We start from the raw sequence: 144,179 nt of genomic DNA on the forward strand, positions 1-144,179 counted from the left end.
TACACCATTTGAAGTATTATGGTCACACTGGTATCTTCTGGACATATATCTTTCTCATAATACACGATCTGGACACATCTTTCTCATAATACTTTCCTCCGCCACAGCGGCGCTCATGCAATAACCTTGCTGGTCACTCACAAAACAGCATTTGGACATAGAAGACAACTGTTAAACAGCTTTTCCTCCTACAGGCTTTTGAAATTCATACTTTATTACTTCATACAAGACAGTAAAAATAATAAAAATAATCCCACAATTTTTCATAAAAATTAAAAGGATTTAAAAACAAGTCTTATTAAAAAGCCAAACAAACTTCACACTTAAAACCAAACTAAAGAAATGCTATATATACAGACACTTTTTAAAGAAGAGATTATGCTTTTCTATTTGATATCAACAGGCACTCTTCATTCATCATCTGCAAGAAACTAGGTTAGGTCTCCATAGGCCGCAGTCAGAGTTATTAAGTAAGTAAATATGCCACTGCTTCTGTGCCCTTCTTTTATTTCCTTGCTTCTTCAGTCTCATCTGGTTCTTTCTCTTGATGCTCTCTTTCCCACCTCATTTCTTTCAACTCTTGTCTGTACTTCCGTTCAATGAAGCGTTTCTGATGGGCCATCTGGGGAAAGTTATCTGACACAAGGAAAAATATTTTACATTAAGAAACAAACTGGTAACACAGAAAGCCTCATCTCTTATATTTAAAAAAAAAAACCAAAAACCAACTCTGATGAGATTAGGGGTAGGAGGGAATAATGTTATTACCATTTTTACTCATTTATTTCTAATAATCCAGTAAACCAAGGCTGTGTGTCATAAGACTTGTGTTTCTTTATGACTTCCACATCTGTTTCTCCTGCTACAAAGCACTGACAAATCTAATACACTCACAAAAACAAAATATAAAATCCTGATATAGCAGCATGGCCAGGTATTACCTGGATTTTACATTCTGTTCCCTTAGCAACAGGTGGTCGATACTGAAAAATGAATGTGAGACTACTGTCAATGTTGTCAGGGTTTGTCGTCTTGTTCTCAGTCCGTAAGTATTAGTCACTGGTTCCAAGCATTGTACAGATATTTCCATGATTATTATTATTATTTTAAACTATGCAGAATCCACGCGGTGCCCCACATTATGGCAGGGTTCCTAATGGGATAGTAATAGTGTAGCAAAATGGAATGCAGTAAAATCTGTTCCTGAAAAAGTCAATGCTTGGCTATGTACCAGAATACAGCCTTAGCACAGTCTTAAGAGCATGGATGAGTGAGAACTGGCTAAAACAGACTAGACAAGGCTGAGGTGATAGCGAAATAGCTAGGGGGATGGATGCGTCTGATTTCAGACACTTGTCCATTGGCTGGTACGTATGTACACTAGTTAGAACTGAGGCTATAAAACCAGCTTATATAGTTGATCAGAATTGCTCTCAATTTAGTGCAGAGCTGACAGAATTTGATGTTTTCTGCATGACCAGGGTGCTGACGTTCATCTGTGTGTCTGTGCTGCAGAGACCGGCACCCTCCAGCCGATGAGAAAATGAAGAAGTGGTAGGGTACGTGGCAGACCTCCTGCTGGGATCACACAGAGCTCTGGGATCAGCACCGGGTACCTATCTGTGCCCGAGATGAACGCAAAAGGTTACTACACTGACCTTTAAAGATATAAACAAATCTGGGAGATGTCTCGGAAAAGGACTGCTCATACTCTAGTTGGCTACCAAGAGAAAATTTCAGCAGAGCCTCCTCAGGGAGGTATCCCTTGACACTAAGCGTCTCCCTCCTCTTTCTGGGTCCCAGGCAACACAGATTTGTTCAGCTAGAGGACTCACTGCAGAAGCCACATAATCTGCTGGAGCTTGTGATAGAGCAGAATGACTTTCTACTGCTTTGTTTTATTGGCTGGTGAAATTTGCACCTTTTATTATATACTACAGGAATAAAAGGTTTATTCATCGGTTATTTACAACTCGGACATCGGAGGGTATATTTATTTAAACCAGAAAGCAATCTAAACAAAAGCAAATTGTTTTTGAATTGCTGCTGTTTTTAAAAACACCAGTGCTTTCTTAACGGAGTTCCAGGTTGTTTTGTTGCTCGTGTGCATCATAAAATGAAAATCGGATTTTCAGCACTGTGCCTATAACGTGATTCTTAAGAACTCAGAGGTACTCAGCTTGGTAGCAACCTGTTTGTTTATAACCCATTTAAGATGTTGAGAAGGGAATTTATGTAATAAACTCATCATGGCTATCATATATATATAAACAGGTATATGAAAAGCATTTTTACTTGAAGTTAAGTACTTATGCCTTAGAAAAAACAACCAAAAACTCCACTCCACAAATATATACATACTAGGACAGGTGTCCACAGGGGCTGTGGACCCTCCATTCTTAACGACAGCCAAAACTTGACTGGCAAGGCACTGAGAAACATGACCTAACTTGAAAGTTGGCTCTGTTTTGAGGGACAGTTGGAGTAGAGACCTCTAGAAGTCTATGATATTCAAATACGTATTTCAGAAAAGAGCTGTGAAGTCCTTGGACTGACAGGAGATGAAGCTCACAGTTCTCTGAGTGGTGATATTGTCACAAGAAAAAAAAAACACTCAAAAAACCCTTCAGTAACATCTTGCAGGTGTTCAGTAGAGAAAGGAAGTTACATTTTTTTACTTGTCAAATTTACTAGTCGTGAGAAGTATATGCCTAGCAGATGGATATAAAAAAATTCTGAATTACAGGCACACATTGTGTTCTGTAATTTTTAAGCCCTGGGATTTCCAGATGCAGAGATAACACATTAAAATCCTTTGGCATCTGAGGAACTGCATGTCTTTCCTTTGAATCAAATAAAAAAAAAACGTACCTCATGTTCTTCTGAATAGAGAGCTTCTGCTTCACAAAATGTGCGTAACCTATTTGCTTACAATACATCTACACCTGGCACTTCAACTCAACTGACCGAAGTTCTTTTGTATAAGATGTTTGCGTACATTCATTCCTTTCATATCTGAAACTCCACTGCACTGAAGGACTGCTCCCATGCTGGCTATCCTGTGCATAATTCTGAGAGATGCACACACAGATCACTGGATCCTCCGCTGATATAAGCTGTTCTTAACAGATAAATATTGACTTACATTGGCTGGAGATCTGCCTGCTATATTTTAACCTACTCTACTGTATAATCTCAGATCAAATTTTATTTTCTAAATTGGCAACAGAAAAGTAATTTTCCGCTGCTAAATTAGAGGATGAGACAACCACACCATCAGAGACTAAGCAGTCTTACCCCACTGCATATTTAAGCATGGAAAATCTCAATGAGACTTCACTGTACGGGGTTGCCTGTAAGTTGCAACCTCTGTCGCTGATCAACTCCCTTTAAAAAATACCTGTTGGTATCTTATTAACTTCACCTGCTACAAAATTATCTTGAAAGTACTAAAAGGGAAACCTGCTGCTGAGAAGCTAACAGCATTCAGCATATACGTTCTGTTCAAGTCTTATCCTCTACAGAACCCGCACCTCACCTCACTATAAAGATCAAGAATACAAACTATAAATGATTTTCTTTGTTGCCCAAATATCTTACATTTTTCAAGTGCGTCCATTGCAGCTCCCATTTCCGCTTGCTGAATACTGTGAAAGCCAAACAAAAACGTGTTACGTAAGGTCCAAGTTGTACAGAATAAACTAAAGTTTCTGACAAAGTGGAACACTAGCTACTCTTTTGTAATAAAACTCTTTGGATAACCAGTAGCTAGTAATTCCCAGAGTGTATGATATATCAGCCTTTTCATAAATATGTGAGCAATAGCACTACAGTTCCAGTAGAATATTTTTAAACTTAGATCAATAACACTAAGAGAATATTCTAGTCCATTCTTCACTGAAACATTTGCCTTTACTTGAGAGAAAAAAAAGGAACAAAATCGCCGAGGTGTGAACGCAATGAAATCAATGATATTTTTATAACCACCACCAGATTTGGTAGCAGAAAATAAGATGAGGTCTTTAGGGTTCATGGTTGAAGTCTTTGCAACTTTAGAAACCAATTCCAAAACGCCTGGAAGTAATAACATCAGAAAAAAAACCAACCCTGAGAGCCTTGCACCCTTAAACTGCCACCTTAATTTCGAGAGTAATCCAGTAGCAAAGCCAAAGATAAAGTCACTGTTTCCTGGAAGCTGTTCTGCAGTTTCTAGTCTGAGAGCCACAAACTGTCTAGCATTGCTAGCCACCTTGTAGGCAAGTTCACCAAAAAAGCTTAAGACCCAAAACTACACAGATGTTGAAACCTTCGGGTATTCTTGAGGCAGAAACTCAGAATGGCTCTACAGAAAAAGGCTTTTATAGCCTTCCTTTTCTAAGGCCAACCACACACTTGTCTATTCTCCATGGCTAGTCATTTTGGACACTGCCACACTCAAACTTTAACACCATGTGATTAATTTTTCACTATACCTTGGGCCTTTACCGCATCCTATTCTTTCCCCTTTGAAGTAAACAGCTACTGTGTATGTCCTGGCATGAGATGGTCCCACTGTCTGTAAAGTCCTGAAATAAGAAAGGTATGATTTATTCAAGCAGGAAGGATTAACAACCAGAATCCGTTTGTGGCACATATATCATCAAGCTTTCAGTCTGGTCAATACATATAGTGGAATTAGTGCAAAGCATAGAGCAAGGGTTGAAAGGTGCCTGTATAAATTACATTAACCCAGAGATTACCAGTATGGTGCATAACCTTGGTTATATTTACTCCAAGTTCACTCAGAAGCACCATATGAAAATTAAAATTTAATCCATAAGCAAAAATGCAAACTATAACACAAACTGTTAAAACACTGTGAAAACACTTGTAATAAAGTCATATAAATTGTGTGTAGCTATGCAATTGCAAATAATCACACCAATATGATTATTGTGTGCACTAAAATTTTAGTTCCTGAAAGCTGAGCAGTTAGCAAGGTTTTAAAAGGACTTTATATCGGACATGGTAGCTCTCTGCTGTGAATTATGACAGTACAAAGAAATTTTCCATCAGCTTTGAAAAGTTACAGTTTGTTACAAAACAAACTTTCCATTTTAGCTGAAGTCTAGGACATGTATCAGCAACCATCTAAAGGGAAAAAAGGTAATTCCCTAGACATGCGATGAATTGCTTCTTTTGCTCTTTCTTCCTGCTGTACCAAATCTCTTCCCACGGTCAGCTTGAGTTCTGTCCGCTACCATGTTTCTTTTTGGAAGAAGAACCAATTTCACATCAATTTTTAAAGTATCTAACTATAGTATTCTGTCTCCGTGTGCTGTGACAAGAGCAAACAAAACCCACCCCAAATTTAAAAGCAATAGTACTTACTGCAGTGAAACAGATAATGCCAAGAAAAGGAATTTAACAAGATAATAGGAAGATAACAACATATTACTAGCTCTAAGCTATACTATAAAAATCAATTTATCATCACAGCAAAACAAAACAAACATTTGGCACTTGATACTCAGTGGGTTTTCAAGAATCGGGAATTGTTACTTTTGTATTCATCTCCCTCACTCGAGTCAAAGCTGTGAACCCTCAGAGAGAGACACCGAGGAGTCAGATTTGCAAAGCATCAGTTGCAGTGTTAAAACGATCACGCGTCAGAAGTACACTGTTTGACACTATAACCGAACTGTTACATTTCATTGAAAACTTTACTTCAGTAAATGTGACAAATGCACTTAAGACTTTCATTCTTCATACCTTTTTGATATAATAATCCCAACAACACAAACCTTGACCTTTCATAGCCTTTATCTCTTCTTTTAGGGGCTAACATTACACCCATTCCTAGTTTAATTGAATGGATATGGATGCAATACACAATGCTAATTTTATTATTGCCTCTTTGAAGCAACTATTACACTATTTTACAACTGAAAGAGAGAAGGGAGATCCATCCAGCTTCAGGTATCTAGCTGAGGTGTACAAGTTAAGAGGTTCACTACCCTGAACCTCTTCTATCACTATACAGGAAGACATACGTGGGCTCAACATTTTCCATCTTCAAACAAAGACAGACTGGAAGGCTTGGGTAACTACAATAAAACCAAACTATGGAAAAACACAGGGAGACTGATGACGTCCTTCCTCCACATGCAAGAAAGACTGATAATCAGACGTAAGATGCCAGTTCTTACTTGTAAAGAGGAATGTCTGGCTCTTTTCCTTCTGTCCTGAGAGTCAAGCAGCACTGTTGAAGCTGAGATTTAGGATCATTCCAATCTTGATTTAAAATAAACTCCTGTAAGAAGTTCACAAAGATGCTTTTACAATTGAGAGGTTGTGGTAAGAGTCTCAAATGCAATAATGCGTTAAGACAGTGGCAGGAAAGAAGAAACCTGACTGATCTTACCTTTAACCGTGGAAAAAAGCATACGTTCATGAAAGTGTGAACGTATTCCAAATCTTTATCAATGTACAGGGCAGCAATAAAGGCTGGGGAAAAAAAAAAGGTAGTTACTCATCCAAGAAGAAAGTTAATGGCTTGAACCTTTAGAAACAAGTATTTCTGAGTACTTTGAAGCTATATTCAACTATGTTTCACAGCAGTGATCTGATGAAGGTATTATGCTGCATGCACAGGGAAAAAAAAGAAGTTGACAAAGAGATTAAGTGACTTACCCAAATCCACGCAGTCATTTAAAGAGCTAGAAACAACACTCAGCTCCTAATCTCACATTTTAACCAGGAGACCATGGATACTTACAAATAAATCACTACTGGGTACCATAAAAAAGTTTTAGATATAAATCACTCCTGTTTGTGTGCTATTTCCATTTGCTTAGAGGATCTGGCAAAAGCCAAGAGGTCCGAATGACTCACAAAATATATCAAAATATACAAGGTATGGATTAACTTTCTTTGCAGCATATTTATCACTGTTTCCACTTTCTCTGGAAAGAAGGTAGCACAAACTTCCATAAATGGACTAAAAATAATTTCCATGTAGCCTTCCCTCTTGTAGAATGACCATTTTGAAACCTAAAATGCAACCAAACAATCCACAGAAATATTCACCTGCTGAAGGAACTACCTTGTCTTCCAACAGTGACAAGAATATAATAATGAAACATTGAAACGCTGTTCAATAGCTCAACTCGGATTACAACTTTCCAGACATGCTTTTGACCTGGTCATCACGACCCCTCAATTTCTAAGCCTACAACGCTAAGCCACCTGCAAGTACGCCTCCTTCATGCTTTCATACAGACTTCAAAACTCTAGGCTACTGTTCAAAAATCTGGCTTTCAGAGGTATAGGCGTAATTCATTTTAAAACCTGAACATACATTTTTAATAGTGAATTGGGGAATTTCTAATGGCTTTTTTAAACAAGCCCTGAGGAAAAAGAAGCTGCATAAGTACTAAGCTGTTATAACCAAATTAACTCACATTCCAAGAGATCAGCCAAAGTCTTCGTCCGAAGAGCTACAGGTCTTTTTGTCTTGTCATTAGTGATGGCAAATTCTTGCATACCCAGCTCTTCTGCCACCTTGGCCTGTGTCCTGTTGTTCACCAAAGAACTTCTCAACAGCTGCAATAGAAAGAAGGTCCACTAAATGGTAACAATCAAGGTCCACTAAATGGTAACAATCAGCAATGCTAAACTATAACAGGTAGGGAAAGCTGGGAAAAAAGTTACTTTTATCCATGTAGCCTCTCACTTTCTTCAGTTTACTTACATTTTGTTTCAGCACAACTGAAATGATTTACATAAACACACACACTCATTATTTCTACTGATGATTTTCCCTTCTGTTTCAATTCTTCTCACCAAATTTTATTTATTCTATGGACATGCTACTTCTGTAGATGTCTTGCATTTAAATGCTTGTTTGTGAGCTTCTTTGCAATCATATACCATCTGTTCATCAGTCCTGTATTTTTTCAGCTAATCTGCATTTTTCTAGTTTAAGTAATACATAGTTATATACATTTTTCCACATAAACATACAATATTCTGGAATCTATAGAGCAGTCCCCAGTGTTCCCCAAATCAGAAATAACTTGTCAGTAATTGAAACAAATGCACATTAAAGCAAGACAATCTAACGTTTCAGAAAAAGGAGATGAAGAAGCTGCTCCATTCATTTGGCCAGAGAAGAAAATGCATAGCTGGACAGCCTGTATGTACTGTGTGCTCTGCTGAAGGCTGTATAGCTGCGCCGATGAATCCCTGACAAATATCTGGCTCTAATATTTTCAATGTATGACAATGTCCAGGACACCTGGTTCTCTAGTAGAGTTCCCTGAAGTGCTTAACCCTGGCTCCAGACAGATTGCTTAAATAAGCATAGAGCTCTGCCAAAGATACAATCCCATACATTTTAAAAGATTATTTTGGATTTTTAGGGTTTCATACAATTTTCTGAACCCCTGGTTAAGGTGAACATTTTTTCTGTTTGTTTGGTTTTTTTGCTTTAAATGAAACAGCACTAGTTTAAGAAGTTTGGCATATTATGGGAGATGGGTGTGGGAGGGAAAGAATGGCTCTGTTTTCCACTGTTTATATGTAATCTAGAGCTGAGAAGCTGCATACACATTTTTTCTCTCTTTGTCTTCCATGTCACATTTGCTCAGCTTATTAGATCCAAGTTATATGCTACCTGGCTCCAGCATGTCAACTGAGCTTATGAAAATCAAGATTTATTTGCTGCACTTGATACTTCATCTCTGACAACAGATAAATAAAGAACAGTATGTTCATAATTTGTTTGGCAATGATGTATGAAGCAGATACTCACAACTTGATCTTCATAAACTAGGCAGGCTGCAGATAGGATTATTACCTGCCTCCCTAACCTCTGCTTAAACTCATCTTCTACTTGTTCGTTTCCAAAATTCTTCCCTTTTATGTCCTTAAGATAAATAAACAATACTTTCCCTAAGGTATCCTAAGTACTATATGCAACCTACATGACAGAAGTGTAGTATCACGTGACAAAAATCTGTTTCATGTAATGGGGGAAGAAGGATCTCTTTTGCTGTGTTTGTAGAGTATTTATTTTGACAGAACCTGTAATCATGATTAGTAGTATCATAAAACAAAGAGCAATATACACACTACATAGTGAATTAGAGATGGAAAAAAACCCGTTATCCTTCTAGCACTGTGGTTATCAACTTGCTTTGTATTAGAATTTGCCCTCTCTACAAGCGTGATCTAGCAAGAAACTCAATTCCTCTTAAGGATACGGGGAAGACACGGTACCTGTGCCTTCCCAGCAGCTTTTTTAGAGCCAGCCTCCACTCTGGCAACACACAGGCTGCATGACCGCAGATGATGTAACGTGTGATGGATGCTCAACTGGAGCTTAACTCTAATTACAAAGTGATTGTTTTTTACTCTTCCATCTTCACACAGAATACTACTATCCATGTCTGTAGCATAAGCTGTACCTTCCAACAGCCAACAAAATTTTCATCCTCTTTTTTGGCAGATCACTTGGCATAGACAAGACTATGTTCTCCTTTCTTTTTCTTAAATGTAGTTAATTTACAGACACCTCTCCACAAGTAATCACTACACACTGGGAAGCCACTGCATTGCCAGTTAAGTGGAATCTTCCCATCACTGACCAAAATTGTCCTCAATGCTACAGACACCATTCAGCTAATGTTCCATTATTACTTCCAATGTAAGTATGTTCCCAGATAACAGGAGGAAGAGCTCAGTGTTTGCTGTTTCTCTTTAGATCCCACATTATCAGTCTCCTTTCTCACACATCTCATTTAATTTGTCCTCAGATTTAAAAACATTCCCAATTTTCTTTTTCACTGCGCGCGCATCCCCAGAGTTGAAATTTTATTCTAGGCATTGCCTACTTCTCCATATCTTAATGTCTTTTCAGCATCCATTCTACTCTAACTTTGTACTTCCCCCTACAAACTTGGACTGTGCAACTTGTTCTACTTGCCAACTCACTATAAGCATTAAATTAAGCAACATGGAGACGTCCTGATCATTGTTCTGAGTATTTACATCCATTAATAGCAACACTTCATATCCTTCTTGCCAAATAGTTCTTGAAAGATTTCTCTTACTATAACAACACTGATGCCTACATTTTTAAAAGTCACCTACAAAGCAAAAAAAAACCCACCAAACTTGGATTTCTGCCTTATGGTTTTGTTTCTCTGAAGAATTAACATGACTAGGCTCTTCTCCTTTTAACTTTTACTTCAAAAGTTCAGGTTTTATGCACTCTGTCTCCTGAATGGTGCAGAAGAATCCATACAAATGTCAATGAAACTTAAGAACTGGTGAAGAAAAATTAAAATTAGTTTTAGTCAGAGCATGTACTTTTTTTTTTTTCTTGTAAACAGCTTAAGTCCCAAAGACCCAAGAAGCATATTCTTGAAAACACATTGCCTGATAGACGCTTGGGATTGCCATCCCTTTATTGATTTGAGAAAACCACTCCGAGTAGCTAAGAAACGTACAGTGACACTTCCTAGTTTTAACTAGAAGACTCGACTCATATTCCTGATGCATGTATCACCTTTGCATTCTAGTCAAGCCTTGAAAATTAAGAAAAATTTAGTAAGTCTAGGAAAACTTCTTCCTCACAAATAAAGCCACAGCTGTCCCGCTGCAGTACTAAATGAACCAATCAGGGAAAAAAACCTACATACACTAACACCATGTGTTTAAAGTATTGTAACTTGCTGAAAGATCCCCAAACTGGGTTGTTCAGAGACCAGATAAGAGAGGCTGAAAGGGTACAGTAATCAACAAGAGATGACTATAACAATAGTAAAATTAAATCCAAAAGCTACCAGAGGAGCTCCAGATTGAAGACAACAGGAAAACAAGACTAAAATAGTAATTTCAGATTGTAAAACCTTATTAGGAAACATAACCCTGCCTGGTTGCAGATTCAAGACTAGAAGTCATGAATAAAAAAAGTCATGTGATATGCCTATTTAAATAAATGGTTTGAGACACCCATCTTTAAACAAGAACTAGTCTTATCTCCCGATTTCATCACTGACATCCTTAAAATTATTGATCCATTTCACAGACAGAACAGAAATTATTGCACTCAGCTCATAAATCACCATTTCCTATTCATTGCAGTGCTCAAGACTTAAAATTAACAAAGCCTTATTAAGAGCAGTGGTGGCTGAGGCTTCTTTTATTAATCAAATCCAGAATAATTCACTAGCTGCTCCCATAATTTCAGTCTCCATCCCACTCTCTCTCTTCCAGACAGCATGATTGATGGCAGTCTCACCGTTAAGTGCCCTTCATGATGATCAGGGAAATGTATGAATAAATACTCTGTGGCTACCAACTGCATTATGGAGTCACCCAGGAATTCCATCCTCTGGTTGTGGCCTCTGAAAAATGAGACATCAATGCAGCAAAATCAATAAGCACTCAGGGAGGAAAAAACAAAACCAGCATGCACACACAAATTAAAAGAAAGAGTGATCTGAAAGTAAGCCTCGCTCATTTCCAAACACGTTTAAGACAATTTTCCAGTATTAACCAGGTGAGATGAAAACACAGTTCATTACTGTTGTAACACCAACTTTTAGGAAGAAAGCAAATCAGAGTAGCTACATATAAACACAACTATTAGATCACAGATCTGGGACTAACCGAAGGAGAAGAGTAGCTGACATCAAGTTTGTAATGGTATAACATCTTTATCTGCAGCTTCTTTTAAGAAAGTGAACTAATGAATGCAATGACTTCAATAGAGAAAAAGGTCTGTCCATTCACAAGAAATAAAAGGATCAAGGTTTACGCCCATGCGAGATCCTGGATTGGGTAACCACTGGTATGGCTCTATTGTTTGCTTGGCAGCTCTACACAGCACAGAACACAAAGGCCACACTTGGACCAAAGAGCATGATTTTACTTCTTTCCTCTGCCAAACGTATCTCTGACTATGTTTTGCTACTGTCTCAGGAGCGATGTGCAAATATCAGTGATGCAGGAAGCTCAGAATAAACACCAGGATGCCTCTCTAACGCCTTCTGTAGTCTTTCCCAAGGTATCCACTACTGACTACTGTCAGAGATGGGATACCGAGTCAGGCAAACTGGTGAATGCAACTGCTCTATTCTCTTCTGGAGAACAGATATAACATCTAGAGTTTGTTTACAAACAAAGCAATCCGGGAAACTAACAGAAGGACCAACAGAGCTCCATGAGGACTCTTGCTGTGTACTCACAGAGTCAGATGGTTAAAGCCTACTGTCCTCAGAGTGAACGCACGTGCTAGAAGCCGAACATGGGTAAAGATGACTCCAATTGCCTCCTCAAACTCTGTAAGCTTTTGAAGAACTGGAGAGGTCTCAATGAGTTGCCTGTCAGTATTGGACTCCTGCAGCTGTAAATAAAATGAAGCGTATATAATGACAAACTGACAGAAAAAAGCAAGCCTCCTGTAAACCAAGGGCAAAGAATACAGTGAACAAGTCATTCTGTGGCCAGCTGAACTGAGAAAACCCAGTTTCCTCTGGCTTTTCTTCTTGGATAATTACACTGAAAGAAGATGTGAGCTCTGATGTATGCTTTTTTAACAGTTGAGGCATTTATAACACGTTGCTTATATGGCCGTATCTCTACACGTGGATAGCATGGGCTACTTATTTTCACAAAACGTGTACAATTGTACTTGTCTGAGTTTTTTTTAATATTATTACATTGTTTGCAACTGAGCAACAGATTCAAAAATTATTAAAAAAGGGCTGACAGACTGACAGCACGTCAAGATGAGACAAAATCCAAATCTATTTCTCCCACTTTCCTTCAGTATCAAAAATCAAGAATAAATACTTAGTATATGAAATTCAAAAGGGCACAATAACACAAGAAAATTAAAATTATCACTTTGGGTCAGTATCTTTTCTTATCAGTTTCTTGTCTGATGTCTTTGATGTGGTGACACTGTCAAATGGCTTTCTGGAGCTGGGAAATGGTTTAAGCATTTCCTCCAGCCACTCTGGCACCTCTCTTATATAGCAATGCCTTAGTGGAGGGATCATCCAGGTGAAGATGCCTAAAGGAAAAGTTAAGAATAGCCACAGTTTTTCAAAGTGGCATTAAGATCTTTTCTTGCTTTGTTGCCTGTCCCTTTTCTATTAATTGATCACATTCAGTTTGTCTTTTTCCTTAAACGCTGCTGAGCTTTCGGCTGACATTTTCATAGAACCACATATCCTGGCACCAAAATCCCACGCTTGGGTGATAATGGTCAGTTTGCAGTTCAGTTGCATGTGGAGCTGAGACTGCTTTTTGCTTCCTCACACACAGTCCTTTATATTTACCTACAAAGAACTCCATACGCTTTTTTACTCTATAATTAGTATCTCTTGCATTCTCGCAACCAGACTGCAATTCTTCAGCCTTCTGTTGCCCCTGCTACCCTGAATAACTCGGTATTGTCAATAAACTGCCACCTCACTGCTCATCCCCTTCCCTAAGCTATCGATGCGAACAGCCTGTACTTCAGCAAAGATCCCTAGGGAAATCTGCCAGTGATCTCCTTCCCTTGTAAGATGTGGTCATTTCACTCCTGTTCTCCATTTGTTATGTTTCAGCCATTCCTTCAAATCTTGTAAGGACTGACAGTATTCACTGGGGTTGCTTTTTTATTTTCTTCCTTTCCCTTTTTTTTTTTTTAAACACATGTTTAAAAAGCCTTTCATGACTACCTTTCCAACAGCCTCTTAGGAAACCCAGGTGAATCTGCGTCATTACGTGCCTTTTTGTTTCCTCTAAAATGTCCTATTCATTTGTGAGGCTGGACTGGTCTTTAAATGTTGACTTTTTCTAAAGAGACCACATTTATCCAGGTGACCACTAATTATTTTTTTCATCACTGTTTCTACTGCCTTGATTGCTGCCAAATAACGGGATTTCAGGCCCTCAATTCTGTGTATCTTACCCAGTAATAATTTTTAAAACACCACTTTTCAGGCTAGCTGTGCCCAAAGGCCAACCTGAGTAGCCCGTGTATCCCCTACTGGCAAGTAGAGCTAGGATGGCTTCTGGGACATGGAAGAAAATAAATTTTCGTAACAGAAGTTAAAGTAGTAGCAAGAAATGATAAGCTGCATACACCAACTGCCTCCAATCCCTAAGCAGAGTACGAGTCTTTGTGAAAGCAGAGATAAAAAGGTTATAACAAAATAAAGTCAGAGAAAAGAAAGAAATCCAGAGTAAGAAAAATTTTCTTGTGAGCTTGTACCACCATGAAGGATACCTGGTGTTGAATCTCAAAAGTTTATCTTCCCATTAAGACTCTTCTATTTACACTCACAGAGAGTTGGTGGTAAAAACGCTTCATGCGCACTGATTTGTTGCTGAAGATTTTGTTTATGTACCTATTGGCAAAATCCATACAAATACACGGGACATTTCAGATGGAGGCCTCAAAGTGACCTTCTGCTGGAAGGGCGTGCTCATAAGAAGTTTCATAGGAATCAAACTGACTGCACAAAACATCAGAGATTTGGTTGGACAAAAGAAACCTCTCAGATGTTCATATGACCCCGAAAACCTTACTAACTGACTGGATGACAATTTGTATACAGCTATTCTTGCAGCACCCCTGCACACTTGGAAAACGCTACCGTGTTTGATGTGAAGACAAGGAGGTACAGTGCAGAGAGGTTCTGTGAGTTGATCTAGCTCTCCCCCAAAATTCAGCCGGGGAACAAGGACTGGGAAAGCATTCTCCCAACTTCCAGCCTTGTAATAAAATAACGACTTGTGAACTTGTGTCCTCCAATACATGGAGGATAAATTAACCTTCAGACACCTTCATAATTTCAGTGTTTACTTGGTATTAAAGCTACTGGAATCACCAAAACAACCATGCTATCATTGCACACACACACACAAAAATCAGAATCACGCTCTTATTCCATTCAACTAATGTGCCTTCCTACTATTAAGGTTTCAGTCAATTTCAGGTTAACAAAATATGTACCCTTTTCCCCCCAACTTTGAGAAGATGAACAGGAAGCTGCCAAAATGTTACCTCTCGCTAGATTTATTGTATAAGCACAGTTACATATCAAACATGAGCCAAAGAAAGGTGAACTATTAATCCTCAGAGGCAGACACTCATTATTTATTAAAAAAAAAAACCCAAACCTAAACCCAAAAGCAAACACAAAGGCAAATATATATACTCCTTTGGCTACTTTTTAGCACAATTTCTGAGATGTCATTACAATGGAAACCTATGGAAAAGCATCCCTGAAAATAAAACAGAGCTATGAAATTTATTACAGAAAGGGATACACTTACTTGGAGTGGGTGTAGTGGATAATTAAGCCATACATCCCGCAGGTCCTGCAAACATTGAGAGATGCCTTTAATGCTCAAGGGAGTCATTTAACAAATTCCACAGTACTAAATAAAATGTCATTACTTGAAATACTGAACTATTTCAGATGCTGACTCTGCTTATTGCAAATTCAATAGTGCTAGCAAACTAATTTTTAAAATCGTGTATTTGCTGTTCAAACTGCCTGTAGTTCTCCCAATTAGCTTGTGTCAAAGAGGTGGAAAAATCCTTGAACCAAATAAAAAGTGGTTAAAGGAAGAAAAAGATTTGTTTAAGCCTCAGGACTAACTTTATTTGCAAGTACTCCTCAATAGCAAGTTTGACTTCACCAAAGGCAAGGACTAAAACAGAAAAAAAACCCACTTATTTTCTTCTATTTCGTATAGGCTTCTTTCACTACAGGCACTGAGCAGCAAATAAACACTGAGTTACAATAGGCTTCAAAATACTTTTATTTCTAATAAGCTTTGTCATTTCACAGACTCAGAGACTTTCAAGAAGGAAAATACTGTATAATTTATCCCCGCACCACTGCCGCGTGAATTGTCCCGGCAGTATGTACTGGTTACTCTCCTTAGCCATTATATGGGATAAATTCCAACTCATAGTGATCTAAGATTCGGTATGCAGGAATACGTTAGAATTTAACTATGCAATTGGGCAAACACTGGATGAAATCCCCTGTATTTTTTTCACAGATATGTTTAAAACTTTCAGAGGTGGGAGGATTTAACTGATGAAACAGGAACAGTCGCTCTACATGTGCATCATTTCCCCAAAGGATGCTGCCTGGGTCCACAGCATCCATCTCTGGAGTTAGAGCAGCACTTCGAATGGAAGTCTGCAGGTTTCCCATGCCTCCCACCCTTCCCTACCTAAGCCAACAACCTACAAACAGCACACATGAGGAAACACCGTAATTTTTTTTGCCTGAACCAGTGCAACTTGCTGCCCTGAACACTCAGTGCTACATTCAGTTTCCAGGAACTAAGTACAACAGGTGTATTCCTGTTCACCTGTGATTCTCAGGTAAGACAATGGACAAGAAAGCATGTCTTGAGTTATTTTAAAAATGGAAATCAAATCATATAAATTCATAAATACCTTGTCATTGAAGAGTAAACGTCCAAATAATTGTTTTGCTTCTTCTAGACTCCCCTCTAGATAAACGGCTCCTGCATGAGAGGACCAAATAGTCAAAGGTCAATAATGTGTTAGTACTTAGAAAATTACTAAGCACAGCTAAGTTAAAGATCTCTGCCTTCTTCATCTCCCACGTGTTTATTTTTTAAAAGAATGCGTTCTGCAGTAATATCTAATTTTTTGAGAAATTTAAAGCACATTGAACACCAACATAAATCAATAGTCATAAAATGCACAGAAAAACCTGAAATAGCTAAATCAGTGACAGAAAATTATACATCCAAAGAGCAAAGTTTAAACCAATTAGGCTTGAAGCAATCTATTTCTCAAAGTAGTTTCCTGTAATCACCTAACTATACCATATATGTAGATAGTGAAAGGCATGAAACACATTTCAACAGCTAGCAAATAACTTTCATTTATTCAGTACTTTCAACAACATTACATTCTGCATATAAAGGATGTGTCAGGACCATCCTAAATCTCAATGTCTCCCCAATATCACAATAATACATTGTCTGAACTGGAAACTTCACCTCTGCATCTCTCAATTTCTGGAGATTGTGGTCCTTTTTTTTTTTTTTTTTTTTTAAAACTGCTTGTACAACCTTCACTGTCCCTTCACATGCCCCTCAGTAACAAGCTCTACACAAAACTTTTGCCAGCATATTGTATCTTTTGTGTGTACCATATACACTCTGTATCGATACAGGCATTTTATAAATTCAGTATCAACATTTTGTCTTTTGATACTCTTTACAGGAGGGCTTCAGAAAACCTCAAACCAGTTCTTGTAAGCACATCTGTATAAAAGCAAAGGGAATACACAGCTACATGAAGAGCACAGAGACAGACAGTCGATGTTCCCACATACAGGGAGAACACTGTTTGCCTTGCTGTATCTTTCCCCTCCTCTTTCCTTTTAATTTTTCACTAGGTCAGCTCCTTTCTTGGGACTCTTTGGAGAACAGTTTGGGGGTTTGTAAGACTATCTTGCGAAAGGCATATTATGAGAGCACAGAATTTCAAACCGGTCCTAGGCAGCCTGCTTATACTATCAGTCATTATTTTCATCCCAGGGAACAAGCACCAGACTTTTACAAAGGTTCTCAAGTAGGAGCTCCAAGACCCCACATATACTTTTATGGTCCCTTAACAAGCTCCCAGATTTCAGCTATGGCCCTGACAAAACCTTATTGCTCAATTAACTTTGTGAACAACTTTGTATTGGAGGTTAAACGGCAAGCCTGCTCTCTTAGCAAATCTCAGTGCTTGCCAAATAGTCGTCACTACATCCTAGACAAGCTGAAGAATATGAACAAAGCCACACATACATATCTAGTGTTCCTTTTCTGTTTTTTATCTTTAAATTAAAGATCAAAGCACTCATGGAAAGCAAAACAGAGTTAAAGACAAATCTTATTTCTTGATAAGAAGAAATGCAATTTGGCCCAAGGCAGAATGCGCAGAACTGCTGACATCTAAGCCAACTATGATCTATTTTTCAAAGCAGGACAAAATGCTTTAGGAGCTTGCGTAGTATGTAAAGACCTGGATCAGGGATAAACCATTCCCACAGCTAATATCATATACAGTACATTTGGATGAATATGAAGCTAAATCACTGAGATTTAGCTTGCTTTGTGTATTCAAACAAGTAAAGTTTTATCAAAATATGCTATTTAAAATAGGGCTTGTATGAATATAACGGACCAGATTTCTGCCTTACTGCTTGATATTTGTAACTGCAGTCAGGCAGTGCTGATTTCTTCTCCAACATGAATTTATCAAATAGCACAGCCAGTCACCGATCAGCATCTTAGTGCCCAACAGCAAATCTGACACAACTCCCTCCCATCCTCAGGTAGATGGTTTTGTTAGCTTTATTACACCAGCCAGAGCATATTGCCATACTTTTTATTTGTAAGGAAAATGCAAAGACCAAAAAATATTTACTCCGCAAACGTCACGTTTAATTCCCAGGAGAAGGTTGGCATGGCACAGAGGAAGCAGGCTGGTGACTTGGGCGCTGGGAGTGCCTGGTGCATTCAGAAAGCGAGCTGCAGAGTTTAAAATTCAGGGCTGAAGTGGGACTCCACATTTTGCAGGTCTGTGCAAGTACTATAGGAAAGAGTGAGCCTGCACTTTTCCTGCCAGGCCACGGTGACTGAACTGCACCCTGCAGACGACTTCAGGTGGCAGGCCAAGGTGGTGCACAAGAGACGGAGTTCTGCGGTGACAGGCAGAAGTGCTGTGGGTACAAGGGTATGAAAGGGGTGCCTCTTCAGCACATGGGAGGCAGGATACAGAAGATGAGATTTTCATTGTAATGCTGCACGCTCATCATGTTATACACGCAGCGTGCGTGCAGGAGACAGGAACAGATGAAGAAGATTTAAGAAGCTTTACTATCGCCTGCCCTTACTAACACTACTTAACGCAGACCCACATCTCCTCCATCACAATCGACACAGCATGTAGACGTATTAACACGTAACTCTTTGCATACACAAATACACACGCTTTACCTATTAGAGCTTCAAAGCAGTTGGCCATGGCATGGCGGAGATCTGATTCCCTGCAAAGGTCCGGACCATGAGCATAAAGCATAAATCGATCTAGTTCCAGCTTCTGCAGAATACGTGGAAAGAGTTAAAAGCATGGCTTTAGAAGTACAAGAGTACCAGTTCTAGTCACTACAGTTCAGCTACACTATTATTATGCAGCAACCGGGTTTGAGGGAACTTTAAAGCTTTTCTCCATAGTTTCAGTTCAGACATAGGCTAAAATTAGAAGACTTCATATTTGTTTGTCAGAGACAAGCAACTAGAGAGTGATAGCGTGGGAAAGCTAGAAGTCATCAAACCAAATTGTCAAGGGAAGCCGGATCAAAACATGTTACTAGTGGGATTTAGGAATGAGTTCAAGCGGAGGGCTGGGGGTCTGACCGAAAAATAGCCCAATACATGCTGTGCTTCTTGCTGGTAGTTTGCCCTCATGTGACTTGCCTTCAGAAATGCCAAAGGGACATTCAAAGGGAGGGGAGTTAACACTGAGGAAAAAGATTTTCCCTAAAAGAAGACAAAGTAGAACAGTGAGGAACAGGAACCCTGGGAGACACAATCCCGAGGCTTTTTCCTTTAAAAGTGTCAACAGGTGGCAGTAGCAAAAGCCTCTGGGCACTGCAAGCAGAAGACTGATATTTTAATCCGCAGTGCCACCTAGCTTTCTTTTTCCTTTCAAATGTGCATCATTAATATTCACCTGTTGCCTGAACCATAGTTCTGCTTGCCAGTCAGAATCTCAGGTAGTGAGTCAGATATCCTACACAATATATGATAATTCTGCTATAGAAATGCAGGCAAGAGCTACTGGGTTCTCTTTACATATTCATCTTTTTGACACAAAACCATTATTGAGATTTTTAAAGAAGAGATTTGTGCATTTTGCAAAGTTTCTACGAGAATAGGTTCTTCCCAACTGGGTGTAAGTTTCTACTGATTAATTTCTCATTAACTTTCAACTTCATCCTCCTGGAGTATATTTAAGAGGTAAAAGTGGAGACTAAGTTGTTTGAGGTGCGTGGTTTAGACGCATTTCGCTTGGGAAAAAGGAGTCTTCCCTTTTCAATGAACAAGAGCCTATTTACTGCTCCAGAAGACAGAATTACCACTTTTGATGTTCCACCGCACTATATAAAGTATGGCGAGCAGTCATTACAGTCAACATAAAAGTAGAACATTAATTGTTTTACATCAAATTTAAACTTCTTACAGATTACTGTCTTTTATTCGTGTTAACAGGTGTTGTTTGGGTGTTGGTGTGTCTCCCCCACCTCCAATGGCTCATCTCCATTTTTGGAGCTTGCATTCAGCTTTTTTTTGCATGTGTTTGCTTCTCATTTTTTGATCACAACACGTTTCAGATTATTTTTAAATTTTCCGCTACAATGTCCCTTAGAAGCTACAGAAATTTATCATTTGATCCTCAGTTAAAACAGCATTCCACACGCACAAGGGAAGTTGAGGAGCTGAGAATTCTATTAAGTAAACTGAACGCAACAGGACACTGCAGGGGATAATTAAAGGGGATGAAACCAGGAACATCGTATAAGGTGTATGAGAGGAAAAAAGGGTAAGTTGGGAAATCAGGAATGTACAGATATCTAATATTCACAGTTGTAGCTGCTATAAATAAATACAGTTTAAAAAATGTTGCAATAAAAACTTTCAAAAATTGTCCATGTACAACAGTAAAGGCTGTGAACAGAGCTTTAAGAATATATGAGCTTTCTTGATGCAGGTTTTAAAATAGTAACACAAATTCAAATGTCAGGCAGTTCAATACCATATTTGTAAACAAACCCCCAATTTGAGACATTTCAATCAATTCATGCTTATCTAAATCATCGAAGAAAGCTTTGAAGAAAAATGACTGTGTTCACTCCCCACCCTATGCCTCTCCGGAGAACTGCACAAAAGACGACATGTTAGAAATCATGCAGTTTTTGTCAAAATCTCAAGATTGGATGCACTTCTTTAAATTACTGCGTGAATATGAACAGAAAAGATTAAAAGAGCACTTGAAAACTATCAGCAGTACACAGCAGATGGACGTGTGTGTGTGTGTGTGCGCGTGCATGCACAGCTTAATACATTCCATCGGTAAGTCTCAGACTTTTTTAAAAAACAGGCTAATAAAGTACAAATAAGGGAATACCAAGTTATCTACGAATAGAGACTTAATCAACTTTCTATATCATACTCCTGCCCGCCAGTATCATGTAGAAATGTAAAAAGCTCTGTCATTCACAGAATGAAATGAAATAAAATTCAGAGGCATCTCAATATTTCCCATGAGACAATACAGCTTTTCACCAAAAGACTTTCTAACATGTTTCTCGTTCACAGTGAATCTGAAAAGAACTGCACAGGTTAGGGAGCAGACAAAATGATTTTTTTCCCCCCACTTTCTCTACCACCTGCTGCCACGTTCTCCCTACATGTTCCAACAGCAAGTCCTTTTACAAACAACCAGTATGCTTCTTTTTCTTCACTAAATTCTACTAACAGCTTCATTACCTGTTTAAGGTAAATATAGACACACCTTCAACATAAGCATCCTAAAAAACTTATCCTTCTGCCTGCAAAAATTACTCTTCCTAAAAGCAGGCTCTGGAGAAAACACTAAGTCCTACTTCATCTTTAAAATCTGTTTGCAAACCGAAAAGAGTTCCTGTATCCCAAATCTTGAACGCAAACCACAGTAAAGATACTGATGTCCAAAGCAGGCAGATCCCTCAAGAAGCAATCCACGCACTAATCATATCCTACCTATGGGTGTCAAATACAGAGACGTATAAAACTGTACCTTAGCCAACATGGCCAGGTGTTGGTTCTGTACGATGGCAGTGCGGTACGTAGCTAATCCTCCTTCCTCCAGAGTGGGAAACAGGTAGTACAAGTGGACACTGGCAAAACAAACATCAAATCAGACGCCGTCGGCATTTGGTTAAAGACGAACCACTTACGCCTCTAGGGAACCGTGCCTTTCCCTCAGATCCTAGCTGGTAACACAGGTCCCTTCCCAAGGTGTCAACTTGGCTTGAAGTAAAGAAACAAACATTAAAACAATGCTCAGTAATATCTGACAGGATAGCACTGGAAGCAGGGCAGGAATAGTGCTGTTTCTCTACTGGGCAATACCTAATTTCTAAATCCCTACAACAACACGCGTTTCCCTCGTCTGAAGGTTTCTATTTATCAGCAGCAGCGGGTTCAGCAAGGTTGACACCTAGAGGGTGCTGAGGAATAAAACACAAGGGAACTGTCAGCCTTAAGAAAAGCTGTGCCGCAGGTACACAGTGCTTTAGGATGATATTACCGATTCAGGCTGGACCACCACTCAGGATATTTGTTCCACAAGTTTCTTACACTACTTTAACAGATGCTAATGGAGCCAAAGAACAGAACTCAACAGCCTGGATTTATCAAATGTGCGAAGTCATCAATACCACAGAAAAAAAATAATGTGTAAAAATCAGAGGCTGTCAACTGCCTTTAATGATATTTGTCATCATGCAAGTAAGGTACTTCATAAAACAGAAATAAAACAAAAAAATTAATTCAGTGATCCAACCAACATCTGAGTAAAGGATGAAAGATTTTTAGTTGTCTTCATATATGACTATCTAACTTGCGTTGGAAAGAAAACAGAGTTTTCAACATCCCACAAATAAGGCTGTGGATGGCACTAATTATTAAAATACTTTATTAACCCAGTACACAGGGAGAAAAGTGCAGATGGATGTGAGATTATTTAAGGGCAAAAACTGCAATAAAACTTAGAGGCAATCTAATCAAGCACCATAATTCACAAAAGCAGAGACCTGAAGTCAAGAGAGTTAGAAAAAAAAAGTTCAGACTTAAATAGGTGCTTACATGCTCTGCTGAACAGAAATGTAACTCAGGTTTTTTCTGAATTGAGACAAAAGTTAGCTCAGAAAGTCAACTGATGGTTGATGAGCAATGACAATGAAAAATACAAGACATTTTAATCAGCAAGTCTTCCATCTTATCAGCCTGTACTCTTGTATGAGAGAAAAGGCCATGGGTTTTAAGGGCAGTGGAGACCTTTATAGACTAATAGCTTTGAATACTGAGTAGCTAATGGCTAGTAGGGGCTAGTAGGGAATGGAGATATAAGGGCAGTTTTGTTATTCACCTAACAAACTTGCTGAAAGAGAAGCTTTACAGTAAACAAGACTACTCCCCTATTAAAAACAGCAGAACAAAGCAGCTGAAAAGGGATTATAATCTTTATTTTGTCAAAACTCTAGTACTCAAGTAAGAGAGTCCGATAGAGGTAACTGATAATATCCCTGTATTGTTCACTGATTTCAGAATACTCAAAACAGACCAAAACTGCAGCAATTTTTGATGAACCATGCTTTTTTGTTATTACTTCTAACTAAATTACATTTGTGCTCAACTATTTTATTTACAAAGAGACATTATGGAAGCTACAGACCTAATAACTGGAAATATAAGAACTGCAACACATTCAATATTACCAATAAATGCTTTTCACTTGCAACTAGAGAAAAGGAACCCATGGAAACAAAATGGCATGCTAAGAAAAGTATCTTTCCTTTAAAAAAGGGTACAAAGCTCAACTTGTCTGTAGCTGAATAATCTCTAACCCCAATCAAGTTAAAATTGCACTCCATGAAACAGAAACTCTAGCTTTTCATTTTGTAATCTTCCTTGTTGTATCATCAGCACTAAAGGAATTTTCAAGAGAGCTGTGTGCAGATGTGCAGCTCTAAGTATCAGGCAGGACTGCAAACATACACAGTCATAAAGTAGACACTGCAAAGCTTAATAAGCCCAATGGTACGACAATAACATATAAAGGTGAGGACTGTTGAAGAATTCCCCATTTACCTCGTTAAGAACTCCACCACAGCATCTCCCAGAAATTCTAAACGCTCGTTGTGGTTAATCCTGAAAAAGGCATTTTAAGGTTTACTATCAGCTAAGTAACACATGCTGGTTATTTACACAATACAATTAAAACAGAACAAATCAGAGTTGATTGCTCATCAGCCATGAACAGACATTCTTGCAGCCTCCCCCACCCTCTCTGGATAACAACCCTTTACAAAACAGAATAACAACTACATGACTTGAAAATCAGGACTCGCACTACCACCTTTTAAATTTGTCAGAGCTTAAGAAATGGAGAAAGGAAACTCGTCGATTGGCACTGTGCAACGACCTACTGAGGCTGGGTTTTTGCATCCATCAGAGGGCACTAGGTGACTGAAACAAACTGCCTGTCTTCAGTCTTGTGCATGCAACTAGGTAATTACGATCAGTTAATACATAAAAGTGTAGGTAATTAACATCGACACCCGCAGGGTGTGATGGCTCTACAACAGCTTTGGTGGTATGGCAAAGCTACAAGGGAGTAAGCACTTTCATTTTTCATAGCATCTTTAAACGCTCTATTTTCTGTATCTTCCTTTGAGCTCAAAAGAAAAAATGGCTGTACGAGAAGATGCATTCAAAGATGCCATTAAGCTAGTAGAACCTTATATTCCCTGTGTTTTCCTTTTTTTACGTCACTGCTCCTGATTTTCCTTTGTTTTGCAGAAAGTTTTGCTTCCTCCAAACTCAGCTTTTATTGTCATTTGCACTTCCCCAACAATTATATAGTTCATCTAAATTCTGAAATAGCAGGCCTTTGTTATGGGCAGAAGGAATTCCAGTACCTCTGCTGTGCAAAACAATAAAGAGCGAGCAATACTACAACTCTCCTCTGTGCAGCAACATAGTGGAAAACACAGATCTCTCAGAAGTGGGATTTTATATTTGTGTGTTATTTTGTGAGAATTAATGCTATTTAGCCTTACCTCATGTTATCTTAAGAGAGCTGAAATAAGCAGCTTGAAGCTGACTGTCAAAGAAAAGGACACGGTCTAGCTGAAACAGCATTTGGGGAACACTGCAACAGTAGTTTATTCAGAATTCAACTTCTCCCATTCCCAAGCTTTCTCCAAAATGAGGACTCTTGAAAGACCCAGTTATAGCACTAGCTAAGTAAAAAACCACTCTGCCTTCTACTTCATGTATTTAGGAGATTTCACATACAACTGTTTCGTGCATTAGCCCTATGAACTTTGTTAATTCATTTGGCTAAATATGGTGGCTGTTGCTACAAACCGCATCTTAAATATTATCTATTTGCACAGAATTCTTAGTGGTCAGACTATTACACTACAACGCTGTCCTGGTTCCAGTGGGGATAGGGTTAATTCTCCCCAGGGCACAGGTATTCCATGCCCTGTGAGCCATGCCCACCCTGAGCTGCTGGGAGAGGGAAATCACTGCTTGGATCAGGCAGGGGCGTCCCGGGTCCAGTCAGGGAGCAGCAGTTCTGTAATCGTGTTTGTACATTCCTCTATCCGTGTTATTGTGGTTGTTTTCTTGTTCCCTTTGCTGTTCTGTTAAACTGCCTTTGTCTCAACCCAAGAGTTTTGCCTTTTTCTTCCGATTCTTCCCGTATCGGGAAGGCCCGAGCAAGCGGCACGTGGTTCTTTGTTGCTGTCTGAGGCTAAACCACAACAAACACTAATGGTTCAGCATTTTGTCCTCAGCTGTTTTTGCATACGTCTTTAAATTGGACCAGTAAATCAGTGAAGCCCCCATTCAGTATGACACACGTTAACAAGGTGCCATGCCTACTCCTACTGTGAGGAAATGTGATGGAGAATCCAATTTATAGCAATGATAACAATAACAACAAATCATATTTTTCATTCTGCAGAAACCAAAAAGGTAGCCTTTTAGTCCTCCTCATTGCAAGGATAAAAAAAAAAAAAAAAAAAATCATAGAATTATCTGTTAATACCTTCCTCAGGGGTTTTCTGCAGGCATGACCAAACACTTACTATGTCACTGCTAATGGAGGTTCAGCATATCTTCACAATATAAAAGTCAATTCAAAATGACCTTTCATTTCAACTATTTGCCAAAGCTGCCGCTGACAATAAGTTGGCTGTTTCTATTAAACATTTCCCTCTGCAACAGTTTCGCTACTTGCAAACAACTATTTTCATTACCTGGAAGGAGCTGGATCATCCTGTCCCAAACGGGACATAATATTTATCAGGGTGTTTATCCCTAGAAACATAAACAATGCGCTATTAAATAAACAATGATTAATTCAATTTGAATAGGATTAGAAAATAATTACTCAAAATTTTACTTTGTAATTGCTATACACAAGATCACCCTGTTACTTACAGGCTATACTTACAGCAACTATAATCCATACAGATGTTCTCTAACTGACCGTGATCCCATTACAAAACCACTGTATTTCAGTGTCCAGAGGACCAAAAAAAAATACCATCCTTGCATGAAAAAGACATTCCAAACATTACATAAACAATAAATAATCTACTTCATTACCATTGAATACACTTTGAAGGGGTAAAAAATATTCTGCAGCAGACAGACCACATTTTCACATTAACAAGACATTTTAAAAAATACCCTCCAGTTTGCTCACCATGTTGAGCAGCAAATTAAGAAAACAATACTTGCCAAAAATCAAAGAAAATACACCCTCGCACTTATTATCCTTGCTTTTTCTCAATTTACTTGTTGACTAATTTGCAAAATCCAGCCTTTTAGAAAGATCCCAGTGGTGCCTGTGTATAACCATTGAAATCTTCCACTGAAGGGATCTCTCAGAATAACAATGGCCAACAAAATAATGCACGAAAGGATTTTTTTTGATTGTGAGGTGAGAGAAAAATGGTAGTAATGTAACAGCATACCTTTTTTTCTCATGTGCATATGGTGAACTTTTCTATCTCCGTACTTTGGCTGTCGAATCCCACAGTTGGATAAGGAATTTCTAGCATGATCCGGGTTCATTCCAAAGTTTAAGTGATGGCTTGGATGAGTCATGGCAAGCTATAATGTAGCACACACAGAAAAAAAAGTTTTAGTTGTATTTTTGCAAATGTAAGAAAAAAATATCTTACACTGGTAGCTAGTAATTGTTATTTTTAAGTTTGAAGAAAGGCTACAAAGTGATTTTGTCAATTACTAGCTTGGTTCCAGCAATTTAAATGTAGGATGTAGCGTTTCAGATGTCAGAAAGAAGCAACGTTTATGCTCAATTATCTGTTTAACTAATTAACTTTCAACAGTTTTTTTTTTCTTTCAAGAAAAATTAGTTTAGAAGAGAAAAAGCATGAACTGTCAGTTTGCACTAAGAGTTTTCCTTACCAGCTTTGCTGACCTGATTTCAATACACTTGCTTATTTCAACATACATTAACCCTCACATTGCAGCATAAATATTCAGATTAAAAATATGAACAACTAGAAGAGCTTCTCAACCATTCACATATTTGATTTAGGTTATTTAAATATCTATAAAACTTTCCTACCAAAAAAAACCCAAACAACAAAACCCAAGTATGTTACCTCTAGCACGGTTATTCAAAGAACTCTCTTTCTCATGACTATATTCAGGGCTACTCTTCAATCGCAAGTGAAGAGCAATGGTCTTTTACATTTCTGTCATCTAGCATTATTAAAAGCTTACTCTCTGCTGCCGACACCACCACTACAAAAGTGGCAGCAGAAAATAGAACTACAGCTAGCTTTTATGACTCCATCCTGCAAATTCATGGATTTTCTCTTTCTTTACATGTACACACCTAAAATATATTGCATGTATAAACGTATGTGAACGCACACCTTATATATAAGACAAGAGATACACTGGCAAATTCAAGCTGCAGAAAGTTATTTCTGAAACACTTGCAGGACTGGTGCTGCAGGCTGTGAGCAAAGATATTCCGGCAGTTCACTGAAACATTGGCTGTGGCTTTCTAAACACAAGACTTCAAGAAGTTTACTTTAGAGATTACAATTATATTTAATCAACAATAAGAACTTTCTCCAGGTCCTTTTTAAGTCCTCACTAATATTGTTTGTCATAATTGCCCACTCTCAGCTTCTGCTCCATCTGAACTTGATGACACATTACAAGTTCTTTGAATAGTTAAATTAGCATAATCTTTCTTGCCCGGTCCACGCTTGAAAAAGAATACATCACGATGAAACAGGTAAAAAACAATGTGAAATATACATCTAAAATTGCCTATGTCTAGGTGACTGGTGCTATATACATTTTTAAAAGGTCTTTCTCTTCTGGAAAAAATCTGTAGGTTTTAAACAAATATGCATAGGGATCAAGCATTTAAAAGTATTTTTGTTATAACTAAACATTAATTTGACTAGTACTGACACTTGTTTTTATGCTTTCTCCCCTTTTCAATTGAAATTTGCTTTTTAGTTTGTATGTTTGGTCTCAACACTTTGAGGATTTCCATGACAGTTTTAATATGAAAGATAAAAATAAAAAGGCAGCCTGTGAGCAACAAAATCCTACAAGATGCTCAATGTTTACTGTAACTTTCAGTAGGACCAGCCCTGGAAACCAACTTCTAGAAAACTGAGAAGCTCTGAGAAAAGATTTCTCTATAAGCCTCTGCTTAAAGTAGTTTGGGAGTAAAATCTCCATTCATATACAGAAACTGCATTTTTTGAACTTAGAGAAAATTCACCTTTCTCAGCTCCAGTCAGGGGAGAGAGGGGCTGCTTACTTCAAGGGGAGATCCTGAACAGAAGTCTCCATTTCCCTTCAATAACTTCAGAAGAAACATAAGGGGAAAGGGGCCACCATACCAAGAGTTAGCCTTCTGGAGCTGGATCAATTCCAAACATTCACTTACGTAAACAACTGCTCATACAATACAGATGTATTTAAAACCCATTCTCCTCTCTAGTTCCTGCCTTTCTTTGTAAATGCAAAAGTTTCATCTTGTACTTATAGAAATCGAGAGCTGAACACAAGTTTGGAAATTTCTTTGCACTAGCTATAAATGAAAAATAAAAAGGCAACACTTAAGTTATTACTTTTAGGAACAACAGACTACAAAATGAAGAATCAAGGCATATCAAGAAGAATCAAGGCTTATCTGCAGAATAACGTCATATACTTCATAAATATCTAAAAAAAGAACTTGTAAGGAAATAATGAGTAAGGTACCCAACCGTCTTTTCAGTAAGCATATTTTTGTCTATCTACATATTACAAGCAAATCCAGGCCCACCACTGGAGCAAATGTGGGTGTATGCCTACATGCACAGTCAATGTCTCTCCTTAGAAATCTCTTGGGATGACTAAAACTTTTGAAAGATTTGCACTGCAAATAATCAAGCACTTTCAAGCTGCGGCAACACAGTGCGTTTCTCAAGTTTGTACATCAGGCAGCATTATGGATAAACTCAATAATATTAGGAAGGCAAATGAGCAAGTAGTTTATTTTTTGCACGTCTTACCTGCAGCAAGCACCTATCTCGAAAAGTGTAGCCTATCAGTTTGTCCAAATGCATCAAACACTGATGGTAGCGGACGTGGTGGGTGAGGACAGGAAGCATCATTGCATGCTAAAACACAATTACAGTAAGGAAAGGCATTCAACTTCAGTGTACAGAGTACTCAGTTGACTAAGCTATAAATACAAACATTTCCCCTTTGTCACCACACTTGAGCTTTATTGTTTTGGTTTAAATGAGGAAAACAAATAAATAAATAATGGTTTCCCAACCCTCACCAGCAGAGGACTTAATTAAATCACATTTGTCCATCTGCATAATCACAGTGGGGACACAGCCCCACCCAGAATAAATAAATAAATACAGAAAACCAGTCTTCTACTTAAGTATTTTGAATGAATAAAAAAAAAGTCTGGTCACCAGCAGCATCAAGTTTCAATAAGCTACGACTGAATACAATGCTATGTGTTTGTACCCTCTCTTTTAACACCCTGCAGTTTTAGGTTGGTACCAAAGAGGAAGACAGACCATTTCCCTCTGCTGCCTCATACCATTAGGGAAGAAGCACTTAATACCACATTAGCCAGCTTTCACCAAACAACAGTAGCTACTTGATTTTCATGCACAGTTGTTAGTGCCTTGCTTCATTTCCTTCTAAGGAAGAAGTAAGGGCTTTTTGAAATGCTGTAGTCTGGCGTTTCCTGGTTAATGTGCTAAAAAATATCATAAAGGTTGCTGTTTGATCATCTAGGAAACAGATGATGTTTTCCTGTTGAGGAAAATTTCAATAAAAAATTAACTAATTGTATGTTGCGGCAATGAAACTCTTGCTCTTTCAGTGCTTTAAAGCAGGAATTTTACACTAATATTACTGACTGACTTTGGATGGATCTGGGTTGAAACAAGCAAGTAGTACAGTTTATCAGTATGGTAGTGTGGAGAGAGGCAAGGAAAAAAAGCATACAAAGCAGATGAAGTATAATTTATGGAATAAATGATGTTACGGAGTTCTGCATGTTACTAAAGAAGGAACACCAGACAATACAAATTGGCGAATGTTACAAGATTGAGAAGTTAAGAATAACCGATGGCAATACTTTAAGTAAAAGACTGAAATTTTTGAAAGCTGAACACAGAGCTGGAAGGTAATGATGGAAGTAATTACTTAACAGCAAGAAAAAGACTTTTTGGTTCTATGAATGTCAGAAAAATGAAAAACCACTCCAAGCAAACTGAGTAAGTGTAAGTGAAATTTTATTTTGTTCCCATATCACTCATTTAGAATTTTCTTTGGATAATTTACAAACTAGGGGAACAACCCTCTTATCTCCATATAAACTGCACAGGTGTGTTTCCTATGTCTTCCTTCATCGAAGGAATTAATTACCAAAAAAATCCCCCAAACTTGCTTCATTGCTTCACAGGCCAACTCTGCTTCCCTGCCTGCGTGTTCCACTGCACAGGTCACTGGGCAGAAAGAGTCCCTCAAGCAAGATTTAATATTCTTTATACTTAGGAACCAATACATGTGGCCCTAAGTTTGAGGACTGAAATAGAAAGTTTTAGATTTTTATCGGTTGTAGTGCAGTGAACAAGGAATTGACATCTCCCTGGGAGCACACAGAAGGTCTTTTATTTGACTCCTGCAGTTATATTGACAAAGTGCTGCTTCCGTGGCACTAAACACTTGATTAATTCAATTAATGTGTATCATACTGGATTATAGCTATTTGATGTTTCTGATGTTTTATTTATTTATCTCTTTATAAGAAAATAAAATATCTGCTTTAAAAATTGCATTAGGCTAAAGAATGACTAGTGATTAAAAAAAGTCTCCCGAAATCATATGGCTATAGGAGCTACCCCATAACCTTGGTACTTGCACCTGGTTATAAACATGTGAGTAACTTTTTTTTTTTTTTTTTTTAAAAAAGTGATTTAAACTATGCTGCATGTTCTTTTCTTGCTGCAGCTAACGTGGCAAAGCAGTGACTCTCTCAGATGCCCCCAGCTATCGCCACCATCCCCCAAGCTGACAAACGCTCCTGACCTGAAGCTACTAAGAAGAACCTGGTGAGCTGAAATATTTTGAAATAGATCATTTCTCTCCTCACCCTGAACACTTAATGCAGCTGCTGAGGGCACACCAGCAACAATACAGGCAATGATGGGGGGAAAGGTGTGTGTGGGGGGGTGGTATCTTCACAGCATGGCCCCATCCTGCCAGACTGCATAGCGAGTGCTGCCCAGTTTAGTGGCCAAGCAGTGCACTTCATCTTCTGGATAACTTCAAGAGAGCCGGGCAGAACACAACCATTTTCAATTTTTGGAATATTTCACTCGCCCTTTTTCCTCCCCTTCCAAGCAGTTCATTTCTGACACTGCAAAGACGAGTGCCATTAATGCTACGTGGAACTTAGAGCAACTATAAGCTATCAGAGTGACTTAAAAGAGTTTCAATCTTCTAAACGGCAATGCTTTTAAAAGCATTAATTTTAAATCGCTGCACTTTAGCTCTGCTCACAGAGTTGATTTATGTGTATTTAGTTTTAGTCTTCTTTAATCTGGGAAAAAGCATGTAGCAACAGCAGTAATCTTTCATTTTACAGACATAGTTTGCCTACTCTTGGCCTCTCAAAGAAATCAAATCAAAGGACCTTCATACCAGAACTGGCTGATTTAGATGTTACAGCTGCAGATGGGCACAAAAACGTGAAATAGCTTTACTTTCATCATTCTTTGGTGTTTTGGTGTCCTTCAACAACAAAACAAAATAGAAATATCAAAGAAGACATTAAGAGATGAATCACCGAAGATATTATGAATAACACAGAACTGCCTCAAAGCTCCTAAATTAGAAATTTACTCTGTTTACTTAACCTGTAAAAACAGATACAGTTCACAACAAAAAATTAGAAAAGGGCTGTAGTTTTCCTCAGCTATGTGAGAAGATACTATTCCACTATTCTCTTTCTTCGACTTCAGAAGCAATAGTAGAATCACAAGAAAGGTCTCAGACAGAAGAAAAGCAATTTTAGTTATTCGCATTCCTCTCCCATTAGAATTTCCCCCTTTGGCCTTACCAGATTTCTAAAATAACAACAGGATTTCTACCTATATCTTTGCTTAGCAACCCCCAGAATTTATACTTTGTACTGTTAAGTTAGTATTAAATTGTAAGCATTTAATTCTTAAATAAGATCTCCAAAACAACAGCTAAAACAATGATGCAAGTATGCCTCTAGTGTATTTATTTGTCTAACTACTTGAATTTTACAAATACAGTATTATATAGAAATTGCACTTTTTTAATCATGTCACAAAGCTGGTGGCTGTCAACTGCTTCAGGATAGGATCTGGCAGAGATCTGTACCTTGGAGATGTCATGCGTATGAAACAGAGTATCTGAAAGAGACCTTCCTACTGAGGGTCACCTGTTTTCATCCAAAAGTTAGCTGTGGTGGGTTTTTTTCTTTCTTTTCTTTCAAGTAAAAAGGTATTTCTTCATGGTTCACTGTGAAATTGTTTTTTTAAAAAAATATCTAAATAGAAAAATATATGAAAATAAAAGTATCTATAACCAACCCAACTGATGGATGAAGAAGCTCTTGGAGCTCCACACCAGACTCAACATTCAGCTAACCTCCAGCCTCAAGCTGACCATTCCTAACCCCTCTCAACCAGTGGCAAGAAAACTAAAAAATTGAAATAACTTTTTTTGTGTGTGGAGGAGGTGGACAGGACACTAGAATGGTCACCTAAAGCAAAAGGTCTTACTGAGGCAAACATATTCATTTTCATCTGCCTTCAATCACAGCAAACCCTTGCAAGAGGTAAATGGCAGCTATCAAGAAAGAAAATACATCAGATATCTCTGCGGTTTAGTCACCTGGCAGACGTCAGAGCGTATCCCTGTTTTCCAGAATCCCTGGCTACTCAACTCAACAGTCACTTCGCGTCTCATTGTGTTCTTCTGACGAATTTTCTGCAGTGCTTCCTAGACAAGGAGACAGCGGAACTCCTGTGAGGAACTTTGTACAACAAAGCAGTATCAATGCACACGTCAGCACGTTCACAATACACGTTTAAAGTTAGCTTTCACGAGCAGTTTCTAAGACTAGTCCAAATGTTGTAACTGCCAGCTGAAGACTGTGGTGGATGTGCTGGAGTAGAATGTAGACAGAGGATTTTAGTAGACTGAGAAGAGACCAGAGGCGACTGGATTTTTTTTTACTGCAAATCAAAGAACAAACCAGCCAAACTGATACATCCAAGATGATACATAAATAAGCAAGTTAAGGTCCTTATAGTGAAAGCACCTTCTTTACCCCTGCGTGCAAAACAGCAAAACATTGAAGCATTCTCCATGAGTACTCCTGGCTTGAAGCATTCAGTAGGAGTGTAACAGTCTAAGCAAAAGAAAGACTTTGTTTTGTGATCTCAGCTACTTTATAATAGTTCCTGTTCATCACTGTCAGTACTCCTAGTCTGGGAAACGTGTCAGCATTCGCTAGTCCTGGAACTCATGATGAAATCTACCAGTATTATTTCAACTAAAAAAAGTTTTTAAAAATGTCTAATTTGCCTTGACCACTGGCTGCTTGGTGTTGTCTGAACAGTTTATTTGTCTCTAGAAACTATGAAGAGATAGAATCGTTAAAAGATTCTGACAGAATCATTAAAAGAAAGTATTTTCTGTAAAAATGGAATGAAAGAAACTCAGCTAAAATAAAACACCCCTGGATCAGGATCTCCTGGTTCCAATACTGCAAAGCTTCCGGGATACGCAAGCTTCCCAGACCGCATGCGCTAATGGTAGAGACTCCCTCAGTGCTCTTCCTTCTTCAGAACATGAAACTTTTCAAAGCTGCAACCCATCCTCCCTCTCCTTCTCCTTTTCACTACAGGGCAGTCACTCAAAGCTGCCTCTTCCCAGCTTCCAGTCTGAAGCCTGTGAGCATCTCTGGGCAGGAACGGGCTCTGTCTTCTGCTCTACAGAGACCCAGAGAGTGGCTCCAAGGGGCACATCTATCCAGATGTGGATTCATCAAACCTCAGAAACCTCAATATAAAGGCACCTAGGGTAGGAGCCTAGTTAGCCCTGGCTCCTTTTATATTCAGCGAAGGGGGATAAATGGCTTAAAAAAATGCATTTCTCTCTCCACTGACTTCAAAGTGAGCCTTCAGGTCCCAATTTATGCACCTGCTGTAAGCGCACCAAGTTAGATTAGAGGACTAAAGCCCCCAGGCATGACCTTGTCACAAATAATAACATCATACAATCTCATCGTAGTAAATGACCGATGGCAGAGGGAACAGAGATGCTTCTATCACTGCACTCCTTGTACATTGTCAAAAATTCGCATTTCAAGGCTGCGTCATTGGGTGTTTTCTGAGACTGGTGCTAGAGTGTTTGCTAGACCTAGCTGTGCTTTCAGGCCGACCGGCTCAGAAGCGCTCCAGTCTTACTCACAATATATGATTCATAATCTTCAAAAGCCCACGTACCAGTCAGGTGCAGCCCTACAGCTCCTTCTAAGTTATTGACATCTCCACTGCCAAAATGCATAGGTTATCCTCACATAAAGCTCCATACGCCTCTCTGATGGCAGACAACTACTTGAGAAACCCATTATCCTAGATAATACACTCTAGAAACAAAAATCAGCACGCCACAGAGGAAGTGATAAATACCAAAGGAGCATTTTATCTTTTGAAGCAAAACATAATCACTCCCCTACATCCAATCCACTGCAATTTTACAAATAAGTTGTCCATTAGTCCCTAATGAAAAGATGCCCATAAAACAATGGTCTCCCCTTCTGCTTGCTCTGAGTGTAGAAAGCTGTGGCAAACAAAATGTCCTATAGGGACAAAATTTTTTTTTCTTACTACTGTGACACAGTTAAGTAACATTGGGGTTTTTTCCATTTTACATGTAAGTACGCTAAAGGCTTATTTAATATCAGCATAAATAAAATATCAACTAAGACTCTTGCTCTGCATACAGCATACTGTGCTTTGCATAATAATAAAAATCAAAAGCAATGGCAAATATATCAAACATTTACTGCAACCAAAGCTACAGGGAAGACTCAGGAATTGAAATCAATGATCCTCATGGGTCCTTTTCCAGCCCCGGATATTCTACGATTCTAGGAATCATTAGGGTTTCTAATCAATAAATAAAAATACACCACCACTTAATTAAATTCCATCCAGTACCAAAGAAATTAATTTCTCCTCTATGTATTCTTTACCTAAGTTGTCCAATTAAGATTGCCTGGTAGACACGCACCAGCCAAATTCAAAGCTTCAGTCCAAGATCTTAAAAAAAACAGATACCTGAGAGCAGGCTGCTTTAGTCTATATTTAGCTGACTTTATTTTTCTGATTTTAATTCCCAATTGGTTGAGCATCTGCACTTACGAAATGTTTATTTCTCATCACGTCAGGGGAAAAAAGAGAGAAAAGACAAAAATCCAACAAATATCTCATTTATCATTAAAGATTGCTGAAAATAACAACAACCAGATGATTTTGACTCAAACATCTTAACGAATGTCACTAAGACTGCCCAATAAATTACTGTTTAAAACCATGCACAAGTATGGCAGTTTTTATCTCAGAAGAGAAATGTTTAAAATTATGAGCCAGTTAAAATTGGATTCTGAAATTGAAAGTCCTTCTCTAGCTAATTCTTGAAACCATTAATGGCAAAATCTATAAAGAAGTTATGGTTCTATAATGATAACTTCTGTAATAGGGAAAAAAGTTGCAGAAGTTTGACAACTGAAAAAAGGAAAAAAACCACATCCACTAACAAGCAAAGATAAAAATAAAATCAGTGTTAACAGTCTTAAAAGAAAAATCTTTTGTGAAGTCTTCCTATTGTTTCCATAAACAGGGTGGTCATATGGCTCTATTCCATCCTGAATTACCGTGCACAATTACCAGTCATAGGAAGGCCCAGCATACCTCTCTTTGTGATAATTTCTGTTTATCAGCCTGTTTGACTTTGGGACTATTAGCCAGCAGGTGACGCAGCTTCACATAACTCTTCCACAGCTTTTGGTACCTAAAGGACAAAAACAGAAAACAAATATTTTGGTCGACACATGTTGCAGTTTCAGTTGGGATACAGCTAACTTTTTTATTAGCAGCTGGTATCGTGCTACTTTTGATAGCGCACTAATGTTTTCAGTGGCTGCTAAGCAGTCAAGGCCTTTTCTGCTCCTCACACCACCCCACCAGTGAGCAGGCTGGGGGTACACAGAAGTTGGGAGGGGACACAGCTGGGACAGCTGACCCCAACTGACCAAAGGGGTATTCCATACCATATGGCATCATGTGCAGTATATAAAGCTGGGGGAAGAAGGAGGAAAGCGGGGACTTTCAGAGTTATGCCATTTGTCCTCCCAAGTAACCATTATGCATGATGGAGCCCTGCTTTCCTGGAGATGGCTGAGCACCTGCCTGCCAACGGGAAGTAGTGAATGAATTCCTTGTTTTGCTTTGCTTGTGTGCACAGCTTTTGCTTTACTTAATAAACTGTCTTTATCTCAACCCACGAGTTCCCTCACTTTTACTCTTCTGATTCTCTTCCCCATCCCAGCTGGGGAGAGCGAGTGAGCATCTGCATGGTCCCGGTTGCCAGCTGGGGTTAAACTACACCAATACAACAAAAGGCTCTCACCATTTGTGCTTATGAACACACCGGCTGCTAATAACGCACCCACATACACACAGATTGTTGACAAGCATCTTTTTGCTCCAGAAAAAACCTCAAAGCATTTTCCAAGAGAGGTGAGGGGTCTCTGCAGATGTTCCAATGGGGTGGACATGGCAGCAGAGAGGAGGGATTAGTGTGCAGTGTGGGGTGAACAGCAAAACTCAGGGCAGGACCCAGGTCTCCTCAATACCCACCCATCCTCTCCAGAGGCCCACCCCTGCACGCTGAAAGGGCTTGCCCGCAGCATGACATCTCAGTCCAGGCAGGTGAAAACTCCCTCTTCTCCACAGAGTGTACCTATCATTCACTGAAATGCAGTAGTAACCTTTCCCAAGAAGTGCCTGTCCTTACACTGGCTGAAACATTTCAGTGAAGCACATGAGGAAAAGCTCTAGAAGTCATGAGCAACACAAAAGCCATTCTGAACAGTGAAATATAAGTTTCTTTCCTCATGGGTTTGTGCTGAACGGAAACTGCGAGTCAAGTTTTCTCTGTGGTTAGTACATACATAAGGTTTCTGGTTTTCTTCAACTGTCTAGCCTTTTCATATTTTGGGGATGTCTAATTACACACAAACTTCAATAACAGATCTTTGTCAGTGGGAGTTCCTCTGCAATCTAGCATGGATTTTCACAAAACTTGTAAGAACTTACTCCATTTGTAGCCAATATCCCACTGTTACATTCAGCTGCAACTGATCAACAGGTTCAAAAGTTACTACGGGAGGAGCAACCAAGAGAATCATGACATGGACCTCATGTCCTTCGGAAACAATGCTATCTTCAAAACAGTATCACCTTTGCAGAGTTTTTTCAAGAAAATCCATAAACTGAGACTTCTAACAGGAAGCAGGGAATTGGAGGAAGTTTACATAATGATTTATTTTCTTTTATATTTACATCGTAAAAGAAGATCCTCCTCAGCACGAACTTAGAGCAGTGGTTTTAGGAAGAAGTTACCACACTAGTGGCAAAGCAGTAAACAAAGCAGCAGCTCTTTTACTATTTCTTAATCTTCCCAGTATCCAACACAGTGACAGGCGCACAATCAGATCTTTTCTTATTGGCACTTTTTTCCATAGCTATTTTCCTGCATCACTCTTGAATGTATACTCTGTGCCTCTAGAGATGCTGATAATTTTTGACTCTATAAACACATCTGAAATGGTCAATCCATGGATTTTTCTTATGCTCTGTTCGCCACATTTATGTAATCTGCAGAACAGCGCATCTACTTCTGACAAATCCCCATCCAGAGAAGAAAAATGAGTTAATGAACAAATCAACGAACCAGGAAACAAACAAATACCATGAGGAGGTTTTAACCCACAACCAAGAACCTGAAACTATGATCTACAATATACGTTTTACTAGTAGTATATGAGTGGAACAAGCTCTGTTACTGCAGTTAAGTTTGACAATTAATAAACAGATGACAGTAACAAAAATTCTGTATTTGAACCTCAAAAAGAAAGGACACACTAGAGTAAAATCTTTTCTGGGCATTACTTATTTCACACATATACCAGAGTTAAACCTGAGATCCATGACGGCACCACAGAGGTCTTTCACAAAAGTTGCTTTTTAACTCTGATAAAAAGCAGCATGCCTAAATTGAGTAAGCAGCTCTGGGAAAAAAAATGTGGAAATTTTAAAGAAAGTTAAAATAAATAACCACGGGAAGAATAATTTTTGTATCTCTATACTGTTTTCAATGCAAGGTACCAGAACTTTACAAATATTAAGAAATTGAGCATCAAAATAGAAGTGGTTCTTATATTCTTTGGTCTAATTAGTTTCTTTTTATGAATAAGAAAACTAAAAGACAAGGATGATTAAAAGTCATGCTTAAACTCAGAAGAAAATATATTACCTGGATAAGCACTCCCTCTTCCCACTTCCCACCATATTAAATCTAAAATAGTCAGCAAGGAGTTGTAGAAGAATATGTCTGTCATAAATGCACATACCAATGATTGAGCCTCAAAACTGCAGGTGAAATTCAACATCCTTAAAAGACACTGGAGGAAAATGCATGAGGAGAAAGACAACCTTAACTATACATGCAAAAAAGATGGGCTCTATACTGCCTGTCATCATTCAGAACACAGATCTCCAAATCACTGGAAGAGTTCCCTGAAATTATAAGAAATTAAGAAAAGAACTGCGAACAAAAATCCAGCAAGCATTTTTATGCTACTACAGGAAATCCATAGTGAAAAGTATTTCTTGCTTTGCCTGAAGTTCTGATTCCTTCTCCATTCCCTCACTACATTCCTTGCAATCTCTATAAGGATATAAAAAGTATGGAGAATATTAGCATGGACGCAAGAGCTTCCAAGCTAGGAAACAGAATGTAGACTTGATCCTTCAAGTCATAGAAAGGGACAACTAAGTAGAATATGGCAAGTTGCAAGAAACATAAATGTCATGAAGAAAAGCAAACAGAAAATGGCTATTTTCTTCATTATTAGATATAAGACCCGAAGAGCATCTAATTAAACGATGAAGTAGCAGCTCTGACACAAAAGTCAGTCCTTCTTCATATAATGCACAATAGTACTGGGTAAGTGATTACCTGTAATCTGCTGCCTCTCAGTAGCATAAAAAGACTCAAGCAGTGATTTGAGAAATTTAGAAAAGGAAGCTCCGTTAAGGGTTGTTAAACAAAATGGTTTAAATACATCCTCTAACTCACAAGTCCATATGCTACAGACTTTTGGAAGCCTGGGTAAGTATTGCTTCCTCCCTGCCTACCTGTTACACTATTCTCTCTCTAAAATCTCGCAGCTGGCCTCTCAGAGATATAACATGAAGCTTGGAGAACCTTTGGTCTGACCTAGAAGAGCTGCTCTCAGGTTGAGAAATTTCATACCGCACGCGCAGATACATTTACTTCAGCAGATCCAGAAAAAGAAGTTACACCTTATATTCTCTAATTTACAAGAGCTAGTGTCCAATGCCACAAGCAGTAAACTTTATATCGGACTCAATTAAGCACATAAACAAGCCCTATTTAAGCCACAGATGATAATAGTAATGAGTTTCTGAACGATAAGACGGAAGGAAAAGCATCTTACTGAGGATCTCCAGCATAACTGAGTTGAGCAGGTCGTATCCCAAAGTGGACAATAATGGGGAAAGTAATTACATCAGGATTGAACTGTTCACGGTCCAGTTGATCGATACGAACCGAGCTGGGTTTCTAGGAGAAAAACAAAATATAACTAATTGACAACAGCTCTACGGAAAATTTATTGCCTCCAGCCAAAACTATCCAGGAACCACAAAGCAGCAATATTCAAAGCTTATTAAAATACACATAAAACTAATCATTAATATTATAATCAATATTTAGCTCTCCCAGCAAAAAAAGGAAGTATTTTTATTTTCATTTTACAACTCAGGAAATTTATCACTTGATTATTTCTGAGAACTTAAAAGAAACTTTCTTTGGTCGAACATCACAGAGGAAATAAAATCAGGATTAGCATTCCGGCATCCAAGCTCCCACATGCCTGAGTAGTTTGCTAAGATTAGGTTACCTCTCTAATTTTAGTTCTGTTCCTGATTTCCCAATGCAAGTGAAGCCATTATTAGATCCATTCAACCACACTGAATAAATAGCATTAAAAAACCTGTCATGCTACTCTTAGAAAAGGCTGCTAGGCTGATGTGTACAACGAGGAAGAGTCTTCTATAATGAGGAGACTTTCGTCCTTTTTACACTTCAAAACAGAAGTTCTTTTTATAGTTAAAAAGGACAGCGTAGAAGTAGACGACTTTTGCTTCACCTCCAAAAACGCGGAAAATGAGTAATTGCACATCACTGTAGACGACATGCTGCTTACATAGCTCTCGATCACTTAGCTAACATATTTAAAAACTCAGTTGAAGGTGCAGTTTGTCTCCGAGTAAACATTTTCTCCATCAGCTGGCAAGCTGCTTTGTCATGCGCTTGCTTACTCCCCACTTTGCAATCAGCTGGATGAGGCCAATATTTTCTGCTTGTCTAAGGTTTCAGAAAAAGGGCATTATTTCCAGTTACCTGCATCTCAAAACTTCTAATTTAGCATTGTGAATTTCTAAAAGGTGAGTTTCAGAGTTACAGCTCCCACCATTCTCTTCACAAAACAACAAAAACTGTGTCAAGAACAAAGATTTCGCCCTTCAAACCACCTTGGTAGAACTGCTCACAGGAATAATTTTCTGCATGGATAAGCAAAGCCAATTCTAGAAATAAAAGTAAGCCTCATCAGGTGGCCACACTTCCAATCTATTCTACAAAAACAGAAACATACTTAAAACTTTTACGTTCAGACAGCGAAATATTTTCCAAGGGAAAAATGCTTATCAGCTTCCCTTTGGACATGATGATGGAACATAAAGTTACATCACCCCAACCAGAAACAGAGAAAAATAAAAAAATTTAAGTTAGTTGGCACATGCTGCCAAGTTAAAAAACAACAAAAAAAACCAAAAAAAAACCGTTTTCCCCACAGCACTTCCAACAAAAAGGGATTAGGACAACAAAATCTAATGAAAAACATGGGGAGAATTTGTAGCAGACAGAATGTTCTCTAAACCAGAGCTTAAAGTCCTGAAATTTAAGTTTATCTGTGTTTGTGGGGTTTGCACAAAGCCAATTTGAAAAGGTTTTATCTTCACAAAAGTTGTTCATTGGCTCTTCCCCCTCTCAACATTCAAAATGAGGAACTTCTCCCATCCCGGCCCCGCCCCGCCGCCCCCCACGCAAAAAAGCAGCCTTGCTACACAACAGCTCCTCTGAGAACCAAGGTGGCAAAACATGATTAACAGAATACAACACAATAATTATACTGAATACACCAATTATAATCAGTAAATTAAAAGAAAAATACAGATAATATTTTCCTATTCAAATGTTTCACGTTTTAGACACTTAAATAGAAATAATCTGGTCTTCAAAAGTGTGAAAGGGAGAAGAGCTTTCAATACACCTATAGCGGCATCTGCGTGAAACGTGCGGCCCCGTGATCACTCAAAACCAGACTCTTTCCCCTTATTTGTATGCCACTGCCTTGGAGTTTTGTCACTCAGTTACACAGCTGTTCACAGACACCTGATAACAACCCGGACAAAAGAACTCCTTGGTTAAGGCTTAATCACAGTTGTTCCTCCACTGATGATTATGACAGCGAAATAGTGAGGGGATGCTTTTTTCCTTCAGCAGGGTGAACACTACCTTCCTCTCTGGTGCTGTTTCTGAAGGTTACATGAACAAACAGCACCACACAGAAACGTACAGTAGAAATTGCGCACCGGCAGACAAGACGTAAGCAAATTAAATGTTATTCTTCCAGATTTTTATCCCTGCGTTCTTTTAAAAGTGCTGTGAGAGACCATCTAATAATCACAAGCTTGCTTTTAAAAGTCTCATCAAAACCAAAGAAATTCTAATAGAAGAAGCCCCATTGTCTTTGTTTCTTACTCCATACCTCATCAGTCAAGGCTTTGCTGATATTAGAAGACAGGATGAGACTGCATGCAGATGTAGCACAAAAATATGTTAAAATACATATGTATTTGTAGTAGTGAGAAAAGCAGCAATATTTTAGAAAAAGTGAAGTATTAAGGGATTAAAATTTGTGAAACTTTAAGTCCATTCCAACACAAAGTTTCATTGAACTAATGAAACACCATGAATAAATTAAATAGGTTTAAATAAAGCTGAACTACTGTTAGTTTTTTAAGTAAACAGGATTTATATGCCTATCAAATTTTTTTCTCTTCTCCATCATGCATATATACACCTCACTTTAAAACAAAAAAATACATATATAAAACCTACATCTGCTCACAAGAATTATTATTTCTGAAGTGATGTTGTGGAGGAAGGCAGCAAAACAAAATTTAGTGGTGTTTTACTTTGTTGTGTCAAGTGGATAGAATTGAATTGAAGAGCTGTCATTTTCTAAAGCAGTTTCACATTGTCTCAACAACAGAACTGTTTTATCTTTTAACGTCGTAAAATGCATAGAAAATACTTTCATATTCTAGTTTTCACTCGCTTTCATACTCAATAGGATATGCTGCAATGGACAGAAAAAATCCACAAACTAAGAAAAAAGTCATTGCAACCTTCTTGGGAGAAAAAACATGTTCTAATGATGGCATTATAACATGACAATGTTTCAAAGTGCTGTAGATTTCTTTTGTGCTTACATATTTTGATGTCCACATACATCACTAAAAAACATTGTCTTGTAGAATGCAAAGTCTGTCAGTAAAAATCACACAAAATCTCAAAATTAACGCTACCACTCACAAACCGCACTGCCTTGTACATACAGACATTTACCATTCAGAGGCACAAGGAAGGAGCATATACGCGTTGCTTCACGCTAAACAAAAAAGCAAGTTTTCAGCTAGCTGAAATCAGCACATCTTCAGCAAAACCACTGAAGTTATGTCAGTGTATACCATTCACATGCTGACGACTTGTGCAGTAGCACGTACCTTGCATCACAGAAACCACAGGCAACGTTAAGTTAAACAGCTAAGACTAACAATTTCTATTATGAGATTCTGGTTTAACACTCAATTTTAACCAGCTCAGGTAGAATTTTACATAGTGACAGTTCACATGTATTCTGTATTTCTTGTTCCTACAGATGATTTTATTTTCCTTTAGGTCTAGAAAGTTTTAACGAGAACGAAAACACTCAGAATGAAAACAAGGGAAAAATAAATTATCTTGCCCCGTTACGATTAGCTTATGAAGTAGTTTACTAAATGTGATGCTGCCATACTTAAAAATATGAAATTGAAAAATATATTTAGGAAGTCACCTTGGCTGCAGTTCGGGGACAGGTTTTTCAGTTAGCAAACTAAATTTCCCCTTTAGGCATGATACCAAGTCACACTTTTTCTGGAGAAGCTAAGAAGCTGAGCTATGAGCAAAGGAGGAAAATTAAGTCAGAGAAAGAAAGGTATTACAACTGAGAAAGCTGCGTGGCAGTCTAAAAGATCAGGTCCAAAATATGGAGCTGCAGCTTTTTGTGGACATCATCTATTCTTATGACCCACATTTCTTAAGTGTGAAATTCAGAAAAATGGGCTAAATTCACATAAACACTGGAGTTGAAAGGAGCTGTGTTCAGAGAACACATGCTTTAAAATAATAATTGTTCCAAAAATAATAAGGCCATAGGGGTTTCAAGACTGGCACTGAAAGTTAATGGATGCATTCATTAATGTACACAAAATTCCTCAGTGTGAGTGAGTGCAACATAGAAGCAACGTGGAAAAAAAAAAATACGCAGAAAACACCTTCTCCATATTTAGGGCAGAATCTGGATAGAGCACTTCAAATAGACCTAGGGGGTCAAAAGAGGAAGATGAATGAAAACAGCGAATAGTTACTAATTCTCTGTTCCTGTGTCAGGGAAAAGAGAATTATATTGTGCACATAAAGACTGTCTGAAAAAATAAGAAAGCAGAGGAGAAAACTGCTGTTTCACATACATAAAATATTGCCATTCCTTTTAACGCACACATTGAAACAGTGCTCATCTGGAAACCTGCCCTTCAAGTAGAACAGCAGGGGGTGCAATTCTTCCCAGGGTTGGAACAGGTCAATGAACTGTTCCTACAGTCATCTCCACTGTCACTAGTCATCTTTTCCCTTTCCAATTCAGCCTGTAGCAGTCTCTCTGAAACAAGACATGTACATGTCATTGGGTTGTTCATAAATCAGAATTATTTGCTCTACCATGCCAGGGCTGGTAACAATCATCCCTTTGCATTCTTCTGCATATTTCTGCCATTCCAGTTCTTCCCACTGAAGCATGTTGGCGATCTCCTCTTCAGGCACCAGAGCTTTATTGCATCGTAACAAGTAGAGAAGAATCTGATGCATTGAGAGTACTTCTTTTCCTCCATCTTAAAAACATGAATAAATAAATAAAACACATTTCAGATATTCACTCCTAAGCATGAGCAAAAGAGAAAATATGGAGAACACATATAATATTTGGAAGAGCAAAATAAAATGCAAAATGCTTAAGCGACTTGACAAATATGAAGGCAAATGTTTTGTTGATGAATACGGCACATGCATAAACACTCTGCTAAACTGGAAGCAATAATGGTAATGGTAGCAAGAGGAACAGTTTCATCATACTGTAAAGCTGAAGTTTCTAACTTGCTTGAAAAAGCTTTAAAATAAGTAGGCAGAACAATCAGTTACATTGTCCAGTTATGTCTTCCTTTTCACACTTTTATCACTCTTTTAACAATGGTAGTTGAAAAGCCTGTAGGCATTTATGCAGCTTTTTTAAAGAACACTCAAAATTTTACGGGATACTTCTGGATGAATGTAGCAAGTTATCCTTGCATTTTAAGCTCATCTGTAGTGCTTACATGCCGTACCTCCAATAATGAAGGCTAAATAGCCTCATACTGTTCTCTGTCACTAAATGAATTAAGGGCACATGAAAACTGCTAAATACTTCTGAGACCCCAGAAAACACGCACAGCAAAGGCTGTTTGTAACAAAGGAGGATGGTATAATAAACATCTGACTGGCTCCAGGTAGCCAGTTACAGATGTGAAGATGCAAACAGGAAAGATGAGTGAGTGATGGTCCTGACAGACCACCACTCAGAAGACACCAACTATTCAATTTACTCATGTGAACAGACACAGTGAAAAAGATAGACACGTTCCTACAGCGCTTCAATTTTGACACACATCTCTCTGACCCCCTCCTTCAGCAATAGGGTATTAATTTGTAGGTATGGAGGCACCTTCAAGTTTCCTCCCCACAGAGCACAAATGTTTATTTCCCCTCCGCAGCAAGCAGGAGCAATCTGGTCCTTCCACTGAGTGCACTCTCTCTATCACTACACACACAAAAAAAAAAAGGAGTGGAGAAAAACCAGAAGTCAAGTCTTAGAGCAATATGGAGGATGATGCCACCGCACAAGGAATGTCATCCCAGGCACACAGGAAAAGTCTTGCAGAACTGCTGCGGAACAGCAGTGTTGCATAAGATTATGTCCTCTGCAAGACATGCACATGCGAGGCAATACGTGCTTCTCTTACTTAGCCTCTTAGAACAATTAACCTCATTCAAACTCCAAGAGGGAATCTTAAATGGGGAAAATACACCCCAAACCTCACTGGAAACAGAGAATACTTCTAAATAGCTATAGGGGCAGATTATTCAATGTGCAAAGTTTTCCTTCAAATTAAAGGGGGACTCAGTTTGTCAACAAGTAGATTATACTGTTACGCAAGAGGTAGCCCACGTCCAACAATCCCTGAAAAAAAGAAGCGTAGCCTTACTCGCTGAAGACCATGTACTAGGAGGGTACAGGTTGCTACAGGTCGCCGTGCTAAACAGTAGTTAGAGACCTGACCTTCCCTGGGTCAGAACACGCAGTACTTGGGACCTCAAATGTTTTTCTAGTCTTTTACTCTCTTAATATATTTATCATCATATAAACTATGACAATTAATACAATGCAGCAACTCTCCCGGCATGCTATGCATCTCCGGCACTCAGTAAATCCGGCATGATGAGCTCAAAGCTTAGAGCTACCCCAAGGCCTGTCTCTAAGTAATCCACGTAGAAAACCTGACATCCCAAACCTCATCTTTTTAAACTATGTTAGAAAAATAAGAAAGAAAGAAAAGTAGAGGAGATAGGAAATCAGCAATTAATTTCTATCTTTAAAGAGACAGTTGATGGATGTGTGGAGCCCTGTTGACCAATATATCTTCTTTGATTAGACATAGATAAATAATGTTCTGCAAACATACCTGAAGGAAATAGATTCCCACTCTCTGGAAATTAAAAATCTCCAAGGATATCTCAAAAAATAATCAATACAAAATGCAAACTTGATTAAAAAATACCTGTCATAAAGATGCTAAAAGGCAACTACATATGCAGAAATATCAGGAAAAAGACATTTTTATAAAGAGTTAGAAAGCAGGGAACCTTAAGGAGGAAGCACACAGGAAAACATGTTTATAGAGACTTATCTCTCCCTATCAGTAAACAATCCAACAGCACAGAAAGAGATGACTTCTAAACTAAAAGGAAAAAAAATCAGAATATAAAAACCCCAAACTAACAGGAAAACACCTTCAAGCTGCACAAACCAGGCAGGTCAAACTTGTTGTCATTTTGTGACGAGGTCAAGTTAATCAGCCACATGTGGCTTGATGGCTTATTTTGTAAATTGCTTCAGCAGAACCAAATCAATGTTTGCTAGCAAGCCTCAGAGCTCTGCTTCTGATTGAACAGTGTTGTGTATCCAGGAAGGAACAACAATTAGAAATATAGTCATCTAGCCATCAGCACTCTCCACAGTAATGAGCCAAACCTCATTTAGTTACAGCTATAATTAATATCCCAACTAAGTTTCAAAGCCCAGAGCAGAAAGCACCTCCAGGCCACTGCCCTCTTGATGAAGATTGTTCCATGTCTCATCTGCACCCTCAGACCAGCAGCTGAAATGCATCCTCCTGTCCACACAACCCTTCTGGAGCAATCACTGGCAGGATCTCAGCAGGACACATTTTCAATGGAGCCATGACATTTATATCAACAGAAAGTCTGTCCTAGTATCTTAGGACGTGTTAAATGCCTGTGTAAGCTGTTCACTCAAAACGAGCGTAACGCTCCAGACTGAAGCTTGTCCTTGGCTGGCAGGCTAGGGCTGAACTGCATTGCAATGGTGTTTCTTTGTCTTTCAGCCTTTGCTGCAAGGTCTAAGCTTGCATTAGGGTAAAGAAAGAAACAATCAGAACAACATGTGCTCAGGGGTGCCAATCATGCCGACCCTCAAAATTGCACATCAATAATTTTAATATAATCACACAGTATCCTGAAGAGCAGAGAGGACATTAAATGCAGTTTCACATGTGAGATCAGGTAATAGCACACCTCAAATGCCACAGCTCCATCACAGGGCAGGACAGGGATGACCCAGCGCTATCTAAAATCACCACGACAGAGACAAAAGCTGGAAGTGGGAGTTGGCCTGCCCATCTGAATCTCAGTTCTGAGTAAACCATCCCTGCTGCCAGCAAGCACTGCCAGTTTCAGATGGAAGTACCAGATCTCTACCCTGACTGAACCATTTGATTTGCAATAAGTTTTTCTGTAGATTTTTATTTTTGGGGGGTGCGTGGTTTTTTGAGGGTTTGTTGGTTGGGGTTTTTTTTGGTTTTTTTTTTTTTAGATCTAATTTCCATAAAGGTACGTAATACAAACATTACCTGGAAGAAATCTCACAAATCGAGGCATGAAGTGAAATCTGGGACAGCAAATAGAATCATTTTCAAGTGAAGGACCTTAAATATGAAAAAAATACGGAAAATTTATGAACAGCAACATATTTGCAAAAGAAGAAAAAAAAGAATGTAACCCTGCGGCAGATGAAATCAAAGAACGGTGATTACATTTGCGGGGGCCTAAGTTTCACTGGAAAAAATAACAAAATGCACAGCAGAGAGGAACAGAGTAACAACTTCTAGTGAAAGCTTTCACATGGACAATTTCAAAGAAAGCTACAATAACTTAAAAATAAAAAGAATCTAACAAAAACATAGTAGTTTTATTTAAAACAGTGACACAGGAAAAAAAAATTAAATTAATTCACTGAAGCCTTACAGACACTAGTTTATTAGTCCCTCCCAATTAGTGGGGTGTCTTTTGGTTACAATAACAAACATAGCAAGGAAATTTCCATGATACTGTTTTGTGGTTTTTTCATTTCCTATTTAATCATCCAAAGCTTTGTGTGAAAATAAAAACAAAACCAGTAAGTACCTGGTGTTAAAAATGAAAGAACAATCAGAACCAGTGGTACGAAAGACAACATTGATATCAGAATACAATTAGTATCAAACCAAAGAAGGCTCAACAAAATATATGAAACCTCTATGCCCCTCTGTTTAACTGCAGTAAGTGCAGAGTGCATCTTCATGGACAAAGTCAAGACACCAAAGCACACCCACAATTCTGAAATCAAATTCCTTTGACATTCTCAGTTTTCTTTTAGACCAACGGAAGGATCATCCCTGAAATTCTCCTTTGTCACAGTCTTCACAGAAACATATACTTTCGTCTTTTCAAGTCAAAAGCATTCAGCTATAATGATACGTTATCCCTCTATGGCTGTCTGTATGACACTGCTTTGTAAGTTGACTGTAGAGAAATACTGTATGAGTAACTTGTTTGTTAGCTTGTAAAAAACAGAGAGAATAGTTTACCTGACACCTTGGCTTTCAAAATACTGTGCACACGATACTGTGCAATATTAAACATACAATGTTTACTGTCTGACTAAAAAGAACTTTGGGATTAAGGAAGAAATTTAGTTTATCTGCAAGAATACAGTGCCAAGTTTGTGCATTTTAATTGCTATAGACCACACTAATGAACTCTAATATATATCATCTTCTTGAAGAAGAAAGTGGAAGCTTGTCCCTCTCACATAAACAATCATTTGACTTTGTTCTAAGGCCCCTCTCCACTTCCTTCTTTTTAAACTGAAGAACATAACAAAATAGAGTCCTGTTTACGAAAGCTACAACTAATTGGGGTTTTGTATGGGTTTTTTTCCCCTAAATAAAAATTACCTTTAAGATTCCAATCATAGAGCTCCAAAATATCTTTGAATAAATATGAAGAGAACAGCTCAAGACCTCTCACACAAAAATTCTGGGGAAAGAAAAAAATAATCTCAAATTATAATAATATATTAGTATAATTCAAATAATGCCAGTCACAGATATTTAAATAAAACAATGAAAAAACACAGTGTCTTCATAGCTGCCAACTGCTAGACACTGGGCTTTGGAAACAGTATTTACGTATCTGTAATCATCTACTGTAACATAACACTATGATCTCCTTCACAAGGCATTGTCACAAAAGCATTGTCATGAAACCATTGTAACGAAGACTCTTTAGTCAATGTCCAAACCAATGCTATAGGAAGAAATTATGAATCTGCGAAAATTAATTCACCACGCACTAAAACGCTTTCACCTGAGCAAGCTAAGCAGATGACATATTTCTGAGAAGGATCGTTTTCATAATTCACTTTTTCCTACATGTTCATATTGAAAGTTTATAAATCACCATCTGTGATATCATGATCACTTCCATAGCAACATATCAGTACAATGCAAATTGAGGATTTTGACCTCAAGAGCCAACAGGAAAGGAGAAAAAAAAAAAAGAAAAAAAATAAAGAATGAGATTCTTCTCATCAAGTGGGGAAGTAGCTCCTCCAAAGAGCTTTTGTTTAGAAATGAAGGAACTTAAAAAGCCTTCCTTAACAAACAACATCAGGCCAGGCTGATATAAATTGCATGTATATGATACCAGCCATAAATTCCAAACCCAGCAAGACAATCTCTTTCACAAGAATGCATTAGAAAAGATGATCTCCAAATAGTGCTGTAGCCAATTGCTGTAGTCAATTGACCAGGAGTCCAAAAAAAGGTCAAATTCTCTACTGTGCTTGGTGGCCATTTGTTGTTTTAGAACAAGATTTGGAGACAACACAGCAGATTCAGTAACAAGAAATGAATTGCTTTGATCACATTAATCTTGCTGAGGAATTTCAGAGCTCTTGCTCATATTCAGATGCTGTTGAGCAACGAAAAGAGAGATAACTAGAAAGAAAAATGTAAATATATGTGACTAAATTAAGCACTGATCCTATCTTTGTAGTTAATATGCAGGGGTGTTTCTGTACCTACAAATGCTGTTCCACTGCAGCAATTTACTTCACAAACTGGCTTCACCAGGGATTAATTTGTAATAAAAAAAAAAAAGATTATGAACTGAATGTGCTTTGTTTGTTCCACCGGAAATTTGTTTTGGCAACAGCTTATATTAAGTACTGATAAGCAATCTTCAGAGCTTCAAACTCATGATTAAGTTTCAGCTCTGCCATTGACTTATGGGGTCCTGGCAAACCAGCACCTCCATATGCCGCATTTTTGTCATCCGTAAAAGGAGGATAATGCCTAACTCAACTTACAGATAAGAGTATCTGACATATATTGTATATAACTTAAAATGAAAAGAAGCTATGGATATAAGCACTTCTTACTATTTGATTTTAATATATGATAGCCTAGGTAGATGGATTTATGCTAGTACCTCTAAGTGCAAGTTCCTTTTCAGACATTTGTTCAGAACACGGACTGTCTCCAAGAGATTTCACAAGACGGGATTCTGAAGAGTTTAATCCATTAAGCATATCAACAACACATAACCCACTCTGACTTTTTGACTAATTATCCTTCTTACCTCAGGCATCATCTCCTCAATAAAATGAATTGTATAGTCAATGTTAAATCTGATTACTTTACATAGAGGAATCTGGAAGGAAAATAGAAATTCAGCATGAAAAACTATACAGCATCAAATGTATAGTTAATACAATTTTGTATGCAAAGGTATTACTGTCTGCTGAAAAGGGCACTTAGTAAAACAGCTGCGCTGGGGGATCATGCAAAGAAAGGAACAGAAGCACGTGCAAGAAAAGTAACAGTTCAACCTCCACCTCCATAATAACACAGGGCTGACAGGAGGGATGGTAAAGGAAGATTAAATAATGCCATCTACTGGAGATGAAATTTTGCTTAGAAGAAAATGCTCAGCTCAGTAAACCCGTGTCTTCTCTCACCTGTATATTTGGAAGTGAATTTATTGTTGGTGACACAACATGTCAGATTGATACAGTGACCTGAAGGCCAGGTGTTTTTAGCACACCGCCAATTCTGTTAGCTATACAGTCTTAAAATACGGCTTTAAGTCACAGCAACACAAGAACTTCGGGATAAATTTATAGGTTTGTACTAATTTCATCCAATCGATATTCTCAGAAGTTCACTGAACTAACTAGTAAGACAAACATCTAATTCCTTTTTTTCACCTTTGAAAAAAGGTTCCTTTATTTGCAAAGTCTGTGGACTGCTAAAGGTGTTTGCTTTTTAAATGGAATCTTTTAAAGCAAAAATGCTAAATTTCTAAAAGACTACAGAAATATCTAACCCTATCCTACATATTTACAGCTCTTAGTAAGTTTTACTGTTCACCGGCCTTGCAAACATTAAAGTATTGTAGAACAATTCAATGGTCTGTAAAAGTGAAGCAACCCAAGGTTATTTTGCACTGATAAACATACAAATAAATGTCTGAACGGTGCTGGGTTTGCACTGAAACTAATGGACTTAACAGAGGTGCAATATTCTGCTTGCATCTTCTTGCAGCCCACTGTCAAACATTTGACTATATTGTCTACAAAAATCTGTTGATATCTGCATGATAAACCAAGGAGTTACCCCAAACGACCAAAGAAAAAATTTAATTTAATAGGATTTGATACAATATTAAATGTGAATACAAAAATAAAAAAACTTTGAAAGTCAAATGTCCCATTTAGAATTCAAGGACAGGAAAACCTGTCAATTTTAAATCAGCAGGGCTTTTTTTAAAAAAAAATAAAAATACAGGGAGTGTTTGCTTACTTTCTAACATCTAAGTTCAACCAGGAGAGGATATTCTGATTCAGAAACTCAGTAGCCTGGGGTATTTTTCTTTGCACTGAATGGAAAATGGATGCTTTAGAGAAGCGACCATGACCAAAATCTCCCCGAATTAGAGTTCCACATAAACAAGCAAATACATAGCAAAGGAACATGCAGTTGGTACTATAAAATTGTTTTGGTAGTTATTTAAGAAAATTATAATTTCACTTATGACTGTACTAACCATTTTCCCCAATATCTGACTGGCTCAATTAGTACTGGGTAATAGTAATAATAGTTGTAAGACTTCTAACAGTGGCTAAAGCTAAGACTTCAAATTACAGAAATTTGCTTCGTTCAAAGATGTTCGTGTTTAGATCTCTATTTTTGCTACCCTTTGCCACCTCTCTTTTATCAAGTATGTTCCAAAATGCCTCTCAAACAGCAGCTTATATGTTGACAAAATCATCCCAAGACAGCAGGAGACTACTTCCAAAGGGCTTTATACCTGTCAGTAACAGGAACTGACAATACAGTGTTGCTTTATATTCAACTCTAAAAAAGTAACCATTTTGCTGCTGATCACTTCCCCTCTTTGGAATGAGAAAAACACACAAGCGCTTTACGGTAAGAGTAAGCTCAATGTCTCCACTAACTACTCATGTCAGACAAGAAGAGTTTTCCTTGTTTGCTGTATATTAAAAGATTTCCATGACTGTCTGCCTTCCTGTCATGCAGTAAACACAAAAATTATAAAAATAAGGTAGTCTCTTTACCCTTGTAATGGGAGCAAAACAAAACTGTTCCTGTTCGCTCCTTTGCAAAGTGAAAATATAAAGCCTTGGAACAAATCTACCTTGAATCCCAAGGCTGAGTTAACGCTACCCGGCAGGAGCGCTTCACGCTTCAATCCCATGGGCTGAACTCTAGTCTCTTACTGACTTCTCATCAACATTACAGTCCCTTCCCCTGCTCGCGAAAAGTAATGTGATACCATTGCAAGCGAACTGTCGCAAAAAAAAAAAAAATAATTGCTGCCTTCTCAGTGCCTCTCAGCTCCAGTATTCTTACATCCCAGTCCTGTACTGATAACCATTCTTATACTGAGTTTTCGTATTGGCGGTGTAGCTAGCAATAGGCATAAAACCAAGGTAACAAACAAACCTGACAACATTTGAAAAAACAGTTCTTGAAATATCAGGAAAACAAAAAAATCTTCAAATGTACAGAAATGGAGTATTTGTATAATTTTCATTCAGATATGGCTAACAGCCTCTATTGGAAAAGCAGGGCAATCAGGTACCAATTGTGTCCTTTTTTTGTTGTATTTGCTTTCAAACTAGAAAATTAATTGCCTTTAAATATCTACAAGTTTTAATAAAAATCATAACTTGCCTAGTTCCTGAAGAAGCTGAACAGATATCAGAAAGTAGTGGATACATCTAGTCAAGTTTTTAGAACTTGCGTACATCTGTTTACAGTGATCTCTGAAATCTGTTTAGAGTGGACCTCTGAAAGAAGTCCATTTGTCACTTAACAAAGGGAAAACCTTTTTTTGATGTTGTTGCTGGTTTTTAAACTTTTTCAACTTAACAAACCTCCTCATCCAATTTAAATCCAATTAACAGTCTTAACAATTTATTCCATGTTTTATTTCACTTCCAAACTGTGACACATGTAAAAAGCATTACTTTCATGCACATCACAGTCCCAGTCAGTTTGAAGACAACACTTACCACAATTAGTCAGGACAAAACCTGAGCATAAATGTCTTTCCCACGTCCCCAGGGCTGGCAAGATATTTCTAACATACACGTACTGTTGTTTTACAGAAGTTCTACTTCAGGGGAGAAACAGCTTGCCTTCCAAACAAATCCCATGTATCTAACAATGAACATACTTACGTTTGTTAGTGGGGCATGTGCAAACATTGAGAACCCTTCAAAGATATATTCATGGTCGTCATACTCAATAACAGTAGGTCTGTCTGTCTAAAAAAAGCAAACAAAACCACCACGGAGTAAGCAAGAAGCATTACTACTTCCATCACTGAAAAAAAAAAAAAAATAGAGTCCTGGTTAGAATTATTTATAAAGTACTTACTAAGAAGTTTGTGGGAGGCGACACAGTAATTCGATAGTGGTATAGTCTTCCAGCATTGTTGGTCATGGGGCGACATGGTTTAATGGGCTTAAAGAAAGAGATAAGTAGAATTATGTGTAGAGTCAAGGCAAATTTAGATTAAAAGAGAGAATAAAGCATTTCTAATAGCCATGAAATGTGCACTAGGAAAAATTAAATAAAAGCAGGTAGTCATAATTAAGCATTCTGGGAAGAGGGAAAGCGGGGCCTTATCTACATTTTCACTTTCTGAAATATTTTTAGAGCTATTCAAAAGGAAAAAAAGGTGAAAAACATTGCTGTAATTTTGTCATTTTCCATTTGACTCTCCGTCTTTCTTACACACAGCAGTTAGGTGTTTACGTACCAGGCTGATTTCCTCTTTTATATAAATTCATTTCAGGAAACTGATTTTAAAAGCTTATGAAAAGGAACATGGACCTCACATGAGAAGATCTCAAAGTCTGTTATCAAGATAGACAGATATCAGCTCATCTGCTTGGGGCAAATCTGGGGCCTGAATAGAAGGGATTAGTCTATCACCAAGAGGCAGCGCTGGTAACCCTGCTCTGTCTGCCAGGTTGTAATGCCCGCCTGCAAGGTCCAAAGGCAGCCAGCCCTCTGTGCCCACTGATGCAACACCAATTGCCTGGGATTCATGTTTTCTTCCAGCTTGTTCTGAAGCAGTCCAGTTTAAAAACCTAAAAATCCTCAGCAGTCAGACAAAACCAGTTTCTCGCCTGCCCTACATCCAATTTGCTGCAGTTCAGAGGCTGCCACCAGCCTGTTCAGAATACATCTGTCTGCACAGGGAAAAAACAAAAAAAATCACGGCAGCGAGTGGGGTACTACTGTAAACAGCATTTCTAAAGTTGGCCTGATGGGAATGGCAAGATAGCTACACACGTACGCAGCTCTGTGCGCTTTGCAAACCCCATCCAATAAGTAGGGAAATTACTCTGGCTGTTCAGCCCCAAATTAAGCTTCTTACTGCTGCGACAAGACCGTTACAAACCAGCCAGTTTAAAGCTAGGCAGTTTTATCTACAGGACACTGTAAAAACTAGTATATCCTAGGAGATTTTCTGAAACTGCAAATTCCCAGCTGGCCTTCCTCCAGGGAGCAGCTGCCTTCATGCAGCAGGTTTTATATACCGGTTTTCTCCTGCTAAAATTTTCTCTCTCCTTCTCTGCAAGAAAAACACTAGAGACAACGTAGGGAGGAACTGATCCTGAACTGGGACAATTTATAGTAAGACCAAAGTCATTTTTCTGAAATGGAATAATACACAGAAATATTCACAAATCCTTAACTGCAGAGAAATAAAAGAATGTTTTAGTAAATATATGTAAAAAGACAAATTGAAAAATGAAATTCTTCAAGAAAAATTAAAAAGGTAAATCGTAAAACCTATGTATTAATGTTCGCAAATTCTTTCACAAGAGCAACGGTTTTTATAATAAAAAAGTTTGAGGTGGTCCAAATAGTATTTTTCTTTCCAGAAACAATACTGGTCACGAAGCATGCTGTGTAAAAATGAGTATTTCTACGGAAAAATAACCAAGCACTATTTCATCAAAGTTTTTCAAAAGAAAGGCACTACCACTATCAAATGTGTTTCAGGAAGCTGATGGAGTAATTTTTTCTAATCACTCATTCCTAAAGAACTTAAACTGTTTGACAGCGTGCAGACAGCACTGTGCGCAGTGCAGACATGCTCTAGTGCTAAGGCAAGAAGAACATATCCTGACAAGCTTCCTGCTCCTGTCCGCAGCAGAATTAATACTTTATTTACTTTTAAAACAATCCCTTTACAAAGACGGCCCTCATAACATACTCATCCACTTGAAGATGGTAGATCTTTGACCACAAGTTCCTTTTTATTAATGCAACGGTGTTTCAGAAACTTTAAAAAAAAACCCACCCTAGAACTGAACAAATACAAGCAAAAGTTTTACATAATTTTCAGGTGGATTTCATTACTAGTATTGCATTTTAAATATGAGGTTACACAACTATGTGCTTTAAAGTTGCACAGGAGTTTTTACTAAGCCTGTAAGTCATGGAAAAAAACCCTCAAATCAACCCAAGCACGAATTTACAGCAGGATGTTTGTATTCATAATGGCAATTCTTAGAATTAGTTACCTCTTCACCAGGATAAATGCCATGTCTTATTCCTGTTCGTCGTGCTTTAGCACTGCACTTGCACAAAGGTCCATCATTCATCTGTCAAAAACAAAATAGGATTCTGTTTTTATTGAAAAATGGTTTTGGAAAAGTATGTTAGTTTTAATGCCTGGAGTGCTGATGCTTCTAAAAGCCTGTCATGCTTAGATTAAGTGGATGCTCTTAAGCCAATAAAACTGAAAACAGTATAGACTAATGTAAGAGAACTGCACAATAGCATTAGAACTTCATCACCGTTTCAGAAGCATAAGATCGAAAAATGCTCTCAGCAGAATCTTACCACTCTACTGTCATATACATCTTTTCCATTTCTTTTACATACAAATAGAACACTTTCTCCCTAAAATGAGATTCACGTCCTAAACATGCACGTGCAAATATTTACATACTGAAATCTCTAAGTGCAAACAGTTCCACACAGTTCACTGACTGAAATCCCGTCCCTGATTAACCCCTCTGCACCGTGGGAAGGCTATCACCAAAAGTATGCAAAGCAGACCATTTGAAGATTTTACTTGTTACTTTAAAGAAGTAATGGGAAGACTTCAATTACATCCTGTGAACAGCTCAGTAAAAAAGAGGAAGAGGGAAAAACATACCCACTTCAGTATTCTGCATGGGTGCATCAAGTAGCTATATCAAAAAGGGCCATTGCACGTGGTATAAAGCCAGTGTCTGTCTTTTCACTTTTATGACCAAGTTCAATGCAGACCATCAATTACCACAATAGCCTAAAGTTTTCTGCTCTTAACATCACACCTATTGCAGAAATCCAACAAAAAAAACACAAAACCCAGAACCAAATCAGAAAAACAAATGAAGTTCCCAACCCCAGGCCTTAATGGCATTTTTTCAAAGTTTGAATTCAAGAACTGAAACATTGTTTTTAGACTTAGGAAAAAACCAACAACCTTGCAATGCAATACAAAAACCAGCAGAACTTTCCGTGCCGTTATAAACAGTCTGAAAATGGAACCAGCGTCCAGGGCGGAGCTAAATAGTACCACCAGCAAATAGATACAATGTGAAAATACCTCAGGAAACAAAAGCCACCAAACTGCTGTTAATGTAGTCTTCAGACAGTAGGGAGAGGGACACAACTTTTTAGCTTTGATGTTAATTCTCTGAATGTTAATCTCAATTTAATTTCTTCAGACTGGCACAGTGCATACATGCAAAGGAATGTAAGAAGTCGGGCACTTCTCTACTCCTTTGGGAACCGAGTACTGCAATCTTAACAACAAAGTGACATGACATCTTTTTGTTCACACTTTTTTTCCGCACTTTGAGACCCTTGAGGAAAGTACAGGATCAATGAAATTGAATCATGCTTATAGGTAAGAGCATACTTCCTCACAGGCTTATACAGCCATAAAACAGAAGAGGGTTAAAAAATACACTCAATAGCAAATTGCTCATCACTCCCCCAAAAACAAGCACTAGCGCTGCCTCTGTTACATTAAACGCACAGACCGAAACGGAGGGAGAGATGTGAGGTACCTGTAAAGTCCAGGACTTGAGAAGCGAGTCAGATATCTTGTCCCTATTGACACACTAACGACACAGCTCATGGAACAAGATGCCGAAAAGTAATCATGAAGTGATGATAAAATGATGCTGAAAGATCACAATTCTACATAAACTAAGGCAATGGCTTCTTACTTTCTCTGACCAACAGGGCAACACAAACAAGTAAATAACACTTGTAAGCAAAAAGCCATTGTGGTGGCATCAGCTTTAACAATTTTTCTGGCACCTGCCAGCACTGCTGGAGATGATCCAGAGTAACAAACACACTGCTCAGATTGAAGGGTTGGAAAGATCCATCGTAAAAATCCAGTTCCATGTCAGACCGTGTACTTGTATGGGCCAGTGTGCCCGGCAATCATTCCTGGTTTATGTAGTGATAGTTAGAAAGAATTTTGGCACAACACATAAATACCTAGGAAAACTTAAAACGTTTTCAAATAAAATCTCCTCAAAAGTAGTACAGCACTGACAAGCTCACTATGATCTGATTTCAGCCCCTTCAAGAAAGACAAAGAGTCAGTCTCAAGAAAGTTCTCGGGAAAGAAAGTTTTTCAGCAGGAAACTCATAAACCACACATTCCTGTATCTATTCATACAACAGTTATTCCACGTCTTCTTATTTAGCTAATATTCTGGCCTGGAACATTACTTTGACGTGTGCCCAAGGGCTACACAATTTTTTCAGTTAAATATCTAAACAGTTTTCTAATTTTGTTTTCCATACAAATAAAAATAGCTAATTATGCTCAGTCACATTATTACTATTTTTTTTAACTAGAAGCAAAAACATGAGTCTGTAACAGAATATTCAACACTCCTTTGAATTACCACAGTGGCAATAAGCATTGCAGTATCTCTTGGCATTATGATTTGTTGCATGTTAAACTCATGCATCACGCAAAGTGCCAGAAAAATAAATTTACTGAGGTGCCATTTGACAATGTTAGGATAGACAGTAAAATATTTAAGAAAGATGAAGATGGCAAATCTGCAAACAAAAACTAGTCTTCTGTGCAATGTATACATTCAAAACACCACTTCATGAGTTCAGCAATTACATTTAATGAGAATTATAATCTCCATGCAATTACAAAAAAAAGCATTAGACAAGAAATCAGGAGCATTAACTGCATATTTAAAACATTATTTATCATTATGAGCAGAGAGCTTTTAGGTGAAAAATTTGTAAAGGAGGTAAACATGCTGCCTTTTCTCCATCCCAGAATTCATCTGTGCGCCTTTATCTCAGGGCTAAGAGGACATTAGAAGACCGTTAGCAATTCAGGTTTTATTAACACTGTCAGACATGATTCCAGCTGAATAAAAAATCCCAGGATTCATGAGCTGGAACCACACTCTTGAAATCAAAAGTGAAGGGCTTTGAAGAAGATGAGAGAGAAAAGGGAAAAGGTGGGTAAAAAATGCATATTGAAATAGATGTCGCTCAGCATGTTTGACAGCAACACAGAATTTTAGGTCTACAGGGGAGAATGACTTTCAGACACACAGTACTTTTTCCTCTCACCATACCTGTCCTGGATCATTGTACCACAGTTCTTCATGGAGACGATCAGGGTGTGCTTTTTTACGCTTAATTTCTGCAATGACGTCAAAAACTTCTGAATCCGAACTGCTAGAGCAGCTGCTGTCATCTTCAGAGTCACAGTCCGAGTCACTGGAGCTCTCTGATTCACACAGGGAAAATAAAAACAGCTGAAAAACACTTCCACACACTCTCTCCTCCAATAGCAATGCGTTCTCTGACATGCCATAGCTAACTGTGGCACAGAGTTATTAAAGTTGTATGTGATATTCACGCTAATGAAGAGGGACAGCAACTGCATTTTTAATTAAAAATGACAGCAAATGTCTACAACAACTGCATCTGTTTGCATACTTGAGAGATTGCTGTTTGGCTGTCCAGGAGCACCACTGCTCAGTTGTAGAAAAACAATTTCAGTTACTTGGCATTAACGATTATAGAGCTATAACCAACACATGTGTTACCATAAAGCTAAAAAAAAAAAAAAAAACCAAAAAAACCTCTTCTTGTTTAAAAGTTAATTCTGCTTGCAATAAGCAAAGTACTTATGTCTAGTTTCATTTTACCTAAAAATGCTCCTGTCTGTAGCAGGATACTTTCTATTTAAGAGTTTCGAAAAAGCATATATGTATAGAAGTACAGAATTACTGTAGAATTACTGTAGAACATGTACTGTTAGACTAGTTTTTCAAAACCAATTACTTCTAATAAATCCATTATCACATATCAGAAACCACAGATAAGAAAAACACCTGGAACTACTGACTGAGTGAATCCAGTCATAAGTTTCTTGGAAGCCCTGTTCTGTGAGTTTTCCTCCTTACTTTTTTCTTTTTTTTAAGATATTTTTCTTTGTATTAACTGAAAGAAGTTTTCTGATGTATCAGAGGGGAGAATAATGCTAAAGGAAAAAAAAGAACAGAAGACGGTCTTAGACTCGTTAAAATATCTCCTTTGTGGTGTTGTCAAAATAATTTTAGTAAGTGTCTGGACTTCATAAATATCTCTAACCTCCTGTGGTACTTACAAGCAACTCCCTTTCTTATACAAGTAACGTCACTCATTTCCACAGATCTCCTCAGCTCCAACTTAAATAAATGCCTTCATAGCCAAGACTGATACAGCCAGCAGACTTATTTCACTGGAAGAAGATCCACATGGGTGGCACATGACAATGGAGATAAACCATGTTTTGAAAACTAATACTTCTGCATAAGATTATAGGAAGCAGAGCTGCACAACCAAAATACAATCCAGAAGAAAGATGAAGTCAGTGCCATAACAAGCAGCCATGCAATTTTATCACCACTACTCTTGCTTTGTTTTTAGAAACATAAGACCAGGAGCTCCTCAAAGCCTCCTGTGCACCATGCTTTGGCCTATCTGATCATGCTCAAGGTGCTTTCATACCATGGAAAAGACTCTAGCATAAGGCAGTGCTGGATACTCCCCGTCTTCCCTTAGGCTTTCTGGGTAAAGAATCCAGCTCTGCTTCAGTCAAGTGTCCTGGTTTGAGGTAAAACGGAACCAACTTTCTGTTCAGTATTTTTTATTTCTTAGCTAGGCCTCTTCTAACTCTCTGAAATTAACAGCATGTTGTGTCTGAAGCAGTTTGTTCAGAGTGATAAGACAGTTTGTGCCAAGGAATGGTATGCAGAGAGGCTCTTGATTGTACTTACTGCTATAACAACCCCGGTCAGCTAATTTCGTTATTTGCCCCATTAAAGGGTCAGAAGTGGAGGGGCATAGAGGGGTCCCAGTTGCGGGGAGGAGCGGACAGGACAGGTGACCCAAAATTGACCAACAGGGGTATTCCATCCCACCTGCCCCATGCTCGGTATAAAAGCTGAGGGATCAAAGAGTCAACTCTCTTCCTTCAATGGCTGACGTCCGAGGAGGACCCTGTCTGTTCATCTGCCTTTGATCCCGATCGGTGTGTTCCTGACTCCATCTGTGGAATTCAGTTCCCACCCATTGCTGAGTCCAGCCTGAGACTTCCCCAGTACCTGCTGGTGACGTCATTCTGGGAGCTTAACATGGTTTTGTACATACTGTATCTATTTCATTATTTTCCTTTTTATTTTATTCTTAGTATTTTATTAAAGTAGTTTAGTTTCTTCTAAACTCATAAATCTCTCTTTATCTCTCCTCCTACTCTCTGTGCATGAGAGGCTGTCGCTGGCCATAGGCCGATTTGGCCAAAACCACGACAATAAGTAACAGTAAAACTCACATGAGCATGCAATACAAAGGAACGATTTACAAAACACAGATTACCCCACCAACATTATTAAATACACGCAACTGCCAAAACCAGGTTAACTACAGATTATTCCATTTCAAAGTTTTGTCATCAATTTTACCTACCTAAATCTTCATCCAGCTTGGTCTTTGGTGGCTCCCATGGGGGCCTGGCTGCTTTGGCCTTTGCCTGTCGCTTTCCTAACTCCTCATCAAACTTTTCATACAGATCTCGGAGCTTGCTTGTTCCTACCACAGTAGAGTCCCCCTGTTAATTAAAAAGCAGAACAACAATGAAAAAGACAGTGTTGAAATAGCACATGAACACAACATGTAACAGTATTTCACGATGAAAAGCAAGAGAGGGGAAAGACAGATCCCAGTGTAGTACAACAAAACATGGAAATACTTGTTAAGGCTTTAGCATACCATTACATTGCTCCACCAGGTGAATTAGCAGAGAAATTACTTAACTTGCTAGTGCATTATCATCAAACCTTTGGCCTAACGAAGCAGAACTATGGCTAAGCATTTAGTACAGCTCAGCATTGATTTTTAACAGGCTTAGAAGAAACAGGAGACCTGTGAAAGTATTTTGCAATTCAAAAAAATTTCATCACAGACACGAAACACAAAACTCAGTTCATTTTGTTGCCTGCTTCAAATTACCATGAATCCACCCTCCATGTCATTCTCAAAAAAAACCCCACAACCAACCACAAACACAAAAAAACCCCAGAAACCTCCCTCCCTCTATCTCTACTCCACCAGCGAGTGTTATCATCAAGTACAAAGAAACCTGACTTCCTGCTTCTGCACAAAATTTCTCCATGGTTGTAGGAATATACGATGCTTGAGGCATCTTTGCTCAAATACAGCTATAACAGAAAAAACAAAACACCCTTCCCTCCTGAAGACAAAAAAGTGCCCCTCTTCCATGTACCACTAATCTGAATGAAAACAGACAGAAGAAACTGACGAAAATAGAGAAGAATACCAACAAATTAAGTCCTTAAGAGGGTTAAAAGACTGAGATGGTTGGGAAGAGAGAAGGATTAAATGACACAAAACATGATCCTGCTGAAGGGTTCATATTAATCAAGTAATCAAATAATCAATAAAGGACTGTGTACAGTAATTTTAGAGTTCTCTCACAAACATACCACTTGATCCATTGGGTCATTGGAATAATAGCTTTCAGAATGAGTACAGCGAACCCAGACTGGCTTAAGTAATTCCTCATCTTCCTCTTCATTTTTTTCAGATGCATTCTCCTCTGATTCTTTGTCTTTGATAGCGGTATAGTTTTTCTCTTTGCTGGAGCTCTGGTTCTCAGACCACCTTTCTCTGTCCTCCTCCCATCGGGGTCTCTTTCTCTCTCTGCTTGGAGACCGACTTAGTGGGAGAAAGTAAACGAAAGCAATTCCCTTTATTACTTTAACAGTGACAGTTTTGTAATGAAAAAAAATAGTTTGCTTCATATCACTACATCATTCTATCATATAAACTACAACAAAATCCAATTGCCTTATCCTGCTTTTAACTTGCAACGTAAAGAGCACTTTGTAGTTCTGACCTACTATAAAAAAATGACTTAAAATTGAAAGTGCTTTTGTATTTTAAATCTTATTCAAGAATTAGAATGAAAAAATACATACTATTTTAGATTAAAATTCCTACTTGCATTCTTGCATTGGTAATTTACAGACTGGAAGCAGATGCAAGAGGAATTTTTTAGGACAGAGCAGCAAAGTCCTCTCCAGAGATTAATCCTGTTTCTAACTCTACAAGGTCTTGAGATAACTGACATTTGCATGTATAAGGAGACAGTAATAAATTTAAGACATCATCTTTTCTGATTTCAAACCAGGCACGTATGCATATATACATACACAACAACTCACATGCATAGATGCACAGAGCCTCAAATACACAAGAGACCGAATGTAATCTTCCTTACCTTCCTGCCCTCTTGTAATCTTTTTTGTAGGATCTGTCTGGCGATGGTGATCTTCTGCTGTCACGGTGCCTATGCCTCTCCCTCTCCCGCTCCCTTGGAGAGGCCAAAACATAAGTTAAATGAGAAATCTGGCATTTCATACATTCCACACCTGAAAGGAGCACAGAAGCAGGCTGAGATCATGTTATGCAAAATAATACACACATGCTGACTGCTAAAAACCCAGACATTCTTAATGCTAACCTTCAAGAAATTTGCAAAAGACAGTCACCTATCTCCGCTGCCTTTGTCATAAAGCCATCTATCTCAATACAAATGTTAATTCAAGCCATACAGAGCTTCTATAAATTTAACTTCTATAAATTCACCACAGGGCTTGTTGCCATTCTTCCTCTTCTCCTGTTACAAATGGCAAAGGGTAAGATTGTTGTGTCTTTAACCACTCCTAATGCCTCAAGGAAGGGGAAAAACCTATTCCATGCACAATAGCTTTGTAAGCGCAGCAGTCACTCAAGTGTCTCTGGCAAGCCCTCCCTCCTTGACAGCCACCTCAAGTACACACAAAAAACTGACAGACACAGAAAATTTGCATCATGCTGAAACTATGACACCCATCTACAAGACTCTATTTGGACACAGACGTAAAGAACTTGACCATTCAAACGCACTTCTGGGGCAAAAGAGTTTTAAATTAACTGAAGGCTTGGGGAAGAGTGGCTGAAAAGCTGCCTGGCCTGCCAAAAAGGCCAACAGCTAGTGTGGCCAGCAAGACTAGGGAAGAAATTGTCCCCCTGTACTCAGCACTGGTGAGGCTGCACCTGAAATACTGTGTTCAGTTTTGGGCCCCTTGCTACAAGGAAGACATTGAGGTGCTGGAGCATCTCCAAAGAAGAGCAGGGAAGCTGGTGAAGGGTCTAGAGAACAAGTCCTGTGAGGAGTGGCTAAAGGAACTGAGGTTATTTAGCCTTGAGAAAAGGAAACTGATGGGAGACCTTATTGCTCTATACAACTACCTGCAAGGAGGTTGTAACAAGGTGAGTGTTCGTCTCTTCTCCCAAGTAACAAGCAAAAGGACAAGATGAAATGACCTTAAGTTGTACCAGGGGAGGTTTAGACTGGATATTAGGAAAAAATTCTTCACCAAAAGGGTTATCAGGCACTGGAAAGGGCTGCCCAGGGAAGTGGTTGAGTCACCATCCCTGGAGGTATTGAAAAGACCTGTAGATGTGGTGCTTCGGGACATGGTTTAGTGGTGGACTTGGCAGCGCTAAGTTAACGGTTAGACTTGATGATCTTGAGGGTGTTTTCCAACCTAAATGATTCTGTGAAATTACTGTGTACTTGAGGCAGCAAAGATCACACAGGCAGTTTTCACACTCTGATAACAGCTGACAACTTGTTAGTCCACAACCATTTGTGTTATCAGTCAAATCTCCTAGTAAATGAGTATGCTGATACACAAGGAACCATAAATACGTGCATCAGGTGGTTTGGTGGACTAACAGAAGGAGTAAAGTTTATTTATGAATGCATATATGTATGTTTCCACATGCATAACATGAAATAGAATGCAAATTTACAAAGCACAAAGTTCATATAAATTATCTACTGTTCTTCCCCACACCCGTTCATCCTTCTCTACCCGCGCCTTGTTCAAGCACAGACTTCAGTCTTCAGAGAGAGCGTATTCTATGCCATGCTGTGCAGAAAAATTCACAACATGGCCAGGAAGTAGTTCTTATTAAAATAAGCAGATACATTGTAATGTAGACCTGGAAACTGTTGGCCTCACGCAGTACTCCACAAATGTTTAAGAAAGAAGCTGCTGAAAACGTGTGTTTTAAAACTTAAAACTGAACTTTAAAATCTAAACAATAAATTGTGAAATTGCGTGGCAAATATCTGAGTCACCTACACAGGGCAGAAAATTCCACAAGCTTGTCACACAGAAAAGGCCAGTGCCTTAATGCCAGCTGCCTTCAGTTTTAGGAAAATCCTATTTTGGAAATCAGAGTAAACTTACTGAACATGATGTCCGTGTGGGGTTTTTTTGGAATACAGCTAAGTTTCTGCAATTAAATCTCTGCACATCTAAACTAAAGTAACTTCATTTCCACAGGCACTATGTGTAAATTCATGTTTCATGTGTGATATGAGAAAGCTCAGAGCTTCTAAAATCAGAGCACATGATCCAAGTGCCCTGATCAAATATTTAAATACTTAACTTTCCAGTGTCTCTCCTTGAATATTCTGACCTAGATCATTAAACATATAAAGAGTGATCAAGAGAGCAAATCTAAGACATTTGAAAGATTTAACTGCTGATGGTTTGCTCTAAAACACCACGCAGCAAACTGCATCAGGCCAGCTCATAATTTGCAAGCTCTTTGTGTCTATGAAACACAGAGACAGAAACTTCATGATACATCCCAAAATAAGCTGTCCACACTCATCCACCTGAATCATAAGATGTCAATGTAGCTTACAATTTGCCTATTTCTTTTAACTGGTATATGCTAATTTTCACCTCAGTCCTCTCTTGAGACGACAGGCTGGCTTGCCAAGGTCTTCATCCTGAACAGAATCACACAGGCAGGTCTACGCACTCACTGGGAGGTCCTGTGAAGCCTGCACACACCTGCACTGGTCTCTCACGAGGATGAGGACAGCGTAGGACGAAGAACACCGCGCAACATGCTTTTCACTAAAACACCTCACTGCAAGGATTAGATATGTGCAGCTATCAGACTGTAAACCCCCTCCAAGTGCTGGTTCTTTACAAACACAGGGCTTACTCCAAGAAAGACCAATTTCAAGCAACACCTGGAACCCTAAATCTTGAAATTTGAAGTGCTGGGACTTAAACGTTTGTAAGGCTCAACTCTGAACGCAGCCTTTTGCATAAAGTTGTGCCAACTCTACTTTCATGCCACATGTTCTACGGTAAATACCCATGAGAGTAGAGCACTACTCAGCAATCCACTCAGTTTTCAAACAAGACCTTCTTTGCTTCCAGCTGTCTCCATGGACAAGGGCAACAAATCTGCCAAGCTTGCAAAGGTGAGGCAGGAGCAGTGTACCTGAAAGGTGTCAAAACAGTAGCTCTTTCCAGCAGACCTGAGTACCAACTACCTCCCAAGCTACAGGGAAAAACACAGGTGAGGGAAGAACATTGATGCAAATACTATGGGACAATAATTGCAGCTTTCCCCCTGCAAGTGGAAGATACCTCACATTACCTGCTACGCTCGTAACTTCTGTGATGAGGCGATAGCCTTCCTCTGTCGTAATCTGTCCGGTGCCGACTGCTTTCCTGCCTCCTCCTATCCGGACTCCGGCCTCGATCCCGACGATCCCCATGGGTAGTGGACCGATGCCTGTCACCGTGGATGTGCCCGTGTTCACGATGTCGGTGCTCGTCGTAGTGCTTGCTCCTCTCTGGAGACCGTCGATCATTTTGTGACTTCTCTCCCTGATACTGACCCGTGTGCCGAAAATGGCTGCTGCCGCCACCGCTGTTGGTAGCGCTGCTCTGAAAGGAGCCAGAGTTGTGCTGATAGCTATTGAAGTTAGGTGGTGGGAACGACTGCTGTGAGTAGCCCGCGGAGTACACAGGCTGGTAGTTGACTTGCTGTGGTATGACTGGTGGGGGGGGAGGATGAGGTACTGCAGGAGGAGGCATCATGTAAGGGAAGGTGCTTTGCCCAGCAGGAGTTCCTGGCACGGGAGCATTGCTAGGATTTGGCACGGGTGGAGGTGCAGGAGGGAAGCATGGAGGGACAGGGAAGCTCTGCCTCATCTGGTGGTTTGGAAATGGTGGCCTCATGGGACACTGGCTGATGGGATTTTGCGTGGAAGGTGGCACTGGAGGAGGATAGGGCACAAAGTCTGGCCTGGGGGGCATGTAACCGGTGGTCGGAGGGTTTGAATAGGTTGTTGGAGGGGCAGTTTGCTGGTCATACTGGTATTGTACAGAGGGCTGTTGTGGGTGAAGCTGACGTAGGTTCTGAGGGCGGTAGGTCTGTGTTGAAGTTCTTGCTCCTGGTCCCCCCTGACCACGGGGACATCCTCGCCCGGAATGGAAAGACATGGCTCACCTTCAATGAGGAAAATAAAAGTCCAGTGTCACACAATTTTTGTAGGATGTCCTTGATGGATCTGCAGGAAGTATTTCCAAAGCACCGAAATTAGAGATTCTGCACTTTCCTTTAACAGAAGGAGTGAAGGATGTCTGCTGTCTTTCACGCAGAGCTTTGTGCTCCTTGTACCTCTAGTATACATCATTTATGCCCCTTTGATTCCTTTAAGCCTCTAATCCACAAAAGCACTCTACTCTCTTTAAGCCAGAACCCAAACTGGACCACACTCCTTGACTTTGGGCAATATTAATTTCAACAAATGATTGATACGACGACTGGCCAAGGATTCAAGTACCTCTACTAGTATTCACTAGACACTTTGATATAAAGTTTTCAGATACCCCACACCAAAGAAACCACTCATTTTAACAACCGCAATGGTCATCCAAAGTCCCATAACAAGGTGTCCTTTCTAGAACATGATTCTAGACTTCAGGCAGAATGAATTTAGTAACGCCTTATTGCAAGTTACCCGGTCCAATAAATTATGTAAATTCTAAATGACATAGTAGCAATTTACATTCAAAATTGTGACCTCAATTTAGTAAAGGGCTGAATTCAATAGATATTTCGGAGTCTTTTAAGTAAGGTAGGTAAATTTTTGTGAAATGCGAATCTGACAGGCTACAGTAAAAAAAAAAAAATATATATATTATGTAGACTGTGCTGTTACTCCAATTTCATTGAAATAAATGGTTCTCAAAAAATCCCTCTGCTGTCTGCTTGGCCCTGTTACTTTTCCAGCAATTGCCACTGCTGCAAGTAGGTTTAAGTCTTGCTCAAAACTACACATGTATTTAATTCATTGTATTAATGTTCATAAATGAAAACAACTATGCTTCATTAAAGTTAAAATTCATTCTTTAATTACAGTGTTAAGTTTCAAAAACTGGGAAAAGAAAGGAAATAACTTTTAAAATAAAATTTAAAAAATCATTCATGGTGTCTTGGCTGGAATGGAGGGAGAGAAAAAAAAATTGTTTAAGCAGTTGCAGAACTCAAATCCTGTTTTCCATAAGGGGGAGGGAGAGAAAAAAAAGGAGAGACACACTCATAATTGGAAAGATCACCAGATAAAGAAAACAAAATCTCCCTTTTACTGAGGCTTTGCTGATGCTGACGTAGATGCACAGAATATTCTCCCACCTGCTACCATGCAACATGTCCAACCCGGACTGGCTCAGAGCACCACTTTCAGGTGCATTCTGGTGCCACTGCTGCAAAAGATGTAGCTTACTGAGAGAGAGCAGACAACTTCTGGTGAATAGAAGTGAGAAAGGAAAAGAAATGAAGAGGAGGAGGAACCAAGAGAACCTTAAGTCTCTCCTTACACATGCAGGGCTTAGTGGAAGCCACTGGAATTGGTGGCAGTGGCGTTCATTCCCTCTCCAGAGAAACTGGACTAAGGCCAAAGTGAGAATCCTGCATTTCTAGGAGGTAGCAGCCATGACGGTTAAAGCCATTTGTTCCTTCCAGTCAGCCCGTACCTCCTCAGTACCCTCCAACCTTGTAAAGGCTCTCAAAAAGAAACAAAGTGTGTGTGTCGGGGGGGAAGTCCATTTCTATTATTTTGCCTGGCAAAAGCGCAACCTTTTATCATCATTAATTCTAAGCGATTAGATGCTTAATCAATTTTGCTTTAGTTCTCTGGTCACGACCTTACACAGCTCAGGCTTGTAAGAAAAAACCGTTGTATACTTTGCTGACATTTACATACACTGAGCTATATGCTTATCACCTTAAAGAAATTAAAGCAGAGATCACTATACCACAGTGCCTTGCCTTAAAGCACTTTTTTTTTTTTAACATGTTATAGGATTCAAACAAAAGGTCTTGCTTATTAACTCTCTCTAAATAGAGTTCTTCCCCAACACCAGAGAACTGCTCTGGTTTTATCACCTTAATTTCATTGCTTCAAAATGCACAGAATCACGGTTGCAAAGAAACATAAAAAAAGATACATGAAATTATTTCAAACACCCAAATTATTTTAAAGCTCCCTCTACCGCAAACTTTGGTGACATTCAATTTTCATTTAAATTTAAGTAAGCTCAAAAACACTGTAAAAGGCAAACTCTCCTTTTCCTGTCACTTAAAAAAAAGCAGCTTATTGTGCTGGTGGCCACCACACACAAAAGTAACACCAGTTCCTTTAACAAACACCGAAAAAACAACCCTTCTCTCCCTGCAGCCACACAGCTGAGAGGAACAGGGCACCGAGACCAGGCCACATCCAACCACCGCCTCCCAACGGTCTGCAACGGCCTCCAACGGCCACCGCAGGCTCGGCGGAGAAAAACCCGGCGACGAGACCGACACCCGGCGGGGCAGGCTCTGCCCGGGCCGGCTCCGCCGCGCCACCTTCCCGCCGCACGGCCCCGCTCCCCTCACGGAGCGGCCTCCCCAGCCGCAGGCCGCTCGGCTGCCGCGGGAGGCGCTGCCGGCAGGGGCCGCCTGGGCCCCGCCAGCCTGACCCCCACCGGCGCCGTCGCACCCCCCCACCCGGGGACCTGCCCCCGCCGCGGCTACAGACTCCCCACGGGGACCCGCGGCACTGTAACGGAGCAGCCCAAGGGAAGTCCCTACCCTCCCCGCAACACCCCCAGACAGGCAGCCGGGTCCGCCGAGCCCACCTGGCGCCCCGCCGCCGCGGCCGGCCCGGCCCGTAGCGCCCGGCTCCGGAAGCGGAAAGTGGTGGGAGGGCGCTGCGGGCGGAAGCGCCGCCCGCCGGGAGAGAGGGAGGAAAGAAGGCCGGGCTCTGCTTCATTCTGCCTGGCTGCCGCGGCATGAACAGCCCGGCGGCTGGCAGCGGTGATCGGCCCCGCGGGGGCTGCCTGCGGGCCTACCCGGCGCTGCCGGTGTGGGTGGTGGAGGACCACCAGGACGTGAGTACCCAGTGGTGGGGCCGGGCCGGGCCGGACGGTGGAATGGGGAGTCCCTAGGGTCGTGCATGGGGAGTAGCTTCGTTTGTTTGTTTCTTTTCTTTCACCACGGTGCGGAGGCTTAGTCCGGGAGGCGGAAGCGAAAGGAGGTGCCCGGTGGATGCGCTGTGCGGTCGCCGGCGGTCTCCTGGGAGGATGCGCCTTCCCGCCGTGTAACCGGGGTGTCTCCCTCCGGCGGGGAACGGTCCCCGCGCCTGCGGCCCCTTTCCCTAAGGAAGCATAAGTGAAGTTCAGTGCTCAGGTGACCTCACTTTCCTTCCTGATTCAAGTTAATTAATGCCATGATCCCATTTTGGCACCTTTTTAACCAATTATTGCTGTCTTTTTTTTCTTTTTTTTTTCTCTTCTTTGTGTTGTAGTTGTTGTAGTTAAAAGGAAATAATACCTACATTACATAGCTCTTAGAATTAGCTAGGCATCAGAAAAGTGCTTGGAAACTCAACCCTACACAGTGTGTGATGTGTGGACAGCAAATTGGTAAATATAATCACATCCCAACAAGCAGAATGACTGCCGCTTCATGAGAAATGTTAAATTTGGAAATTTACTTTTTTTAGTTAAGTAATTAAACAAGGGGGCAAAGAAGGAGTTGCTTTTGAACTGCTTTTTCAGGTCTCTCGTATTGTTTGTCTATAGTAACGTAAGCTGAGACCTTAGTCTGAAGTAAGCAGATTCTTCACCCAGCAGTGCAGAAGCCTGCTGATTTCAGTGAGGATTGCTGGGGGCATGAAGATCTTGTGGAGATAAAAATGAAAAATATTAATGCTATTAGTGTCTTGCAAACAGAAAATTTTAGTGTAATAAAGCTGACTGAAGAAAATAATGTTCTGAACTTCTAAGTAAACAGTTTAACACAGGTCATTTTTGCTAGGACTCACTGAAATATATTATGCTATGATAGCTGGCTTTTCATGGTAACCAAGGACTAAGCGTGTCACTGTGACAGGAATACTGAGATAATGACTATTAATGATTCATCTTTTGTTTTACTTTCTATACTTCTGTTCTCAATTAACAAAGTCTATTCATACTCAGTATATACGCTGTGTTTTCAGTTAATGTGTGTATGTGCATTGGTCTGTCTTGCATAAAGCAAGTGTAAGAACTTCATAGAAACTTATATGGTCCTTTGTTGACACTGATGTTCCTCTACGGCAAGATGTCACTAGGTGCATCATTAATAATACCAGCTAGTGTAAAGGAAACTTTGTTCTTAATTCCAAAGCAGGAGAACTTGGCAAGGTTAGAGATTCTAGTCGCTCATGTCTTCCTCCATCTTCTCCTAGTCTCACAATTTGTAGTTACACTTACCTGAGGTGAAATTTTAACTTTAATTGCAAAGATAGTAGGTTGTTACGTAGGCCAGATTACTTCCTTTTTTCAAACAAGTAAAAGTTACGGATCAAGGAACCCTTTTTGTTTTTAACCTTGTTTTATCAGCTGTTACAGTAGTATACATATAACTGCATATTTAGTGGGTAAACTGAGGAATTTATTACTAGACAGATGAAATACAGTCCAAATTTCAGCTGTCAGTCATGTTTTGTGTAGTACACAGGATTTGTCATCAGTTTTATGCCAAAAAATTGTCTCAGATTCTGTTGTAATCTGGAAATCATGTGTAATTTTTGTTGCCCAGTCCTTTTACAGTCTTCACATTCCCTGTATAATAGGGCTGTGATTCACAACCCTTGCTGGATTTGTTCTGGCAGCTAAGGCAGTTACTGGCCCATAACTGTGGGAGGGACTCCATCTACTACAGTTCAGTGTAAGAGGTATCATGAATCAGCTGTCAGTTTTCTCATTTTACTACCCTACATTATTGCACTTCAGTGGTTGGCTACACTATAAATTGATGAGTTGTCTCATCTCAGGTAGGTTTTTCCTACCTTTGAGTGAAGACCTTCAGCAGGGAATAAGGTTGGGCAGTTGAGAAAGGTAGTCTCTTTATTGCAGCCACTAAATCATGTACGTATTAGGAATTAAGCCCTTTCTTCAAGGGGGATAGGTTAAAAGATCAGCTACAGTTTAAATGATGGTGGGGTCAGTTTTCGCACTCTGTCAGTTAACTTACAAAACACAAGTAACGAGATGGTTTTATCTCCACAGCACCCATGCATGGTGAGGAAGCTTTAGTGGTTTTGCTGTTAAAGCTGTTGCATTTTTCAGCTCACTGGTTACAATGGAAATATTTTCATTTCCGTTGTTTTAGGTGCTGCCTTTCATCTATCGTGCCATTGGTTCAAAGCACCTTCCTGCCAGTAACATCAGCTTTGTTCATCTTGATTCCCATCCAGACCTTCTTATTCCTGTGAATATGCCTGCCGACACTGTATTTGACAAAGAAGCTCTTTTTAGGTAAGGCTTGGGTACTGCATCAGAATACTTTTAAGTCTAGTTCCTGCTGCCTTTGATTTATAGTGAATATTGATATGACTGTATAAGACATATGAACAAAAGAGATGTAAGTCAGCCTCAAGTTGTATCTGCTGTCTTTTCACTTTTACTGAAAACTTTTTTTTTTGACGATGTTTTTTGAATGTGGGCAAATATTTAAGTGTCTTGTCAAGCTATTTAAGCTATTTAAGACTTAGAAATTTACTTTGTTTAGTTGTTCAATAGTATATTTTGTTATTAGGCCAATTAGTAGTTCCTCTGAGTAACAGGACAACACCCTGAGTGGGTGCTTTATGTCTGAAGAGCTGTGGTTTTAAAACAGCTCTCCTCATACTGAAAAATTGACTCTGAAATTTAAATAACTTCTCCTGTGTCGACGTGGTTGAATATGTGAAGCTGAACAAGATTTTCCTGTTAAGACCGATATTTCGCCCAACTACTTAGGTCGGTAACAAGCCACAGAGTGATCTTTGCTATTGTCTTTCTTTTCCTGTTTTAAAATAAGTGTTGATTTCTTCAGTGTTGTGGTGATTTACAGCAATGACATGATGATGTAATTGGTATGTAAGTAATTGTATCATGCTACTCATGGTCAATATTTTATTTTCTTTGTTGGATGAATAAGAAGTTTTGTGGGCAGTAGCATACACCTAAAAAAAAGGAGCATTGATAATCAGGAAAGTTGCTATTCTGTAGGTGCTGATTGACTCCCTTTAATTATTGAGATTATATTTAAAATCTACTTAGAGCAGTTTATAGCAAAATACTCCCTTGAGGTATGTTTGAAGACATTTATAACAGTGTTGATGATGCTCCTTGTACTTTCCTCTGTGTGATGCATCAAAAGAAAAAGGACAAAAAATCCTTGTAGTTTATAATCAACGTGCCATACTAAGAGTGAAGCTGATCACACTCTATAATCCTAACTTTTAAAATTCTAGCGTAGACACTTTTGGTCTGGTCTGTTTTAGGAATAAAGATTTCCCTCTTCTTGTTTCTTTGATGATGTGAACCTTACGCGGAGAACTAATTTCAGATGATTTGCATGGGGGTTTTCAAGATGTAGAAGTTGTTTGTTGTGTTCTTGACTATGTTTTACTTACAGGGAAAGTGACAGTATTATCTCCAGTCTTTCTCCATTCATTACAGTGAATTAAGTATTGAGAACTGGATTATGCCTGCTGTTTATGCTGGCCATATTTCTCAAGTAGTGTGGCTTCACCCACCCTGGGCTCAGCAGATCTCGGAAGGAAAACACCACTTTTTAGTTGGGAAAGACCTATCAACAACTACAATCAGGTAAATTGTCTGCTGTCATATGCTACAAATATGAAAGCTATCTTTATAGCTTTTCATGGGCGGGGTTTTTTTTGTATTCTTGGATAAAGATGAAAATTTAATTTGTTTGTGAGTTCCTCGGTGACTATTTGAGTGAGTACAGTTAAAATTGTGCCTTGAATTCTTTTTTTAATAGGTAATTCTAGCTATTCACGTTTAATTTCAGCTACCCAAGTTTTAAATAGGTTCTCTTCATTAAAGTCAAAATCTCAGAAAGCAGTAATTTTTAACAGAGGATTTGGGTAACAGAGGACAGCAATTAGATCCTCCTCAGTCCTCCCTTATCAGGACAAAACAAACCCAGTTCCCTCAGTTTCTCATCATGTGCTCCAACCCTCTAATCACCTTCTTCTGTTTCTTGTCATCTCTCTCATCCTGGAGGCCCAGACTTGGGTGGAGTATGTCAAATGTGACCTCACTGGTGCTGAATAAGAGGAGAAATCTCTTCCCTTCCCTTGATGATTCTTTTTTCTTGTGCGTGTTTTTTTTTGTTTTGTTTTTTAACTTAATCTACTAGTTAAGTACTGGAACAGGTACACAAGCAGACAGAGAATTCTCCATTATTGATAAAGTAAAAACTCAACTGGATGAGGCCTTAGATAGCCTGCCTCATCTAGTTTGGAAGTTAGTTCTTCGTCAGTCAGATGATTGACAAGAGACTTCCAGATGTCCCTTCCAATCTTAATCATTCTGTGATTTGATTTCCTATGACAGCCCCTCATAATTGTGCAAGATGCAGTCAATGACAATTTCACATTCACCATTTTCCCTGCATTGTGATTTTGTACAGCTCGAATGGACGTTTCCAAATCAAGTCTCTTGCCAGCATATCGGAATAAATCTTTTGAAGCAAGTCTAACAGAAGACAGCATAGCTCTATTTTACCACCTAAGAACACAGAAACTCTACAATTATGAATCTGAGGCCTGAAGTAAACCTAAATAATAAGACAAAAGCTAATGCTTTCAGTTACAGTTAACCATGAGAACTAGCACACGTACAGAAATACTTCATGATGGCTGAATAGCTCTCCCACAGATCCTGTTTGCTTTAGCAACCTTGAAAACAACATTTCAAGATGCCTTTTGAAAATGGTCAAGTATCTTTTCTTCAGGTTCTAGGCTTACAAAAATCATGAAGGAAGAAAGGGAAAGAGTCTTCAGAAATACGAACTTCCTAGATGTTTTCTTGACAACAGGTGGCTGGATAGGCAATAGATACTAAGCAAAAGGCAGTACCATAAGCTCACGTTGAACCGTGGAGAATTTCTGAGAAGAGGCCCTGTGAATGCCCCATCAACAAGATGAAGCTGTGATCCAAGCTTTCACCTTAGCAGGCTTAGGATAATCCAGCCACAAGATATGAGGGAACTAAGCTTCACATTTTTGCTGCTCATGAAATTATTTGTCTTTGTGGTTGATTGATGATGTACTCTGTAATCAAATAAGGCCTGAACACAAGTGAGCAGAAGTTCACAATTCTTCTTAAGCTTGTTTTTTAATCTGAATTTATGGTGCTGAAGGTTTAATGTACTGAAACATGGCTAGAAAATAATATTCTTTAAATTTTCACTGTAAGCAGGTTTTTAGCATTGGTTTTTGTTTGTTTGTTTGCTTTTAATTAAGTGGATTCCATTGATATGTAGCTATTCATCATCAAACTACCTGGTCTCTCCCACTTAGAACAGGGAATCTATATCGGTGGTAAAGAAGAGTTAAATGCTACCTATTAATTCATAGTATTTTACTTTTACTAAATCAATATCCATGGGTTTCAGAGCAATTCACAAACACAGCTAACAGAATTTTCCTTAAAAAATAGGCAATCCAAGACAAAATATCCAGAGCTTTGCAGTCTTATATGCCATAATATTGACAATATCTTATTAAATTCTGAATGTTGTCTTTAGAATGCAATTCAATGACAAATTAATCTTAGTAGCACATAATGTAGAATTTTTTTCTTATCCATTAAAAACCTTGCAGGGCTACCATAAAAAATGTAGGGTGAATTTTAATGATTCAGCAATAAAGTACAAAAAACTTAAATTTAAAAACCTGCAGATTAAAATAGATAATTTTGTGTACACAGTTTTATTGCTTTTGTTACCCATCAATCATCCAATCATTCATCTTAGAATCCCTTAAGTGTTCATGCTTTTTCCTAAGCTCTTTGCAAAGATGTGTATTAACTGTGAGTTATTGTCAATTGTAGGGTTACAGGTACAGATCATTACTTTTTAAGTGATGGTCTTTATGTCCCTGCTGATCAGCTAGAAAACCAGAAGCCTTTAAATTTACACGTCATTCTCATTAACCCTACTGAAGCATCAAACAGCCAGGAAGAAAATGGTGAAGTAGCATCTGCTAAGAGACCGAAGCTGAACACAGATGACACAGCCAGCACTGCTTCTGCCTCTTCATCAGTGGCTCCTGGTGACCTTGATCACAGCACCCCAAGTCTGAAGAAGAAGGAAGTACAAAATGCAAGTGCCCCAAAGAAGGCAGAAACGTTTTCAGAGTGCTCAGCTTCAAGCTCTTTCAGTGAATGCCCAATAAGGGAAGTTGTTAAAGATGTCTGCCAAGTGCTGCAGAAAGGGGATGCCTATGTTTTAGACATTGACTTAGATTTTTTTTCAGTTAAAAATCCGTTCAAAGAAATGTACACACAGGTAAGCATGACAATGGAGAGGCCTCATACCATTCTGTCCTGATTTCAGCTCAATGGTGTATGGCTCACTTCTGCTTGTGTTTAGGACGTAAAAGCTAAGCTTGGGTTTCCAAAGGTAATGTTCCAAATACCCAGAGCAAGATTCATCAGGGAGGGGTGGCAGATTGTATCATTTTTTATCCCCGAAGAGTGGTAACTTCTCCTGATGAGAGGCTGTTGCTCTCATTTCCTTTGTCTGGACTGCTGAGTATAAGAGTGAGCAAGCATTCTTATATGGCAAGACCCCCAACATCTGACATCTTTGAGTTTCACCTAGACTACTGCTTCCTTGTTCACCGTAAAGAAGTTCATATACTGTCCCTGACCTGCATTAGCTTCTGCTGTTCAGTATTTAGCATCACAGTATCTTCAGACAGTGTGCCGTGTCAGTTGTTCTGAATCACAGAGAGAAGCGAACAACAAAGGGAAAGCACAGTGGGGGTCTTACCATATAAGAATAAAATTCAATACCTTTCTTAGGTAAAATACATTCTGAATAAAATAATGGAGAAGTTTCAGGGGTTGGGGTTTTTTTTGGTTGGTTGGTTTTTCTGGGGGTTGGTGGTGTAGGGTTTTTTATTTTTTTTCATTGTGCTTTTTTTTGGTTTTATGCGATGGTAGCTTCTCAGCTTTGGAAGCGGACTTGTGCAGAGCACCCAGCGTACCTTTTTTGATATAACGACTTCATTTGCAGTTAATATTTCTTAACTAGGTTTCCTCTATTGTAAATTGCAATAGTTCCATCCAAAAATTTTCACAAGTTAACACTTGAAATGTAAGAATACAAGGAAAAGCTAAAAATCAAATGAGAGCATTATCAAGGAGTAGGGCTGGCAAGCCTCTGGTAATAGTTTACTTGTGAACTTGGCCAACCAGCCTGAAGCCTTTACCCATCCAGTTTTCGTTTACAGTCATACTCTCCTGTTGCTTTTGTCTGCCTAAATCTGCTATCCCAGTTTTACTCAGCATCTCATTGTTCAGCAAAATGTGTATTTCATTTCAGAGACTCTTAACTAATAGACTGTAAATATTTAGCTTTTAAAGCTGTGTTCTTGAGGTCAGGCTTGAAGTTAAGCAATTGCAAAATGTTTGGCTGAGGCCAAACTCAAGTACTTTCTCAAGCCTCACAGCCTCTTCCTCACCTGCATTTATAGAAAGTTGTCTGCAGTACTAGAGTAGATGACTGGTCTAAGTGATCAAAATCTTTTTTTGAAGAAGGAGAGCTTTGACGATTTTATTTCACGTTTGAAGAGCCTAATTTTTTGCCTCTTTCTTTTCCTTTTCAAAGACAGAGTATGAGCTTTTGCAAGAGTTGTACAATTTCAAGAAGCCTCATAAAAATGCAACAGAGGTATGGTGTTTCCTTGTGGGATGCATGAGGGAATGATTCTTTTGATTTACCCAATGAAAATGAGTTACGACGAGGAAGGAACCTATGAAAGGTGCTTAATGAAGTGGTCTCCAATTAAGCTATGCAGCATGCTGAATGCTAATCAGCAGCATCTTAGGAGTTCTTTCTTATTAAATGTTTTGGTTAAACGTGTGAACCGCATAAATATTTAGCGTGAATGTGAAAATTAATTTCTGTAAACAAGTGGTAATTGACAAGGAAGAATTTAAAACATAGTAAGTCATCTGCAATCCTGTTCTTTTCATGACTCAACAGGGCTTTGGTTTGGGATTTTTTTGTTGTTTATTTGGGGGTTTTTATGTTGGGTTTTTTTGTTTTTCTTCCCTCCAGGCTCTCCCCTTCCTTGCTGTAGTTGCTCTTCCTTGATAGTCAGAGCTCAATGCCTAGCTGGTATTTCACCTATTTATTTAGATGTGGAAAAGCCAGTATTATACCACTGTAATGTACTTTTCATTGTGTGCATTGTGTGCTTCTGAATTATGGAAATGTAAGCCTGCTGTAGCTGCCAAAATAATCATTCAGCCCTGAGCCCAAACCATGGAGACAGCCATGCTAATGGTCATTACACCAAGTAATTTCTAAACAAGATCTTGTCTTTGCTTTTGTAATCTCATCTGAACACCAATACACAAAGATTCAGCACATACAGTTATCACAGATTACTGAATCCTAATTAATATGTGTGTGTAAAGAAATGGAGGTATGTGGAAGATTGTCAAATTGATTTTAAAGTTTCTTAGTCAATCAGCAATGAAAACAGTTACCTATTTAAAAAGTAGTTAAATGTGAAAGAGGTAAACGCTTCTGACTTAAGTTCCCAATATGATTTCAGGGCATAAGTTATTCACGAAAGCCAACAAGTTTATAGGAGGCAACTGAAATGGTTAGCAGACAGGGAGTAATGGATAAGTATAGAACTGAACAAGGCAAGATGCATGGATGAGTTTATAGTGAGACAGTCAATTTAAAGGACTTGAAGATAGAAAACTAGTGAACTTTGTGGTTTTTCAAAGTTTCAGAAAGTATCCTAGGTGTCTTGTCTCTTAAAATCTGTTTTCGTAGTTCCAGAGTACGTTAGGTGTACATTTCTGTCATACTAGAAGGTAATAGCGTGTTTGAGGTTTTTTTGTTTGATTTTGGGGGTTTTTTTGAGTAGTTTAGAGGGGGATGGGACGTGTCTTTAAGGTTAGTTACCGATGCTGCTTGGAAAAGTATCTTATACCCCAGGATAAGATCATAAAGCTGTACTCTATGAATGGTTGATACCCTCAGCTCCTCTTAAAAATTAGCCCAAAGTTGGTATCATTGCCCACAAGAAGCAGCATCTGTTATATGATAACAGCCAGGAGAATCCTAAGAGGGAATTGTTATGTTCTTAATTGTTACCCATCTATTACAATGTGCCTTTTCATAATTTTCCTTCACATGCCACTGCACTGAGCGTTTTTAATACCAAATATGCCAAGCATTGCTTTTCATTTTACATGTTATGTGGATCTCTTTCTGACAATGTTCGCATGCACAACTATATTCATGTACATAGCGTCACTCGAAGAAGACTGACTCTTCAAGCGTTCTAAACTTTTTAAGAAAGGGCATAAGCCTTTGCAGGATCAGAGTAATAACTGACAAATTAATTCCATGTTTTTTCAGGCACAGAGAGTTGAAACAACCTCAAAGCATCAAAGAGCCCGTTTTGTTTTTCTGAAAATGCATTTGATTTAATAATATTTTTTTAAAACTTATAAAATTAAATTCTCTTTTCACACTCATCTGAGCATTGCAGTGCTATAGAAATAAATCCAACAATAAGTCATACACAGTTTCTTTGCTCTCCCTGGTGTATTCTACCAGCATGTAGATGTGGCTTTTCCTATTTGTTGTAAGAAAGACGGTGCAAAGAGAGGTGGTTTATTCTGAAGGTATAACAGCTTCTGCAGGCATTCATTCTGATCCTTTTGAAAAGGTGTTCTGCAGTAATGAATCAGTTGTGTCTGATTCCCCAATTCCAGTAGATCAGTCATTTCAGAATTTAAATCGTAGTGTAAGCCATGATGTTCTTACCTCTTTTTTTCCTAACATACTTTTATATGTGCTTATTTAAAGGAGGGTTTGCTGGATTGTGTTGAAAACCGTGTTCATCAGCTAGAAGATCTGGAAGCAGCATTTGCAGATTTGTGTGACAGTGATGATGAAGAGACCCTACAGAAGTGGGCTTCGTATCCTGGGTAGGAGATTTGTAAATGGCTTAAAATGCAAACAGTAGTTTGGGAACTGATTAGCCCAGCACTTTGTTAACAGAAAAGGAGAGAAGCTGGACAGGATCTATGCAAAGCTACCATTTTTTCTTTAATTCTGGAGAAGAAAGAGTCAGACAAAACAAGAAAAGGCAGTCTGCTGTCTTCAGTGCCATGGTAAGCCTTCCAAGATCAGCCTTGTACAGCTTCATGCAAATTGTGTTGCCTGTGGAGGAAGGCAGATTTGGTGACTAACAACTTAGGTATCTGTGTGAAGCAGAGCTCTCAAAAAAAGCAACAGACTATGGAGGATATGGAGAAGGATTTCTTCGGTGGTCCCAAAGGCTCTGCTTACTGTGGAAAAACGGAAGTGAATGAAAGGCTGTACCTGAGTGACAGTGTCCACAAAACATCTCAGCAGCATCCACTATGCTTTTAAACTAAATGTTTTCTGCTGAAAAGAAATAGCAAAAGTCCGAGCTTTCCCTTGATGGGAAAATCACTCATTTTCCCCATCAAATGCAGCAGTTACTGCCAGACCTCTGTAACAATGACCACAGGTATTTCCTATGAAGTTCATACAACTTCGAGCTACAACAACTTCTCTCCAGGTCTGCCCTAAAAGAAGTGCAAAGATGTCTTGCCAGAGGCAGGTGTGAGTATAGGGCCTTGCTAAGAAAGACCTGGTGAAACAGTACAATAGTACTGATAATTTCCATTTTTCTCAGGTGTGAGATGGCACAGAGGGGCAAATTTCATTTTCGAATCCTAGGCCATGATAACTTCTACATTCTTCTTTTTTTCCCTCTCTCATTTGTTTTTTTGTTGGTGGTGGTTTTTTGTTTGTTTTTTTACCACTTAAGGTAAATATATGTGTTTCCAACTGCAGAATGAAGCCACTTGTTCAACTAGTTCACAGTTTGAAAACCAGGATGGAAAGCCCAGACTACGAAATGGTAGGTGACTGGGTAAAAGAGCAGGAGGTAGACAGATTTCAGAAGCATAGCTTCAGCTATGCGTGGGAAAAGATCATGCTTCATTTCAGACTTGCATCTTTATTCAGGACTTTGTGAGATTTTGGTAATTTTCCCATGTCTTATTGCTTAGGCCAGCTTTTCTTTTTAAAGCTTCTAAAATTCTACTTGTCTATATTTAGGCAACATTAATGTGATCTTTCAGGACTGTGATGTCTCAGGCTGCTTCCAGTGAAGGAAGGTTTCATTTCACCAGGGCCTGCTGATATGCTTTATAGAACTTAAATCAAGGTACCTATTTGTATAAGATCAGACTTATCATCTTCAAGGGCTATAGCATACTCTGAATTCATAGGAGAGGTACAGTACACTGGAGATAACGAAATGATCCATACAACCTTCCAGAATTTTATTCTTTTTGCTTAAAGAACAAGTTGGGGAAAAACAACTCTTACTGCCTGAAGAGGTGTAAGTTACCTACTGGGCTAGAGATAGTATCTTAGAGGCTTTTCACACAGATAAGCTATATCAATGATTCATCAACAGAACTTAAATCTCTGTTTAATTTACATGTAGGTCCATCAGGCTGGTCTGACCTGTGATTATGTGGAGCTTCCGCACCATGTTAGCACTGAAGAGGAAATCGAAGGCCTCATACAATCCATTAAAGTGTTACTAAAAGATATGCCTAAGCCCACACTTGTGACAGTTGCTCGGTAAGACTATGTAGATAACTTTACTTTAAAACACTTGGACTGTGCTTACAAAGCTAAATGATTCTATTGATGTAGCACTGGTTGGCACATCTTAAGTTCTGTCTTAAAGTGGAAGACTTACAGCGTAGTGAAAATTGACATTTGAAAATGTTGCTCATAAGGCAGTGACAGTGTCTAAGGGAAGGTTCTGCACTGATCTCTGGTTTTACTGGGCTTTAGAGTAGCTAGCACAGATTTCAAAAGCAATGAAAACATTATGACTTAATGAGCTTTAGCACAGGCTATACAAAGCACGTGATGAGGCCTTGTGTGTGTTGAGATTGGTAGCTGTCACTGGGTTTCCTACACCTTCGCTACTTTTATTACTTCTGCTAGTTAGAGCAAAGCTAGCTTGGACAAACCTTCCGTAATCTATTGTTTTAGGGTTTTACCACAGATAGGATTTCTGTTTTCAGTGGAACTCCTGATGGAAGGGGTTTTCATTTAATAGGCTTAAAGGGATTGATATTCTAGAAAGCTCTAGTAAAGCTTTGTATGGGGTAAAAGTTACGCTTCCAAGAGTGTAAGGGTCTTATTTGGGAGAATAGGATGGAGTTTGAGGCCAGCGACCTGGGTGAACCAGGGATCTGTCCTGAGAAAACTTAATATGAACACCACAGTGTAACTGTTGACAAATTGATGTAATTTAATCACTTCAGAAATACTAAGTGTGCCCTTAAAGGGCAGGCAATAATAGCAGAAACTGACATGAAATTGTTTTTGTCAACAAGAAAATATGGCTAATACATACAATAAAAGAAAGCTGTATTTCCTGTGCCAGCTGCAGGGTTATCAGCCACTGTTACTGAGAAAATACAGAATCATTTTCATAGATCTTGACAGATGTAAAATCCAAGAAGGTTCAGCTCTGCTTTTTCACTAGTATCCTTTTGCAGTTCATTAATAGATACTGTAAATAATGTCATATCCCAGGGATTGTGAAGATTTCTTTTTCAAGTTTTCCTACCTATTTCACCAGTAGCACTTGAATTTTTCTTCAGTCTTAACTTTCCACCAGTCCTTTTGCTTGAACTTTGACTGCCAACATGTTTTGTGTCAGAGTCAGGAAGAGAGTAGAATTGGAAGGATGAATAGGTCACATGCCTAATCTGCTCCAGACTTTCTGTTCTTCAGGCAAACTGTTACTGTTGAAAGTAGTGAGGAGAAGCACAGCTCAATGCTTTGAAGGGATACTGGGAGGCAGAACTCATCACGGTTTGAAAGTAGCTTCAGCCTAGACACAGAGCATTACAAGAATACATATTGCAGTGATATCTGTACTCTCTCATGCTTTTTTCAATTCCTTGTTACAGATCAAGTTTGGATGACTATTGCCCTTCAGAGCAGGTTGACATCATTCAAGAGAAGGTTCTCAATTTACTAGGTTCGGTGTATGGCACTCTGGATGTGCACTTAGATTACTCAAGCACTGCATCTTCTTTGTGACTGTTCTTCTTGTATTGCCCTCTAATGCAGTGGATTAATTTAAATTGCATATTTGCTATGTTTGCAAGGGGAAAAATACTGTTATTTCAGCAGGTGGCACTAGAACCCAAGCTGACCAAGAGCTAGTTTGGAGTTGCATTGCTTTCTCCAAGTCTGCTGCATCTGAACTGTCACCTGTTTGGCTTTGTTCAGATTAGTTCTGTGATTATTATTTTTACTGTCTTGCATGTTAAAATTGGTGCAAAAGAAACTGTTTTGTCCATAAAATTATTTTTTTTACCTGATTTCTTTAAGTATCTGTAAAAAAAAAATAAATTATATATATAAATTCTTAAAATAAATGCATTTCTCTTATGTAATTAAACTTTTTTTTTTTTTGTTGGAGCTTGGTGAGTAACAGACATGTTCCTGAGTTGCATTGTACTTTTTAAAAAAATTATCTCAATAATGCCATTAAGACATTAGGTTTACGTGGTGATCTTTCTGAACTGCTATGCTCAGAGGACCAGGCATCCCTCTGTCATTTCTCTAGAGTAGCTTATGGCTCCTCCCCCATCCACAGAATATCATTTATATTTATAATCTATTGTGTTAACATTGTCTTATTTTGCCCTAGAGTATTTCATTGGTGACTCAGATAATATCTCTAATGTACAGACACTGGCTTGGTATTTTCATTTTAGATATTTTTGAGGATAAAAAACAAGCATGCACATGCACGCATATATCTGTTGAATCCTGTAAGAAGTCGAATTGATGTTTTCTTCAGAAAGAAAGATTTAACTTCACTGAAGTCAGCAGCAAAACCTTCAGGACTGGGTTTCCTCTCATTTCAGTATTGCTATTTGGAAAATAACAGGTTTAGAACCATTTAATTTAGAAAGAAATCTGGTTCTAGAGAAAACGGCCACTTCCAGGGGGAAAAAAAAAAAACAACAACAAAACAAACAAACAGGCTGTTTTCATTAGTCTGTAATACGTCCCCTCCTTCAGCCAGTGTCAGGGCCATAGGGTAACGACAGCCCTTGCTGACCTGGCTTCTTTCCGTGCTCACTGTACTGCCCAGTGATCACTGTGCTGCTGAGACCTGCTGCTGTCTCCATCCTGCCCTGCTCTCCTGGCTCCAGTCCTGTGGCTCTGCCCTGTGGGTGCGGCACGGCCTGGCCCGCTCCAGGGCCACCCTTGGCTCTCCTGGAGGGAGCAGCCACCATTGCTGCGCCCTGACAGTCAGCTCAGGCTGTCTCGGGTCCTGAGTGGCCCATTGCCAGGCGCAGCCCTGGGGGCTGCCACCATGACTGTCCCCAGGCTGGGTGCCGTGGAGCCTGGCCATTAGGCTGCACAGTGTCAGTTCATGAAATTGGCTGCAGGAGCTGGGTGGGAAGGGTGAGCCCTTAGGGCCCGCTGTGGCTTGAGGCAGTGCCTCTAATCACAGATGGCTTTGTGAGAGCCTCGGTTGGCCGGGCAGAACTGTGCTATCACACCCCGAGCACTTCTCTCTCCGCGGCTAACGTAACTCTCACAGCACAGGAGTACCCCTGCCACCTTTCACCCAAGGGGTTTGTTTGCTTACCTGTTCCAAGCCCAGCAAAGAACATCTCTTACTTGTAAAAAAAAAAAAAAAAAAAAAAAAAAATCTTTACACAAGCAGTACGTGATCTGATTCCATTTCTGTACGCAATGTGTGACTGTTTATGAAGTATTAAAGGATCTTGGATGCAAGGCTGGCCAACGTTATAGTAAATGGGATTACATCAGGCTGGCGGCCAGTCACCAGTAGGGTTCTGCAGGGCTCAATTTTAGGGCCAGTGTTCTTTAATGCTTTTATAAATGATCTGTACACAGGAATCAAATGTACATTGAGCAAGATTGCTGATGATACTAAATTAGGAGGAGCTGTGGACTCCCTCAAGGGTAGAGAGGCCTTCCAGACAGATCTGGATAGACTAGAGAGCTGGGAAATCACCAACCATATGAAATCTAACAAGAGCAAGTGGTGAATTCTTCTCCTGGGATGGAGTAATCCTGGTTATAGTTACAAATTGGGGAATGAGAGGAAAGAGATCTGGGGGTTTGGGTTGACGGCAAGTTGAATATGAGTCAACAGTGTGCCCTGGCAGCCAAAAGGGCCAACCCTAGCTTGTCCAATCTTCAGGACCACAGATTGTAATACTGTCTCTTCAGTTCACAGCTTGCTTTTCTTTCATAGCCAAAAGGCACACACATTACTAAAAACACTTGAAAGGAGACAAAATCTATAGTTAAGGTCTGGAAGGAACTCAAGAAAGGGCAAAGCAAGCGTCTTTGAATTATTCTGTTGTAGAATTTTTAAACAATGTAGAAACTTGAGACATTCTTAATAGCCCCCTGAGAGTTAAAAAAGCTTTCAAAATTAAGCTATTAGATATTAAAATTACTTCCTGATTGAAAAAGACCTTTAATTTCAAATTTGTTATAAAGTTACCAGAAAGAAGAGCCTTTAGCTGGTCCCCAGCCTAATGAGGGGCACTGGATCAGGCTGGTCCTTCTCAGATCTGACAGGATGAATCTGCCCTTAGGTCAAGAAGGGTTCTTCGGCAACTGGTACCTCCTGTGATGGTGTTAAAGAGTCCAGGCAGAGCACCAGATTACACTTCTGGGGCATTTCTAAGCATATTGTGCAGTTTGTAAGCCTCCCATCTACTGTCTTCAGGTCAGAAGCATGAAGGAAGAAGGCAAAATTAACAGTGTTTATACTTGCCTTTCTTGTCTCAGTTTGGATGGTAAATGAATTTACCTGTACCAAAAAATTCTGCTTGAAATTTCTGCCATTTGTGTCCTTCCTCCTATATAGCCATTAAAAAGATGAAAGTTCATTGCTGATATGTTATAAACAAATTTACAGCTAGACTTGCCTTTTCAAGGATCAGATACTTTCCTTGCTGAAGAAACAGCTTCCTGCTTGAATGGAGGGTATTCATTTCTCTCTGCAATCAGTACTGCACTAATTTCCACTCTCAGAAGCACCTGTCAGTAAGACAAGATAATTCTTATACCCATGAAAATTACACTTCTCTAATAAAGTATGAGTGCAAAGTCCCTGAGTACCCTGAAATTCATATTAGAAAATGGTGTACAAATTCATTTTGGAGATGCTGCGATAAATTAATAGACAGGCTGCTGATCTGGAGAGAAAGGATCATTTTTTCCCAAAGAGGAGAGAGGGAAGGAAAACTCAGAGCTCACGTCCAGTCTGGAAGTAGGCATCCAGGAAGGTAAGCATCCAGAAAGAGGATAGCACCGGTGAGAAGCGGGTGCTGATGAGTTTCTGGCTGTGCGTCTGGCTGAAAAGACTTACTGTGATTCAACTGGAATGGCCTGGATTTATAAACCAGCATACACTTCTCCGACTGATGCTCCATGCCAGATTAAAGTCTGGGTCAAGCTCCAGTTCAGGTTAATAGTTGCCTGTGTTAGTGGGTTACACCTGGTCTGTTTATACCACAGTTTCCCACAAATATGTCAGAATTTAATGTTCCCTTCACTTCCTATGTGGCTATTTGTCTTTTTTGTGGGCTGCAACCAGCCACCTTCAGGTAGGGCTGATTTTTGCTGATATGATTATGCAATAGCCAGCTTGTAGGGCTTTAGAGGAAAGATTGGAAAGCAAACAAAAGCCTTATAGCATTGATGAAAAACTGTCTGGTTCATCACCTATTGAATTCAGGCTAGAGTGTGTAGAACTGAAGTCTAAGGGCTTAATTTTTATTACAACATGTGTTAGTGACTTTTAAAGAACCTTTGCTGAGCCTAGCTCAATTTGCATGTCACGAGGTAGCTGACAACTACATAGCAAATGGGTTTTACAACATATAATTTGTTTGCCAAAAGTAAGTTTTTTGCAAAAAAAGCGTTCCTATCCAAACTTTATTCTGTCAGGAACTCTGTCTTTGGGGGTTTTTTTTGCCTGGCACAATGCAACATTTTCATCTTGCTTTCACTTACTGGCTACTTGTAGAAGGTCATAACGGCACTTTAGAATAATTTTTTTTTCATTCCCACTCCACCTTTCTCTGCAAGTCCCTCCAGATGGCCAATAATTTTTTGCCTAACTCCTGCAGTTTGTTTTGCCACAGGTTGACACTTGAAGAACGCGTATAGGTGAGAAGTTCTTCCGACTCACTTTACTATGAACATCTTAATGCAAACCCTTCACCAGTCAGGACCTTTGTCTGAACAAATGCAGTGAGTACTCAAAGTAACAGTTTTCTTTATGGGGAATGTTCTCAGTGACCTAGACCCAGCTGTGTTTTTTTTCTGTTTCTTCCAAGAGGACGTCAGTGCAATGTAAGTTTTTACTTATCCCAATACCAATGGACACTCTTGCATTTAACGTTTCACATATTTCATCCAGAAGATAAAAGAAAAAAATAAGGTACGTTGTAAAGAACTTCCTCAGGATAAAGGAAAAGGTTGTAATTAAATGAACTACAAGTACCCATTACTTACTTAAGTAATACAGTTAAAGCATGTTATAACCTTGTGCTTGGAAAAATAACATTATTAGAAACAAGCTTAAGCCATTTACTCTTTTGTACAGATATGCTATTAAGGAAATTTGATCAGAATAGTGCTTTTAAACACCACCATGAAGGCACCAGGATTATAATTTACCCATTTTAAATAAGAAATACAATAACTTTTTTTTTTTTTGCAAGAAATGGAGCAGCTGCTAATTTTAAGAGAAGAGTGGATTTGATTTTAAATAGCACCTATAACAGCAGAGTGACTAACATAGGTATTCACTCCTCCGTCAATCTCTGAAATTTGAGAGCCCGTGCAAACCCCAGGCAGCATACAGAACAACTCCAGAAATTCCCAGCCTTTAGTGCAGAAGAAGCACTAACAATTTAATTATTGATAAAATTAGCCATGCTCTGCTCTGTATAAAGCCCTTTAATTGGGGTTTAGAGTAGGAGGGCAATGACTGGCCACTTTTTACAGAGTCACCAACGTGTAGACTGCAACTCTCTTGAAATGACCTGGGAGATGTGCTGAGCCCCCTTAGTGCCCCAGCACATTCAGTGTCACAGGGGAAAAAGGACAACAACCCTGGGCTTATGCCAGGGCTGGGGGACACCTGGCAATCCCTCATCCTGGCTGATTCGTGCCACTGTGCACTCGGGTCCTCCCTGTCTCAGCTACCCCTCAGGCCCCTGGCAACATCGGCTACACCGGGTTTTAGAGGCATCAAGATTTGGATCTTGCCAGGAAAATTTACCTTTCTGTCAGGGTAGATTTCCAGCTTCAGAAGCAAAAAAGTGGAACTCCTTGGTGGTCTCCGCCTCCCATGGAGAGGCAGAAATTAACAGTGTGGGGACTGCAAGTTGTGCTCACTGGTAGAAAACCATCTAAAAGGGGAATGAAGGAAAGGAAACGCTCCTCTGCAGCTTTTTAATTTGATATTTGCTTTGCTGTGCTTTGTAGAGGGTCTTTGCCAACTGAATGGAATAGCCCACCCCCAATTTGGTTATCACTGCAAAAACAGATTTCTGCATCTTCATCTGCTTTTGCTTTTTGAAATTTTACCATTACTCTTTTGCACTTACTTGACCTTAATCAAGACGTTGCCAGGATGACTATAGGAGCAGAACTGAAAACATCCATAAAGTTTTTATATTAAGTAGTTCTCCAGATGTCTGTGCATCGAGACGGCTGTCTCCCTGGAAACGTTAATATTAGACCTAGTGTTTGCTCTGAGAATTTCATACCAGTTATACATGATCTTTTGAATACTCAATGATATTCTTTATTTATTGTAATTAGATAACTGACTTGGATTAATTAGCCTGGAGCAGCAGCAGTGTATTATGATGAAGTGCAAGAATGTTGTGGGGTTTCTCTTACAATTAGAATTTAAATTACTATTGAAAATGACACTTCATTTCCATTTTTATTCTAAATCCATCATCACTGATTTTCTTCTATGTCAAGAAATGGAATAAACCTGACATTTTTCAGCACTGTAGTAAAAGATGCTTTATTCTCTTTTCTGAGACACTGACACAGGAGTCACTTAAGATGAGCCTGTTTGCAATACAAACCTTTTTTTTTTTTTTCAAGTTGTAAGAGGAAAGCCTTTTAAAACTGTATTTATCCACTACTGCTTTGAAAGACAGAATAGCTAGCCTTGCTTGAATATGATTTTTATGTTTTAAAATGTAGTATTTGGTGCAGCCTTATCTATACACAGATGGAGGATTGGGTAACTCAGATAGAAAGCCACAGAGCCATCCAGAAATGGGTAATAATTTATTGGATACACAAACTTCATAACAAGTCTTCAAAAGGCAGAGATTTGGCTTCCTCTTTGACAGAGAAGTTCAGAAGCAGAAGGTAACACCTGTGCTTTCTTTCACCTTGTGTGGATACAAAAGACGAGAATGCTTTAGAAAGTTTGGCAGTTTCCTTCTGGCACAAATATCTTACATATGCTTAAGAAAATCAGAAGGAATGCAGAAGACTTTCTAAAGAGGAGGACACTATAGACCAGCTGGCTTAAATTACAGTATCTGGATATTAGTACTGAACCAGGACAAGCAATATGAATTCTAATTTCTTAGTATGCAGCAGTAGTAAAGGAACCACCTCATCCATATTTTCATCTTTATGTGCAAGAGGACACATTTTTAAAAACATATTTCTTGAGGCTAGATCTTATTTTTATGGATGCACACATGCCCCTGTAATCACCAAAGTGAAACTGAATTTTACAATTTTCTGTTGTTTTCAAACAACAGAAAAAACCCCCAACCAGTATATGAAGATATTCCACTCCATCCTGGGCTAGACACAGCCATCAGATTTCTGTGTGAAGAAAAAGAAGTCTATTAAAACCCTGAAAAGACTGGAATCCCAGTTCATGTAGGAGCTCATCACATTTATTTAGCATTCACTTTTTGCTTTAGGAAACCGAAGGCCTCAGAAGGAGTCAAAAGTCACGCCAAGGGTGAACAAACATTTAGGGCTTTGCTAGTTTAACCATACTGTAATAGGCAATGATCCTAATGAGGCTTGCAAGTGATAGGCTCTGAATTAGCTATTATTAGTTAGCAGAGTGGTCTTAGGGTTGGAGTGAAGGATGTCCAGAAAGAAACTCTAGAGGAAGCTCAGACAGCAAGTCAAGCCTAGTTGAGTCCTTGCGTTGGGGACTGCACTGGAGACAGTTCTCTATTAAAAACCTCAAAACTCACTTGCATGCTGCACTGGGATGAAACAAAGACACGTCAACTTCGTGCAGCTTAGCATTAGATTAATCACTCGCCACTATCCTTTGTGCAGACACTTTCTATGTCATCCAAAAGTGATGTTTGCAAAAGTAAATCATCTTGCTTTGTGGTTCTATGCAGCTCAGAGCACCTAAACAGATAACCACCTTCTTGTGACTCTCCAGTTCCTGTATCCCCACGACCTGCAATTGTTTCCTGAACAGAGGAATCTTTCCTGACCGTGGAGATACTTGTTATGGTCACTAGGTGGAGCAAAAAATGCATCATTTGAAAGCTACTTGAAGGACTGGAAGTAAAGTGGAAGAAACCTTGAACCTTTGCAAGTTCATTCCCTTCCTAAACTGTGATCAAGAAAAAACAATGGGATAATTCCCTCCTGGGTATTCAAGAATTTTTTATTATATTGAAAGCTCAGCACTACTTTTTACCATTTATTAGCTGATGCATCTCTAAAAAAGCTTGCAAAGAGTAAAATTATTTTTGTTACCTCACAAACCAGGGGATCCCTGAAGCAGTATCTGGGCAGAGGCGCACAAGCAGGGACTCAGAGGATCACCGACTCTACTGTTTTGCTGATAGATCTCTAAAAATTCCCTTAACTCTTTCGGGGAGTAAGTACGTGTGACCTGCACTGCCCCATCCACTTGTTCCTGTTGCCCCCTGATTTGTATGAGGGGTTGTGCTTCCACGACCTCCCTGCCTTCTAAATCCGACTTAAACTTAACCTTCGAGTTTGAGGATTCACTCCAGATATTTCCATCCCGTTCCTTGGGATCCCACAAAGGTTTTGTGGTGAGAGCATGAACTTGGGAAATAAAAACCTTACTTTTTCCATACCTGTCCTTTCATTTATTAGCAATACATGCTACCAACTGCTCTACAGTACCTTGCAGCCCATGGCTTGAGTAGTAATTACTTCTTAAGCAATTGCTTTTGCATTTACAGTCACGACTTCCTTTTCCAGCTCTCTCATTTTATGCCGTAATGCTACAACTTCATGATCAAGAGCTCTAAGACCAGTAACTAAAAACCATCCCAATCTCCTCGTTAACTTGCAAGAGGACTCCATTCCCCTTTCCATGGCAGTCCCCTCAAAGCCGTTTCAATTGCCTGGGGAGTAACAACTGACCCATCATCTATTTCAGGCCAAGCTTCCAGCAGTGCCAGTGTAGCCAGGAAAGTGGTCCCAGTCCTCAACTTTTTGGCTGGCCATGGCATGGCTGTTCCTGGATCCTGGCGATTACACCAAATGTGTGAGTTACCACAGGCAGGGCACAGGAACAACCACAAAACCACAGACGAAGTGCAAAGAGTAAATTTATTTTCATTACCTCACCAACCCGGGGATCCTTGAGCATGGACAGAGCTCAGCGGTGCCTGCGTCCCCACATCCCCGCTTGTGTGCCTCTGCCTGGGTGCTGCTTCGGGGATCCCCTGGCTGGTGAGGTTACAAAAATAAATTTACTCTTTATATTTCTTCTGTGGTTTTGTGGTTGTTCCTGCACCCTGCCTGTGCTTACTCACACACATTTACTATGGTTCTGCAGAATTAAAGTAAGATCATGAATTGACTATATGTTAGCCTAGCTTTTAAGAACTCTTCATTTCAGGCACAGTTTTTGTTCATGAATGTCAAATTTATATCAACTGAAATCTATGACTAACATAGACTGTGCAATATGTTCCAGAAAATACCAGTCTTACATAATTAAAAATACATTAATTTCTATATTAAGAGGACATTTTCAAGGTTCTTTTCTACTTTGGCAAAAAGCAATCAAACAAAACTAGAAACAGCTGTCTCTGTTTCTCGCTTCTGCTGGATGTGGTTTATCTGTTGACCACATGTACAAATCCCCCATTACCTGTGCCTGCCTCAGTTTCCTCTCAGCTTATTTCGATATCTGTTATGCAGAGCAAGACAACAGAATTGTAATACATAACACCTCCAGTCAGTGCTGTAAAGGTGGGACATGAAGGCCCATTAGAAATTAACTCACTTGGGGATATCAGTGTAGCAGTGCCGTGTTAAGACAGCGGCTCTACCTGGTCTCTTGTAGCCAGATGGCCCTGCCAGCCCAGCTGCTCTCTTTGGCACCACTGAGGAGTGAGGATGCACACTTTGGAGGGCATTTGCAGGTATTCCTCAGCAGCAGAGGTATGCTGAGATAGCTCTACCTTAATCATGGCTCAGCTTCCAAGAGGGACCATAGAATGCGTTGGGTTGGAGGGGATCTTTAAAGATCATCTATCCCAAGCCCCCTGCAGTAAGCAGGGACCATCGGCCTCAGCATTTTGTTACAAACAGTAAAACTATCATGCACTTGTGTGCAATACAAAATAGGGTCTTAAACCAGAGATACTGAGTGGCGACTCTCTTCCCTCTGCATCACCAGGTCTCCGCCCCAGCCACACTGCGGTTTCCTTGCTTGTCACTGTGGAACAAAATGAGCTTTTTCAGGAAAAATGGACAAGGGATGAGTCAGATGGCTGAGGTTACTGTGCCCTCTGTCTCCATTTCTCCCCCTTGTTGCAGGCTCTCTGTCTCTGGCAGCTCTTGTTCTCTGCCTTCCCCTGATGGCTGCACTGCGAGTCGATCTCCCTGGCTGGGGACGGGGGGGTCAAAGAGTCAACAGCATAAACATTTTCCTTCTGTTGCAGCTGTTGAGGAATAAAACCACTCTCAGCAAGGTCAGTCTTGGGGAAAGAGACCCATTTCCAGGAGACCCAGGATAAGGGTCCTGTTTCCTTATGCCTCCACTGGGCCGCACCTGGAAGGGCCTGTCCTGGCCTGCCTGGTGGCCCCATCAGGACCACAAACCCTTTGCATGTCCCATCCACTCTCAGGAGGCAAGATGAAAGGAAATACGCCGTTTTTCTGCCTTCGGCTTGCAGTGTCTCTTGCAGGAGGAGCACCTCTCTCCCCGCAGCGGACGTGCAGCTCCCACACCCCGATGCAGGCGGGAAGCCAAGGACCCGGCAAACCCAGTCCCAGCCTTGGCACAGACCCCCTCCCTCACCCTCATCAGCTCCCGCCGCAGACCCGTCTCAGGAGAGGGGCAGCCCGGCTAGGTCCAGTACTGTAACACCCCCGCAAAGCAGATTAATTCCTTACCTTTCTTTCAGTCTGTGGGCCCCTGGCTTCCCGGCTTCTCTGTCACAAGCGCAGCTCGCGAAGGTGATGGATGGATCCCTTGGCTGGTGCTCACCTCCCCGCAGCCTTACAGGAGCTCCCACCTCCCTCCTCTCTCAGATAAGGGAACTCTCTTCTGCAAGGAAAAGCTGCTGCTCACCATATACCCAAAGATTCAAGAAATGGGCTCTGGTCTGAGTTTTCATCTGGTTCTAGTCTGTGGTTTGGGGGTTTTTTTTACAGTTTAATTGCAATTCACTTTGGGCATACATCATTTCAAACAGGGATATTTAATCCTCTCAAGGAAGGAGCCACTGCACTGGAGAGAGACAAATCATTCCAGCCCTCCCTCGCTAAATGCTAGTTACATATTGTCAGCAGTTTCCATAAATGTCCTAATGGTTTTGCACATATTCTGCCACAGAGGACTGCATTGTCTGCTAGGGAGCTTTCTTATGGGATTGCTTACCTTTAGCAGAATCATTAGCATATAATTTTACTCAAGGCGCTTGGCAAAACAAAGAAAAATAATATTACCTTTGTGTTTGTCTTTCACTACATTACAGAATGAGGCCTGTTATGTGCAAACTTAGGGCTAGGCCACCTAAAACAGGTCTAACGTGTCCATCCCTCACCTGCCCTAAGTGACATTAAATCTTAGATTTATTCAATGTACAGCCTCAGTCAGTCAAGAAACATCTCACAGCTGAGTTATTAATATGAAGATATGAGATAATATGCTGAATCTCCCTGTACTATGTTCTGTTCTAATGTTTATGTCCCTTGTACTCTGCTTGCTACCCAGCGTCTCTTCCAGCTGTTCTTATTATTGCCATAAACGTATTTTGGAAAACACAAATTTAATAGGACTCTAAGGTGTAAGAAAGCCTTCTGGAACACTGTGCCCCGCACAAGGTGGTCCTTCCCTGCCACTTGATTTTGCTCACATCTGAACGCTGACGTCCAAGCTAACTCAAATACCTGACTTCAATGCATCAAAGCCTGCCTTGGGGCTTTCTTCTCTTTTCTTCAGCTTTATTTATTTTTTCACTTAAAGGTAGTACAGGTCGCCAGCTACCCAATTCCCGTTAACACTGAATTTCTGCTATCATCTGTGCAATTCCAATTGCTCGAACTTGAATGCCCCCTTGTTCCAGACAGCCCACTGCTTCTCTGAGTCCCTCCCTACCTTGGCCCTAGGCCAGTCATTAAACTGACAGGTGGCTGGTCCTCCTTAATTGGCACACAGGGCTAATTCTTCTCAAAAAGCAATGTAATGATTTACTAAATGTACAATGTAGTGATGTAATAAATCTCAGTCCTTCCTCACACCTTGAACATTGAAAATTAAAGACAACTCTTTTTTTCTTGTTTTGATTTTGTTTTTAAAGTGTGGCTTTTTGTAAATTCCTGTAACTAAAACCAAATCTTGGATGGATTCTGTTTCCATGCCTCGAAGTGTTATTTTATTTCAAGTATATGTGGGACTGCTCACAGCTAGCTCATTAAAGTTCCCAAGAAGTGCAAATCAAAAGCTGATGCATTAGTGACTTCCATTTCCCAGATAGTCCAAAAAGTTTCAATGCAGGCAACGATATCATATCAGACAGAAATACTTCACTAATAGGATTTTTTGTTTCCTTGTTTATAAACTACAAAAAGAATAGGAATATATTTATAAAGTATATATGATACACTACAGTTTTCATAGGGTGCTTGACAGCAAAAAAAGCAAATTACTCAGTCCATCAGTTCCTAGGAAAGAAATAGTGTTCTTGGAGGCAGAATAAAATCTGGAGATTTTAGGTCCAACAGCTCAAAAGGAGGACTGGTCAGTCAACAAAATGCCTGTGACTGGTCCCATAGAGAAGAAACATTTTTAAAGCACTAGACACTATTGGGGATGACTTCCCACTAGTGTGTTTATTTTTGGTGCTCCTCGTGATTCTTCAGGTTTCTGAGAAAACCTTGGCAAATACCTGACACAGGTCAATACATTTTTAAGCAGTGTCTGGGAACAGAAGAGAACCTGCTCACTTAAAAGTATTTTTAGGAGAAAGTTCCAAATATAAATGTGCTCTATTATTCCTTCTTTCAAGTCTTCTGTCCTTCCCTACCCTACCAAAGATACTCCCTCAATTTCCATTTCCATTTTCCCTTTTGATTCATTGGGATAAGAAAGCTTCAGCATTTTTATCTGTGATTTTACTAGTTTGTAAAAATTTTTCATACTGAGTTGGTCAAAACTACATATATTTTTAGTCTGTTTGCTTCAATGTGGAGTCTTTGAAATATTTTTTAAGTAAGATGAAAGAAATGTAAGAATAAAAATAATTTCATCTGAAAAAATGAAATTTTTAATTGAAAAAATATCAAAATGTTCCAACTTAAATACTTCAGAAGGAAAATACATTTTTCTAATACAAAAAACCCAAAACATTTACTAATAGTAGCTAAGAACAAGACAAATATCATCATCCAGGATGCTAAAATACTGTCTAAATCTTAACAATTGTTCATTATAACAAAAAAGTTCATTCAAAACCCACCACAGTAGTCTGCAAGTCACAGCAGCATCCAAGTCCTCCCTTTTAGTGATGTCCATAGTCCCCCAGGAGTAATCAATAAGATAGATGAGAGGGCTTTAACAGTTAGATTATTTATTGTAAATAATTTATTTACTACTTTCAGCTTTTTTCCCTGCTAGTAAAAAGCATTACCTACTTCTGGGTTTTAAAAATCATTTTGCTATGTGCAATCATTTGCTTTTTTGCATGAATGAGAGATAGCTTTCCAGAATATTTGGTTTTGTACCAGAGAGTTTATTTAGTCTTGATAGTATTAATGCATTTGTTTCTGAAAACTTTCTCCCACTGTCTGTGCCCATTTCTTAGCTTTGATGATTTTCAAAACAGGCCAGTACTTATTTGTTCCCAACAGAATGTTATTTTGTCGTGTGAATATGACCACTCTATGTTCAGCACTGCAGTTGTTTTAGATGAATACCTAGGCTTCTTACCTAGGTAGATAAAAAGGTGATCGTTGTATTGATCTCACCCTGCAACATGGCATTTTAAGAATCACTTAAGTGAATACGTGATTTAACTTGTAAATTAAGGGCACGTATGAACAATATATGTCATCAATATCTTTAGATATTTACCTGTAGAAAACATTATGTAGAGTTATAAACAGCTTGTTGGTCTCTGGTCTTAGAGGAACCTGTAGATAAATTCTATAGCTGGAATCTGTACAATCCAATCCCTTATATGTACACTACTGCGCACCTATAGCTGTATGCACGGGCTATAATTATAGAGTGTATAACAGACTAATTATTATTAAAACTTATTTTAGACATACACCAATCTTAATCAACTTACACTTTATCCAACCTTCTCAATCACAGTGAATGTTCCACTGAGTAAAGGAGAAAGGGAAGAAGGAAATGTTATTCCATCATTTGTCATGTCTGTTACTGCAGAATTTTTATTTCCTGAATTCTTTGTATATTTCTGATTGACCAATGAAAATGCAGAAACTAGTAAGTTGTTATTGAAAGGGTGACTATTAAAATATTAAGTACCTTTGACGTTATCTCAAATATGTTTATTCTCTGAGAGTTCTCCCAGCTGCCAACAGGACTAATACTGTGGCTATGTTTTGATGATACAGTTTTGATTTTCAGAATTATGTATTCCCTAAGGGTGGAATAGCATTAGGTATGAGCTGTCTGCTGGTAAAGGTCAAGTTGTATATGTTGTTTTCAGACAACGATAGCTAGAGAGAGGGAAAAACTTTTTTTTTCTTTGAAAAGAAGAATGTAACGTACAAGGAAAATGATGCTTTCTTTGTATTTGTCACATTCTGAAAATTAATCTTCCAGTTGCAAAACATAAACCTGAGAAGAAATTTATGGACAAAATAATTTCCTTTTTTTTTTTTTTTCCCAGAAGAAGAAAACATTTATAGTCACACAGACAAGTAACGTGGGTATTTGATAGGGCAGAAAAATATTCCCAGTTATGGTTTAGAAGCTTTAATTACTTCATGAGATGAGGAAGATTTTAAGACAGCAAAGGATGCAGGTGATGATTCTCCAGTCCTGGAAGAAGGGACAGTGACAGAACTATTTACCTGCACTCTGTAGTAAGTGGCAAAAGGAGCTGAATTAACACTTTAAACCCTGTCCATTCTGTAGATGGACAGAGAAACAATTTGGTCTGGAGGAGTTCTCAATAATGAGTAGCCTCCTAAAGAAATGAGACATCTATCACCATAGTGTGGGAGTGAGCGTGGCTCTTCTCCATCTTTCCTTTCCCCCAAATAAACACTGATTCTGTTGATCCGCTTCAAGAAAACTACAGATGATTGGCGTCTCAGACTTGTCAGCCTCACCTTTCCAGATGCTTTTTGTAAAGAGGGAACCAGGAAATGGGAAAGAGACGTTACAAATGCTCCCAGTGAGGCAGCAGCATGAGCCAACTTTTTATGAGATTCTAGAGAGTACACGGACATACATGTACATGTGTGTGTGTGCTCACACGCACTTGCACAACCCCTCTGGACCTCCCAGTGGTGGAGAGAAATCTGGTAGCTGCTCAGTCTCTCTGACACAATGGCATCATGCAGAAGACACAGCTGCATAAGGAAAGAAGCCTCCTTAGTTCTAGTTGATCTCAGTCTCTTTGATCTTCACTTAGCCCAACATGGTGTGGGCTAAAGCCGTCTATCCCATGTGTCACCTCTTGCACATCTAGGATCAAGCACAGCAAGTGTAGACACAACCATGAGAAAAAACGCAGCAATCAGAGATGGAGAGGAAACTCACGGATCAACAAACCTGAGATTCGTTGGGACCAAAGGCAGCTCCAGAACCTCTGCAGCAGGAAAACACAGTTAAAATTGAGGTCAGTAACTCAGAGCACAATGGTTACAGCTGTTCTCTGCACCACAGTTTGCCCATGATAAGAAACTCCTGTGCAACACCGAGTCTGGGAGAAAGACATTCTTTGATGACGCTTACCTACGAACATACTTTTACTAGTTTTGGAGGTTTTTCTAACAATGGGATAGGGGGATGCTAGTAGGAAATGTGGGCTCTTACACAGTGTTTTCCAGGTATTCTGAAACTGATGAGTTTCACATTGCTGGAGACTGAGCAGAAATTGCCTGACTGTCCAAGGAGAATCAGGAAAGTATTCATCTTGAGCAATAGCAACAAAACATCAAAGACAAAACCATCTGAATCAGCCCTTTACTGCAGACAATAGCTATTCCCTTTTCTATGGGTTGAAGGACAGTTATAACAACTTTAACTCGTTTGAAAGTTGAGCCCTTTTGATACTTTAGAAGGCTTTTTTATTGGAAAAGAAAACAGCTGCTAAAGGTTGTCTTACCATCTCACCTTGCAAAGTGAAACCTGGGACCTCAAGACATTTAAAAGGGCTGGACATTACCTCCTATAAAAATTAAGTAATCATCAGTTATATATGTGTACAGCAGATTTCATTCCTACTAATCTTTAATTGCACACTGAGACAGAAGACTCAGGACATAATCACAAAAATCAAATTTTTTTTTTAATTTTTTTTCCCCCTGGTATATTTCATGGCTGTAGTAGCTTATCTTAGGCCTTTACTGACAGGCTTTCCTCTTGCAGTCATCTGGAAGGTTCTATATCTGTAAATAAAATTACTTAATTTGGTCTTATATGGTCATATACTTTGTTGTTGTAAGAAAATGAAAGGCTTTCATGGGTAGCTTAACACTTCATTTACTTTTACTTGCAATGCTTAGTGTGCCATTTAGAGATGTCTAGGTACTTGGTAATTCTGATCTTTAAATTACCTGCTGTAAGGGCAACAGCTGCTTCACCCATAGAGCACGAGACCCTCAGCCTTTTTTCAGTTTTCCCCAAGTCAGTGAAACTAGTTATAGCTCTCTTTTTAGATTTTTACACTTCATCAAATGTGTTTGTACTTCAATTTTAACATTCCTTAGATAAAAGGAGATAGAAAGCATGTTAGGAATGGTGACGGACCTTTAAAAGGAGATGCCGCAAGCTGTACTTCTACGGGGGAAATCATATAATTGAGGAGCCAGGGAGTTCAGAGGGTGAATCGGTAGCTGTAATGAGGCAGAAGTGGTGTTTAGTGGCTGTAGCAGACGGTAGCTGGTGTGAGGATGTGTGATATGGTGAGAAGAGAAAAGCAGAGGAGAGTGAAGAAACTCTGGGAGGGTCTGAGGAGCTGCTTGAAAGTCAGGCTGTGTTGGAAAGTGGTGTGTGGTTTGCATATTTGTAACGAGTAGGGACTGGAGACCACTGGGCTTATTCTTGTTAATCAACTAGTGGGTGGGAGAAGGCTATTGAAACTAGAGAGAGTAACGGGAGGGTGAGTTTGGGAAGCATGCTGGGGGTTGTGTGCGCATGGGGAACAGGGGAAACTTCCTGGAAACTTGGATCATTCAAAACACTGATGGTGTTGAATGACACATGGAGTTATCCCTCTGCTTATGAAAGAAAACTACTCCATCGATTAAATTAGCTGCCCCAGTCCCAGCTCTTTGCTGGATTACATAGGTGAAACTAGGAAGGACTGCCAAAATAATCTGGAGCTGTGTATACTGTTTAGTCTCAGTAGCCTTGGGTAAACAGCATTGGTTCACTGAATGCATTTAGGCTGATATCTCATTTCTTGAAGTGCCCTCATAATGAAAAGGTCACACAGGGCTTTCTCTAACTGCCGAGGATGTGAACTGTGTAATATTGTAATGTATGTAGCCAGGGGCTGCATGCATTATATCCTTTTTTTTTCACTCAGAATGAGAAAATATGAAACAAAATGTCAGGAACTTTAACTTTTTAAAAAATATGTTGGATTTGTGAGATAGTGGAATCCTAGAGATGAAGGAGAAATAACTACAAAAATTGGAAAACTAATTGTTATGAAAAAATACCATTTAATGTAGCGGTCAACTGAAATAAAGGGATAGGCTGAGGCAATGAAGGAATTGAGAGCAGCCCTGCTGAGAAGCACTTCGGGGTACTGGTGGATGAAAAGCTGGTCATGAGAAGACAATCATAGAATCAGAATCATAGAATCATAGAATTGTCTACGTTGGAAGGGACCTTGCACTTGCAGCCCAGAAGGCCAACCGTATCCATGGCTGCGTCAAAAGGAGCATAGCCAGCAGGTCAAGGGAGGTGATTCTGCCCCTCTTGTCCACTCTGGTGAGACCCCACCTGGAGTACCGCGTCCAGCTCTGAAGCCCTCAGCACAGGAAAGACATGGACTTGTTGGAGTGTGTCCAGAGGAAGGCCACAAATGATCAGAGGGCTGGAGCACCTCCTATGAGGACAGGCTGAGGGAGTTGGGGTTGTTCAGCCTGGAGAAGAGAAGGCTCAGGCAAGACCTCCAAGCAGCCTTCCAGTACTTAAAGGGGGCTTATAAGAAAGATGGGGACAAACTTTTTAGCAGGGCCTGTTGCGATAGGACAAGGGGTAATGGTTTTAAACTAAAGAGAGTACTTTTAGACTAGATAGAAGGAAATTTTTTTGATGAGGGTGGTGAAACCCTGGAACAAGTTGCCCAGAGATGTGGTGGATGTGCCATCCCTGGAAACATTCAAGGTCAGGTTGGACAGGGCTCTGAGCAACCTGATCTAGTGGAAGATGTCCCTGCTCGTTGCAAAGGGGTTGGACTAAATGACCTTTAAAGGTCCCTTCCAACCCAAACTACTCTATGATTCTATTCTATGAGTGGAATTAACATGAAATTGTTCTGCAAAGGCTTTTTCACATATTTAATACTTAAGCCACTCAAAGATAGCCTTTGTCATCTATCACTAAATTCCTGATAAAAAAGGAAGTTGAGCTATTGGTTGCAAAATGTGTGCATTGAGACCTTGTCATTGAGATCTTCCTAATATTCAATGTATTTAAGCTATGTTTTATTTCCTGTAATACTTCAGCATTATTTGTCATTTATTGCTCTGCCTGCTTTTTGCATCCTGAGTCGACGGCATGTACTCTTCACTGTTACTGCTCCCTATTCGTTAAGGGACCAGTCAGTGTTCCTAAAGTAAGAGAACTCTTCAATAATGTAAAGCCTTTGCATGCGAAATCTCCTGCTTTCTGCTGAGGTAAAATGGTACTTGATGGCTGTCTTCTCAGGCAGAAATGCTTCAGTGCATAGGTTACGCTAAGATACTACAGGCTGGAAGCCCAGTCTTACTCCAGCATCTCACTGCAGGAGCCTTGAGTTCAGGAACAAGGACATCCCAAACACAGGACAGGAAGAATCAAGGTGTTTTGCTGACCTCCAGAAGAGTTGAGGGAGAACTGTAGGTCCTCTAACCCAACATTTCTTAGGGGACTAGCTTACAGTTATATGGAGCTTCAATTCTACCTGTACACTTGCTAGGTAGAAGTATGTTTGTTAGACACGAAGAATTAGCAGTCCTTGTGAAGGACTGGAATAAAATGACTGCCACAATTTTTATCAAAATGTCTTAATGTTTTTGTCTCCTAGAATGGAATTGGCTCATTGTGGGAAGGAGGCAACTATCACCTGTTGAGTTACTAACACATTGTCTTCAGAGGATCCTCAGGGTCCCTGCAGTCCTGCTGCTGTTTTAAAATCGTGCAATGACTAAACCAACATCTAGAGTCTGTTTTGGTTCTTGTAAGAGAATAATTCGTGCAAAAAACAAGCAAATTTGATTCTGCTTCCTTTTATAAAAAACAGTGGAACGGTAGGCTGTCCCTGGCTTCCTCCACTCCCCCCCGCCCCCAGCACAACTGTTGCAACAGAGTAATGTTTTCATCTTCTATCTTTACTCGAACACTTCAAAGGGCTGTCCTCTGACAATAGCAAAAACGTGCAGCTGGCATCATCACGGGTTCTATGTTTGGAATTACTTTAGGCTTTGGAAAACTTCAGCATTAACAAACTTCAATTTTCTCTTGTATGAAGCCCAAAGAAGTACTGTCCTATTAGCAGGCATCCTTGATCTGTGAGCCCTTGACTGACAGTATTTCCTTTCTTAGGGAATTTACTCAGTGAATCACTGAGAACAAAAGGGATGTAGTGAATGAAAAGAAGTGAGTGGTGTTTATGAGCTGATGTCATAAAAAATACAAAGAAAGTTTGAATTAAAATAAAATTCAATTCACATTGATCTATTATGCGTATTTTGTGTAATACAGATGCTTATTGAAATAATATGTCAGTATAAGTTAAAATAAAATTTTATTCTGATAGTTCTACATAAATACCCATAAGAGGAGGCATAAATATGATTCATTTTTTCACATAGTTACTGAATAATGTTTCCTCCTCATCTTGTACTTGGAATAGTAATTGTTTCTCTGACTAAACATCATTTCTTGCAGACTAACCTATACATATTTGCCAGAAACGTGCTGAACTGCTCTAAGCTAAACACATTCACTTCTAAGAACGTAGGCCTGACTATGCATGTGCTGTCAAGTGGAAGTATATGCTGTTGCTGCCACTTTTTCTTTGCACGTACATCCTCTACCCCCTCCCTAGCTATTGAGAAAGTTGGTCTTCAGCTGTACAGGAACCTTCCTTTGGGCTACTTGTCTCTGTAGTTGTGCTTCTTTCTCTTGCAACTGAGCCTTGACCCCAGCTAGGCATGAAGATGACTGTTTCCTTGCATCTGGAGGATAAGGTCCTGAGCTTTTCTTAGACTAAGCAAGCTCTGATGCTGCCTGGAACATCTTGATCCCCGTTTTCTATTGTCTGGCCACAGAAATGAGTCTTAGTCATTTTTCTCTCTCATATTTTGCAACAAAAAGTGCCTTAATAGGAGGAGAAGTACTTCAGCTTTCACATGAGTAATTAAAAGGCACAGGGAAATACATTTTCACGATGTCACAGGTGTTAAATGAAAGTGCAGATAGCCAAATTGCTGAAAGAGTGGGTGACCTTCTACTCTGAATGAAGCTACTTACCTGGGATCTTTACTGCTTTTGAACAGTGGGACTAAAAAGAAGGGACAGAGGGGCTGACTGCTTGAATATTCAGCCTGTAGACATCACGAACCTTAAAGCAATCAAGTCCTAAGCCTTGTGAAGTGTTTATTGATTCAGGCTTCTATAGGACGACATTAGCAAAACCATCTATGTAAAAGTTCAGGCTTAGGAATTTGTCACCTTGCATAAGAAGAGCTCAATAGAAGTTATTGACTCCAGCCAGATCCTTCAGAAATGAACGGTGAGTTAAAATTTCTCTTGCTACTTACTAAGCCTTTAGGACTTGAGCCAGGCTTTCACATGAAAATGAGTATTTATTCTTCTGTGCCTTGAACCCTGGGGTTTGGAAGTGCTCAGCCTGGAAAATTACAGGCTCCATAAAGGCTTATATCCTGTGCATAAAATTTAAGGATCTGAGAATTCAAGCCAGATTCTCTCCAGGTGCATTCCTAGCACAAGACTTGGCCCACCAAATAGTAAATACAGAATTACTGAATGGCTGAGGTTGCAAGGGACCTCTGGAGGTCACCTAGTCTGACCCCGTTGCTCAAGCAGTGCCAAATAGAGCTGGTTGCCCAGGACCATGTCCAGATGGCTTTTAAATGTCTCTAAGGATGGAGACTCCATCACCTCTCTGGGCAACCTATGCCAGTGCTTGGTCACCCACACAGTAAAAACATGTTTCCTGATGTTCAGAGAGAACGTCCTGTATTTCAGTTTGCACCCATTGTCTCTTGTCCTGTCACAATCACCTCTCTGGGCACTTGGAAGGAATGCACGTAGACAAATACACCATGTAGAATAACTTTGTCTTTTTCCTTAGCAGGACCTAGGCTTTCCCTGGGGAAAAGCCTGATTCCGTGCTGTCACCTGCTAAAGGCTCTTGCTAACATTAGCCTTTAATAGACTGTGCAATGCTCTTTTCGGGGAACATCCCAGGGAAGTCCTGTGTCTTCCCTCTGCTAACAGCTTTCCAGGATGTGCTCCTAAACTGTGGATGGAAATGCCAGCAATGTGGTGGGGTTAAGAATATCTATTTCAAAGCAGACAACTCTACAGATTTGTGAAGATACATTGTTTTGTCAAGTCTTATGTAATAGGTGTTATAATCTAGACTTTTTTACTGGGTTTTTAATTTCTTTAATTTCTTGAACGTTAAGGAACTTTCCTTGAGATAATGTATATTCCTCCTGTTTTCTCACATTGATCAAGTTTCCCTCTCTATGTGAATGGCAGTGTAATGCATTCAAGGGAGATTAATCTGAGTGAAACTTAAAGATGTTTTTGGAAAGCATTTTCTCTCATAATGTAGACCAAAGATCTTTAAAAGAACCCAAGAAATGCCTAATTGTCTTAAAGAAATTTTATCTTGTACTAATCCTGTCCATCTTGTACAAAATGATGAACTTTGAGAGCTTTATACCCATCAAAACAGACAAGGACAGGCGGCGGTATTCTCATATTTTTTTTTTAAATACATGTATGTACTGGTTCAGACCTTGTTCAGCTGAAATATCTCAAGAATTGGGAAAGAACTGTCATGATGCAAAAACATTTTGCTAAGAAACATTCCTGATGGTACCTACTTATTGAGGCAGTTGCCTCCTCAGAAGGTAATAGCTTCAGATATAATTTTAGCATTTCAGGTTAAACAGCTCTTGTTATCTTCATTTACTGCTCAAGAGGTCGTGAACTTAGTTCTTAAGACAATTGAATTATGCTAGAATAGTAATGGCAAATTACATTCAAATAGGCATGTGAGGAGCGTAGTAGCTTGAGGAACCGAATTGCTCTTTAACATTTATTTCGTTTTCACTGTTGTTTCGAAATCCATCTGTACTGAATATCTCCTGTGGCAAAAGGTTGAATGAAATTGGCATTTCTCAATACTACAGTTATTGTACCATTTTATTCACTTCTCTGAGATAAATCATTCTTCAGGATGAAGATGAAGCTGCCTTTAATGCTCACTAGTTCTTATTCAGTTACAAGTAAAAGGAATTTCAAGCGGTATTTACATTCTGATTTTCTGAAACAGAAAAGATATGAAAATGCTGGTGTAATCTATAAACATTACAGTACAGGATTGGACTTCCATAAGAGAAACAGAAATGCAGGCCTGTATTGCTTGCTTGAAGGGACACAGCATCCAGCAAGAGGCTATAGCAATTAAATATTAGAATAAAAATAGAGGTTTTTCAGAAAGAGATGCTGAAGGAAATAACATTTTAAAGATATGCTTTTACTCTATGGAAACAGAGAGAGAGGAGTGTACTGCAGAGACAAATAAAAAGGGCTATTACCCTTTTTTTTGCACCTCTTTCTTTTTGTAAAAACCAGTGGTGCATGTAAAGTATCCAGCTATTGGCATTTGATTCAACAGTGAATATTTATTTCTCCAAGGCATAAATTAGCATGGTTCTTGTCCTGGAAAAAATAGCCTCATGGTTTCTGTTCTCTCTGTATATGGTTGTGCATGCTGCCTCAAAATGTGATATGCTTTCTGAGGCTTGGGGCAGGACAAACGGCAAGTAGGAGCAATGTTTTCTAAATCAGAATTCACTACCACACGGATGGAAGTTGACTCTAGGTATGGCGTGATGAGCTTCAGAGGAAAAGCAGCTACACACACGGGAGCTGGAGGTTACCTCCTAGGCTAGATGCATCTCCTAAGCTTGTGTATTACAACCTCAGGGTGGTCCTGGTCTGGATCCTTGCAAGGGTCCCTTGCACCTCAGGTGTTGTTAGGGATTTCTGATCTGGGGTTTCTTATTTCATGAAACTGTTATTCTAGAGGAACCAGTGACACACAAGTAAAACTTCTCCAAGAACAGAAAAATTGAAACTAAGGAGGATGAAAACAAGATCTATTGAAGTTGGCTCGGTCTCCCCGTTCCTGAGGAAAGTAATTTGACAGAATCCATGTTCAGGCTCAGATGTGCCAGCCTCCCACCTCTCAGGAGGGTTGTGATAACTGGCTGCGGTTATCTTTGGTGAACAGGGCTTTCTGCTTAAGAAGTTTTGCTTCAAAATACATCTGTCTCCTGTTGCATATCCATGAAACACCTGTGATAAACATTATCTTCATTTAAAGACTAAGCAGTATCTGTTGCTCTTGAAGATAATATGATATATATATCTGGAATATGAATATTTCTGTGCTTGTCCTTTCCTTAGTGCAAATATCTTCCTCCCTCAAATCTGTGGAGTTTCCCTCTTCAGTATATCTTGTTAATTAAAGTTACTATTCCTTCTTTTATAAGTAAGGAGGAATAATGTAGTGCAGAAAACTGTCTCTACAAACCCAAACCCTGAGCTTGTCTGTGTAGATCTCTAGCATATGGCTACATACAGTGTCACGTCACTTCATCTAATTTTATCCTGTGTCAACAAGGAGCTACTCCCTGCTTTCTAGTGATTTATCTGAGATGAAACCTTTCTGTTTAAAGACTTCTTTGCAATTTCTTTTTTTTTTTTCTGAGTAATTTGTAGAAATTTTTTCTGCTATTTCTAATGCTGCTTCTTACAGTGATGCATATGGTTTGGCAGAGTAAGAAACATTCTGTACTTCAAGCTGCAGCTCAACCTGCAGGTTTTTTCCCCAAGTGCATTTTTTTTAAGCTGTGGACTCTGTGCATGTTAAGAAGTCCTTAAGAACACAAAAAATCAAGACAGTCACACGTATACTGACTGTTAGCAATGGATAAAAGTGGTGAAAAGGATAAAATTGCTTATATGAAAGTGAAAGGAAAATGTAGCCTTGACTGTTTGTAACCATCACTCTCACTGTTGCAGTGTAGTCATGGTTTTGTTTACTGCTCTTGAAGTCAGCACTGCACATAGTACATGTGCTTCACTTAGGAATGTCATACATGTGGCATTAAAGGTGGCCTATAATTGAGCTCATTCAAAAAATTACAAGGTATGAGATGGATTGTATGTTCTCTCAGATATAATGTTCAGTTAAAAGACTTCTATTAACATTCAGGTTGGAGAACAAGACAGGACGCAAAAGTTAATTGACTGTTTAGTAGCCTGTTGCGTTTGAAGATCCGAAATGAACTTTCTTTTACACTGAATGAGCTAGAGCTCTTTAAACTGGAAAAATATTTGTTATAGTGCTCCAGCTGTTAACATTATAGAGGAGCCTAGGGACTCCTCTAGTTTAATTTGTTATGCTCTCATTTAAAGTTCGCCACAGTGCATTTTAAATGGTAACATGTGAACCACGGGGAAAAATGATCACCTCTTACAGAAGATTCTTCAAAGACTGAACAAAATAATGCTGCAAGCCCTGACAAAGCTATAAAGCAGACATTAAGAACAGATTATTGTTTATGGTGGATGACATGCCTCATGTCAGAGACAAGCACCACAGTTTGGAAAAGGTTATTTATGCTCTACAGAATCCATCTGAACAGGGATCTTCTTGCAACACCTTAGGATGCTGCAGTTTTTATTAAGTCGGAAGGGGCACAAAAAAAAAGTCAACGTATTTCAGATATGTGTCCTTGCTTCTGTTGCTCATGTGAAATAAAAATATCTGCAAAGTTTCTTTTTTCATTATCTTAACTTAGTAAATGCTCAAGTCAGGGTTTAAACCTGGTGGTAGCTAAAGTATATGTGAAAGAGTGTTGGGCGGAATTGATTGTTGCCAGTTAACTTCCAGTTCTTTCCATACATCAGGAAACAACGTACAAGCACACCTCAAAAGTTCTCTTGCCAGGGCAGGGGCCTGTGATTGAAAGTTATTTCACATTTTTGGCTCTACATAAAAAGCAGTGGTATAACTGGAGAAAAGATCAAAGTTGTCAAAACTCTTGTTCATCTCAATTTAAAATGAGAGTATTATGAATTCTGCTTCATAACTAGAAATTACAGAGCAGAATTTCTCAATATCGTCAGGGGATTTACTTGATCACAAAGAGTATAAAAAATGCATAGCTTTATCTAAATATTAATGTTGTAGTTCAACTTGTATGCTTACCACAGTTGAGAAAACATCTAAATCACAGGTTGTGTGTCTTGTTTTATGCCTACATATGCTTTTAAGGGAAAGAAAAGCATTAGTCATGGTGTACATTAAAGAGGAGTGTCAGTGTTAGTCTCTTGAGTAGAACTCCCAAGCCAAACAAGTGCAGCATTGCTATAGGAGTTTTGATCCTATAACCGAGATCTTCTGTATCAAGGACTGCCATTGCTTCCAAAATTGTCATAGCCAAGGAAGGATGGTAGTCTTCTGTGCACAGATGGAGAAAGTAGGGAGTTAGGCTACTGTCAGAACACCTTGAGGCTTCAAGGACAAGCAGGTGAGACTATTTCCTTATTGCTCCTGTAGCAGAGTGACTGTGATTATTGAGAAAGTACTGGATGCTACACTGGGAATATAAGGGAACTCTAGGACTGGAGAGAGGAAAAGGTATCTGGGGAAGGGACTATATTGTCAGGTTTTGGTTATAAGGGTCCAAGTATGTCAAGCTTACAAAATCCCTTCCCAGAGGCCCTTGAAATAGAGGTTGGGGACAGGGTTGAGGGCTTGTGGGGGTGTGAGGGAGGTTTCAAGATACATAAACTGGAGATACTGAGGGGGAGGAGTCAGAGTATGGCAACTGGAGAAGGGAGCATTGGGGTAAAACATGCTTTTGTATTCAAAGGTCTGTTTATAGCAGTGTGTGCAAGGGGCAGCACAGAGGTGATGTCAGCTGGGCAGCCAAGCTTCTGTGAGATTTGTGGGAAGACTGCGATGACATGGAGGAGGTTGGGGTAACCCATTATCTTGAAAAAGCAGCTTCAAAAGGGAAGGCTGTAGAATGCAGTTCTGCTACAGCATGCCACCTCCTCCAGAGAAAGTCATAGGAACACATTGACTAAAAGCGAGCACCTCTGCTATGAGGACAGGCTGAGTGAGTTGGGGTTGTTCAGCCTGGAGAAGAGAAGGCTCCGAGGAGACCTTATAGCAGCCTTCCAGTACCTGAAGGGGGGCTACAGGAGGGATGGGGAGAGACTCTTTATCAGGGAGGGTAATGATAGGACACGGGGTAACAGCCTCAAACTGAAAGAGGGTAGATTTAGATTGGATATCAGGAAGAAATTCTTTACTGTGAGGGTGGTGAGGCACTGGAACAGGTTGCCCAGGGAAGTTGTGGATGCCCCATCCCTGGAAGTGTTCGAGGCCAGGCTGGATGGGGCTTTGAGCAGCCTGGTCTAGTGGGAGGTGTCCCTGCCCATGGCAGGGGGTTGGAACTAGATGATCTTTAAGGTCCCTTCCAACCCAAACCATTCTGTGATTCTGTGTAATCCATGTATCTGCTGTTTCTGTCAACAACACAGTAATGCTGTCTATCCATCTGTGGGCCTGATAACTTTATAAACTTTCTAACCAAGTTGGTATGTGCCATTAAGAGACTGCATAACCCTTTCATGTGACTGCATAAATCTGCCCTAACATGGAGCTGTTTGAACAGCAAACATGGATATGATTTTGGTGGGTTGGAGTATGGGTTCTTCAGCACACATTTAAATGCAGAAGATCAGATATCTAATTTCATTAAACGAGACTCTTAAGTTACAGAGCATCTGCTTTGGAAGATATGCATTCCCTTTAAAATTACTGTGCTATGTAATGCTTTAGTAGCTAGTGCATTCCCTTGAAACGTACAGGTCTTTTTTCAATTGTCACGCAGTCCTGTCACTTGATTTATGGAAGAACCACATACACCCATCAGAGACAAAATTAACAATAATCCTCAAAGGCAGCTGAGTACCAACTCGTACTTTTTTTTGTGAGAAGATGGTGGTATACGTTCAAGAGCCTGTTTTTTGAAAATAATAAATTAAGCGAGCTATTCAGGCATAATGGAACCTAATTTTTCACCCATTGTCCTTGACAGAAAGTGTTCTGTTGTCTTTATTGGGTCGGATGTCACAAGCCTAAAGCAAGAGATTCTCATCTACATCAGTACAATTGATTCATTCAGAAGTAAGACTCTATGTTATAGCACTTCAGTGTGAAGAGACTGACAGGTCATGTCATTGATTTTTTTTTTTAGTGGAGAAGTAATAACTGTAGGTCAATATATTTGGGCAATGAATGAGCTGACTTCTTGATGAAAGAAACTACTTAGGAATAAAAACCTGAGGCATATTGAGTTGATGAATCTGCAACCTATTTATTATTTCTGCGGGAAAATATGGGCTCCCAGCAGCTGTATTAAATGTTCTGGTATGTGGTGATTTCTCAGTGCTGTGACAATTTCTTAACTGTTTTGGGATCATCAGACACAATATATATTTCATCATTGTACACAATCTACATCAAAAGGGAAACTGTGCTATTACAATGTATCAAACGTCCAATTTCAGACAAAACAATTTATTCTGATCATGCTTGCTTCCACTTGTATGGTATTTTTACAGCTACATCTGGGTATGTACTGGAAAGTGTCATTAAGAGAAAATGGAAGAAACCACTCAGTTTTAACCAAATTCTCACATTGCAAACTGTCTGTTCCAAGAATAGCGGGGAGGCTTTTGATATGTTGTTGAACTGAAAAAAAAATACTCATCTTGCCAAGATTCCTTAAATAAATAATAAACTATAAATATATTCAGACATATACTGCTTGGCATAAAACCAAAGAAAACTGCAGCACAGAACAGATACAAGCCAAAACTATGAACAGCTGCAAAGCATAGCAGAAATCACAACTAATATCTAAAATGCAGATTGTCAGAGACCATTTTTAGATATGTTAGAGCTTCTTTTTCAGTGTCATAGGGTACTTGGGGATAACAGTATCCCTCATTGGTCTCTGAGAATCTGAAATATTAATGAAAACAAGTGTGCTACAGGTCCTGTGGCAGTGGTGTAAATTCTGCAAATCCCACGGCATTTTAACAGGTGATGTAACTAGAGAAATTATTACGATTGTCAAAATGTCATAATGGAATTTAAAATTTATCATCTGTTAAGTGGAGGTACATCAGGCTTGAAAAGTTAAGGTTTGTTTGGACCGAGAGCTTAACAGCTCAGTTACCTAATATTTTTTATCATTAAAAGATTATTGCAGCCTTTTCTAAATATATTCACATGTCAGGCTCTGGTCAGCAGGGGACAAAAGCTGACCCCAAAAGATCAGTTCGTCAGTATCTCAAATTTACTGAGATAGGGGATCTTAATTCTTGTTTCTAACTTCCTGCTTGAACTCCTGAGATATGTGGCAGTCTGTCAGATGACTAAACAAATATTACAGTTTTTCTCATGTTGTCACCCTAACATCCAAAAGCACTAGGAACTTCTAGAGCCTTGTGGTATGGAGAAAAATCCTGTGTTGATATCTCCTTGCCAAACACTTAGGTTTAGTGATCCTTCTGCCTGAGCTGAAACTCAACTCCAAGGCTGGAGAAGAGGAGCATGGCTGAGAATTCACCCTGTCTTCCATTAAACACGGAATGGTCCATCGTCCTATCCTTTGTATTCACCAGTTTCTGAGCAGAAACAAAGCCATACCTGGCTGTTTTCTTCTCTCTCACCAACAGCTTCAAATTAAAGCCTTTAAGACCAACTCTTGATATTTTAAAAGTAAGTCTTACTGTTACCATCTTTGGTAACTGGTCCTTCTCTTAAACTGTAGCTGTCCATACCATACCTCTAAAGGTTCAGGGTCAAAACCTGATTGCGATTGAGTTTTTGCAGTGAGGGAGGAGGTTATATCTCTGCACTACAGGTGGGTAACCTCAGAGGGGCTGAAAGGAGAAGATAGCTGCTTCTCATATACCCTGACAACTCTTTGCAAGTAGCGTCAAGTCCACTTTTGTGGACCTTTTTTCACTGGCTCTGAAAGAAGGACACATGCTTTCCACCACTAGAAGATAGCCATGCTGCCTGTGTTCATGGTTCCGCACTTTTTAAAAGGCTGGGATTTTTTCTGTATGAGAAAGAATCACAAACTTCTGATAAATCAAGGCTAAATAAGGGCATAAGAGCCTAGTGACTAGACTTCTCTCAAACTATCTGAAGAAAAGCGCCATGATATGATTAAACTATCTGAGGCATGAATTGCTGTAAAAGGCAGCCTTTGGCAAGTCATCAAAGCTGTTCCTCTGCTTTCTTTGCATTTCTAAGGATGGAGCTGTAATGATGAGGAATGGAGATTCTGAAGGTTCACTTTCCCTCTGCATATTCCCCTTGCAGCTCTGAAAGCTGGCAGTAAAATGCTCTCTGTTAACATCTCACTCTTCATCAGTTTCACTAATGAACAGACTGTCTACTTCGCAAATAATGGCTACTTAAGAATCAATTGATTGTGCTTCATAGTGAAGCGTTGTGCTGCTGCAAATTCTACCAGCTAGAAGATTTTTGGCAGCTCTGGTCTACAAATCTAGATATCTTTGCAGGTCTTTCTTGACAGTTCAGAGAACCTTAGTGAACGGTAACAAGCTCTTAAGTAGTGTTTAAATGTCACGTCTCTGTAACAGGAAGATAGAAGCCCAATGAAGCTGGATAGAGATCTGTCACTTTACCACAAGAAATAGCTTCTGTTAAGATTTAACTTCACTGTTAGGACCTATCCCAGCTATAGACTGCAATATTTCTTAACTGCAAATTAACACAATGGGTTCAAATTCAGCTAAATCTGTGTGCTGAAACATTTGAATACACCTTCTGTACAGCTGTAAGAACTGATTTTCTTGGTTTTAGTAGAATTAAAATCAGGTTATATGCCATTTCTGCACACAGATTTGCCTTTATATGTGTATGATAGGTAGATTTTAACAAGGTCTTCCAAAATTACTGCACTGACAAAAGATGAATACATAATAATCCTAACAAATCAGTAAATGCTACACAGTTAAAGGCCCGTAACTGTGAACCCCACGTCTTCTTCAGCTCAAAAAGAGTTTGTATTAATACATGAAGCTAACCCATACTGAGAAGGCAATGCAGAGACCATTAGATTAGTGACCTAGCATACCTAACATCAATTAAAGGAACTGTTAGTGTTAATTCTAATGAAAAAATATTTTTGAATACTGAAAGATATGTTAACAAGGAAAGTGATGAACCCTCTAGTTTAATATTAAGTACCACTTTAGTTAAATGCTCAAGTGGTGGTAATAATGCAGAAGACAAAAGTTGGCAAAAGAAGATGAGCAATGGCATACAGCACAAACTAGATTAAAATATATTGAAAGTTTATGGTTTTCATTAAACATTATTTCTCAAGAATAGAGATACGGTAACACATGGTAACAGGGGAGCCAATGACTTTCAGGACTCTGCTAAAGGCTGTGCATGTGTCAACACCCAACGCATAAATGCTTTCTCTGGGTGCTTCCACTGTATGTGTGTCTCTCAGATAAATCCACGTAATCTGTATCATAAACCCACAGATACTAATAAATCAGAAAGTTATGGTGTTCCTTGTTGTTATCAGCTTCTAGCTGTCTGCCTGCTCCGGGTCCAAAGGCACAGACATGCGGGTCAGAAAAATATTCTGTAGGAAACATTGTTGTTTGATAGCTGAAACTAACTTGAACTAAAATCACTTAAAGTCTCCAAATCGCAATCCTTCAGTACTCCAAATCACATAGTCATAGCCAACAGGTATAACATTTGGGCTACTTTATAACTTCAGGAATTTGTAAATTTACTCTGGCTTGCCTATACATCCATGCCCCATGCAAACCTCAGCATTTGACAAGGTCTGACAACTATTCATCCAAAATTTTAATCTCAGCCTATTATCTGTTTTGTTCTGTAGAGTTAAAACTTAATTACATGTAAATAAATGTAGCTTATAACTGTCTGAAACATCTAGGTACTTGGGTTTGGGGTGCTGGTTTTTTTCATTTTAAAAGACCTTACATTGTTCAAGGAAAGCTTTGTATCAAACTTTCAGGAAACAAAGTTTTTATTATTATTCTTTCCTGTATGTGCTTACTGGGGGAACAGGGTGACAGGTAGCACGGGGGAGAGGAAAATACTTTCTACTCAAACTTCAGTCACCACTCTGAACACTAAGCTATGAGATTTTTCTTTAAGCCTCTGCAAGATTTGGGCTAGCCAATTATCTAATGAGTTTTAAAAGAATTGCCTAGCTATTGCTTACACATGCTGAGCTGAGAAACCAAGTATTGCATCCCTCACAGAATGGATAAGGAATATCTTTGGGAATTTCTCAAGCCTGTGAAGCAGATTTTGGCATATCAGGCAAACACAAAGCTCCTCTCACGATGTAAGAATTAAACTGGATAGTCACAGAGTAGTTCTGGAAATGCAGCTGTGTCTGGGAAGGTATAAAACCAGAAAGGCTGCAGTGTGGGGGAAAGAAATGATGTGCAATAAGATAAACATAACTTTAAAATCTGGGTGATCAAAAGTGAAAAATGGCATTGGTTCTCCAAGTTAGTGTTACATATTTACCTTGAATATACCTACCTCAGTAATTTCAGGTTAGGGATTAGCCTAAAGAGAGAACTGGAGACCCAGCCTATAGTTCACCTTTCACTCTCTGCAAAATGTGTGTTATCTCTTGGGTGCATTGTAAAGACCTGTTAGTAAACATGAAGCTCTAGGAGCAAAACCTGCCTTTACTAACCATGGATGCTATCAGCTTTGTTACTGTGCTGCTTCATTGTACTGCAGCACAGGTGATTCCAACTACTTCTTTTCTTTCTGGAAGTCAAAATCAGTCTGGCTGCTGTTGACAAACTGCGGAGACCGCTGTGAACTCTCATTGAGACCAATATTTGCTGGAGTTTAGTTCTACCAGCTAAATCCTCTTGCCTGCATTATAGTTTGAATCTGTATACCTGTTCACATGGCAACACGGGTCAGTTTACAAAAGCTAATTAATTCAGGTTCAGTGGCTGCAAGGTGTCAATTGTCATTCAGGGCAATGGATGATTTACTCCTTATCACATAGGTCAAAATGCAGAAGGGGAGATTAAAATGAATCCATCAGCAACTGAATGGGCAAGTTCTTCTGAAGCGTTACCCAAAAGCTACAATTAAATCTACGAAATTTTAATCTTACTATGAGATTCCTGTCCTTTGCATGTTCTTCCTGCACCAAAGACATAACTGGAGTTGCGACAGCTGTCCCATAGGTCACTCACCCAGTGGCTGCTGAGGCTCAGTGCAGGCTACCCACATCTGAGATGGATTTTGTGGCAACAAGCTGGTCACCAAAGGTTGCAGCTGAATTACCCACATTTCCTGAACTGCCTAGCTTAAAATCATCTCAGCAAACAGAAATACAGGCTGCTATTAAGAAAGGAAGGGGTTTTTGTATATATGTGTTTGGTTTATTTTAGTTTTTGTTTTTTAATAACAGCTTAAATTAGCAGGCCTTGTTTTGAAAGGAGTACAAGCTCTGTGCTTTATGTCTGCAGGGATCAGAGCTGCACTGCTGGCCACAGCCCTAACCAAAGCATCCTGGTGTTTTACTTTTCAGCTGCCTCTTTACCCCCATGCTGTAGCACATCCCAGGGAGTGGCAGAACATCCATAGCAGGACAGGGCTCACTTGTCTCCATCTGGCGTTGTTCTGGACGTGCGTCCTTGTCTTGTGCCCGTTACAGGCTGTCAAATACAGGTCTAGCTAACACGCCACAAATGGCAGTGCTCAACGACACCTGCTAAATGATTTTTTCAAGCCTGTTTTCATAAAGTTCTCAGTTAAATATAAAGCTGTTCCTTCTTTGTCTCAGCTCCTTGGAGCAGTTGTCGTTTAATGCTCTAGCTCGAGCCAGGCATAAGGCATGGCGTTAAGAATCACTCAGTACTGGCACATCTCTTCTCCGTGGCTGAGCTACACCCTGGGAATTCCTACAGGCACTCATCCAGGGGGGACCAGCAGCAGCAGCACAGAGGTGGCCACACCGTTGGTTGGACTTCGCAAGGCAGGGAATGGCCCTGCAGGCAGCAGCAGGCTCTATCTCCCCACTTTGGTGGGACCTGGTAAGAAGGAGCCAGGAGGGGCCTCAGTGGGGGCCTCACCTCATGCTTGGGAGTGGCCTCGAAGCCTCAGCCCCTGTCCTGTCCCAGCCACCGGCCTCCCCGACCACCCAGCCTGCCCCGGCACCCACCACACCACCACCTCGGCTGGACATCACCAGCTCATGGCCCCCCAAGCGCCTTGTGTGAGGCCAACGTGAGATGTGCAAGAGGAGGTGCTAAACTGCATCCCACTAGAAAGGATTTTAAAGAGAAAGAAGCTCTCCTTTAATCTGGCGCTGCCGCTCTCAGCAGGAGTCTGATAAATCTTTCAAAGGAAGCTGTGACAAGCCAGCTGTCCTAGCTCACCATCTGTTCCCTTCTCCTGCCCGGGTAATACTCGCAAGGACCACGATACGTGGCTCGTTGTTCCACTGCAAAACACACTCTGATGGCTACAGTCGGCTGCTTTGTTTCCCCACTTTCTCCTTATATATCACAGAGAAACCATCCAGAATCAGGGGGAAAATGCCATCCTAACTTCTTTCCATGCCAGCTTGGGGAGTGGGAGACAACACTCACCTCCAGCACATCTGAGCTGCTGCTTGAACTTCCCATGTGGGAAGCACAGGAGTTGCTTGATCTGGAAGAGGTGTCTGATACATAAGTTTTTATGGCTGTGATTTTAAAATCAGGATGGGAGAACTGTTTCCTGTTGTGTTTCCTTATCGATGACTTCAATGAGTGACCATTGCCTCTACACAAGAGCTGCCTTTTCGAATTAATTGTGGTCACTGAACACACACAAGTAGACCACTAAAAAAAAAGAGAAAATTATTTTTTCAACTACCGGCTAAAGGAGTATGGAAATACTGTGGCTGACGCTGACACAATCCAAAAAAACAGATCATTTCCCTGCAGTGGAGGGAGAAGGTCAGTAATTACACTTCCTAAATGAAGCGCTGTCAGCCCAAGTTACAACTTTGCAGCTCTTCCTAAAGTTTCAGACTCAAATTTCCAGATACAACTGCCCCTTTGACATTATGAGCCTGCATTTCCGAATGCCTGAACTACTGGAAAGTAATTGTTTTGCTTTCAAACTGAAACTTTTTCACCCCTGAGCTGGCTGTGAACAAAATCACTCTAAGAAGAACTGTGTTTGCTGCTAGTATTTGGTAGCTCAAATGGGATACCAAATGGGTATCATTTGGTATGATACCAAATGGGATAGCTCAAGTGAGAAAACAACCAGAGGATGACTACTAAACAGCTACTACTTTGCAGGGCGATAATGAGAAATACTCTGAGATTAGATTCTATCCGTTTTATGTTCCACCATGAGAAAAAGGTGCCTGATAGACCAACTTTCTTGTTGTTGTCCTCCTGGAAGTTTTAAGGCTCTCTTAAAAGACTGATTTTTCAGACCTAGTAATCAAAAAGTCAAGCATCATTTCGCAATGCAAATAAGTAGAAAACTGATGGATCCTACTTCTGATGTTCCAGTAAGAGTTCTTTGAAAAACCTCGTGGGTTTTTTTTCCTCAAGTCTCCTAAAAACATTTTGTAAAAGAGCCACTTGAATAGACAGACTTATTCCTTTAAGGAGTATTACATCTTGAAAGTTGACTTTATAAATAGCGTTATGGATGTTTGTAATACTTCAGTCCGGCTGAACAAAATGAACCTCTGCAAAGTGATTAGAAGTGAGTACTAATGTTATTTTTGTCATTTGTTGACATGTTACTTTTGCTTTTAAAACTGTAGACATAACAAGGATCACTGCACTACCACAATGACATTGTCTATGACAGAATTCTAGTACTTCCAACTCCTATCACTGATAAACCTCCAAGCTTCTGCTATGACACTTTGCTGGTCAGATCTGCATTAAATTGCAAGCTTTGCTTCTTATTCTATCCATTTTTGCTTATTACATCAAATGGTCCTGGAAACTACAATGTCTTCTCTTGGGCCTGAAATGTATTTCAGAGTGCTGCTGCTGCTGGAGAAAAGGTCAAAAGGAGGAAAAAAGGAAGCAAAAGGGGAGAAATGAAATATATTTTTTTCCTTACTGCAATTCATAATGACTTCACAAGGATTATTTTTCTTTTCTTTATTAAACACATACCGTTGACAGAGATTTAACTACAGTAAATGGATATATCCTTTTTTTACATAAGCATAGAATTTTAAATGACAAAATAAATGGAGAGGCAGGGAAAAGACCTAATGAAAGCTGTAAAAATGAAAAGAGTGTGTGTGTAATGCATTTTTGTTCATTTTTAGGTAGTTATTCTTAGATATGGTTATTATAATTCTGAATTGCACCAGGAAATTCAATTACTTCTACCTAAGATCATGAAAATCCATTAGTAGTATAATGTACCAAGAGCCTAAAAAAAATTGCTTTTCTGCTTAGCTGTTAAATATGGTTGAAGTGAGTTACCTTTGTAATCGTAATGCTTGACCTGAGATTATCCAGGAAAGCGATATATACTGAAGTGAAGTGAGGGGATGGGAGGAGACTGATTCTTTAAGATGGATGTCAGCCTTTACTAGTGGTTTGTATGGCTACATGTAGAAAAGCTGTTGACTGTACAGCCCCTATTAGCATTATATAGTTACTAATGTTCATAGAAAAAATTACTATCATGTGTACAGCTAATGTTTAGTTAATATACAGCTTTTTTTCAATGATGCCGAAATATGAAAAACTAGAGAAAGATCACTTGCTGATGAAAAAATGGGTCCCATTTACTGAAACTTTGGGTAAAGAATGTCCCATGCCCTTTATTACCACCATCTGATCTTTGCTGGATTGCATATAACAGAATTTTTAAAGGTAAAGGTGCTTCTGCAACCAGCCTGCAGGCTTTCATAATCTTCTCTAATCTTTTGTCCTTTTTCAGTTATATTTTAAGAAGAGAGGAATAAGCTACCACATCAATTTAAAAGGGTTGTAAATACCTGTTTCTAAGAGTTTTAAACTGAAGTTAGCTCAGTAACAAGCTTTATTTATTCCTATATGCTAGGTCAGGAATAAAATTTTCTTTTTTATGCAGTCCTTTTACCATCTAAAGCTAAACTGACCCTACATGGTACTACAAGTCTTATGTTTCAGTCTGATTTCTTTCATTATTTTCACTCATCAAAATGTATCTTTAATAAACTTCTGTATCATACTGAAGGCTATCACATCAGTTTAGACTGTTTACAAAGCATCTTCACTAGCACACCTAATGGTGAAGGATGACTTCAGGCTGAATATATCAACATCGCACTATAAGCAAAGGCTCTCAAAGGGCTTTACAATTCCACTTTCCCAACCATAGGAGCAGAGCACCTTACTCCCCTAAGTCTCTTTAGGCATTTGCAGAGAACAAAGGAGAATGGCAATAACTTAATTCACAGCTGCTTCCAGTTGCTGCCAGTGGGAGGCTGGACATGATAAAGCATTAGCCATTTTCATCTGTTTGTTAGTATACTTACTGTTTCATTCAGAATCTCTGTTTGGGGAGGGAAAACATGCTGGAAAATTTCTAGTGTTTGCTCATTTGGCTTGCTACACATGAAACTGTCTGATTCGCATTCAGATTGCCTGCAAACAGAAGTGGTCATTTAAGCGTACGTCTCATCTGTTTGCAAATGTGACCCTTAGCTATAACTTTACTTGCAGGTTAATGCCACACTGATGTTAATGGAAAACGTTCATGCAGCCCAAAGCTGAGCTTTTCAGGCTAAGACAAAACAGCAACTCTTCGAGTTTGGAAGGATGTCCTTCCAACCAAAACAGACAAGCGGTTTTCTCTCTCATATTTACATACTAAGAGGTGAACATATTTATATAACATCAGGCACTTCTAAGTTAAGAATAACAGAAAAAAGATTGTCCATTCAAATCCAATTCATCCTTAGTTATAGTTCTTTAAACAACCTGGTCATATCCTGCTTTCAGCAGGACCACAGGCTTGTTGTGCCCTTGTTTGGAATATAAAAAAGGGAGTTGCACTGAACAAAACCTGTCAGTTGTAGTTCCTGTTTGATGCTTATTTTGGAATCAATCTACTGTACGGCCAGAAGGAAAAAGCTTTTTTCGTTAAAGAGGCCGCTAAATGCCCCTCTGGGGATTCTCATTCTGCAGCAGAGTTCCTAAAAGGTGTTGGGAGACTTCCTCAAGAATAAAGTTTACGTGAATATTCACTAATAGCATGTTCCCTATATTCCACATGCCTAAACTGGTCTAACTACATTAATGCTAACCTGAGATTCTCTAGAATCAGGAAGCTTTTGTGCAAACCAAAAAAATATTTTGCATAACACAAGTGTTCATAATAGTACTGTGAGTATAGTTCCTCAGCTGGAAACCAGTTGCAATTGATCATAGGCTCCACCTACAAGGCCTGTTAAATATATAAAATGTGCAAATAGTCTAACAAATTAGATTTTTTCACTGGCATTTATAAAACATCCCCAATGCTTTTAAGAAGTATTATTCTATGCAGTTATTTCTGGATGTTCTACATCAACGCTGATGTTCAATGTGGGACCTCACAGAATATTCTGTTTTCAATACTAAAATCATATAGCTCACATTGTCAAGGCTACTCAACAAAGAACTTGTGGATGTCCTTCCATTAAAAAGGAATGATCCTGATGTAAGCAACAAGGTGCTTGCTGAACTTTTCCGCAAATGCGGATATCAGAACATGCTTTAACATCTGATTGTGCACAGCATTGAAGATACACAAAATTTCTTTTTTTCAAGATATTATCCACCTACTCTAACTCAACTGCTGCCCCTCCCCTGGAATATTTATTAAATTTCTGTGATACATTAGCTATAAAGTAAGATTTATTATAATTTCCCTTATTTACCTTTAATTTTTATATTCATTAGAAATCTGGAGTACTGTGTCCACTTCTGGGCTCCCCGGTTCAAGAGGGATAGGGAACTGCTGGAGAGGGTGCAGCAAAGGGCTACCAAGATGATTAGGGGACTGGAACATCTCTCTCATGAAGAAAGGCTGAGGGATTTGGCTCTCTTCAGTCTGGAAAAAAGACGGCTGAGGGGGGACCTTATCAACACTTATAAATACTTAAAGGGTGGGTGTCAGGAGGATGGGGCCAGGCTCTTTTCAGTGGTGCCCGGGGACAGGACAAGAGGTAATGGGCACAAACTTGAGCATAGGAAGTTCTACCTAAACATGAGGAGGAACTTCTTTACTTCGAGGGTGGCAGAGCACTGGAACAGGCTGCCCAGAGAGGTGGTGGAGTCTCCATCTCTGGAGACATTCAAAACCCGCCTGGACGCGTTGCTGTGCAACCTGCTCTGGGTGACCCTGCTCTGGCAGGGGGCTGGACTAGATGATCTCCAGAGGTACCTTCCGACCCTATGAGTCTATGATCTATATTTTTCTTAATACTAGGCTCTTTTGTTCATCAGTCTTTTTTAAAAGTTCTACTTGAAACAGAAGATGATTGGAAAGAAGATCAGAAAGTAAAAGTAATAGAAAGACTGCCAAATGTTATTTCTATTATGTGCTACTAGGAGCTCAACTAAGATTTGGTGCAGAACATTATCAACTGGAAAGCTTAACTTCTGAGATTAACTTCACCATTGCAGTAGCCGTGTGTATGTTACCATGGAAGCATACTTGAGAGGGAAAACAGATGCAGAGAGGGAATTAACTCTCCCATATAGCTGGAAATAACTTTTACAATGCTAACCTTCTTCTTACATAAAACTCTTTGTGAGACCGTAAATCCAGACCAATAACCATTTCATTATTAGCCCCAGTAGCGGGATAAAGTAGCAATAATCCACCAGCTGTCTATAGAATTGATCTCATTCTGCAAAATGGATCCCAGGCAAAGGCTCACATTTAGGACAAATAGGAAAAAGCACTCTAGTAGAAAAGTGCAATGCCAAATCACACATGAAAAAACAACATAAAATGCCAATATAATTGCCAAAGTATTCAGGTGGGGGTGGGTGGACAATCTATGTACAAAGAGGTGGTTTTGTCATTTAATTTTATCTCTTTAGTCGGCTCTGATACTGGAAATGTATGTTTCAGTAGTGTTTTAAAGTTCTGGGGACCTAATACTACAGTTAAATTAAATTTGAGCTGAAAATGACCGGAGTATTATATAGCTAAAGGTGCAGAAGTACACTTGGCATATTTTCTTCAAAACGCAGTAAAAGTTAGGTTTCTAAGTGCTTTGAGATAACTTCATTGCCAGTCTAAGGGAAATTTGAAAATGGTTAAAACAAATCTAAAATACTACTCTGTAAATATCTTGCTGAAAAAGGCAGTTTTGATTGGTAGTGTTGTATCATATTTCCCATGTGTCATTTAGAAAATTTACTTATATTCGCTTACCTTTGGAAGATGTTGAGCATCTCTCCTTTAGCATTGCTATCTTAGCTGGTAGACGAGACCGCTGCTAGTCTCTCAACGTATAATCCATTCTCTGAGCACTTAGTCATGGGGCTTGAAAATGACCCTTACTTATTGAAAACAATTTGCTCTTATCCAGTGTTCTCCAATACAGTCCATTTGTTAGGAGGGTGCAGAGGCAGTCTGTTTGCTATTTGCTATGCATATTAACCTACAGAATGTGTTGAACATGTTTTAATTCTATTTACTGTTCCAGTGTTGATCTAGCTTCTTGTATTCTCCTCTCTCATCCTCAGTTTCTGGCTGGTGATTGAATATCCTCTGACTTCCATGAAATAAAGGTTACGACTGTATGTCAGGGCACAAATTCGACTAAAAGCTGAAGAATTTAGGGGAAAGGGCTGAAGTGTAACACTTTATTTCCATCAAATAATCCAGAGTATATGTTGTATCAACCTGTGCTAATGGAGACAGAGCTACATTCCCCAGTAAATCCAGCCACACATCCTATAAAAAAGATATTTTTTCTCTCGCCTATCACTTATACTACAATGTCTTTGCTTCCTTGATCTCAAAACAAAACAGAGCTTAAATCACTACAAAGAAGTATTTAATCACTCTAATATCTTCATCAACAGGAACTGAGCTAGACAGCCTGTTGGCAAAGACAAATGAGTCACAAGGCAAAAGTTAAAAGAACTGGAACAAGGAACTTCAAAAAAAAAAAGAAAAAGGAAAGAAAAGGATAAATTTCTGTCCCTTTTTATAACAAACATGAGATTAAATAGCTGACAGAAAGTGTTGAGATGTGTAGTAACTCCACAAATATTTTTCTACTTTAATTCTCTCTGTTCTGCTGTTTCATTCCACTGACTTTGAGTCTATCACTAAAGCTGAGCTGGGGGTCCTCGTGGCTCACCACGTTATGTGCTGCCTAGGAATTGAAAATGAACTTTCTGGCTGACTGGTGTCTGAGTCTGGCATAGCTTAATCAAATCACAAGTCATAAATAGTACTGGAGGTCAACTGGAGCAACGTTCTGCTCAAAGCCAGGACTACTGCTGACTTTGGGTCAGCTGTGGCTATGTCTAGTCAGGTCTTCAAAACCTCCTACAAAGGAGATGCCACAGTTCTTTTGCTGCCCTACTCTATTAGTGAAAAAGTTTTTCCAAACCTGAACCCCTGAAGGAACAATTTGTGACCGCTGCTTCCTGTTGTATCATTTGATACCACCAGGATGTGTTTGGCCCCATAACCTCGGTACCGCTCTTTAAGAAGCTTTCCATGCCCTGCTCTTTAAGTGGCTGTACATGCCCCTTAGTCTCCTCTCAACAAATTTAACTACTCCAGCTCCTTCAACCTGCCCACAGCCTCTGTCGATCATGGTTGTCCTCTGCAGGACCTTTCCCTATTTCTCCACATTCTTTTCCAACCGGGAGGCACAGGACTGGATGCAATATCTGAGGGCAACCACACCAGTGCTGAGCAGAGCAGGGATAATTGCTTTCATAAGTCTGCTGGCCGTCTTTCTCCTAATGCAGCCCAGTGTTTCATTTGCCTAATTTGAAATGAGACCTTAATTTAATACATAGTGGATTGAATAGATTCAGAAGATATTGGGTATGCATAACAAGAAAAGAACTCTAAGCAGCTGAGAGAACACTAACTGGGATGCCAGTTTGGGGACAAGAGGTGAGTTTGGCAGGAGTTTCAGCTAGATGGAGGAAGAGTGGCATCTGTGATCAGAAGGTTACGGGGACATGGAAGGTATGAAACAGAAGTGAGGAGACTGAGGAATTCGCTAAGATAGGTTATTAGTGTTCCTTCAGTCAAAATTTGCACAAGGCTGTTATTTAACTTTGAAGACTTCTGTTCATATCATGGAAGTGCAAACAAAAGAAACTAGATTAGTCAAAGCATTCTTATATTGGCAAGTCAGTATGGGAGGTTCAGCTTTTTTGCCTGAAGACAAATCACTGGAATAAATGCCATTAAAATTATGCCATTCTGTAAGGCCATCAACTGCATAATAGGATGGGTTTTGGTAGGTCTCCATTTTGACATCTTCTATTTCTGCATTCTGCTGTGAAGCGTTTCTGGAAATGTCAGTGAAATCAAATTAGAATCAAGTAACAAAAATCTGTAGGAAGAAGAGTATGTCAAAGGCAGACATCTAAGGTGCTGGTGCAGGAGCGTGCGATGTCATAGTTGTGGTCCTGGTGACATCTCTCCGGGTCATGTGTTTCTTGTACCAGGGAGTTTTGATATATGCGATGAAACACTTATGATGTAAAATCACACATCTGAATTCTGTATCTCTGGGTTTTTTTCACTTGGTACTGAGAGATTCAATTCTCACTGGTAATGACAGATGAGAAATGACAGTTCTGATAAGGAAACTTGGTCTCTTGCAAGTTGAGGACTGCAAAGCAAGAGTGAGGCATAATCTTTATAACAAAATATATAAAAAGATCTGCTCCCCCTCTCTTTTTTCTCTTCTGCATTTCTACCTAACCAAAGATGAAATAAGCAACGTACAGACTAACAGCTGTCAGGAAAAGGGGAGTGGAACAAATTGGAACACCTGAGATTTGGGATGACTGCTTATCTATAGTTCCTGTTCAGCATTGTGCTTGAGGTCTGTGTTGGGCAGAAAGCCACTCAGACAGTGGGAGATGAAGTCTCTGACATCTCAAAAGCCAGGTCTAATGTGGACATTCAATGTTAAATCACTGAAATTGCACAGGCAAATGGTTATTTTTCTTCACTTTCTTTTTTAATGATTAAACTGCTATTTCTCACTTGAAAGCTGGTAAGATGATGTTTTAAAACTGACCACTTTGAAACAGAGAAAACAGAAATATGGTACAGTCTTGAGTGCTCTTTTTGTAACTGAATAAATTATTGTTCTTTTTCTTAGACAACAGAGTAAATTAGTGGCCAATTCAAGACAAAACTCAAGCACATAACTATACTGACTCATTCTTACCATGTCCATAGACAACACAGGTATTGGTAGGATACATGTGTTCTGCTTAACTGTTCTAAAGAGTCAAGGGTTCTTCTAACAGATAAACATCGTCTCTGGATTATAATTCCCTATGCACCTATGCTCTCTTGACAGATCAATATTTACAGAACGAGTTATCCCATAGGAGAAAAACATTTGACTAAGCAATCCTTGACACCGTGAGTGGCCTGGTCCCACTGAGTGCTGGAACCAGCGAGGGAGTTGCTAAAACAAAAGTGTTTCCATTTCTGCTTTGTTGTTATTGTTGTTATTGTACTGGTCTCTTCACCCACCTGAAGCGTCCTGAATATTAATCAGGTGCTTTTGCTTGATAACTCAGCATGTTGAGCTGCTTGAGCTGGGTATACAGAGCATGATTAATCTCCGTTAAAATGTAGCCAAGAGCTGCAGTTAATAGTGACTGTGGCACTGAGTTTATTAATTCATGTTTACAGAAGATGAACCAAATAGCTAGATGTTTCTACCAAAAGAGCTAAAGAGTTATACTATACTGATAAAGCTGGAGTCACTCAGGTAGAGATGCTTTATTTTGCTTTGTCTTACTGAGATTTTTTTTTATTTTGGTACTAAATCTTCATCATAATCAAGACCTCTGTATGCAAAATGCCATCCAAATAAACAAAAGTCAGTTGAAAATTCATGTGTAGAGACTAAGACAAGATAACAAATAAACATTTTGAAGAAAGTTACTCAGTAAAAGTGAGACAATAGTAGACAAGACAACAACTTGATGGATGGACCACTTGGTGGATAAGGAACTGTCTAGATGGCCACACTCAAAGGGTTGCAGTCAATGGCTCAATGTCCACATGGAAACCAGTGACAAGTGGCGTTCCTCAGGGGTCAGTACTGGGACCAGTGCTGTTTAATATCTTTGTCGGTGACATGGACAGTGGGATTGAGTGCACCCTCAGGAAGTTTGCTGACGACACCAAGCTGTGTGGCATGGTCGACTCACTGAAGGGTAGGGATGCCATCCAGAGGGACCTTGACAGGCTTGAGAGGTGGGCCCATGCCAACCTCATGAAGTTCAACCAGGCCAAGTGCAAGGTCCTGCACCTGGGCCATGGCAATCCCAGGCACAAACACAGGTTGGGTGGAGAATGGCTTGAGAGCAGCCCTGAGGAGAAGGACTTGGGGGTGCTGGTGGATGAGAAGCTCAACATGAGCCGGCAATGTGCATTCACAGCTCAGAAAGCCAACTGCATCCTGGGCTGCATCAAAAGAAGGGTGGGCAGCAGGTCGAGGGAGGTGATTCTGCCCCTCTACTCTGCTCTGGTGAGACCCCACCTGGAGTACTGCATCCAGCTCTGGAGTCCTCAGCACAAGAAAGACACGGACCTGTTGGAACGGGTCCAGCGGAGGGCCACGAAGATGATCAGAGGGATGGAACACCTATGCTATGAGGACAAGCTGAGAGAGTTGGGGTTGTCCAGCCTGGAGAAGAGAAGGCTCCGAGGAGACCTTATAGCAGCCTTCCAGTACCTGAAGGGGGCCTACAGGTAGGATAGGGAAGGACTCTATCAGGGAGGGTAATGATAGGACACAGGGTAACGGCCTCAAACTGAAAGAGGGTAGATTTACATTAGATATCAGGAAGAAGTTCTTTACCGTGAGGGTGGTGAGACACTGGAACAGGTTGCCCAGGGAAGTTGTGGCTGCCACATCCCTGGAAGTGTTCAAGGCCAGGCTGGATGGGGCTTTGAACAGCCTGGTCTAGTGGGAGGTGTCCCTGCCCATGGCAGGGGGGTTCAAACTAGGTGATCTTTAATGTCCCTTCCAATCTGAACCATTCTGTGATTCTGTGTGTGATTCTGTAACTTCATCCCTACTTGAGTATGGAAGAGTCACTGCTTCCAAGGGGAATTATGAGGCAGGATTTCAGTGAGGCCAGTGAGGTGAGAGTAGATGTTTAGAGAGCTCCTGCTCCTCCATGGGGCCAGTGGAGATCACCAAGAGATAGAATATTGAAAATGAAGCAGATGTGGTGACAGCAACCTTCCTGGTGGAACAGAAGACTGGGTGATTTTTAATCTTTTTCTGCCCAGCAAGTCCATATAGCATTGTATCCATTTAAGTTAGCCTGTGTCTTTGGGCTGTTATATAAAGTATAACAGTGTGTTTATCTCAATCAGATCTTATGAAGTTCAATACTTCTTTTTCAATAGAAGAACACATAAGTGGACAGTAATGCACCAATACTGAAAATGAAGGAAGAGCAAGGACAAAAATGAATATATAGAAGAATAGGAACAGCAAGTGGGCTTCACCTAAATGGCACAGGCTGAGGGTGTGTTGCAATGAGTTGTAATTCAGCAGAGGCTTTCTGCAAATGAAACAGCACTCAGTCCGTTACAGTCTCACATTCTCTTCTTTTCCAGAGAGTAATATGGATGGTAGTGTTCCAGGACAGGATCTCATCTGTACTTTCACAAGGATTATGGTCTGTGTGCAGAGGGATGGAAACACACGTCTGAACATTGCTGACAAACCACACACCGTATCTAATACCACAAATGTTGTATAGAGTCCAAATTGATTTCGGTACTTCCAGTTTTCAGGAGTTTGTACTAACTGAATTAATTTGAAAGGGAAACTCCTTCTTACCTCGATACAGCTTGCTGAGGAGGCTCTGGGGATGAGGTTTGGGCAGAGAAGCAAAGCTTATTAAAAATCATTAAAATGAACAGTCTTGATGAGGAACATATTGCTTCTGTGAGCTGATGAGAAGCCTGTGTGGGAAGTCGTCTGCGATAAAGCAGTAGATAACATATTCTTAAATGGGAGATCAGGAGTCTGCCTAGCGGAACAGGCAATCAGCAAAAATCGGCTATTAATCTTTGAAACTCTTCTCACTTGGAGAACAATTTTCCATATGTGAAAATGCTCCTCTACATACCCTGTCAAGGTAGAAGTTAAACTCTTCACTCCTGACTATTATAAGAAGCACTGTAAGTTTCTACCCTTGCTTCCTAACTGAGAGCTCAATCTGGGGGAGAATGTACCCGGGAGGAGCAGAGTTGGGCAACGGAAATCCATTCTGTAATAGCTCCTGCTGCACAGCGGAGTCCCTTTGCCTTCTGCTTACTAATCAAAGTGGTCTAACAATAAAAAAAAAAGTCTCCTTCAGGCTATATCTGCTTGGGAAGGACAGTCAGGCTAGTTCAAGGCCTGGGATTTGATCAAGGCCAGTTCTCGTTGCAGCTATGCCAGTGCAAAGAGCTGCTTCCCCATGTTCTGTTGCAGGTATGTCTGCCCTGCCTTTGCATTGCTGACCCAGGCTTGGTCTTGCCGCCTTAATTTCTCAGCCTGCCTCCAGAACTCTCTTAAGTCTGCAGCTTCACCTGGCAATGGCTGCACTGTGACCAACCCCAGGCCCCAGCCGTGGTACAGCCCTCCTTTAGCTTGGCTTACTGGGGCATGGTGGGGCTGCCCCTCACAGGATAGGAGAGAGTATGGTACGGTCCTGTTTGTGGGCACCCGCTGCCTCACCTGGCTTGTGCCCAGTGGCTTGCACTGACCCCTGACACGTGCCTGCTAGCAGAGTTGTTTGTATGAGCTTGTCCTAACCCATCAAATGGGAGGTCTCTGGTGATTTGGTTCTTCCTAACTGGGCTAGTTTAGGGGAGTGATGAGCTCAGTCTGTGGAGAGCAATGGTCTCTCAGGTGGGGAAACTGGTGAGCAGCTGGTGGCACATTAAAGTCAAAGCTGTATTCACTGGCATATCCTTGCCAAGAAGAGGATGTAGCTACGCCCTTATCCCCAGACTGACAGAAAGTGTCTTCTCAACTGCTGCCTAACCCAGGGAACCCAAAGCCAGGTGGCTGGGGGCGTTCCCCAGGTACCAATGTCCACGTAAGCATGTCCAGAGCTTCCCTGCTGAGAGTTACTTGATGCTCTCATTTATGTGTACAGGTCCTAGACGTTCCTCTGCATCTCCCCTCAGGGCCCCTGTCTGGACATTAGTTTTACTGTGTCTAAGATACCAACTAGAATACACAGCTCATAAAATGCAGCTGTGGCTAGTTCCTTTTAAAACCACAGGAACTGATACCTTTGTTAAGCATAACATGTGCACCGGAGCATCAGACCATGGGGTTCAAACTTGCCTGTATCCCAGGGATGAATCTCCGTTCCTGACCCCCAAATTGTTGTGGGGTTTTTTGCAGTTTTTAGAATTTACATTTCTATACAAAGAGTGGGTAAATGTGGCTCATTGTATTACTTATCTTTGAGTGTTAAGACAATGTTAATTTTTGCTTAGACCTTACTACAACAAATAAGACTTTCTCTTCAGTCTTGCAGATCTGAAAGTAGGCTGTGTTTCCTGGTACTGTGAAAGAGTTTCCGAGGCTCTCAAACAGGAATGCTTATTCTCACTAATGGAAACAAGGTATGAAGTATGAAAATTGGGTCTATATCCCCAAAGGAATGTGTGTGAAGTGACCTCTACAAACATTCTGCAGCAGAGTTTGCAATGTATCATTTACTGCTGCACAGCAAAACCATTTTCATTTACGCTTCTTTTTACAATAGAGGTGTAACAGTGCTCCAGTGTATATTCTGAAAGAAACATGCTGAGAACTTTTATTTTTTCAGGGGTGACACTCATGTACTACTTCATTTTGAATATCTAATCGAAATGTTCTCCCACCTTATCCATTTTACTGTCTCTCAAATAATTTGCATTGTCTCACATTCTACTACTGACTTTCCAGCCAAGTTTCATAATAAAATTCAAGCCAGAATGAAATATTTCTGCAGATAAATAGCAGGAATTGAAAACAAGTCTACTTAGTTGCACCAGTACTGCACTCCATCATAGGTGTAACTACTACGTATAGGTATTCTTCAGCAAGGTGAGAAGTCTAAAGGGAGTAAAGCAAAATCGTTTTCAACTGTCTACAGAACTGCGTGCAGTTTTGCAGCTATCCCATCGCTAACACGTAAGCTATCAATAGGGCTACCTCAGTGGAGACAAAACATAACAAAGCTATACTGAACAAAAGTCAGTCAGGTTACAGGAAACTCTGTGCATACATAGTTGGAAGTTTCCACATTATTAACTCCTACTGTCTTTCATTCTTTGGCATACAATTTATGTAACTAAAGTGCAAACAAATTATTTTTTGTTAATATTCATTGTGGGCTGTTTTCAGCTGCTGTATACAAAAGAACTCTTACAGACATATTAGACTTCTTCAGCTACTTCTAAAGTGTCCTTAATTCTTCAGGTAGTAAACAAGATTATTTTCTTTACACTCCAGGGGATGAGATATTGCTTTGTGGTGGCTGGGCAATCTACATGGGGATAAAAAAACGTAACAGAGCCCACCTTCAGCCCGTTGATGTAAATGTTGAGTGCATTGCTATAGCAACAACCCAAAATGAAGAATTCACTAGTCCCTCCCACTGGCATCTCTTAAATTTCTCAGTGTTTTGGAGGCGGAGACAGATTTGGTTGTTCTTGTTCAGCAGCAGGCTGAAAAAAAATTGGCCCCCTTGATGTAATCCAAGATGGGCTTGGGCATGTTAGTATTACCAGACTTCAAACTCAGACACCTGCAAAAGCAATTGAGAGCCCTGTGACTCTGCTGAGCCACCACCTCATCCCAGAGAAACCCAAGGCCTGTTAAAGCCTGTATTTCGTAAATGCCTAAATAGATGAAGATTTGCAGCCCTGCAGAGAAGGCTGCAGCTTCCCCATCGGTGCTGCCCAGGCTGGTGGGGGAGCTCTGGGCCACAGGAGTTATTTATACAACAGCACTGATGCAAACGTACCATTTCCCCCTACCTAGCTCAGCAGCCCCTCCTGCTTCTGAGGGTGTCCCAGTTGCCTTTATGCAGAAGTGCTGTGCGGTCGGGAGCTGACCCCTGCTCTCTAGGGAGCTCAGCTGCCTGGCTTACTGGCAAATTAAATAGTTGAGATGGCTTGACTGTACTCCTGAACACAATTTTCTCAGTCTCGCATACTCCCTTAGCACGGTGTTTGGAGATCTCCATCAAAACGAGAGGAAATTGAAAAACACAAGTGCCTGCTGATTAATCAGTCACGTCTTTTTCCTCACTTTTATTTAAAATGTCCATCAGCAAGAAGGCACTGAATGTGAAAAGGGGAAAGAGGGGCGTTAGATATGTTAATCTAGAAAGAAATGAGGCTTCTCCAGCTCAGAACTAATACTAAAAGTCAGTATTTCTGAATGACTTGTGTCATACCTCTGCTCTTGTATCAGGAACTCAGATGCCAGGCTCTTGGGGAAATCTTGACTTTGCAGATGCCTTTGCTAGTTGAAGATATTACCCTCTTTCACCATCCATGACTTCAAGGTGAAATCTAAATCAATAGCGGTGATAGCTAGATAAGAATTTTTTGTGTTTACATCCTCATTAAAGAAAAGTTTTTTAAAACTCCAGGCAAAAGCTTTTTTAACAGCACCTGATTAATTGTGTTCAAACCTGGACATCAGCTTTTGAAAGAAATATATTCTTCCAGTTTTAATTCAGGGTAGAAGCACTAACTCCAAAAGCATGACAGCAGCAAGAGAGCAGAAATCCACGTTTGACTAAGCCTTGGAGAGTCACAGACTAAGTACAAGTCTGACAAGTACAAGACTGCTAAGAGTTAATACGAACTGTTGCAAGCATATATAGTGTCTGCAGTTGATTTGTAAGGAGGCTGTGGCAGCAGGGAGCAAGGTTTTCAACTTCAAAAATATGAGGCACCATACTTCAGGGGACACCAGGGCCAGACTATTTCCTGTTCTGTTGGTTGCCTAATGTTTAGATCAAATGAGGTACGTGTCTGATCTGAGCTTTCCGTGCTTTCTCTTCCACTCCTCTGAAATAATAGCAGTTCTTGCACTGGCAGAGACATTGGTGTTTTAACCTGCGTCAGGATCCTTCCACCAGCAGAGAGATAAGAAATGTTATCAGTGTGTTCAGCGATGCTGTGATAATGAGGTCGAAGCACAGCAGCAAGAGGAAGAGACTAGAAAGTGGTTTTTTGGGGTTTAGTGTTTTTTTGGTTTGGGTTTTTTTTTTTTCTGAATGGGAAAAATAAACGGTTTATTTGAGCAGTTCAAATGCTCTAAACCATACCATTTCTGGGGTAAAACTGAATGAAAGGACCTTATCTTGAAGTGCCAGTTAGTGGAATATCCTTCATACCTACTCCACAGCCCAGTCATTAGGACGGTTCCTACTGAATTCAGTAAAAACCTCAGCCTCTACATCCTGATCTTACTTGCCTACACTTCTCACCTGGTGCAATGCATGAGGAAAGTCAGGTGCTTGTGGAAAACCTTGCAGTATGAGCAGCAAATCCAGTGACCTTTAATGCATGATTAAATATCCCCAAATAAACCTATTAAACATATCCATGTAAACAAAGCTGAAACAGATACTCAGAAAATAAAGATTGGTTTCTGCATAGAATGTTCTTCCCCTCTTTCACACCACAAATATTCTAGAATTGTCTTCCTTCCCACTGCTCAGCATCTTCACCAGATACGGGTAGGGTTTAATTATAGACACTTCATCCCTTCACTGAAGCTCTCCAGTCAAAGTCAGTTTAAAGCAAAAATGGAAACACCTCTTTAGGATTAATTCAATTAGTGGCTTGTCTACTTCAAAGCGCTGACATTAACAAGGGTTGTGAATACATGAGTGGGAAGGAGGACGCTTCCTATTGTCCTCACCTGCCAACTCGCCATACTTAAGAGAGCTGCCTTTAATCCATGACAGAAGCAGTTCTGAAATGAAGGTGTACAACACAACAGCTCAGCTTCTGGAATGACTGACTGATAAGGGCACGTTTGTTACTTTTTCTGGTGTCCTTGGCTCACGTTATCCGCTTAACATGTACTTAACTCCTCCTTGCGCCACTGGAATGCTGCAGTTTCATTCCAGATTCAGAAGAGCTATTATGACACTCTGGTTTAGGGAAAAAAAGCTGGGGTTCAGTTTTCTATTTGTTTCAATCTCTCTCTATAACATAAATGCTTTTCTCTTACCCTAGGCAGTCACCTTGGATGGGGAGGGGGGAGAAATTGTGTTATGACTTGACAGCTTCCATAGAGTAAGTTTGATGCCGTTATCATATATAGGTCATAATACATATATTGTCAGTGTAACTGTTTGTTTTATCCGCAGTAAGGCATGAGGAAAAAACTTGATATGCTGTTGTTTATACAGAGATCTTCTCTTGCGTTTGTAAGGGCTTTAGGACAAGGACACACTGATTTTCCGCAGTTTAACTGTAGTATGTCTAGACATCTTCAAGCTAGCGCTAATCTTGCTAGCATGAGTTAACAGCAAATCTTTTAGTACCTGGTACACAAATCTGCCAGCAACCCTGGCAGCATGCCCTGCTGGCTGGCTCGTGCAGAACTCTGTGTCACCGCAGTTTAATACGTGAATACGCTGCATAAAGTCACCACCCAAACTTGCTTGTAGGTATGTCTGGTTTTGCTTTCAACAGCACCTTTTAATTGAGGTGAAGATACTCTCTGGGTGGGGGTGGGCACAGTGTGCGCAATAAGGCGTCCTGGCATCTTCATCGGAATTTTTTCCAACTGAATCCCACAGAATTGTTTTTCTTACTGCTTTTGCAGGCTTTTGCAGGCTTGTGACTGGCGAAGGAGTCTCACTGGATTACAGCAGACTGTAGGAAACAGAACGCCCTAGCTTGAAGTATATTCGAACTACTGTTACCCAGGTGACCCCCTGTGTCAGACTCATTTCTCCTTCGAGAGAAAAGACTGATTTTGTTTCAGATTTGTCTGCTTTTTAAAGACTAACGTGGATGCATAAATTAGGAATTGGTTTGGCAGAATTGGTTCACTTCAGGTCTGAGATGGACTACCAGGGCTACAAAATCACAAATTTATAAGGCTGCTGATAGCTTTCGTATCTTCGCTGTGCAGCTAGTGTTGGTCATCCTCTTGTTCCCAGTGGCTGGGGGTTGCTTTCCAACAACTGTTGCTTCCTTTTGTCTTTGCCAGACATTTTCTCTCCATGACATTCTGTTTCTCACTGAAAGCAAAGGGGTTTTTCAAAGTGAGCAAGCATTACAGGAAAGAGTCTTATTGGGCAGTTATTTTTCATTTTGAAGAATCTTTCCTTTATATAAAGCAACTGAAATCTTGATACATTGTGTCTGAATTGACAGTGTGTGTCACAAACACTAAAGCTCTTGTATCATCCTTCAAACACTCCAACACCATCTTCTTTAGTGTCAAAAAAAAAAAGCATTACAAAAAAAAAAGATAGTCTTGCTTCATGAATACCTAACTGTAACACTTTTGCAAAGATATTTTTCCAGACAGTTACTCAGCAGGCTTCCTTTGAGATGTCTGAAAATGTTTCTTCAGAACAATGGGCTATAATTTGACTCTGAACTTCCGTCTTCTGACTGTAACTACTCCAGTTATCTCATGCAATAGTTGAAGGCTCTTAAAGATACTGACAAGCATTCCAAGTTGTCTAATTTTCTTCATCTTTTGCTAGCATAGGAGAGTCCTGGTGCATACAGAGGGGCTTTTTGATATCCCCAGAATAATCCCATTATCCCCAGAAAAATAGGCTAAATATTGTTATTCAATGTGCTTTTTGAGACTGCCTGTCTATTTTGGGAAAACATTGTTTTGGTAAAATCTCTTATTGGTATCTCTCCCAATTCTATCTGTATCTTTCAAGTATTTGCAGACATTTACAATAACCTTTACTCAGTCAGGATATGACGAAATTTTTAGCTGCCAGATGCTGCTAAAAAAAACCAACCTGCACTGGAAATAAAGACAACCTGGATGAAAAAGGTGGCCTTGGAAGATGTGTTGAAGAATTTCTCCCTAATATTCTCTATCCATATGGGTCAGCATCATTCTCCTAAGCAGCCAGCTATCTCACAGAAAGGGCATCACGTTGCTCTCCTGTAGTTAGGAAAGCTAAAGCCCTCAGTAGGTTATGTACAAATATACCAACATGTCATATCCTCACTCTCTACGCAGCTTTAGAGGGCCAGCCACGACCTGCCCTCATATTTTTCACCTCTGTTCTCATAAATAAACTGCCTTTATCAGCTTTTGTTGTTCTTTCCATATACCTTCTAGTCTGCAAGTAAATCCCTGAGTACAAGCAGCCAAGAGTGAAATCCGGAGGCCTCCTCAGTCTTGGCAGAGCCCTCCAGAAAGACACCTCCTAGGTTTAAGGGCACCAGGCTTTATTTTTGTACCTCTTGGTCTATTACATCACTGCATCACATTACAAATGTAAGCTTGATTAGTTTTTAACATTGCTTTTATTGCCTGGCTGGACCTACAAATATGCTTTCCAGGAATACGGTTAATTGGCACTAATGTTTTACACCATTTCGTAAATGCTTCTGACTGCCCTAATCTATGCCCCCTAGCATTTTGGCTGTCACAGGCACGCACAGCTTCTCCAAGCTTAGAAAAGTTCTTTTTCTGTAACATCCTATTAATTAACTCTGCAGATCATTAATAAAAATGTCAAAGGCGGCTATCTATCACAGCAGACTACTCCTGCACTTCACACTATTTAAGTCAGCTACCCTCAGTTTCTTAGTCTTTTAGGTAGATTTCTGTCCACGTATAGCATTTTTTGCTGTAGCAAAAATAGCATTTTTGTCCAAACTTATTTGGATTCTCTTTCAAGCTACTCTTTTAAACCTAAGTGTTTGAATTTTTGAGATGTTTGATATTGCTGCTGCTCCTTTAACTTACTAATTTCAATACCAAAGAGCCAGTGGATTGTTTTGTGAATGCTTGCCTTAAAATTAATGGGTTCTATTAAATTCCATCTCGGCAAGTTTTACTCATCCATAGGGGTTCAAAGATTGGTGTTTGAATGTAAAATGACTTTTCTTTGTACATATACTACCTACTTTTTGTAGCATCTCCCTCAGTGTACCATGAGAATACACTGCTCAAAGTAAATAGAGGGACCTAGAACTGTATGAGGAAATGAAATCCTTACAAAGAAGAGATATATAATACTGAATTTACTGTACTTATGGTTGAGGCTCTTGGCAATTTTCCTTCCAGCATGATAATCTACAAATGTTAAGTGCTTTATCAATATTAACAAAAGATTGTTTGATTTAGCTGCAGAAGAAAATGTCACAGACACTGAAGAACAGGGTGTTAGTTAAAAGGGAAAACTAATTTATTGGGATCTTGGCCTAGGGTAACACTCTCATGGGGGAATCAAATCTCCCAAATAGGGTGATCCATCATTGTCCAGTACTGATGTGACCTCCCCTAGCAAGGGTCCTTGTCGCATCATTCTTAACTAGATCAGGAGGGACTCCCTGAAGTACTGTTCTGTTCATTTTTGGTACTCCACCAGGCAGTAGCCCTGTATGACCAACCCAGCACATGTGTAATTCATCGCTGTTGCTGTATCTTAACTACTAAAGGCAAAACATCAAATATCATACCTATATACAAGACTGTCCTATGTGATCATTTCTGCAGGGATGTTTTCCATTGACTGTTGGCAGATGTCTTATCTATGTGCAATTTGACCAACATTTCAACAGAAACCATGTAGAGGAGTCTTTGAAACACTCCACCTGGGTTGTTAATCAACACATTTAAACATACAAACTGGACTAGGTGCAGCAAGAGCTGCCTGGAGGAGCTTCCAGTACTAGCTGAAATTTCCAGTTGGGAGCTCCTGTAACAGTTGGTGAAGTGCTCAATTGTGCAGGTTCAGTCTATGACTAGTTTGGAGTCAAACTTGAGTCATTGCCTCAAGTCATCCCAATATTTCATCCTTAGAGCAAAGTGGCTGTGTAGTCACTGAACCACTCAGGGAATTAAGGGCTCGAGCATATTGGGTCTGCGTACAGTCACAGCTGTGATACTCAGCAAGGTTGCAAGTATAACTAAGGAACAAACGTGATTTTCATACTTACTACACACTTTTTAAGTTCCATAGTTCTTTACACAAGATTTAAAACTGAAGGACAAAGGGTGCATCTACTCTGTAATGAAAATATGCTAGAAACACATGGGCTAGCTGAAACACTAGTAAATGTGGTGCACCTAGTGGGGCTAATTACCCAACTACTACTCTGCTGCTTGAAGAAGTTTTGTAACCACTTCTATGCTACATGCTGTGATAGCCCAACTGCTGATGGAAGAGATAACTGTAGTAATAAGAGTCTAGTGAGCATGACAACAATTACACAAATCTATTTCACATGTTAATGTTAGACTCTTAAATACCAAACTTTTCCAGAGATAAAAGTAAATACTACTGTCATAGACAGGCCTAGAAGACCTCCAAGTCATTGTATACAGTCAAAATGTCAAATAAATAGTATTATTGATTTGGAGGGGGTGGCTTCTATGCCTCAGAGATGTAATGTCATTATTTAACCTTTTGAAACAAAAGATGCGCTGAGCATAAAACTTGTAAGTCATTTATTCGGAGAAGTATCCCGAGGAGAGGGAAAGGCATAAAATTTTACCACGTATTTGAACTTGGGACTCAAATAGCATTATTAACAGGCAGATTTACTACCCTGTAAAATAAGAAAATGTTAGTGGAGAAAGAGAACTAAACAGCTGAAGGGTGGCAAAACAAAGAATTAAAGAAGTTGCAAATGAGTTAGTAGGCCTTTTAACTTCAGGTCAGTGATTGTAATCCAGACTGGCTCTGTATTGATAACAAAGTAATTACTCTTTGACACCTCAGAGGGGCCTGGGGTGATATGAATTAAAGATCTGGGCCACAACCTAATGAAAAACTCTACATGTTACAAAAAACAAATACAATCAATTTAAACAAAAAAGCTGAGAATACCTATTAAAATGTGCAAAATTGATTTTATGGAGAGAAAATAACAAATGTAGTACATGTCCTGGTCCTGTCAGGAACATAGGTGTTTCACTGTTTGGTATAATGAATTCTGTAGATCAAGTGTTTGAGCCTGCCCCACCTTCACTCCTGTGACACAGATCCCTACCCAGAAGGACATGGTTCGATATCTCCAAAAAGGTGACAGAGATGAGAAACGACTTCACAATCACTGATTTCATTGAGTGTTGTTACTTGCCAGATTAGAACGGCCTGTTTGATTTAGCACTTTTAATCACTAACAGAGAGCCACAGAAGCATGACTACTGAATATGCCCTATGTATGTCCCACTCCTTTTTGGTTTCTTCCCCTTAGTCTTCACAGGTTTTCTTTCAATAGAGGTTCTCCCACTAGAGATTAATAGCAGAGAGTCTGGAGGGGATTTATATATCCTTTGTGCTTTACTTAAAGACGTCTCTTTCCCTCCTACTTCGAGAGAAAGACTGAGAAAAATCTGATTGATAGCAATGAACTGTGAGATAATTGACTGCATTTTGCAATCAGTGGTTTAGACCAGTCAATAAATATTTAATGATATTTTTAAAGTCAAAATGATGTGGGGCAGGAGAAGGAAGGAAAACTGATGCTTTTGGTATTTGTTACGTACTGCATGATCGTACCTTTACATCAAATGGAAAGAAGCTTTCAAAGAAAATGTGTTTCTTTTTCTTTTGTCAGGGTAGTAATAACACTTTGAAATATCGTACAAAGGCATAAGAAGAATTTTAGGGCTGGATGCCCTCATTATTCTTGAGGTAGGGGTCAGATTTCTTACTCTTTGTCAAGAGAGTCGTAACTACCTGCCTAAAATCTGAAGGTAAATTGCCATCCTGATTCTGCAATGTAAGTTTGCGTTGCAAGTTAAAGAGAATTACTGTGATGCAAGAGACAAACAGATGTAAGGTAATCCACCTGTGACACTCTGCTCCTTAGTTTATATCCTATTCACTAGTCTTACTAACCTGTATACCATATACTGCAGTCACAGTCTGTCTACGTTTTGGCAGAGCATATACTTGAGACTTTTCTTTAAGTCATTTGCAGCACTACCAGCAACCTAGCAGGGCTGAATCATGAGACACTGAAATCACTGAGCTGGAGAGTTGTTAAGCTGAGCGAGTGGAATCTCTGAGCTAGAAAACCCAACACCTTCCATTTCGTAATCTTGCTGGACAAGTGTGTTTTGTGTTTGTGGTTTGGTTGTGGGATTTTTTTTTAATAAATTCAAATTAAAAGTCTCTTCATGTGAATCTGTCCTAAAAGATACCTTCTAGACAAAAGAAAAACTAATAAAAAAACTAATAAAAAATATCCCAGTAGGCAGAGGAGAAGTGAGGAGGAAGGAGAAAGAAAATGAAGGGGAAAGTTATTTTCCAAGCTCAGTATAGAAAGAAGAATAGAAAAGGCTGAAGATGCTGTTAGACTTAGTGAGTGGGACAGGATTAGAAGCTGTGAAGAGCTTCCCATCAATCCCGTTGTCCTGTGGGCATGTTTGGTCAACGCCTCATTAAAAGCCTGCTCCTTCCAATAAAAGAATTGCTTTCTCCTCACTCACAGAGCTATTACTTGCCTTTGCAAAAGATGCTGTCACTTATGAACACACCAGTACTTTACAATGGGAAATGGTACCCTAAGCTTCAGTCCCCTTGATTAATTACAGTTACCTAGATCCCATATTTAAGTCATGTGAGGAGAGGACTCTAACTGAAAATGCTTACATGTATCACCTGTTAGAGTGTCTTAGCTTGTGTATGAGTTCCTCGGTGAGCCCACAGATGGTTCTACAGACACTTCGCATTTTGTTCTCCAGGTAGACCCCCTCCCTTCCCTTTGCAATCACATTAAGTACATGGCATAACCTAGCAAAAATGGATCCAGAGCTATTTAGATACTCCCAGACCACAGTGAGAATCACGTTGAGTCACTTAGTCCACTTTAAGACAAACTGGAGCTCTTCAGGAATGTAGTTGTTCCAGAACTGGAAACACAAACACTGTGATTAATCAGCCATGTGTAGATCACCAGCAGCTAATACAGGAGACAAGAGAAAAAATAATTCATTATTCCTTCAGAAAAATAATTTTAAAAAAAACCAAACAACAACTCCAACACTTTGCAAGGACTGCAAAATCTAAGGATGTCTGAACAGAAAGTAGGGAGAGGAGCAACAGATCCTGGTCTATGATGCAAGCCAGCATGCTTACCTGACTCTCCAACAGCCTGCCTAGAGAGTAGTAGAGAAACCCACAGGTCAACAATATCCTTCAGCTCAGCTCACCAGACACCTCCTAAGTTAGTGGGTTAAAGCTTTTCAGGAGCTGCAGCTGTGGGCTAGGCCACTGGGTCTTCTTCCTCAAGCTGAACATGATTTCTGACGTATCGAAATCCCCTGTGGCAGAATCACCCCTCCCTGTTCAGTTCTGTGTTCACGAAAGCTAGAATACCATTTAACGCTTGAATTCAAGAGAAAGTAGTTTACTAGTTCCAGCTAGAGATAGAAAGCAAATACAGAGATCTGTGTTTAAATCAAATCAGACTTTAAATTAAAGGTTTTGCTCAGTTGTTAAGAGTTCAACGTGAATATCTTTTTTTCCTCCTGAAATTACCGCAGGCTACCACATGAAGGATGCCCATTTAGGGGAAAATTATGGTAGCGGCGTAATTTTCTTCTGATTAGCTACTTACTGTATTTAGTAAAATGAATGCAAGAACATAACCTGAGTCTTCAGCAAACCAGCCAGGAGCAATCTAGCTCTATCAGGACTAATAGAAACACTAGCTATTTATTGTCTTCCTCTCCCCAGTTCACTTTCTACTTTATAATTAATCAATTTCTTGCTTACTTGTATCTGTAAATTAGAAGCAGTGCACTAAACAGAGGAGGTAAAGAAAGGAATAATCATTCCTAATCTAGTCACAGCTGCATTCAAATTAAAGAACAATCATGCAGATTAGCTCCTCAAGAGACAGATAGAGATTAATCATTAGGTTTGTAACAGCACAAGGCCATATATTTACAATGAAAGCTCAGCAGCATCTTAAAACAGGTGCAAGTTTCAATTTACATCATTGAAATTCTTTAAAGTGGTAAGCTTTTTCTGGTATTGTTGTTTATCCTTTTGGGTTTTTTTAGTTTAAAAATAAAAAGACATTATACATCATGTTCTAAAGCTGTTCTTAAATTACCACTGTACCTACTTTTCCCCCCAGAGGACAGGGAGCACAGAATCAGTGACTTGAGTCCCCTAGGTAGTCCACATCATTAAGAACCACAACTATTTTTACAATATCTGCCGTTTAGGTATATAGGTGCCTACCCAATGACAAAGTATTGTATCTCATCATCCTGAACAGAAATTAAGATGAAAGGTTTCTTTATGCAGTTTTAAAAGAAAAAAAAAATAACCTGAAGGATCAGATGCCAATTGATCATTTGCTAGTTGACATTCTAATTTTCATTGTTGATAGCTTCCAACAGCTAGCAAACAGGGAAGGGATGCACTATGTATTCTTATAGGTGCTCTATGATTTCTCCTATTCTGTATAAATGAAATAAGTTTATATTTAAAATGTATTCGCTGTGAAGTCTGGCAGACTGTCAATATATGAAGCTTATTTAGTCAATTTTGACCGACTCCAATGATTCTTTCTTAGGTAACTTCTAACAAGCTTTATTTTATTATCTTTCATTTTTCAAGTCACACTTCAAACTTCATGATATACATTCTGAACTTGGTATTTGACCTCCCAAATGCATGAGTGATAATAGGAGTTGCACTGAGTTCTCAGCACTGCAAAACCACAGAGGAGCAATTTCTGTGGGGCTTGTTTGCCTCTTAATGCAATGGTATAAGTACCATCAGTGTTCTGTTAA

The 144,179-nt window shown here is 39.6% G+C and overlaps 2 protein-coding genes across 17 annotated transcripts; one reads left to right on the forward strand and one right to left on the reverse strand.

The window, feature by feature from the left end:
* Positions 1-376: 376 nt before the first annotated feature.
* DROSHA (drosha ribonuclease III) lies at positions 377-71,140 on the reverse strand. Of its 5 annotated transcripts, none has more exons than XM_054189809.1 (32): positions 71,072-71,140; positions 67,539-68,396; positions 64,300-64,392; positions 63,503-63,734; positions 62,466-62,607; positions 60,086-60,240; positions 56,984-57,064; positions 54,819-54,905; positions 54,620-54,706; positions 51,493-51,564; positions 49,806-49,887; positions 48,441-48,515; positions 44,920-45,089; positions 40,247-40,371; positions 36,414-36,513; positions 33,325-33,432; positions 29,439-29,546; positions 26,856-26,994; positions 26,133-26,193; positions 23,953-24,012; positions 21,878-21,977; positions 19,036-19,138; positions 16,469-16,539; positions 15,325-15,369; positions 12,237-12,394; positions 11,288-11,393; positions 7,443-7,584; positions 6,404-6,486; positions 6,189-6,292; positions 4,473-4,565; positions 3,601-3,647; positions 377-636 (listed from the first exon to the last, which is right to left on the reverse strand). In XM_054189809.1, exons 2-32 carry the CDS (start codon positions 68,387-68,389, stop codon positions 506-508), a joined length of 4,011 nt encoding a protein of 1,336 aa, XP_054045784.1. In that variant the 5' UTR covers positions 68,390-68,396; positions 71,072-71,140; the 3' UTR covers positions 377-505. The 5 variants fall into 5 exon arrangements, 4 of the variants coding, with proteins under 4 accessions (XP_054045784.1, XP_054045785.1, XP_054045787.1 ...); XM_054189810.1 differs by having other exon boundaries at positions 67,539-68,457; positions 71,072-71,127; XM_054189812.1 differs by lacking the exon at positions 71,072-71,140 and having other exon boundaries at positions 64,300-64,450; positions 67,539-67,889.
* A 25-nt stretch (positions 71,141-71,165) lies between these two features.
* Positions 71,166-92,727, forward strand: C2H5orf22 (chromosome 2 C5orf22 homolog). 12 transcript variants are annotated; one of them, XR_008464666.1, is made up of 10 exons: positions 71,166-71,323; positions 73,593-73,738; positions 74,927-75,076; positions 77,330-77,786; positions 79,113-79,175; positions 81,342-81,463; positions 82,362-82,428; positions 83,023-83,162; positions 88,760-92,292; positions 92,412-92,727. XR_008464666.1 is itself a non-coding variant. In XM_054189814.1 (10 exons), the coding sequence occupies exons 1-9, from the start codon at positions 71,225-71,227 to the stop codon at positions 84,385-84,387; spliced, it is 1,296 nt and encodes a 431-aa protein (XP_054045789.1). In that variant the 5' UTR covers positions 71,166-71,224; the 3' UTR covers positions 84,388-84,424; positions 84,515-84,652. The 12 variants fall into 12 exon arrangements, 8 of the variants coding, with proteins under 8 accessions (XP_054045789.1, XP_054045790.1, XP_054045788.1 ...); XR_008464665.1 differs by having other exon boundaries at positions 88,760-88,868; positions 88,955-92,727; XR_008464664.1 differs by having other exon boundaries at positions 88,760-89,058; positions 92,033-92,720.
* The last annotated feature ends 51,452 nt before the right edge of the window (positions 92,728-144,179 follow it).

The sequence above is a fragment of the Rissa tridactyla genome, chromosome 2, assembly GCF_028500815.1.
Source record: "Rissa tridactyla isolate bRisTri1 chromosome 2, bRisTri1.patW.cur.20221130, whole genome shotgun sequence".
Taxonomy (NCBI): Eukaryota; Metazoa; Chordata; class Aves; order Charadriiformes; family Laridae; genus Rissa; species Rissa tridactyla.

Excerpts from the sequence above, each read along its gene's own strand:
- DROSHA (XM_054189809.1), bottom strand. The coding sequence starts at position 68,389 with ATGTCTTTCCATTCCGGGCGAGGATGTCCCCGTGGTCAGGGGGGACCA. Across the intron at positions 21,978-23,952 it reads GTGGTGGAGTTCTTAACGAG|TGTCCACTTGTACTACCTGT; the intron begins GTAAATGGGGAA and ends TTGTTTTGCCAG. Across the intron at positions 12,395-15,324 it reads ATCCACTACACCCACTCCAA|CTGCAGGAGTCCAATACTGA; the intron begins GTAAGTGTATCC and ends TTTTATTTACAG.
- C2H5orf22 (XM_054189813.1), top strand. The coding sequence starts at position 71,225 with ATGAACAGCCCGGCGGCTGGCAGCGGTGATCGGCCCCGCGGGGGCTGC. Across the intron at positions 81,464-82,361 it reads AAGTGGGCTTCGTATCCTGG|AATGAAGCCACTTGTTCAAC; the intron begins GTAGGAGATTTG and ends TTCCAACTGCAG. Across the intron at positions 82,429-83,022 it reads AAAGCCCAGACTACGAAATG|GTCCATCAGGCTGGTCTGAC; the intron begins GTAGGTGACTGG and ends ATTTACATGTAG.